The 144,179-nt window shown below is 29.7% G+C and overlaps 14 protein-coding genes and 1 long non-coding RNA gene across 19 annotated transcripts in view; 7 read left to right on the top strand and 8 right to left on the bottom strand.

Moving 5' to 3' along the window:
* LOC123267239 (cytochrome P450 4C1-like) overlaps positions 1-30,340 on the top strand; it is a 40,916-nt gene extending 10,576 nt beyond the window's left edge. The window contains exons 4-12 of the mRNA XM_044731793.1: positions 28,407-28,598; positions 28,671-28,758; positions 28,833-28,935; positions 28,997-29,116; positions 29,219-29,362; positions 29,424-29,492; positions 29,660-29,828; positions 29,915-30,094; positions 30,168-30,340. Of these exons, the coding sequence (XP_044587728.1) occupies positions 28,407-28,598; positions 28,671-28,758; positions 28,833-28,935; positions 28,997-29,116; positions 29,219-29,362; positions 29,424-29,492; positions 29,660-29,828; positions 29,915-30,094; positions 30,168-30,340 (1,238 nt within the window). The remainder of the gene's footprint in view (positions 1-28,406; positions 28,599-28,670; positions 28,759-28,832; positions 28,936-28,996; positions 29,117-29,218; positions 29,363-29,423; positions 29,493-29,659; positions 29,829-29,914; positions 30,095-30,167) is intronic.
* A 5,272-nt stretch (positions 30,341-35,612) lies between these two features.
* On the bottom strand, positions 35,613-37,503 carry LOC123267650 (putative ankyrin repeat protein RF_0381). 3 transcript variants are annotated; one of them, XM_044732387.1, is made up of 2 exons: positions 37,452-37,503; positions 35,613-37,273 (listed from the first exon to the last, which is right to left on the bottom strand). In XM_044732387.1, the coding sequence occupies exons 1-2, from the start codon at positions 37,486-37,488 to the stop codon at positions 35,688-35,690; spliced, it is 1,623 nt and encodes a 540-aa protein (XP_044588322.1). In that variant the 5' UTR covers positions 37,489-37,503; the 3' UTR covers positions 35,613-35,687. The 3 variants fall into 3 exon arrangements, with proteins under 3 accessions (XP_044588322.1, XP_044588324.1, XP_044588323.1); XM_044732389.1 differs by lacking the exon at positions 37,452-37,503 and adding an exon at positions 37,332-37,379 and having other exon boundaries at positions 35,613-37,270; XM_044732388.1 differs by lacking the exon at positions 37,452-37,503 and adding an exon at positions 37,335-37,442 and having other exon boundaries at positions 35,614-37,273.
* Positions 37,504-40,576: 3,073 nt separating this feature from the next.
* LOC123267238 lies at positions 40,577-43,136 on the top strand. The gene is made up of 3 exons (XM_044731792.1): positions 40,577-40,741; positions 41,133-42,320; positions 43,045-43,136. The coding sequence occupies exons 1-2, from the start codon at positions 40,577-40,579 to the stop codon at positions 42,315-42,317; spliced, it is 1,350 nt and encodes a 449-aa protein (XP_044587727.1). The 3' UTR covers positions 42,318-42,320; positions 43,045-43,136.
* A 3,656-nt stretch (positions 43,137-46,792) lies between these two features.
* On the top strand, positions 46,793-53,307 carry LOC123267652 (inositol-3-phosphate synthase 1-B). The gene is made up of 3 exons (XM_044732391.1): positions 46,793-47,088; positions 50,443-50,883; positions 52,205-53,307. Exons 1-3 carry the CDS (start codon positions 46,975-46,977, stop codon positions 53,192-53,194), a joined length of 1,545 nt encoding a protein of 514 aa, XP_044588326.1. The 5' UTR covers positions 46,793-46,974; the 3' UTR covers positions 53,195-53,307.
* A 9,710-nt stretch (positions 53,308-63,017) lies between these two features.
* LOC123267236 (putative gustatory receptor 28a) lies at positions 63,018-68,248 on the top strand. Its single transcript, XM_044731789.1, has 3 exons — positions 63,018-64,243; positions 65,239-65,328; positions 68,152-68,248. Exons 1-3 carry the CDS (start codon positions 63,134-63,136, stop codon positions 68,215-68,217), a joined length of 1,266 nt encoding a protein of 421 aa, XP_044587724.1. The 5' UTR covers positions 63,018-63,133; the 3' UTR covers positions 68,218-68,248.
* LOC123267664 (DNA repair protein XRCC2-like) lies at positions 65,420-68,351 on the bottom strand. Its single transcript, XM_044732414.1, has 2 exons — positions 68,242-68,351; positions 65,420-66,225 (listed from the first exon to the last, which is right to left on the bottom strand). Exon 2 carries the CDS (start codon positions 66,222-66,224, stop codon positions 65,448-65,450), a length of 777 nt encoding a protein of 258 aa, XP_044588349.1. The 5' UTR covers position 66,225; positions 68,242-68,351; the 3' UTR covers positions 65,420-65,447.
* Positions 68,352-68,477: 126 nt separating this feature from the next.
* On the top strand, positions 68,478-73,029 carry LOC123267663 (trimeric intracellular cation channel type 1B.1). Its single transcript, XM_044732413.1, has 6 exons — positions 68,478-68,739; positions 69,883-70,135; positions 71,725-71,813; positions 71,888-71,975; positions 72,065-72,185; positions 72,534-73,029. The coding sequence occupies exons 1-6, from the start codon at positions 68,619-68,621 to the stop codon at positions 72,687-72,689; spliced, it is 828 nt and encodes a 275-aa protein (XP_044588348.1). The 5' UTR covers positions 68,478-68,618; the 3' UTR covers positions 72,690-73,029.
* Positions 73,030-73,186: 157 nt separating this feature from the next.
* Positions 73,187-76,669, bottom strand: LOC123267666 (activator of basal transcription 1-like). Its single transcript, XM_044732415.1, has 3 exons — positions 76,199-76,669; positions 75,337-75,541; positions 73,187-73,493 (listed from the first exon to the last, which is right to left on the bottom strand). The coding sequence occupies exons 1-3, from the start codon at positions 76,422-76,424 to the stop codon at positions 73,202-73,204; spliced, it is 723 nt and encodes a 240-aa protein (XP_044588350.1). The 5' UTR covers positions 76,425-76,669; the 3' UTR covers positions 73,187-73,201.
* Positions 76,670-76,778: 109 nt separating this feature from the next.
* Positions 76,779-82,524, top strand: LOC123267649 (nicalin-1). Its single transcript, XM_044732386.1, has 5 exons — positions 76,779-77,172; positions 77,689-77,876; positions 79,071-79,409; positions 79,496-79,705; positions 81,453-82,524. The coding sequence occupies exons 1-5, from the start codon at positions 76,998-77,000 to the stop codon at positions 82,242-82,244; spliced, it is 1,704 nt and encodes a 567-aa protein (XP_044588321.1). The 5' UTR covers positions 76,779-76,997; the 3' UTR covers positions 82,245-82,524.
* A 279-nt stretch (positions 82,525-82,803) lies between these two features.
* LOC123267651 (caspase-8-like) lies at positions 82,804-92,307 on the bottom strand. The gene is made up of 6 exons (XM_044732390.1): positions 92,130-92,307; positions 91,496-92,072; positions 86,308-86,570; positions 86,057-86,249; positions 85,668-85,991; positions 82,804-83,435 (listed from the first exon to the last, which is right to left on the bottom strand). Exons 2-6 carry the CDS (start codon positions 92,067-92,069, stop codon positions 83,227-83,229), a joined length of 1,563 nt encoding a protein of 520 aa, XP_044588325.1. The 5' UTR covers positions 92,070-92,072; positions 92,130-92,307; the 3' UTR covers positions 82,804-83,226.
* A 718-nt stretch (positions 92,308-93,025) lies between these two features.
* LOC123267655 (E3 ubiquitin-protein ligase TRAIP-like) lies at positions 93,026-103,042 on the top strand. 2 transcript variants are annotated; one of them, XM_044732394.1, is made up of 6 exons: positions 93,026-93,257; positions 94,027-94,401; positions 96,358-96,456; positions 96,545-96,667; positions 96,787-97,156; positions 102,790-103,042. In XM_044732394.1, exons 1-6 carry the CDS (start codon positions 93,145-93,147, stop codon positions 102,985-102,987), a joined length of 1,278 nt encoding a protein of 425 aa, XP_044588329.1. In that variant the 5' UTR covers positions 93,026-93,144; the 3' UTR covers positions 102,988-103,042. The 2 variants fall into 2 exon arrangements, with proteins under 2 accessions (XP_044588329.1, XP_044588328.1); XM_044732393.1 differs by having other exon boundaries at positions 96,784-97,156.
* Positions 103,043-103,377: 335 nt separating this feature from the next.
* LOC123267669 (endothelin-converting enzyme 1-like) lies at positions 103,378-104,080 on the bottom strand. Its single transcript, XM_044732420.1, has 2 exons — positions 103,823-104,080; positions 103,378-103,726 (listed from the first exon to the last, which is right to left on the bottom strand). Exons 1-2 carry the CDS (start codon positions 103,865-103,867, stop codon positions 103,394-103,396), a joined length of 378 nt encoding a protein of 125 aa, XP_044588355.1. The 5' UTR covers positions 103,868-104,080; the 3' UTR covers positions 103,378-103,393.
* Positions 104,081-112,016: 7,936 nt separating this feature from the next.
* On the bottom strand, positions 112,017-143,090 carry LOC123267235 (neprilysin-2-like). The gene is made up of 5 exons (XM_044731788.1): positions 142,943-143,090; positions 142,559-142,767; positions 141,489-142,449; positions 140,930-141,174; positions 112,017-112,365 (listed from the first exon to the last, which is right to left on the bottom strand). Exons 1-5 carry the CDS (start codon positions 143,085-143,087, stop codon positions 112,033-112,035), a joined length of 1,893 nt encoding a protein of 630 aa, XP_044587723.1. The 5' UTR covers positions 143,088-143,090; the 3' UTR covers positions 112,017-112,032.
* Positions 112,492-114,161, bottom strand: LOC123267661 (neprilysin-2-like). The gene is made up of 2 exons (XM_044732410.1): positions 113,204-114,161; positions 112,492-112,706 (listed from the first exon to the last, which is right to left on the bottom strand). The coding sequence occupies exons 1-2, from the start codon at positions 114,086-114,088 to the stop codon at positions 112,647-112,649; spliced, it is 945 nt and encodes a 314-aa protein (XP_044588345.1). The 5' UTR covers positions 114,089-114,161; the 3' UTR covers positions 112,492-112,646.
* Positions 126,351-133,718, bottom strand: LOC123267670. Of its 2 annotated transcripts, none has more exons than XR_006510092.1 (3): positions 133,678-133,718; positions 126,509-126,624; positions 126,351-126,433 (listed from the first exon to the last, which is right to left on the bottom strand). It is a non-coding gene; the product is annotated as an uncharacterized LOC123267670 (long non-coding RNA). The 2 variants fall into 2 exon arrangements; XR_006510091.1 differs by lacking the exon at positions 133,678-133,718 and adding an exon at positions 130,786-130,800.
* Positions 143,091-144,179: the final 1,089 nt, after the last annotated feature.

The following is a 144,179-nucleotide window of genomic DNA, read 5'->3' as shown; positions in this document are numbered from 1 at the left end:
ATCGCTTTAAAAATGCCATCATCAAATGAAATGAGCCAAGATGTATGAAGAGATTATCAAATTTTGGGGTTTCTGTTGCCTGAATTTTGAGAGCTATTTTAGCAATGGCCAAATCATATGTTACTTGGACGTATTTTTGGTCACATTCCACACCAACTTGTTGAGCCTGTGTCATTGTCAACTTCACTACTGATGTCTCTGTTGGTGACAAATTGATTGGAGTAAGGTAAGATACTTTTTGTTTTGGAGTATTATCCTTTATAATTCTACAATTAAATCCCGTCCACATTGGAGTGTTTGGCACGTGGAAAAAGAGTGAAGTCATATGTAATAAATCAATAGTTTGTACTAAAGGCAAGGTACTCGGAATAGATTGCTCTATATGTTCTCAATAGGTGTTAATCGTTCTAAGATTTTGCAATCGGGCAGAAATTGGAACAAGTTCAGGAACAATGGCTTCAAAGGTTCGTCTTCTTTTGCTGGTGGTGGTAACATGTCCGGACTGATCACTTCTACAATCGATATCATTTTCATTAGAAGCATCATTATCAATATTTTGATATATTATACCAACGGTGTCATGCAAAGTTTCCCTTTCCATTAAGAGTATCAACATACCTATCAAAGATATCGAAGGCTACACCTGTGCATAACGATGATTTCGAATAATATCCAGGTGGACTAATTTCAGAGCGATGTACAGATGAATAAGTAGCTTCAGTTTCCAGCTCCTCCAGTGTGAAGTATAGTTGCAGCAATGTCCAAAACGATTAAGAATGTTAATGATTCTTCTACTACTTGTAAGACTTTTAACAGTCATACCAAGAAAGTTATTTGTTTTGATGGTTTAATAGTACCATTAGTCACACAAAAATAGTATCCAGAGGCGATTGAGTTGCTCAATCGATCACAGTTACACCATTTCTGCGACGAATATCTTTGCCTCCAATCAATACTTTTAAAAATCGATCTAATTTTTTCAGGAATGGTACATTCACCATTGATTAAATCATTTGGCTTGATTTTTGAAGGTAATTTAAATTTGTCCATTTTTAAAAATGGTGTTCCGCAAGACTAAAGCTACTTTATCAATAAGCTCATTTTCCTCGAGTCTCGTCAAATCATTATCTTCTAATAAACTACAATCTTTGTGCATGATAACTTTTTTTATTTTTGAAATAATTTTGATTGATTTTTAAATTGTTTAAATATTTTTCCTCAAGATAATGATTTGTCATTAAATTTTTTACATCTGACTGAGACTGAAGCTTTAATTCATTATTGTATGTATCACAAAGAGAAGATAACAACAAACAATTTTTATTGTTGATAACTTCTTCCCTCTATTAATGATACAATTTGGTTGAAAAATGCACTGGTGGATACTCCGATTGTCATGCCAGGGAGTTTGTGGATTATCAGCAATAACTTTATTATAATCATTTAAATATCCCAATTCACACGAATGATGATAAAAAATAATTTCACTTTTTGACTGTAAATTTTCTATTTTTGTCTAACAACTCTTGATTACTTAATTTTTGTCATCCACTCTGCTATTTTTTTTTATAAATATTTGCATCATTTGAGGAGTGTAAAGTTTGTTGTTTACCTTTTGATTGCTTGCGATCTTTTCCACAAAAAAAACAAACTCGTTTAACACCTGAATTTGTTTCTATATTTACCACACTTTCAGGCTCAATAATTGCATTAGAAGTGTCAATTTCTTGGATAACAACTTCTGTTTGTGAATTCTGAGACGTATTATCTGGCAGGATTTTGCTAACATCTACTGCCGTATTTGATAACGAAGTTGAACTAGATGTGCTGGGAAGATCTACTGTTGACGAGAAATTAATTTCAGATAAATTACGATATTTTGTCATTAGAGCTGTAAAACTGCTGTAACAATTACTGTGATATCCATCAGTGTCATTAACTTGCTCCGGTAACTGTACACTATTATATTTCAGTTTAAAATTTACACGTATTTGTAGAACTTCTTTACACTTTTTTAATTTATCTTCAACAAAAGTTATTATTTTTCCATTTCTGTCTTTACAAAAAACACATTTTAATTTTTCGCTAGCCATTGTAACACAATTTTGTTAAAAACATTAAAAATAACAGCAACGAATACACCAATGTGACTAAACTGACGCCATCTTGATTACAAACAGCTGCTGTCGTCTATCTCGCTTGCGCAACTAACACGTGATTGTCTGTACTCTTCCAACATGCCCAATCACTTTTCACTTTTAGATCGGTCTGGCTGAAGGTTTAACAATCGAATTATTGTTTGGCAAATTAATTTTAGGTTTTTAGATACTTAAATAACATCATATATAAAAATTTCAGCCATACTGAAATATTTTGAAAAAAATTTTTTTTTTAATTCAAAATTAGCGTCTGGCACAATTTAAACAACGATAAAAATATCTGGCAATAATAGATTCATGTTGCGAAAAATTCAATAAAAATAATAAAAAACTTCTTAAAATGATTTGAAAAATCGATATTTTACCTGTACAGGTAGGATGCGCACTGATGAACGCAACCACTACCGCCAGCCAGATAGCCCGTATGACGTCCGGGGGAGTGAGAGAGATAGCATATCTAAAAACTGGCCTACCTGAAATTCTCTCTCGAAAACGTTGCTAGCTCTTAGACTACTACTACAGCTGTTTTTTCGGCAATTCACTTTGAACGACATAAGTTTTTTTTTTTTTTATATTTCATAATTAAATGAGCATTATGAGTCGTGCACTTTTGGATTTTCCAAACTTTTTGTCTCTTTTTTACATCGGTAGGTAATTTATCGGTAAAAAAACAAAACACAGTAAAAATTTTTTACTACGTACATAACAAAAAAAAAAACAATATTTTATAGTTCGACAGGGGGGAGTCGAACCCGGGTAGAATGGTTACGAGGCAATCTCTCTACCAGACGAGCTATCCGAGATGCTTGACATAAATGCAACTTTAGTCACTTATGGCTGACATATTATTTCTATAATGTACTAGCTGACCCGGTGAACTTCGTATCACCTACAATATATTTTGTTACACCTTTTGATCAGCGATTATCAATCTTTAAACTCTAATCTACTCCGATAAAAAATAAATACTGGCTGTATGAAGTACAGTTAGAATTTTGTCACTTTATTAAATAAAACGCTTATTATTGCCTGAAAATCCAGATCCCAAAAAATCAACACTGAATTCATGAAATTTTTTTTGTCCATATATACAGAAGATAGACGATTAACAATTTTAGATCTGTTGATTTCCTAAGCTGAACTTACGGGTTTTCCAAAAATTTTATTCTTTTGAAAACATCCCTGAACTATAGCGAACATAACAAAAAGAAAATTTTTGAAATCGGTCCAGTCGTTTTGAGTGTGAGAATTCGCCCGATGAAGCACGGGGCACGGGCCGATACATACCCTATACCCGTGCCAATATTTCACGCGCACGGGTACGAGCACGGGTACATTGTATGTATGGACCCGTGCTCCGGGCCTCATCGGGCGAATTCTCACACTCAGTCGTTTTTGAGTTTTAGCGAGGCTAACGCACAGCTATTCATTTTTATATATATAGATAAATATAAACAATATGAAAATAAACACGAACAAAACAAAAGTAATGACAAATATTCTTCTTGAGTTTCTTCTTGAGATTTGTGGTTATGTCCTACAAACTGAATATAGGTAAGTAGTATAACTCTGCAGTATAATTGTACGTATTTTCCTACATATTGAACAATTTTGGTACACTCTTGCAACCTTATGGTTGAGGCTCAAACGTAACAATAGCGATTCCGATACAAAATTAACAATTTTTTATTTTTTTAGCTGAACTTTCGGGTTTTCCAAAAAAATTTTTTTTATATCATCCCTGAACTATAGGAAACAAAACAAAAAAAAATTTTTTTAATCGTTCCACCCGTTTTTGAGTTTTAGCGAGACTAACGCACAGCAATTTATTTTTATATTATTTTATTATTTGATGATTAATGATAATGATTTTTAGCTGAACTATCGAGTTTTCCAAAAAAAATTTTGCACTGAATCATCTCTGTAGCGAACAAAACAAAAACAATTTTGAAAATCGGTCCAGCCGTTTTGAGTTTTAGCGAGACTAACGCACAGCAATTTATTTTTACATATATAGATAAAATGTAAAATTGTATTCGCAGTTATGAATATAAAGTGAGTGAGTTAATTAAATTTAAAAGTTTTTTGTTTTTAGCTATGACATTAAAGTAAGCAGTCACTGGACTATTTTTTAATTTTTTTTAACAAATAAATTTGTTTCAAAAAATTATTTATAAAAAATTGCATTATTAATTTTTGTAAATTTCTACATGTCAATTTTTTTTTCTAATTATTTTTTACCATAATTTACTTGTTAAAAAAAATTCTTAAAATTATCAAATGTTAGCTAGATTAATTTTCATTTTTAGCTTTAAAAATGTAAATAAAATAAAAATTTCTTAAATATTAAAATACTCTGAAACCTTTTATGAAATTATTTACAAAGCATTAAAATTTTTATTTATCGTCCTATTATTTTTCATTAATTTTTTATAAGAAGTGATTGACAATTAACTTGCAAAAAACTTTTTTAAATCATGGTTTTCTAATCAACTTGAAGGTCCAAATAAATATAACTTGAAGTAACATTAATTTTTCTATAAATTTTACAGTTAAAGTTACAGTAATTTTTCATTAAAAAATCTTCCAACGTTAAGTTACTATACAATTTCAATACAAATTGTATATCCACAGATTCGATAGAATCTGGCGCCAAGTTCCGTTCAAATCCGTTGTAAACGGAGCGCCAGACTACCGACTGTGTTTACTGTAAGCAGAACGGTATTTTGAGGTTGCAAAATTTTATTTAATTCTACGGTACTTTTTGTTCCTAAATTTCATATTATAACAGTAATTCATGCTTTATTTTACTGATATTAATTAATTATATTCAATTATAATAATTAATCTACTCGAAATTATTAAATTTTATCAGCACAAACTATAGCAAGCTCAAAAATTTCGATCCTGACTTTTTTTCGATGTAAAAAGTGACATGCCACAGACTAAGTAATTCGAGAATGCATGGTAACCCTCCAATAGATGGGAAACTACAGTTAAAAAAATAAATTTCACAGCTTGCATCTACACTCGCCAGGGTGCGCTGCAATTATTTTTACATAAACTGTAGCTTCAAGGAGATAGTTTGCTATAAAAAATGCAGCCAACTTGAGATTTAAGTTAGTACCAATTGCAAATTTTTATTATAATTACAAAAAATACTGAAATCCGAACAAAAACAGTTTCACTGTAAAAAAATCGCGCCAAGTCCACGTTTATAAGACTATTAAGAAAAAAATTTTTTTTCTTTACAAAGATATAAAATAGAAAAATTAAAAAATCTAAGTAACCGATATGATTGTATATGATTTTCGGAAATTAAAAAAAATTTTGTTGTAAATTTAAAAATTAAGAAAAAAATTTTGGAATGTACTTGGTGTGCGTCGTTGTGTATTTCAATTTTTTTAAAGTCCTAGTAAATAGATTTTACGAATTTCATTAAAAGTAAAATATTTTGCAACCACGCACACTAAATACGTTCCAAAATTTTTTTTTTAATTTTTAAATTTACAACAAAATTTTTTTTAATTTCCGAAAATCATATACAATCATATCGGTTACTTAGATTTTTTAATTTTTCTATTTTATATCTTTTTGTAAAGAAAAAAAAAAATTTTTTTTTTCTTAATAGTCTTATGAACGTGGACTTGGCGCGATTTTTTTACAGTGAAACTGTTTTTGTTCGGATAAGTTTTACTGTACAAGTCTTGGAGTAAACTTAACGTTAACTTTGACTAAACTTCCTATACTACCAGTATTTTTATAGTAAGTGTGGCTATCAGGGAACTGGCTTGTTTTCTATAAGATTGATTGATTGATTGATAAATTTATTTATGCCAAGGCACAGGCCAAATGGCAATTTAAATACAAAATATTTTCATCTTAAAAGTTAATAATATTAAATGTAAATGTAAGTACATAATTCTTAACCTAAATTTTAGAATAATATTGCAAAAATAATATTTTAAATTTACTTTCTTTCAAAAACTTTTAAACATTTTAAACTTTTTTAAACTGATTCGACTATTGTCTCAATTTAAATCCTTTAATTAGTATAAAAAGTACTGTAATCAACAAATTTAATTTATCAATTGTTTAATTTATCAACTGTCTAAATTTAGCAAATAGTCAAAAACTTTATTTTTGAAGACTTCAATGCTACTCGAATTTACAATTTCCTCAGGTAGTTCTTCCCACAGGCGTATCACAGTTACCATAAATGAATGAATGCTCCATATAGGTAGTAGCAAAATGAGGTAATTTGAAAAAAGAATGTTTTTTAGCTGCTAACCTATTGGAGCGTCTGGTATCAATGTCTTCTGTGAACAGGTCTCGTAAGTAATTGGGTTTCCCAACTTGAAGTAGCTTGTAAAAGTAACAACTCATGTAATACATTCGTCGATACTTCACCGATAGCCATCCCAGCTCTCGTCGATAAAGTGTAATATGCTCATCTTTCTTGAGATCAAAGATAAATTTTATTGAGCAGTTCATTGCACGCTGAAGTTTTAAATTGCTGTCAGATGATGAATCTATCAATGCAACAGTACAATAATCAATGAGCGGAAGGATGGTTGCAGATACTAATAATTTTCTGATAGGAGTTGAGAAGATGTTTTTTCTAACTTTGAGACAATGCAGAGCTGAATTCACTTTACTGATTGTTTGAGTAATGTGATAGTTCCAAGATAAGTTTCTACTTATCTTGGATAAGTTAAATCAAACGTTAATCAAGTTTAGCAAGATCAGAAACACAATTTATTTTAAGAATTTCAGAGCCGTCATCTCTCTTCACAAAAATCTGTCCGCTTGTCACCCAAACATACTTGAACTTCTTTGATTTGGCCTCCTCTTTAGTTTGTAAAAGCAGTTTATGTATCTCTGGCAGTAAAAATTCATTGACGTATATAGCACCTTTGAAGTTTTGATCAACATAATCCGGAAACACAGTTTTAGCCAAAAGATTTTTTAACTTGCGTTTCGAACTTATAATGAAATCACGCACTCGAGAAGACTTCAAATCAACAAGATAAGAATGATAGTTAACCTTATCTTGTCTCAGTCTATTTTTATTTTGGAATTTGCGAACACTCAGAACGTCACTGACCAAATGCGGTAACTCTAGAGCATTCAAAACAGCAGACTGAATTTCAGAAGGCGATAAATTATCAGCCACCGAATTTGGAATACCTGCGATTACCAACTCAGTTGTACTTCCTGATAGAGATGAAGTAGATGAAGTTGCTCTGTTCTCAAGAGTAACGAGCTTGCTCAGATCTGCTAGATTATTGTGCATTGTATTCATATTAGTTTTACAATCTTCTTTTAATTTTTTAATTTCCGAGTTCAACATCGAAATTGACTCAGCATTTGTTTTTACACTAACCTTAACTTCCGAAAGGTCAACCACAGTAGCAGCTTGTGAATTTTTGAGAGTAATTTGCGTACTAAGATCTTCGAGTTTCTTATTCACTGACATGTTCGATGATAGGAACTGTTCCATCATAGCTGTCATCTTATCATCAAGTGATTTTTCAGACCAGTCGGGAGGTAGCTGAAACATTGCTGGTGATGGAATAGATGAATGAAACACTGAGTCTGAACCAGGTGATACCGGTGTATTTGGAGTGATGGGTGATTTTAAAGAGGTCGAAACACGAGCTGTGGATGAACGAGCAAGTGAAAGAGATCCACGAGCTTTAATTGTATGATCAAGAGGAGAAGAGCTGGCAGACTTGAAGCTAGAAACTGAAGAGGTGTTGGAGCTAGTAGATTTTAGCGAAGCAAGTCTCGTTTTTGCATCTAAATTTCCCAGGAGATAGCTAAATTGTTTTCTGCAGCAATCGGTGAGCGGCTTGTTTTTTACATAATCTCGTGCACAACCAGGATGAAAATGCTGTTTACAAGTGTTACAAATAATAGATGATTTGACAGGTCTCTTGCATTTAACACTTGCATTTAACACTTTAACTCTTGCATTTAACTCTTGCATGTGTCAGACACCAATGGCATAACCAGAAGATTGAGAGTAAAATTACTATAAGGAGACCAGACAATTTAATGTTAAGTTCCAATTTACCAGTCAGAAACAAGATAAATAACCAGTTATTTATAGTGTCACTTAAACCTTCTCAATATACACACTATTCGTATTTTGCAGATACTCAAGCCGTAACAATTTGATGTTCAGAGACAATTTGACCAGGTAATTAACCAGTCATAAATAGTGTCACTAAAACTTCCTTGTTGCACACATTGTAGGTCTTTTATAAGTTCTCGAACTGTATCAATTCGATGCCCAAAGTCAAATTGATAACAATTTACCGACGGAGTAGTTATCAAATAGATGATATCTTTCAAATCTGGTAAACTTCAAGTGAAAGTTGACATCAACTGACGCTAATTTGGCTAACAGCCCACTGCACACAAAAACCACTGTCGACTTAACCTCTTCAATGATGAGAAATCTATATTTAATTATTTTGTAATCCACAACGAACAAATAAGCAAAATTCATATGTCCATCTGTAGATTGCAATTTGTTGCTTGCAATATTTCTGAAACAAAAAATGCCCGGGGGCAATTTTAAGCAGAAAGATGTTCTAAAGACAGAGCGAAAAATTTAGTGTGTTTATGTACTTACAGAGAGAGAGAGAGAGAGAGAGACAGACAGAAAAACATGCGCACGCCGCACGGCTTACAATAGCTTACTATAGCAACAAGTGTCGTCACAACTTTTCGTCTTAATTTTTGCCGTCTAGCCCCCTTTCGCAACGCGCGATAAGGAACTTCGTTCCAAAAACTACTAAGATAGTGGTAAAAAAAAAAAAATTCGGCAGCCGAAATGGAAGTAGATTTCATTTTATTTGTAGACCGACATTTTTTAATTTTCTTAAAAAAAAATATGTTTTACTAGACTGTAAAACAAATTTTTTAAACCCTTTGTTAAATGGGGATTCAAATATCATCGATTTTTAAGCAACTTTTTCGAATTTTTTTAATCAAAAATTCGAGATTTTTAAAGATTTTATAATTATTCACCAAAATTTTCTTTTTATATGCACAAAAACATAAAAAATTCAACCAGATCAAAAAATATGATTTTTAAAATAAGGTGATTTGGCATGGAACTATCCATATATAACTCAAATTTATTTTAAACGTCATTAGATTATGAAAATTAAGTTATCCGACACCTAAAAATTTTTAGAATTTTTTTTTTATTAAAAAAATGATTACAAAAAAGTAAATAAAAAAATTTTCACTTATAAATAACTTCAAAAACTGTAATTGTAACTTAAAAAAATTTTTTTGTTATAATTTAAGTATTAAAAAAAAATCAAAAAATTAAAATCGTCGGCTAACTTGTCTAGTTCAGTAATTATACCAAGTTGAAGTAGTAAAAACATCAATTTTTACGATTTTCAAAATTTCAAAATCCTGTCATTTCCAAATTACTCGCCCGATTAAGCTCATCTTCGAACTTAACGATGTTCTTGATCGATAAATGAAGCATGTTGAGTTTGAAAAGAATTGGTTATGAATTGAAAACGTTATCGTGCTGACAAGCCGCGTTATATCGTATAAATATATATATATATATATATATATATATATATATATTAGGGTGCTTTTTTTTTTTGCGACTATTTTTTTTTTCGCTTCCATCCCGAAATTTTGTTGGAAATACACCCAAAAAAATTCCCTGAAAGTTTGAGCCCTTAATATTAATATTAAGTACTCCTACACAGCGTGTGAAGATTTCCCATTTGAATTATACGAGAACTTTCATTTTTTAAATTTCTATAGCTCAGTGGCATTTCATAGCATCGCTTTGACCATGGACGGGTTTTTTCAGAATTAAATGCTCTACAAAAGTGTCCATTGTCGCGAAGTCGTAACACATACTGGCGGGGTAGTACGGACCAAACTGAATTTTTATAGAATTCTTGTTTTTCACTCATTATCTCATAAACAACAAGACATACAGAAAAATGTAAATGATAATTTTGTAGGAAATTCAATTCTCTACAAAAAGGTCCTCAGCACCAAATCACTAAGATCGATATTTTCTGAGATATTAATCATTGAAGTTTACCTAGCATTGAATTTCCACAAAATGTTGAATCAAATCTTAAAAATATTGATTTTTTCTTTTTAGGAGGTACAGGAGTTCATCCTCAAAATCAGAATATGTTCGTTTCAACCCACTGGAATTTGATGATAGACTACAAAAACTTGCTGGCATCGAATGTTGCGATAATTTCATGCCTAAAACAATTTTTCAGAATTAAATAAATAAACCCAATCGATTCAAATATTTTTCAAATTTTATATTCAGCTTCTGTTATCCAGAAGCAAAGATATTCTTTTGAATTGAGTTTCCGTCAATTTTCCCCAATAAAAATAAGACAAAATGATATATATGTGTTTTAAATTTATTGGTTACAGAGACTTTAATTTTTAATAGCGTGGGAATTTTCGACTGCAAAAAATCGAAAACAAATTTTTTTTATTCAAGTCAAAATTTTGTCAAAATTGAATAAATTTTGATTTATCTCACTTATTCAGATTTACTTGATAGAAATTTTACCAAAATGATAGACTAATAATTAGAAAAAGTTATGAATCTAGAAACAAATTTTAAAATATTGAAAATTATATAGAATTCAATTTTCAGAAAATGAGGTTAAGAAAATTAGAATTTTAATGCGAATTAAATTTTACAAGTAAGTAGAAAAATATGAGTCTAAATTATAAGAAATTGTTTTCGATTATTAAAAATGATTGATTGTTGAGCTTGATAATTTATAGTTGTATGTGAGAAGAAACTAACCAATTTCGTCTGTATTATTCTCATTATCTTCATTTGTTATCTCCTGTTCAGTGTCAGATTTATTCTGAAAAGTTTCCACCGGCAAGAAATTAGTAACGGGCGAGTGAAGATTGGTTTTCCCTTTTTGACACTCATTCAGAAATTGTTGCTGCTCTTTTGGCAAATTCTTAACCATTGTGGAATTCGAAATATCGAACAATTTATCTAGTTTTTGGTTAAACTTTTCAACATTCTGTTTTGTGCTTTCGATTTTTTCCCTCTTGTGATGTGTCTTCACTTTTATATATTCGGCATAAAATTTTTCCAACTTCGTAAGACTGTGCTGAGGACGTATAGTTGGAATCTTGAAACTAGCCCGAATAGTATTAGTATCGTTAATAACACTAGTAGCACTATTTCGAATAGTTAATTTTAAAGACTGATGTTTATACATAAAAAAATTTAGTAAGTCACGATACGAAGGCAGCTTATTATTATTTATTTGGCTTCTTTCAAATCCAATTAAATAATTCCAAGTTTTATTACCAATTTTTTCACTCATTTTAATGATGGTTAAAGTCGACCTAACCTCAAATTTAACAAAGTATACATACAACGGCGTCACACTGATCAATGCCCACTAAGCTTTGTTCTTACTCTCGCGGGATTAGTACGCGAAAACAAAGAAAGCGCTGCAATTAAAGGGGAAATTTGTTGAACGCATTCAAGGTCAAGTGAAAGCTCAGTAGTACTACCAGAGCAAGAAAAAATAAACCGCAATTAATCAGTATCACAATACACAGCAACAAAGAAACATCCTATATTATTCGTAATGATCATACACAATATATTTTTATCTAGAATTTCATTGAAATTGAATTATTAAATGATAAATTCAAATATTATGGGGTGATTTAAATGAGAAATTTATTTAAAAATAAAAAACTTCAGAAAAATACAATTAAAAATTTTTTACGTTAAATTTGTAACTTAATCAATAAGTAATTACTAATTATAATTATGATACGAATAAAAAAATCATTATTTTTTAAGATTTGATTCAACATTTTGTGGAAATTCAATGCTACGTAAACTTCAATGATTAATATCTCAGAAAATATCGATCTTAGTGATTTGGTGCTGAGGACCTTTTTTGTAGAGAATTGAATTTCCTACAAAATTATCATTTACATTTTTTCTGTATGTCTTGTTGTTTATGAGATAATGAGTGAAAAAACAAGAATTCTATAAAAAATTCGGTTTGGTGGTCCGTACTACCCCGCCAGTATGAGTTACGACTTCGCGACAATGGACACTTTTGTAGAGCATTCAATTCTGAAAAAAACCCGTCCATGGTCAAAGTGATGCTATGAAATGCCACTGAGCTATAGAAATTTAAAAAAAAAAAATGAAAGTTCTCGTATATTTCAAATGGGAAATCTTCACACGCTGTGTAGGAGTACTTAATATTAATATTAAGGGCTCAAACTTTCAGGGAATTTTTGGGTGTATTTCCAACAAAAATTTCGGGATGGAAACGAAAAAAAAATAGTCGCAAAAAAGCACCCATATATATATATATATATATACATATATATATATATATATATATATATATATATATATGTTATATATGACAAACTGAATCAGAAAATGACTCATTCTTTAAAGTTGCGTCATGAGGACGGTATTAATAGTTAGATTTTTATGGAAATCTACTAAAATATGCCTGAATAAATAGTGTACAACTGAAGCAATCAATAGACACTACAATGTTGATCCGTGTATATTTCATTATGACTAAAATACTTATTTCCAAATTAGTATTAAAATAATTATCTATACTTCTGTATGTTTGTTTGTTTGTTTGCATTGAATAGGCTCCGAAACTACTGAACCGATTTGAAAAATTAAATACCCATGCTAAGCCGGGGCGAACTGCTAGTGATTATTATATACCAATCGAATCATTTTTGCATCCGCTAAAAGGTTTTTAGGCCAAAAAGTTGACAAGTTTATTATTATTTGAGAAATTTAGAATTTTCGTTGTTACATGGGCGCGTTCATAAAACGACATAAAATAACATAAAATAGGCTTCAAAACTTTCAATAAATTTCTTTCTCATGATTATTATATACCAATCGAATCGTTCTTGCATCCGCTAAAAGGCTTTTAGGCCAAAAAGTTGACAAGTTTATTATTATTTGAGAAATTTAGAATTTTCGTTGTTACATGGCCGCGTTTATAAAACGACATAAAATAACATAAAATATCTTAAAATAGGCTTCAAAACTTTCAATAAATTTCTTTCTCATCTATACTAATATTATAAAGAGGAAAGATTTGATTGTTTGTTTGTTTGTTTGTTTGTTTTTTTGTTTGCATTGAATAAGCTCCGAAACTACTGAACCGATTTGAAAAATTCTTTCACTGTTGGAAAGCTACACTATCCCCGGGTGACATTGACTATCTTATATTATGAATAATTCGAAAATTTTTGTTAAATACCCGTGCTAAGCCGGGGTGAACTGCTAGTCTACTATAAAACGAATGCAAAAGTAAAATTTCATTATATAGACAAAGAGAGTAGGTAAATTTTGTTTTAGACTGATGGTGAGGTATACAAATTAAAGTTTATTTAATTAGCTTCCAGATATAATTTATAAAAATTTTACAAGTTATCGCCTTCAATAGTTTTTTTGCAAAGGAACAGTAAAAGTTCCAATTTTTAAGGATTTCGAAAAATTCAAATTTTTGTTATTCCTAAGTTATTTAATTTAAAAAAATATATAAGTATGCAAATTTAAGCTTACTTAATAAGTTTTCAGGTGAAATTTACAGAAATTCGATAGGATATCACGTTCGATTGTTAATGTATGGAAATACTGTAAAAGTGAAAATTTTTGCGACTTTCAAAAATTTTTAAATTGCTGTCATTCCTAAACGATTTAAATTAGAAAAATGAATTAGTATGAAAAATAAAGCTGATTAAATAATCTTTCAGATGCAATTTCTAGAAATTAAATATGATATCACGTTTAATTTTTATTGCATGGAAATACGGTAAAAGTGAAAATTTTTGCGATTTTTGAATTGCTATCATTTCTAAACTAATCGACTGATTTGACACATCTTCAAACTTAACCTCGGAAATCGTCCTACAAATGAGTATGTTACGTTTTATTGAGATCCATATAGAATTGTGGGAGTTAGTGACAAGGCCGGTTATATATATATATATATATATATATATATATATATATATATATATATATATATATATATATATATATAGGTTGGCAACAGCCTAATCGGCTCGGTACCCGCATTTCGAAAGAGTGGGGACCAGGGTTCGATTCCGGCGCGCACCAATATTTTTCAATGATTATAAACAAAGAATATGTGCGTTTCATTGCCAGCCTCTGTACCGGACGGGTCTTCTGTGGTTTTCCCATATAGTTATGGCGGTAAAATGTCATTATAGAAGTACCTCCATACTACGTAATGCAAATGCAGGTACTGATTATAACGAATAAGTCGGCCACAGTCGCAGTTACATGTGTGTCGGGCATGAAAGAAAAAATCCCGACATGCAGGGGGGTGGGGACGAAAAAGTGGTTGAGAGTTATGATGACGGGGTTGAGAGATTATATTGCGGAGAAAAAAGTGGAGAGACAATAATTCCCCACCCTCCCTTGTAAAACACTCTACAGTGATACAAGTAAAACCATCCTCAATTATAACCTCAATTATATATATAGAGGTTGGCAATAGCCTAATCGGCTCGGTACCTGCCAGACTATCTTAAGGTCCCTCCTCCCCCCTTTATCCTTTATTTCCCCAGTTCCCAAATTTGTCTTTAATGACAAATTTAGCTATAAATTATGGCTCTTTACCGTAAGATGGACGGTGGTGTTTATTATTCGGTAGGTCTTATTAGGTGACGGAATGGTAGTTACGGACAATGTCTCGGATAGCTTAACTGGTAGAGCCTTTGTCGCGTAACCAAATGATCCGGGTTCGAGTCCCGGTCTGGGCTGTCTGAATTATTTTTTCGGTTACCGAAAAATTCCTACTGAGTAAGGTCCCTCCTCCCCCCTTTATCCTTTATTTCCCCAGTTCCCAAATTTGTCTTTAATGACAAATTTAGCTATAAATTATGGCTATATATATATATATAAACTTTTGAACTATATGCGTTTTCTGAATCCGCGTGACGAGCTGAGTCAAAATATAGAAAAATTTTTCAAAAGTTCCGTCACGAGGACCAATGCAATAGTTAGATTTCTATGAAATCAACTAAAAATTACAAGTTTGATTATTAATAAGTATGTACCTATTTTGGATACTAAGGAGAAAAATGGAAAAGCCGAAGAAAAATATTGACTTCGGCATTTCACCTGCATAACCTGAGAGAGTATATGGATTGCTTTGCTAATCATACAAATCATTTGATTAAGAATCTCAAAGCAGAATCGGGTTCAGATGGAGTTATTAAAGAACTATTGCCGCTACTGACAACCTTTACTCTTAACACAATAATTGGTACGTTAGTATGCATATGTTTATCAGATGATTATAATAAAATTCAAAATAATGTTGTTTTACTGCAAGCAGAATCAACCACGGGCGTTGTAATTGAAGAAACTGATATGGAACAGTACAAGCAATCACTTTACGAATTTGGAGAAACATTTATTCATAGGTAAAGATTTTATCGTATTAGAAAAACTTAATGATTATTCAATTAATTGTAATACTTATTACATTGATTTATAGGTGTTTCAGACCGTGGTTGATGCCGGAGTTCTTTTTTAAGTTAACATCTAAAGGTCAACAATATCAAAAAAATTTGAAAGATCTTCATAGTTTTACTAAAAAAGTATTTAATTTTTGAAATATAATTTTAGCAAATCAATAATTTGTTTTTCTTTTTGAATCAGATAATCGAAAAACGTAAGCAATATTACGAAGAAACTGGAGGAAAATCTTTAGATAGCTCTATATCACCAAATAAAAAAGATCTTCAACCTATTCCAGGTATTGAAAAAACTGTCATAAATGTGTGAATATTAGTACTGAAATTGGATTTAAAAAATCTGAAAAATGGTTGATCCTACAGACTATCACTGTAACTATTCGCTAATTTCAAGTTCAAGCTCGAAAAATTATTTTATTTTATAAAATTTAGAGCTCTTAAATCTCACAAATACAACTTTTATAACTTTTCGAGCTCAAAAATCTTCTCTGAATAAAAATATTGATTGAAAAAAATTAAAAAGCGGTCGCTCCATGCAAACTGTACATCTATACGGGGCATTGCACCCCAAATTGTATAGTTTAAAAATTTTTTTTTGATTTTCGAAATTTTGTGATATTTTTCAGTATCCATCAAAAAATTCCTTCCGATAAATTTAGAGATTTTTCTGATCACCGGTTAAAGACTTCGAATTTTGAAAAAAAAAAAACCTCTTTTTTTTTTATTTTTCGCTCACAACTCCTAAAAAAATGGTCCAATTTAAAACTTTTTTTTCTAATATTTGTCTTTTCATGTTTTTTCCAAAGAATATAAAAATAATTTTTTTTTTTTTAAGTTTTCTGAGTTTTTCCTTAGTTTCAAAATTTCAAAGTTGATTTCTAAAAATCATGCATATTTTTATCTTCCTGAAAATTTTTTATAATAAACTACTCTATTTTCCGCGACTTTTAAGCCCGGTCCGATCGTGGGATCTTTATGGCAACTAATATTTTTCGATTTTCGAAAAAAAACATTTTTTGTATTTATCATCAGTGATCAACACAATCTCATAATTTATCTGTAGGAATTTTTTTAAGGATGCCAAAAAATATCCAAAAATTTCGAAAATCAAAAAGAAATTTTTTAAACTACGATTTGGGGTGGAATGTCAAATATATGCAAACAAAAGAAATCGAATTATTGAAAAAAATCCAAATTTCATCATTTTTTATTCTTGTCAATCAATATTATCAAACAAGGTTGCAGGAGTTTTGATAAAACCCACTTTTAAAAATTTATAATTTCGATATTCTTTGAGTGAATTAAAAAATTTTATGCGATCGGTCCGACTGTTCAAAAATTATGAGAGGTTTACATAACATACATAAATGTGTGGGAAGATGAAAATGATTAATCATAAAATATGTTATATAGCTAATCAGAAAAGACTTTCTTTTCTGAATATTTTATTCTCAGCTGCTGAACGGGATGAAGGTGTCGATGATCGAGGAATCCAAGAAGAAGTTGATACGTTCATCTTTGAGGTGATTATCAAAAATTTCAATTTTTAAATGAGAATAGTCTAATCGTTGATTAATTCTTTAGGGCCATGATACTACTGGAATAGCATTACTATATATTATCTTATTACTGGCTGAACATCGAGACATACAAGTAAATAATCATAATCTTTTTTATTTTATTCTCCAATTGATTTATACACTTTGAATTTTAAAATTATCAATCGAATAAAAATAAATACTTATTATTGTAATTTCCAAAAATATCAAAGAGCTTTGTTTATAATGTACACATTGCAATAACAATTGCATTAATATTTTATAGAATCGGGTAAGAGCAGAAATTGAGAAAGTATTAGCGGATGATAATGGAGAAGTAAATTTTAATAATATCAAACACTTAACATACTTGGAATGTTGTATTAAAGAAGCATTAAGACTTTATCCCTCAGTCGTCATTATATCGAGGAAAATTAAACAAGATTTAGTGTTAAGTATGGATAGTTTTTAAAAAAAAATAATCTTTATTTCCTCACAATCAAATAAAAAATTATTAAAGTCGAATTTCGATTAATTATTGAATTTATTAATGATTTCAGAGCACTGTTACGTGCCAAGAGGAACGATTTTAAATCTTCGAATATTTGACACTCACCGTGATGCTAATTTCTGGCCACGTCCGAATGTTTTTGACCCAGATAGATTTTTGCCAGAAAACTCAGTAGACAGACACCCTTTTTCATTTATTCCATTCAGTGCTGGTTCACGCAATTGCATTGGTAAATCTTATTTATCCAATCTTCTGGAAAAGATATTGAATGCATAATTAATAAACGAGCTTAATTATTTCAGGCCAAAAATTTGCAATGCTTGAATTGAAGACATTCATGGCTGGTCTACTTTACAACTTTTATTTGGAACCTCAAGAATGTACCGCCAATCTACGTTTGATTCCTGAACTTGTGATAAGGCCGGCTCATCCAGTTTATGTCAAATTTGTGCCAATAAATAGATAGTACTTAATTTTATACATAGAAAGTATTGGCGAACCAAATCTCCATAATTTTGTGGGAATAATTGGTTCAATAATCCGATTTATTATACTCATAAAATATAAAAAATTATTTTTGTAGATTTTGTTGCAGAAAAACAAAGATTCAAAACATTCAATAAACCGCTATTCAAATTTATTAACATGTTTTACAAGAATACAGTTTATTTATTTAAATTTCTTTGGTGTATTTTAAAAATTTATCAATACTCGATCAATTGATTTCTTTCGAAACTTTTGTTTAAAACGGCTGTTCAACTATTATGTAACTTTGTGTCATTAATGAAAAATGTTTTTTTCATTAAAATTGAAAAAAATTAAAACGTCAAAGAAGGGGTTTTATTCACAATCTAAAAAGAAATTGTTTTTATCATGCAGAAAAAAAAAATATTAAAATTAAAATTATTTTTGTGATTATTATCATTAAATAGTTTGATGTTTGTCTTAACTGAGTAGTTTTTATTAAGAAATTGGTAATTTTAACTACTGTTGATGGTAAATGTAACCGTCTAGATTGTAAATCGTACGATCACTCAATTTCAGGAATTATCTTATTATTTAGAAATATTAAAAAAGAAAATGTGATTATTTACTTTCAACTGAATTAAAAAAAAAATTTTTCAATTCTCTTAGCGGGAAGTTGAAGAAAAGTAAAAATTAATAATTATGTATAAACCTGTACTACTCAAATCTCAAAATAATTAAAATCTCTAATTTATACTAATTATCGATATTATAAATATGTAAAAATTTATATTGTACTTTTCTATTATTTTTAAATTATATTATTATATCTTATACATTCATTACAAATAACATTGTAGTTAAAATATCTTGCCATTTGGGCTGTTCCTTGGCATATGTTACTAATAAATACTAAATACAAAATACTTATATTGTATTGACTATAATGCATTAACTGTTACTTATTTATTCAATTTTACTATTAGGTAGAAGCAGAGCAGACCAAAACATCTCATAGGGAATGTAATAAATTTTGTATTTCAGAATTATTCAAACGTAATGATAAACATCATTTTGCACTTTTTGTGATTACAAAAAAAAATTTTTTTTTCAAAGAAAAAACTTTGATCACATCTGACTATGCAAGTCTGATCAGATCTAATTATACAGGGTGTCCCAAAAGTCACAGACGCCATTGTAGCATCTGATGAAAAAAATAATTCTGAGACGAAAAGTCCTTAGCCATTTTTCAATTAACCGCATAGATAATTAATTATTAATTAAAAATAACGTCTCTTTATTTAGTAGAGAGAGAGCGCCAGTGTCCAGTAAAGTATGTGCCAAACAAAGACACAACTAACTGTATGACTAACTAGTTTCTATAGCTAAAGTAGTCACACATATTTACTTACACATTCACACATGCAAGCGTCTTCGTTGGAACGCACTTGACGTGACACTAGCGCTCTCTCTCTAACGCATAAAAGGACGTTATTTTAATCAATAATTAATTATCTATGCGTCTGATTAAAAAATGGCTAACGACTTTTCGTCTCAGAATTATTTTGTTTATCAGATGCTACAATGGCGTCCGTTACTTGGGACACTCTGTATATAGACTCATTCATATATAATCAGGTCTGATCATATATAGACTTATATATGATTATATATAAGCATATATAATCATATATACTTATATATAATTATATATGGGACTATACATATATAATCTTGTATGGCTGTATGTTGCTACATATATAGTCATATATAATTATATATGATTATATATCACTTCACATGCAATTCCATATATAATCATGTATGATTATATATAATTATATATGATTATATAGAAAAAATTTTTCTCGGGAGGTAATACATTTTATATCTTAACAATGAAAAATAATATTATGTAAAAAAATCTGACTCAACGCAAAAAAGTAGAACCTGGTTGACTCAAAAATCATTATTGATCTTGAACATTTCATTATTTAAAATGTGTGGTTTGTCGCACTTGAATAAATTTAAAATTTTAATTATTTTCATATGCATAAAAAAATTATCCGCCAGTGCATTTAAAGTCAAGTTGCCTAAATGATTGATAAGACCGGATCGTCCGATTAAAATGAAATATTTGAGATTTATATAAAATAAACTATAAAAAATGATTCTCACATTATCGTATATTGTTACATCAATATTATTTTCGGGTGTATTTTTGTTAACAATCTTACACTTTTACGTCCATCTAAGAACTCAAGGACGTCTTTGTGATTTGATCCCTGGACCTAAATCGTATCCGATCATCGGCAATTTATTGGACTTAGCAGGACATCCGGGTAAGATAAAAATATTTTTTATTTTTAAAATACTTATTTTATAGTATATTGATGAAATCCTTAGAAGATATTTGGAATTTTTTAAACCGCGCATCGGTAAAGTATTACCCTGTTTGGAAAATTTGGCTCGGAATATGGCCAGTTATCACAATCTGTCACCCAGATGATGTTCAGGTACATTTTTTCTTTTTAAATGTTTTTTAAATTAATTTAATAAATTAATGTATTCTATTTTCATTTAAAATTATTGAAGATTCTGCTAACTAGCACAAAACATCAGAATAAAAGTGTACTTTATGATCTATTACGTCCTTGGTTGCAAGATGGATTGCTCACTAGTACAGGTAAATACAATAGAACGTTGATAACTTAAACTTCGGTAAGTTCAAAACCTCTGTAACTTAAAAATTTTTAATTTCCCGCTAAGAAAATTGAAAATTTTCAAAAATCGTGTGTGTGTGTGTGTGTGTGTAAGTATGTAAACCTCCTATAACTTTTGAACGGTTCAACCGATTTCATCGTTATCGCTGCCATTCGAAAGGGCTCGGCTAAACTTAGAATTTGAATATGATTTGGACCGATTCGGACTAGTAGATTTTGATAAATCTCAAAAAAACCACAAAAAATTTTTTTTCAAATGTGGTTTTTATGGAATAACTTTTTAACGGCTCCACCGATCGATTCCAAAAACTAATCAGCTCTTAACCGTAAAAAAACAACGTCAATCGCCGTCAGTTCAGTCAAAATCGGTTGATTCGTTCGTGAGTTATCGTGCAAGAAAGAAAACCGAAAAAAATGTTTTTTCAAAATTACTCTGAAATTTCTTGTTCGATCAATTCAAACTTAAGGTAGTTAGGCCCAAAAAGCAAAAATTCAAGAAATCTCCCAAACTTCGTATAGAAATATTTAAATACATAATATACACGCTGTTAAAATTTAGAGACGATTTACCACGTCTAACCGAAGATAATTGCAATTGAAAATGACACTTTTATACAGGTGGTATGGGAAAAGAGAGAGAAAACCGCGAAGTTTTATTATTTTTGTACTGAAGAAATTTTAAGAATTTCACGAAAAAATAATATTACTTAGATTATTACATGTATAATTACCCTACAAAATTCTGGAATTACCTACCACATAGTTTTTGAGAAATCATTGATAAACTAGTAAACTAAACAAATAAAGTCATGCGTGGAAGTAAGTGAGCAATAGCCCGTAAGAGAGGCGACACTAGCGAATGAAAGAGACAGCAGTAGCATAAACTATAGGTTAGGAAAGAACTACCTTAATGATCCTTTTTGAGGCTTTAAAAACTGCGTCGAATGCGGTCAACCGCGTGAAAATCGGTTAATTCATTCAACAGCTATTGCGGTTTGAAAATTCAAAAAATAATGTTCTATGAAACTTCTATCAGACCTCGAAGAGCTCAAAAACACTATAAGTGCAATTTTAAGCGCTTAGGTATGGAATTAGCGGGAAGTTTCAGGGATGGCCTTCAGGGTCAACCGTTTTCCTAATTTTTTTACTTCAAAGTTTTTTTCTGACTCAAACTTATAACATTTTAAATAAAAAAATTAGGACGACAGTTGACCTTAAAGGCCATCCCTGCAACTTCCCGCTCATTTTGTACTTAAGCGCTTAAAATTACACATTACGCTTTTCAGCTCTTCGAGCTCAAAAATATGATTTTTGTGTCATTTTGCGCTCTCTGAGCTCAATAACTTTTAAATGAATGAACCGATTTTCACGCGGTTGGCAGCATTCGACGCAGTTTTTGGAGCCTCATGAAAAATCTTTGAGTATGAATTGATCGAACTAGGAATTTCGGAGTGATTCCGAAAAAACACTTTTTTCGGTTTTCTTTCGACAACGATAACTCACGAACAAATCAACCGATTTCGACCGGGCTGACGGCGATCGACGTGGTTTTTTGATGTTAAGAGCTGATTAGTTTTTGGAATCGATCGGTAAAGCCGTTTAAAAGTTATTGAAAAAAAACCAATTTCAAAAAATTTTTTTTTGTAGTTTTTTTTGAGATTTCTCAAAATCTACAGGTTCGAATCGTTCCAAAGTTTATTCAAAACCTAAGTTTGGTCAAGCCCTTTCGAATGGTGCCAACCGCGAAGAAATCGGTCAAGCCGTTTAAACGTTATAAGAGAATCACACACACACACACACACACACACACACACACACACACACACACACACACACACACACACACACACACACACACACACCTGCGGCAGAGGAGAAACGGCTACTAGGCGCGTCTCCCCGTAGCAGATGGGAGAACGCTCGCTGTCCTTGGATGACACTAGGTCTCGTAGTTGATGAGGTACAGAGAGTAGGAGCCAAATAAAATACGCTCCCGTGGACAAAACTCCCCCCCCCCCTTTAATAGGTTGGTCACACTAACTGACCTAGCAAGACGATCGTTCCCTGCTGTAACTCACTGGGAGTGTCCGGAACCCGTGTCGATTATTTCCGACAATGCGGGCTACGGCTGATGTGAGCTTGCTCTGCCGAGGTGTAACGTAGAAGTACGCAGTGAGTGTTAGAGATCGGAATCTTCACCGCCCCGAGCGAGTCTAGTCCGTCCGTGTATTCCGGGACTGGCTAAGTGTCGGCTTGGCCTCAGGGAACTGGGGTAGGAGTACTATCTCTGAGGGTACACCCGTTCCTAGTTATGACAACCCGCTCCACTTCGTAGGATGCGCTGGTAAATCAAAAAGTATGAGTAATTTACAGGAAACAAATAAGAGTGGAAACGAGCTTCATACCCAACAAGCAGCGATTGAAGCAAGCGCTGAAATGAAGAGAACGCAAGCGCTGGAGCGCCTTGAAAAGCTGACCATTGAGCTGCAAGAGTTTGTCCAAACTAAGGTCAATATCCACAAGGAGATAAAGACCAAGACAACCGGTGTAGTCAATGCTCTTGGAAGATTCAAGAAACTGGACGAGGAATGGCAGTCATCACGACGACGCATTCAAACTGAAGTTGAGACGGAAGAAGCAATGGACACTGGAGCCGACGGTAACGGCGAATCTGCTGCTGAGGACAAGAGTGAAACTGACACAAGGCCTGGAAAGAGAAAGGACTGAAATTCGCCAGAGCCAACCGACAAAGTCACAAAGAAGAAGGACTTGAAAAAAAGCCCTCCCCAACGACTGGCAGGGCAGGGCGACGAACCTAAGAAGGCGACTGATTGATAGTACAGTCTAAGAAGGAGAAGAGGAATCTAGCTAGAGAGCAACTCTCAAAGCAGCCGCCGAAGGAGCCCAGGCCAGAGCCTAAGCGGAAAAAACCACGCAAATGGATCAGACCCGACGCACTGATCATCCGCCCGGCTGAGAAAAAGTATGCCGAGATTCTGCGTCGCATAAAGCAGGACTTCCCAGATGAGCAGGTTCGTTTAACGGTAGATAAGATCAACAAGACCAGAAGTGGCGACTTGTTGATTACGATTTCGAGGAAGAGCACTGACAAAGGCCAAGCCCTCCAAAAGACGATCGCAGACATCCTTAAGGAGGAGGCCAAGGTGATCTGCAAAGGACCACAGGAGACCATCGAGATCCGAGATGTCGATGACGACACGACGAAAGAGCATATTCAGACCGCTCTAAAGAGGGAAGCTGGAGAAAGTTGTGAAATCCCACTAGAGGCAATCAAAATCCGTAAAGCATTTAGGGGTATGCAGACAGCCACAGTGTCACTACCAGCAGCTGCAGCACAAAAGTTACTGGAGGGAAACTGCAAAATAAGGATCGGCTGGGTCAATTGCCGAATGAGCGCAATGAAGAGACCCATACAATGCTTCAAATGCTGGCACTTTGGGCATTTCGCATTGTGCATTGAACAGCACGGCGTAGAAAAGGCGGCTCACCATGCAGGCACGAATAGATGCCCCGTCTTTCAAGAAGCGCTCCAGAAGATAACGAAGCCAAGAACATGAAGATATTGCAGCTCAACCTCAATCATTGTGAGGCTGCGCATGACCTGCTCATGCAAACTGTGCGCGAATTAGAGGCAGACGTAGCACTTATAAGTGAACCTTATAGACACCTGAGTAACCAACCCTGGGAATCCGACAGCACTAACAAAGCCGTCAACTGGTCCTGCGGTAAATGTCCTTTTCAGAGAACAGTCAACAATAAAGAAGCCGGCTTCGTAGCAGCATGGGTAGATGGCCTCCACTTCTACAGTTGCTATGCACCACCTAGTCTCTCTAATGAACAGTTTAAAGACGTCCTTGATCGGCTAACTGAGGACGCAAGAAAACACTTTCCCGTGGCAATAGCTGGTGACTTCAATTCCTGGGCAGCAGACTGGGGCAGCAAGTTCACTAATACACGTGAAAAAGCACTTCTCGAGGCAATGGACACACTGGACGTGATCCTTTGGCGCGTAACCAAATGATCCGGGTTCGAGTCCCGGTCTGGGCTGTCTGAATTATTTTTTCGGTTACCGAAAAATTCCTACTGAGTAAGGTCCCTCCTCCCCCCTTTATCCTTTATTTCCCCAGTTCCCAAATTTGTCTTTAATGACAAATTTAGCTATAAATTATGGCTAATTAACACCGGTGACACGCCAACGTATACTAAGGGAGAGGCAAACTCAATTATCGACCTTACATTTGTCAGCAGTTGCTTAGCTCGTAGAGGTTTTTCTTGGAAAGTATTGAACATCTACACAGCCAGTGACCATAGTGCGATACTATGGGAAATATCAACTGGCCAGAATCTAACAAGAGTCAACAGGAACGCCAGCGCGGTTGGGTGGAAAGTTAAATCTCTCGACCTCACTGCTTTAGTAGTAGCCCTAGAGTGCGATCCGATCATCGTAGAAACTGCTGAAGAGAAGACCAAGGACCTAATGAGAAGAGTCACCCAGGCTTGCGACGCCAGTATGTCTCGGAAACGTGGCATGAATTCAAGACCTTCGGTGCACTGGTGGAACGATCACATTAGCATTCTACGTTCAGAGTGTCTTAAAAAAAGAAGAAAGTCTCAGCGTGGCTACAGACGACCTAACTCCGCAGAGCTGTTGGCAGAGTATAAAAAGGCCCGTCGAGAACTAAACAGAGCCATTAAAGAAAGCAAAAGACGCTGCTGGAAGGAACTGGTCGCAGAAGTAGAGAAAGATCCATGGGGCAGACCGTATAAGGTGGTTATGACCCACCTGAAATGCCAGCCAATGCCATCACCTACGTGTCCACAGCTCCTAGAGAAGATTGTTACTGCGCTGTTTCCCCAACAGCCGGTATTCACCTACAAGTTGGAGCAGCTCAACCCTGAAGACATCCCAACTATCACGTTGGACGAGTTGATAGAGGCAGGCAATCGAGTAGGGAATAATAAGGCGCCGGGATTGGACGGAATCCCTAATATTGCCCTGAAATCAATCCTTAGGGCAGCACCGGCATTATTCCTGGACGTTTACGATACATGCCTGAAGGAAGGGACTTTTCCCCAGAAGTGGAAACAGCAACGGCTAGTGCTACTTCCGAAGGGGAAAAGCCGCCGGAAGAACTGGCATCCTACCGACCACTCTGCATGTTAGACACGGCCGGCAAGATATTCGAGCGCATAATTCATCAGAGAATAGAGGCTGTAGTCGATCCACTCCTGGCAGAGAACCAGTTTGGTTTCCGAAAAGGACGGTCAACTCTGGATGCGATCAAATTGGTTGTTGATACAGCCAAGGATGCAATCGCCGGAACGAGATGGAAGGGTGGAAAGAAGAAATACTGCTTGGTGGCTGCTTTGGACATCAAGAATGCCTTCAACTCCGCTAACTGGGACTGCGTTATGCGGGCTCTAGAAGAAAAAACGTACCAGGATACCTTCGCAGAATGGTAGCGAGCTACTTCACAAATAGGGTTCTGAAATATGACACGAAGAACGGTACGAAAGAGTACGAAATCACCGGAGGAGTGCCACAGGGATCAGTTTTAGGTCCTCTGCTATGGAACATCATGTATGATGGCCTCCTGAGAATAGCATTGCCTACGGGAGTCAAACTTGTAGCATATGCGGATGACGTAGCTGTCGTGATCGTCGCAAAGCACCTCGAAGAGATAGAAATGGCATTTGATATTACATTCAGACGAGTCAATTTGTGGATGGACATGGTGAACTTGCAACTAGCCAAGCATAAAACCGAGGCAGTGCTCATCACCAGTAGAAAAACAGTAGAAACTATCAAGTTGAGAGTCGGAGAACAAGAAATCACATCCCAACCATTTATCCGTTATCTAGGAGTGATGCTGGATGCCCGACTCAACTTCAATCAACACGTCAGCGCCAAAGCGTCAATAGTAAGGGCTAGTCTCGCACGGCTGATGCCTAATATCGGAGGCCCAATGCAGAGCAGGAGGCTACTATTGTCATCAGTAGTCACATCAGTGCTCACTTACGGAATATCCATTTAGGCTGATGCACTGGAAGCCCAAGAATCATGGAGAAAAGCTGGATCAGTATATCGACTGAGTGCCCTACGAGTAGCTAGTGCCTTCCGCACTATATCAAAAGAAGCAGTGTGCGTCATTGTCGGAACCCTACCTCTTAGAGTTCTAGCAGAGGAAAGACGAGCCCTTTACCAATGAAAAAGTTCAACTGCTTTGAGCCCTGAAGAACTTAGAATTGAAGAACGGCAGAACAGCATAGGCCGATGGCAACTACAATGGGATGCTGCAGAGAAGGGTAGGTGGACGCACTGCCTCATACCTCGGATCGACATTTGGCTTTACCGGAATCACGGCGAGGTCAATTACTAACTTACGCAGATGTTGTCGGGACACGGGTGTTTTCGAGAGTATCTACACCACTTTAAGCACGATGACTCTTCGGAGTGCCCGTCCTGCCCAGGAGTTACTGAAGATGCGGAGCACGTCTTCTTTGTGTCCTCGTTTCGATCCATAGCGTGAAGAGTTGGAGAGGATCCTGAACCAGAGAATGCAACCAGATTCACTAATGGAAGCAATGTTGTCATCAGAAGCTGCCTGGAACGCTACCAACACGTTTGCAACAGAAGTCCTCAAAGACTTGCGTTCCACCGAAAGAAGAAGAGCAAATATCAGAAGATAGAAGGAAGGTAGTTAACACCTTAGCCACCAGAAGGAAGAGCAGTAGCTAGTTCCTCCCCTCACGAAGTAATGCCTGACGGCGGTTCCCATGAGGGATTAGAGGAAAGAAGAAAAGGGGTTTAGGGTTTAGTGAGTAGGGGCGTTAGCGTAGAGTTTTAGTATGACGCTGCGTCGAATCTTCACATATCCAGGCGAAACAGCTATGCCTGGAATCCGCAAAAAGAATTCCCCCCTCAAAAAAAAAAAAAAAAAAAAAAAAACATACACACACACACACACGCACATGAATACGGACATCATCGTGAAAATAGTCAGGGAAACTTCTTAGGGCTTCAAAACGTCGAGATCTATTGAAACCTCGATTTTTACATAACGGGGTGAAAACAATAACTTCCCGATTTTTCGGAACTCCTCGATTTTCTTAGCGGGAAGTTAATAAATGAATAAATCAAAATTTATGTCACTTCTATTGAATTAACTGAATTACCTAAATGTATCTGCTTTCACTCAAGTTTCCAAAGTCGATAAACTTCGTTAAGTTGAAAATTTTATTTCAATTATCTCTCTAACTTAAACTCTCGATAAGTAAAGAACTTGATAATAACTCAAATTTTTTAACGATTACCTTAAATTTTAACTTATCGAGGTTCTAACTGCAAAGTAAAAATTACAAGTTTAATTATTAATAAGTATGTATCTATTTTTTATCTGTTTTGCGTACTAAGGAGAAAAATGGAGAAGCCGAAGAAAAATATTGACTCCTGCATTTCACCTTCATAATCTTAGAGAGTATATGGATTGCTTTACTAATCATACAAATCATTTGATTAAGAATCTCAAAGCAGAATCGGGTTCAGATGGAGTTATTAAAGAACTATTGCCGTTACTTACAACATTTACTCTTAATACAATAGTTGGTACGTTAGTATGCATATGTTTATCAGATGATTTTAATAAAATTCTAAGTAATGTTTTTTTACTGCATGTAGAATCAACCACGGGAGTTGTAATTGAAGAAACTGACATGGAACAGTACAAGCAAGCACTTTACGAATTTGGAGAAACATTTGTTTATAGGTAAAGATTTTATCGTATTAAAAAAATTCAATGATTATTCGATTAATTGCAATACTTATTACATTGATTTATAGAAATATCAGACCATGGTTGAGGGCGGAGTCCCTTTTTAAGTTAACATCTAAAGGTCGAGAATATCAGAAAAATTTGAAAGTTCTTCATAGTTTTACTAAAAAAGTATTTAATTTTTTAAATATAATTTTAGCAAATCAATAATTTGTTTTTCATTTTGAATCAGATAATTGAAAAACGAAAGCGATATCACGAAGAAACTGGTGGTAAATATTTAGATAGCGCTATGTCAACAAATAAAAAAGAACTTCAACCTATCCCAGGTATACAAAAAACTTTCATAAATGTGTGAATATTAGTACTCAAATTATATTTAAAATTGATGAGATCGGTCTGACCGTTTAAAAATTATGAGAGGTTTACATAACATACATAAATGTGTGGGAAGATGAAAATGATTAATCATAAAATATGTTATATAGCCAATCAGAAAAGACTTTCTTTTCTGAATATTTTACTCTCAGCTGCTGAACGGGATGAAGGTGTCGATGATCGAGGAATCCAAGAAGAAGTTGATACGTTCATCTTTGAGGTGATTATCAAAAATTTCAATTTTTAAATGAGAATAGTCTAATCGTTGATTAATTCTTTAGGGCCATGATACTACTGGAATAGCATTACTATATATTATCTTATTACTGGCTGAACATCGAGATATACAAGTAAATAATCACAATCTTTTCTATTTCATTATAAAATTGATTTACACACTTTAAATTTTAAAATAATCAATCGAATCAAAATGAATATTCTTGCAATTTCTAAAAACATCGAAAAGCTTTTTTTATAATATACACATTGCAATAACAATTGCATTAATATTTTATAGAATCGGGCAAGAGCAGAAATTGAGGAAGTATTAGCGGATGATAATGGAGAAGTAAATATTAATAATATCAAACACTTAACATACTTGGAATGTTGTATTAAAGAAGCATTAAGACTTTATCCCTCAGTCGCAATTATATCAAGGAAAATTAAACAAGATTTAGTGTTAAGTATGGATAGTTTTTAAGAAAAAAAAATCTTAACAAATTATTAAAGTCGAACTTCGATTTATCATTGAATTTATTAATTATTTCAGAGCACTGTTACGTGCCAAGAGGAACGATTCTAAATCTTCGAATATTTGACACTCACCGTGATGCTAATTTCTGGCCACGTCCGAATGTTTTTGACCCAGATAGATTTTTGCCAGAAAACTCAGTAGACAGACACCCTTTTTCATTTATTCCATTCAGTGCTGGTTCACGCAATTGCATTGGTAAATCTTATTTATCCAATCTTCTGGAAAAGATATTGAATGCATAATTAATAAACGAGCTTAATTATTTTAGGCCAAAAATTTGCAATGCTTGAATTGAAGACATTCATAGCTGGTCTACTTTACAACTTTTATTTGGAACCTCAAGAAACTACCGCGAATGTACATTTGATTTTTGAACTTGTAATAAGACCGTCTCATCCAGTTTATGTCAAATTTGTCCCAATAAATAGAGATAGTGGTTAATTTTATTTATAGAAAATATCGGCGAACCAGATCTCTGAAATATTGTGGGAATAATTCAATTATCAAATTTATTATACTTATAAAATATAAAAAATTATTTTTGTAAATTTTATTGTAGAAAAACAAAGATTTAAAACATTTCATTAACTGCTATTAAAATGTATTACCATTATTTTTTACTATTCAAATGTATTACCGGTATATTTTGAGAAATCTCAAAAAAACTACGAAAAAAAATTTTTTCAGAAGTGTTTTTTTTTAATAACTTTTGAACGGCTTGACCGATCAATTCAAAAAACTAATCAGCTCTTAACAAAATCATGTTGACCGCTACCAAGCCGGCCAAAATCGGTTGATTTGTTCGTGAGTTATCGTTGACGAAAGAAATCGAAAAAAAGTTTTTTTTTCGAATTACACCGAAATTTCCAGTTCAATCAATTTGTGTTTGAAAGTATATCATAGAATTTGAAAAACTGCGTCGAATGCCGCCAACCGCGTAAAAATCAGTTCATTAATTCAAAAGTTATTGCGGTTTGAAAATTAAAAAAATAGTGTTTTATTATTAATTAAACTTCTATCAGACTTTTGAGCTCGGAGAGCTCAAAACTACACGAAAATTATATTTTTGAGCTTGAAGAGCTCCAAAACGTAATAAGTACAATTTTGAGCGCTGAATTACGAAAATAGTGGAAAGTTTCAGGGATGGCCTTCAAGATCAACCATTTTTCTAATTTGTGTGTGTGTGTGTGTGTGTAAACATCTTATAACTTCTGAACGGCTTAACCGATTTGATCGCAGTTGGTGTCATTCGAAAGGTCTTCGCCAAAATTAGATTTCCTGTAAGTTGGACGTAAGTAAGGAACCGATTCGGACCAGTAGATTGCGAGAAATTGCAAAAAAAAGTGAAAAAAAAGTTGTTTTTTTTTTTTCATTTTTTTTAAATATCTCCGAATTGGCTGAACCGATCGGCCTTAAAAAATAATCAGCTCTTAACGTTGAAAAATCGCATCGATTCGCCACTTAGAGCGTCAGAATCGGTTGATGCGTTCGTGAGATATCGTTGACGAAAAAAATCGAAAAAAGTTTTTTTTTGTAATAACTCCGAAATTTTTTATCAGATCAATTTTTTTTGTTCTAAATTTTTTATAGAGCTCAAAAAACTATATCGATCGCCGCCAACCGCGTGAAAATCGGTTGATTCATTCAAAAGTTATAATAGTTTGAAAAATTAAAAAATCGTGTTTCATCGAACTTTGATACGACTTTTGAGCTCGAAGAGCTCAAAAGCATAGCAAAGCTATCTCTTTCAGCTCGGAGAGCTCAAAATAACTTATAAGTGGTATTTTTGAGCTCGAAGAGCTCAAAAACGTCATAAGTGCAATTTTAAGCGCCTAGGTATGGAATTAGCGGGAAGTTGCAGGGATGGCCTTCAGGGTCAACCGTTTTCCTAATTTTTTTTTAATCAATTACACAATTTATTTTTTTTCTTCAAAAATGGTTGAGCGTTATGAGTCGTGCACTTTTGGATTTTCCAAACTTTTTTTTTATTTTTCTTGAAAAAATAAACTAGTTCTATAATTTTTCTTCTAAATTGCACTTACAATTTTATCGAGCTTCTAAAGATGGAATTTTTTAAATAAATTTTTTTTCCTAGAATTCATTAAAAAAATTTATTATATGTCGCTTAATTTTATTATCATAACAGTGTATGACTAAGAATCATTTCTTTTTTTTTTTTTTGTTTTTATTTTTATCAAATCGCCGGATGTCATCAAAAACCCTAAAAATGTATATAGACATATTAACCGATAACGAAGTATTGAATAAGTGAAAATTAGTTTTATTGTAAGAAATTTTTCAATGTTCTTTAAAATCAAACAATCGTCAAAACAGTTAAAATTTTTCTTGTATTTATTTAACAAGTAGATGTTACTTCAGTGGATAATTGTGTTTTCTTTAATTGTTTAAATAGTTTTGTAGAAACGTGTTTTTCATCATGTCCCTCACACTGCCGCAAGTACAAAACTTACATGGAGCGTATTAAATACTTGTCAAGACTACCAAACTCAAGAAAATTGAAAGACCTTGCGCTCATCGGTACGCACCAATCACTATCTTACACTGTTAACCTAGATCGTTTATAAACGCAAGATTTTGACATTTTCCGGCAACTAAAACATGGAATTCGTGTTTTGCATGTTGAAGTTCATCAGACGTCTAATTCATTTGATATCACCTTGTTTGGTAACAAGATCTATGTTTTATTTTCGGATTTGTTGAGAACAATTGATCATTTTCTGACTGACAATCCTTGGGAGTTTGTAATTATGCTCCTGGAAATAAAATTTAAGTTAAAATCTGATGAACCTAAACGGAACTGCGATATCATTGATCATTACATCAACACTGCTGAGGGTGGAAGACGTTTAGTCAAGAATTAGGGTCTTAACGATACTATTGGGGAGCATCGAGGAAAAATTCTTCTAACAAGTGATCACAATTCATTAGCTAGATCTCATTTAATGATAAGTGTTCATATATACTGTCTGATGTTGTTCGAGCTCTGTCATGGCGCAGAAAATCTTTCGAATGTTATATTGATGATATTTCCTTTGATGACGGGATAAATAGTCGACGTAAAATCGCAAGAGATGGAGGATTCTATCGTGATTCTAAGTGTTTCCCGCCGGTTAATCAGTTAGTGATAGACATATCCAAAGGACCGCCTAAATCTTTGTATATCACAATTGCTGATTTTGTAACTCAAGAATTGATTGATAAAATAAATGATTTTGATTTTGATAATTCATCCTGGCGATCTGGATGGAATTAATTTTATCTTTTTTTAAAATTAAGCTATTATTTTTTTATATTTTCATAATTTGTAATTAAAAAGTAATTGATGTATCTAACAATAAAAAATAAAAAAAAAAACGCCATTCGGCCATACCCGACATGGATAGGTAGATTTCTTGTTTGAATATTGAAAAAAAAACACGTTATTAAAAGGCAAAAATGTCCTAAAATTTATTTTTTATTATATTTTTGCAAATAATGATATGAGACCGACTACAACCAATAGATATTCAAAGACATCTTCCTAAAAAATAGGATTTGTAACAGACGAAAGTCATTTGATGATAATAGCTAAAAATTAATTTATTTTTGATTTTTTTTTAATTTTCCAAACTCCGAAATAAATTGAAAAAAAGTATCAAAAGGCATCGAATAATAGCTCAAATCGAAGATAATTATGTGAATTTTGACATAAAGTTGATAAATTCAAGCTATCTTTTATGGCTTAAAATTATTTAAAGAAAAGGGCTGAAATACGTTCATTGAAAAATTTTTGAAAATTTTCAAATTCACGGAATTAATTAAAAATCATCAAAACTAGACAAATAATAGTTTAAATTGAAGGTTATTAAATGAAATTTAAGATAAATTTGATAGATTTTATCTATTTTTACATCTGGAAGATTATTTTCATAAAAATACAAAATTCAAAATTTTTTGAAAATGAAAAAATTTTCAAACACCCACAACTCGTAAACTAACCGGCCGATTTTGCTCATCTTTGAACTTGATCTTGGTATTGATCCACAGAATAAGCCCACAAAATTTCATAAAGATCGGTTGAGAACTGTGGGCGCAATCCTGCTGACATGGCGCGTTATATCAAATATATATATATATATATATATATATATATATATATATATATATATATATATATATATATACATACATAAATACATATATAAACTTTTGAGCCAATGCCATTTTTCGACATTACTCGATAAAATAAAACATATTATGATAAAATTTTCCTAAAATTACAACATGAGACCGGCTACAATAGTTATATTTCTATAGAAATCTACCTAATTAGGGAAACGGTTGACTTTAAAGGCCATCCCTGCAACTACCCGCCAATTCCATACCTGAACGCTTGAAATTGTACTTATGACGTTTTTGAGTTCTTAGAGCTCAAAAATCTGATAGGAGTTTGATAAAACACTATTTTTTAAATTTTCAAACCGCAATAACTTTTGAATGAATGAATCGATTTTTACGGGGTTGGCGGCATTTGACGCAGTTTTCTAAGCCTCATAAAGAATCTAAGTTTAATTTGATCAAACTAGGAATTTCGGAGTAATTCCGAAAAAAAACACTTTTTTCGGTTTTCTTTCATCAACGATAACTCACGAACGAATCAACCGATTTTGACCGGACCAGCGACGATTGACGTGGTGTTTTGATGTTAAGAGCTGATTAGTTTTTGAAATCGATCGGTAGAGTCGTTTGAAAATTCATTCCAAAAAAATCACATTTGAAAAAAATTTTTTTTGTAGTTTTTTCATCATCATCATCATTATCATCATTATCATGATCATCATCATGATCATCATCATCATGATCATCATTATCATCATGATCATCATTTGGACATTTTTATTTCGGATTTATTTGCAATTGGATATTATTGGATTGGACATTATTGCCTTGTATTTTCTAACCGGTTACCGACTGGTACATATTTATTTACAAATATGAATTAAAGCATTGGGATTAATTAACCTTTTCATATATTTGTCTTTGGAAATTTTTATGTTGGATTTATTTGCAATTGGATATTATTGGAATTCCACATTATTTTTGGAGATTATTGCCATGGACATTATTGCCTTGGATTTTCTGAACGGTTACCGTTTTTTTGAGATTTCTCAAAATCTAACGGTTTAAATCGATCCAAATTGTATTCAAAATCTAAGTTCAGTCAAGCCTTTTCAAATGGTACTAACTGCGATTAACCCTTTAGAGTCTGACCTTGAAACCCCACTCTTGGGTCTTACTACGGATTTGCGCTCTCCCCACTACTCTCACGTGTAGACGTTTCAAGATCCTCTGACTCTAAAGGGTTAAATCAGTCAGGCCGTTCAAAAGTTATGAGAGGTTTACATACATCCATACACACGAACACACACACGCACATACATACATACATACATACATACAGACACCATAGCGGAAATAGTCAAGGAAGCTTCCTAAGACCTCGAAACGTCGACATCCGATGAAAACTCGATTTTCGAAAACGGGGTAAAACCAATAACTTCCCGATTTTTGAAAATTTTCAATTTTCTTAGCGGGAAGTTAAAAAGATTGTCAACGATTATTATTTTTATTTTATAGTTAACTTATCTAAAAACTTGTTGTGGCAATTCGAATATCAATAATTGACCCTCAAAATTATTTCAACCATATATTTAATATCTTCAATGTACAATAACAATTATATAATTGTCTTTTCACACATAAATATATCAGAAGAAATCAAAAACATTTAATAGCAAGCCTCGATAAAAGTTTTCAAATCATTATCTCCCAAGAATTTAATTATTTCATCAACGCAATATTCCGGCACCAGAGGAAAGACATTATCAAGAAGACGATATTTATCTAACACCAAAACTTGCTTTCTCTTCGCTGCACAATCGAAGCATTTCTTCAAGATCCCTCGGTAGAGCGGAAACAAGTTTGCGTATTCAAACCTCTTGAAAGCATCTTCAATCCCAGGAATCATCGCATATCTAGCGACTTTATGCCTGCCTTTCTTCAAAATATCAAAGTAGCTGATTCCAGTGGTTCTAATTTTAACTCTTTTCATTTCTTCAATCTCTTTCAAGCACCTTTCTTTAAAACTATCCGTAACATCAATTTTATTTCCATAATACTCGTTGATAATCTTCAAATTATCTTCTCCGACCACCAAATCTACTATTTGCATCTTGAAGATATGATCCTTAAACAACTTAAACATCAGCGGAACACTTTCCCACCTCAGATGATAATCATTATCAAAACTGTCGGTCATATGCAGCGCAGTGCGTCCTTCATTATCGATAGCTTCAATGTCAGCGCCAAACTCCAGAAGTATTTCAATGTACTCATCAAATGCAGCATCTGCAGCAGAATGAAGCGGCTTAAGGCCATTGTTATCGCAACAATTGACATCAGCATTGCGCCTCAACAGTTCTTCAATCATATCCTCCATGTCTTCTTGCTGAACTGCATAATTTAGCGGAGTTTCACCGTTAATATCCCTCGCATTAACATCAGCGCCAGCTATAAGAAGACACTTGATGTTCCCAACGAACCCTTGCAATATTGCAGTGTGTAAAGGCGTCAAACCTTTCAAATCAGCCGCGCTTACATTCGCACCCTTCATTATCAAGCTCTCCATGATCTTCCAGGACGGATTTTGCGCTGCCAAATGCAACGGAGTCATAAGGAACTTATTCGTGACATTCACCTGAGCTCCATAGTGCAGAAACAAGTTCACACTTGCCAAACTCGTCGAACTCACTGCGTTGAACAACGGAGTGTTGTTTTCCAAATCAACGACCTTCAAATCCGAGCCGTTTCTTAGCAGCAATTCCAGCATCGTCAAATCCGTCAATTGCGTCGTATAAAAAATACAAGTTTTCATTTCACTGTCAACTACGTTGATATTCACACCATAATCCAGCAATAATTGGACTATTTCAAGCTCATTGTTGTCAAATGCCACGTGTAACAAAGTACTACCTTGATAATCACCTGATTTAATAACTTCATCAACATTTGCGCCTTGTTCAAGAAGAAGCTTTGCTATTTCATACTCATCGTTCTCGACTGCCAATTGAAAAGCTGAGTCTCCTTTGTTGTCGCTTGGACATATCTTCGCTTGGTTGTTCAACAACAAAATGGCCACCGATTTGTGCCCTTTTTTTATCGCATCGCTCAATAAAGAATAACTGCAGTCTTGCCATAAATTCTCGTCAGTTTCTTTTAGGATTGTTATTAGGCTAAGTACTTCGTCGTAGTCACCGCGATGTACTGCGTTGGATAATTTTCGGCTTAATATGTTGCTATTAACCGCAGCCATTACTAAAAAATATAAATTTGTTTTATAACAAATTATAAATATTATTAAATTATAAAAACTTACTTTCTGGTAGTTGTTTTTGTTTTTATTCTTTAAACGTGTAAAACTCTGACATGTTTTGTTAGCTTTATTTTTAAGCGGAGCTGTTTAGTTTATTTTTAATTCTCTAACTATATTTACCTTTTTTTAAATTTATTTTTATATTCTCGACGCGCATGTGCTTGTTTTACTTTAACGCATGCGCTCTGACGAAGCTTTATTTTAAAATTGTTTTGTAAGTTCATTTTAAGTTAAAGAGATTCGAGCAAATCTAATGTGAAAAATAATTTCCAACTTTGAGCTTTGAAATTAAGTATACGTATAAATAAATACGTCATTTATTTAATCCGAAAATTTTAAAAAGATTCACCGTTTAGTTACTTAGATATTAAATTTCAAAAATCACATTTTTCATCTCCTTATACACACGGGCTCATATGGCGGAAAACTTTAGTCGAGACTTTAATTATTTTTTTCAATATTAACCTCCCAACTTTAACGAATAAAAAACTATACACAAGAAACCTGGATTATTATAAAATATAAAAAAAAATTTAATAATAATACATTACCGATATAATTTTTGAAATATTTAAAGTTTAATTTTATGTTTTTGATTCGTTTATCGTCAGCTACTTATTTGAATAAAGATTTGGCAACGTCGCGTCAACAGCTGAGAAAAAAGAAAAAGATAAAAATATAGTTACAGAGAGAGAAATATTTAACTCACACACTCATGCACGTCTCTGTAATGGGTATAATCAAACGCGCTGTTGCCAAATCTGTTTATTTGATCCGGCAAGTAATAAATACGAAAGTAATTTTATTAAATAAGTAAAAATCATCAATTACTAAATTGTTCAAATTATTTTAAATTAAGATGAAGAATTTTGACGAATATTGGGAAGACTGACAGTAAAAAAAAAATTTTAACATTATTTTGACTCGTAAGTTACGCTCGGACCTCCTTTTAATGAGATCCAGTACCCTCCTAGTAAAAATAATGTCTATAAAAAAATAATACGTAGCATAATACTTTTGTTATGCATCTTAAAATTAATTTTTAAATTAATTAATAACATTTTTGAGGAAATTTCCGAAAAATTTACTCATTAAATAATTATTAACATTTTATTGATTAATAAAAAATACAGCACGCTGAATTACCGGTATACACTTGACAACACCGCAAGAGTTCCCTAACCTTAAAATTTATTTATGTTTACTGTCTAACTAAAATGACTAAGATGTTCTAGCATTTAAAAAACCGTGGTTACTTATGCGCTGGGTAACTGCGCAAGCGGTGTTGCCAAGTCAAATACAATACTTTAAAGAACGGAAGTTCCTAGTGATTTTTCATGTTATGCTTCCATCTAGTGGATGTTATTTTTATTTATTGAAAACTTTACTTATTGTAGTTCTTTCGCCCGGGAGTATTAAAATACTCGGTTTCAACGCGGGAAAGGAATCATTTTAAATAAAAGAATTCTGTTTAGACGTTATTTAATTTTGATCAAAATTATTTAGTTGGTTTCAATTTATTATTCAAGTTGACAAAATATTAAAAAGCTTCAAATTATAAAATTGAGGTTTACAATGACGTGATCTTAGCAATCTAAGCTCTCGGTGAGAAGTGTCGTTACATAGTTTTTCCGAAGAGCTTCAAACTCCGTTCTTCTCCCACCATAACTTCCATACATACATACACTCTAAAGAATATATAAGCACACACATTTTCTACTACATATAAATGATCCTTATATATCTATATATATTTATTTCAGCCTATCGGCCTGAAAGTTGGACTTCACTAATATACACTTTTAGCAGTACAGTCATTATGTTTATTTAACTATTTTTATTAATTTAACAGACCTTTTTAAAATCTATTTATAATAAAAATTAACTTATAATTAACTTGAAATTAAATTACAATAAAATTATAATAAACTATAACATGAAAATATATATATTATATTATTTATAATATGTTGGATTAATGTTTAAGTTTGACTAATTAATAACTTGAATTAAATATTATTTCTATCATTTTACAATCGAATTTTCTAATAAAATTATAAGTCAGTTTAATTATTATCATGTATAAAAGAATAGACATTATCGTTCAATTATAAATTAAATAATAATTAAATAATGATTCAATAATAAATTAATAGTAAATTAATTAAATAATAATTATTAATTATAAATTAAATACAAGATAATAATTATTAATTATTTTAACTTAATTTTGCTTAACTAAAATATTATATAAAGTTAAATTTTAACAGTAAATGTTATTTAATAATCTTATTTTTGTTTAGTTACTTATGGTTTTGTATTATTCTTTGTTACTTTAGAACGAGGGTCTATTGAATTTCACACGTGTCTTTTACGACTTTTCCTCATAGGGTTTTAAGTTCCATGTGGCGAGAAATAGTCCTTGAATTATTCAAGTACTTTTTGTGGGTTCTGAGAATTCGGTTACAATGTCCTTTTGTACCGAAATATGTTTTTTTATTTTATTTTATTTTATTTTGTAAATAAAACAGAGTTAACTAAAAGATGTTCATTACAACTGGTAAGAGTAAAAGCATTAAATAAATGATTTGAATATTTACTTCGAATATAAAATTTAACTAATTTTAATCATTTAATATTTACTAATTTGAATATTTCATTTGAATTCGCGCTCTCATAATAGATAGCGCTCTAATAACAGGGAGCATCACCTGCTGGATGCACTAGGTGTATCACATTCATAAAAAATATAAAATATCTCCGTAATACGTTCGGAAACCTACTTTTTTATTGTTTTAATCGAAAGCTTGTTCTTTTTTTAATTAAATTCAATGAAAATAACATTTTTGTTTAATCGTTAAGGGGGGAAATACGTGTAGAGGCTTGAAAAAATTCAAAATTTTTTTTTTTCATAAATCGCTTGTAAAACTATTGAAAAATATACAGTTAAAATTTCAGGTCAAAATTATTATTCGTTCAAAAGTTACAAGCGATTTAGTAAGTGCGCTCGGTACAGCGCCCGAGAACATAATTACCTGAACGGAGCGGTCGGTTAGGGTCGAGTAGGTAGTCATTCATATACTTCCAGGTATATATTTTTAAGAGAGAAAGGGAAAATGGGCAGATGTTCTTTTATTTTATTCGTATAGAAGCTACTAGAAGTATTAGTGTCCTTGTAACAAACCATAGTGTAATATTAGTTCACAACCGACCTTCGTAGCGTGTGTTTGCAGTATTAGTAAAAAATGTCTTCGTATCCAAAAACAGGACGTAGTGATAGTGCTCGTCGTAGTAGACCACGCAAAAGATCTTTTCACGGAAATCAGTTTTCAAATACTGAATCAAACGAGTGTGGTGATAATAACGAGAGTATAAGTGCCAAAAAGCTATCAAATACAATGAGTGAAAATGTAATTGTTAACCCATTACATTTTTATAGAATCATAGAATTTTTTACCGTCTTCACAGCTTTATCGGATATTCTTATATGTCGAAACTGTAAACAGAATGTTAAATTTGCTGAAAGTGGAATACGAGGCCTCGGATTCAAGCTCGTTGTTAATTGCATGTGCGGATCGAAACAAATTCCATCAGGTCCTTTTATAAATAATGGATTTGAAATAAATCGTAGGATAGTTTTTGTCATGCGACTCTTGGGTGTTGGCCGAGAGGGAATTAATTTATTTTGTAATTATATGGACATAGGTACTGGTATCTGTGAAAATACTTACAATTTGATATATGATCATATTCACAGTGCTGCTAAAAAAATATTTGAATTTTGTTGTAAGAAAGCTGTAGATGAAGAAAAAAAAAGAAAATGAGAAGCACGAAAGACCTCTTCTTAATTTTAAAGTATCTGGTGATGGAACTTGGAGGAAACGAGGATTCAAATCATTATTTGGCGTTACAACTCTAATAGGCTATTATACTGGAAAGGTTGTAGATTTAGTTGTTTGGAGTAGTTATTGTCATGCGTGTGCAATATGGAAGAACAAACCGAAAACTTCACCGGAATATATAGCTTGGGAAGAAAACCATGATGAAGAAAGCTGCACACAAACACATGAAGGATCTGCGGGAAGTATGGAAGTTGAAGCTATCAAAACGATGTTTACAAGGTCAGAAGAATTACACGGAGTAAAGTACGGTAATTATATAGGCGATGGAGATTCCAAAACATTCTCAGCAGTGATAAAATTGAACCCGTATGGTGATGAACTGACAGTAACTAAAAGCGAATGTATAGGTCATGTGCAAAAAAGAATGGGAACGCGACTCCGGAGCGTAAAAAAAGAAAAACATTTGGGCGGAAGAGGAAAGTTGACAGAAGTTTTAATAAAAAAATTAAGCACTTACTATGGACTAGCAATTAGGAGAAATGTAAATAGCGTTGAAGACATGAAAAATGAGATATTGGCAACTTATTTCCATATGATATCAACAGATGATAATCCACAACATGACAAATGTCCAAAGGGTGTAGATAGCTGGTGTAAGTGGAACGAAGCTAAAGCTCTGGGGACAGAAACTCCAAAACATCCGACACCTTTGCATCCTGACGTTCAAAAAGCGATTTTTCCAATTAATCAGGATTTATCCCGGGTAGATTTATTGGAGAGATGTTTAGGAGGCCATACTCAAAATGCTAATGAAAGTTTTAATTCAACTATTTGGCGTATGGCCCCTAAACATTTGCATAGTGGTTTAAAAACTATTGAAATTGCTGCATACTTGGCTGCTTGCTTATTCAATGAAGGCAGTTCAAGTATTTTATTAGTCATGAACGAGTTAGGTCTCATCGTTGGGAACAATAGCTTCAATCACGCACAACAATCCGACAGTCAGCGCGTAACCCGTCAGAATCGACGCAGCTCCTTGGACAGTAAAGAAGCCCGAAAAGCACGAAAAGAAAAGCTACAAGCTCAAAATGAAGCATATGAAGCTGAAGAAGGCTTACAATATGGTGCTGGAATAGCTGATTAATTGGTAAGTTGTTTCAATTCGTTTAATACAACTTTATATTAACCTTTTGGCACCGTGGCTTTATTTACCAGTAACAATTTATCGAAACAAAAATTTTTCATAAAAATTTATCATACAAAAATTTCTCACATGCAAAAATTCTCACTCAAAATTTCTTGTTTAAAAAATTCTCACAGAGCAAAAAATTATCATTTAAAAGTTTCTCAAATATTTTATTTTCACTTTATCATTAAAAAATTCAAAATTAAATAAATATTAATTTTAATAATAATTAATAATACCAAATAAATTTTGACAATGAGAAATATTGCCTTTGTGAAAATATCGAACAAGAAATTATTGCTGATAATTTATGTCATGAAAGTATTGCATGAAAAAGAGACGGTCACCTTAACTTTTTCATCACTTATTTTTCAAACGCGTTTTCTCGAAACTAGTTTTCGAACTAGTGTACACTCTAGCTTAAAAGTTTTTAACCAATCATCTTCAAATTTAGTATATTATTTCTTTACATAATTGTGCTGAATATGAACCTCAATCAGAAGCAATTTTTTCATTTTAACTAATTTTTTTATACTAAACAATAAACAAAAAAAAGGTAAAAAAACATGACTTACTTTCACAGCCGTCAAAAAAATGAAAATTTTTTTTTTTTTTTCTTTAAAATGAGGTTCATATAGAAGATACATGTCTAAAAAAAGTTATAATTTTGATGCATTGATTTCAGATAAAAATTATGGCCTCCATGATGTACACCAGTTGCGAAGTCGGACGACAACCTACGAGATGTATCAGCTGATATCTTTACTACTTTTTAAGGGGGGAAATACGTATAGATGGCCGTTTTCGAGCAGATTTTAATCAATTATTTAAAGGTATAAAAAATTAATATTATTTATTCAAACTTTTGGGTTATTTTATACATATATTGAAGAGTAAAAATTTACATTTACAAGAATAAAACTTAAAAAGTAGTAAAGATATCAGCTGATACATCTCGTAGGTTGTCGTCCGACTTCGCAACTGGTGTACATCATGGAGGCCATAATTTTTATCTGAAATCAATGCATCAAAATTATAACTTTTTAGACATGTATCTTCTATATGAACCTCATTTTAAAGAAAAAAAAAAATTTTCATTTTTTGACGGCTGTGAAAGTAAGTCATGTTTTTTACCTTTTTTGTTTATTGTTTAGTATAAAAAATTAGTTAAAATGAAAAAATTGCTTCTGATTGAGGTTCATATTCAGCACAATTATGTAAAGAAATAATATACTAAATTTGAAGATGATTGGTTAAAAACTTTTAAGCTAGAGTGTACACTAGTTCGAAAAAACTAGTTTCGAGAAAAACGCGTTTAAAAATAAGTGATGAAAAAAAGTTAAGGTGACCGTCTCTTTTTCTCATGCAATAATTTCTCGCGACATAAATTATCAGCAATAATTTCTTGTTCGATATTTTCACAAAGGCAATATTTCTCATTGTCAAAATTTATTTGGTATTATTAATTATTATTAAAATTAATATTTATTTAATTTTGAATTTTTAATGATAAAGTGAAAATAAAATATTTGAGAAACTTTTAAATGATAATTTTTGCTCTGTGAGAATTTTTTTTAAACAAGAAATTTTTGAGTGAGAATTTTTGCATGTGAGAAATTTTTGTATGATAAATTTTTATGAAAAATTTTTGTTTCGATAAATTGTTACTGGTAAATAAAGCCACGGTGCCAAAAGGTTAATATAAAAGTTGTATTAAACGAATTGAAAACAACTTACCAATTAATCAGCTATTCCAGCACCATATTGTAAGCCTTCTTCAGCTTCATATGCTTCATTTTGAGCTTGTAGCTTTTCTTTTCGTGCTTTCGGGCTTCTTTACTGTCCAAGGAGCTGCGTCGATTCTGACGGGTTACGCGCTGACTGTCGGATTGTTGTGCGTGATTGAAGCTATTGTTCCCCAACGATGAGACCTAACTCGTTCATGACTAATAAAATACTTGAACTGCCTTCATTGAATAAGCAAGCAGCCAAGTATGCAGCAATTTCAATAGTTTTTAAACCACTATGCAAATGTTTAGGGGCCATACGCCAAATAGTTGAATTAAAACTTTCATTAGCATTTTGAGTATGGCCTCCTAAACATCTCTCCAATAAATCTACCCGATAAATCCTGATTAATTGGAAAAATCGCTTTTGAACGTCAGGATGCAAAGGTGTCGGATGTTTTGGAGTTTCTGTCCCCAGAGCTTTTAGCTTCGTTCCACTTTACACCAGCTATCTACACCCTTTGGACATTTGTCATGTTGTGGATTATCATCTGTTGATATCATATGGAAATAAGTTGCCAATATCTCATTTTTCATGTCTTCAACGCTATTTACATTTCTCCTAATTGCTAGTCCATAGTAAGTGCTTAATTTTTTATTAAAACTTCTGTCAACTTTCCTCTTCCGCCCAAATGTTTTTCTTTTTTTACGCTCCGGAGTCGCGTTCCCATTCTTTTTTGCACATGACCTATACATTCGCTTTTAGTTACTGTCAGTTCATCACCATACGGGTTCAATTTTATCACTGCTGAGAATGTTTTGGAATCTCCATCGCCTATATAATTACCGTACTTTACTCCGTGTAATTCTTCTGACCTTGTAAACATCGTTTTGATAGCTTCAACTTCCATACTTCCCGCAGATCCTTCATGTGTTTGTGTGCAGCTTTCTTCATCATGGTTTTCTTCCCAAGCTATATATTCCGGTGAAGTTTCGGTTTGTTCTTCCATATTGCACACGCATGACAATAACTACTCCAAACAACTAAATCTACAACCTTTCCAGTATAATAGCCTATTAGAGTTGTAACGCCAAATAATGATTTGAATCCTCGTTTCCTCCAAGTTCCATCACCAGATACTTTAAAATTAAGAAGAGGTCTTTCGTGCTTCTTATTTTCTTTTTTCTTCATCTACAGCTTTCTTACAACAAAATTCAAATATTTTTTTAGCAGCACTGTGAATATGATCATATATCGAATTGTAAGTATTTTCACAGATACCAGTACCTATGTCCATATAATTACAAAATAAATTAATTTCCTCTCGGCCAACACCCAAGAGTCGCATGACAAAAACTATCCTACGATTTATTTCAAATCCATTATTTATAAAAGGACCTGATGGAATTTGTTTCGATCCGCACATGCAATTAACAACGAGCTTGAATCCGAGGCCTCGTATTCCACTTTCAGCAAATTTAACATTCTGTTTACAGTTTCGACATATAAGAATATCCGATAAAGCTGTGAAGACGGTAAAAAATTCTATGATTCTATAAAAATGTAATGGGTTAACAATTACATTTTCACTCATTGTATTTGATAGCTTTTTGGCACTTATACTCTCGTTATTATCACCACACTCGTTTGATTCAGTATTTGAAAACTGATTTCCGTGAAAAGATCTTTTGCGTGGTCTACTACGACGAGCACTATCACTACGTCCTGTTTTTGGATACGAAGACATTTTTTACTAATACTGCAAACACACGCTACGAAGGTCGGTTGTGAACTAATATTACACTATGGTTTGTTACAAGGACACTAATACTTCTAGTAGCTTCTATACGAATAAAATAAAAGAACATCTGCCCATTTTCCCTTTCTCTCTTAAAAATATATACCTGGAAGTATATGAATGACTACCTACTCGACCCTAACCGACCGCTCCGTTCAGGTAATTATGTTCTCGGGCGCTGTACCGAGCGCACTTACTAAATCGCTTGTAACTTTTGAACGAATAATAATTTTGACCTGAAATTTTAACTGTATATTTTTCAATAGTTTTACAAGCGATTTATGAAAAAAAAAAATTTTGAATTTTTTCAAGCCTCTACACGTATTTCCCCCCTTAAGTTTTATTCTTGTAAATGTAAATTTTTACTCTTCAATATATGTATAAAATAACCCAAAAGTTTGAATAAATAATATTAATTTTTTATACCTTTAAATAATTGATTAAAATCTGCTCGAAAACGGTCATCTACACGTATTTCCCCCCTTAATTGCATTAAATTTTTAACCAAATACACGGCTGGTGGAATCTCCATTTACCTACATGTAAAAATTACAATTTTTAAACCTAATTATTTGATTAAATATCCCGGATATCTATACTGTTTTTTAATTTTTTTATTAATTATTAGGCTACGTAGATTGAATTTAGGAATTTTCAGAAAGTTTTAAAAATTTTACTACTTCGCGTGGATCTTCTTAAGATTAACATATCATGATCGGCCACTTCTTAAATTTGTCGGCAAGGTTTTCGATATTCGATATGAAAAGTTTTAGTTAATTCGAGATATCGATAATGAAAATTCGATGTTGGTAACTTATCGAGAGCTCTCCGCAGAAATTGCTAGAATAAAATTATCTATATTAAGAAAATAACGTGATGGAAAAAATAGACACGTTGTCGGCGGGTGGTGGGAGATATAGTGATAAGTGATAAGTGATAAGTGATAAGTGCAAAAGAGTTTAATGTTCAGCCACGTGGTGTCATTCACTCCTCATTAGTTGGATAGTAAACGTCTATTGTATTGAATAAATATTATTTTACATAATAATTTATAATTGTAAGTGAAATTTATTATTTATTAAAATAAAAATGGCTAATATTCGTGTCAATTCGCCGAATGTCAAGTATACTGAAGAATTCATTGAAGCTAAATATGAATACCAGACAACTAAAATTGAATCTGCTGATGAGTCGGGTATTGTTGTAAGTATTTTTTTATTGATTTTATTATTTTTAATTAAATATTTTAAATTTTGTAATTTTTTTCAGCGCGTTTATGTTAATTTACTTTTTAGAATAATTTTTTTCTGCGTTGAGATTTTAAGTATTGATTTTTTTGAAGTAAATATTAATTGAATTAAATATCACAAGTTTTAAAAATAAATTTTATTTATTATAAAAATTATAATTATTATTTATGAAAATTAATTTAGCCGACATCTAAAAATTTTTAGAATTTTTTTATTAAAGAAATTATTACAAAAAAATTTTTTTTTAATTTTATTTATAAAAAACTTGAAAAACTATAAGTGCAATTTTTTTTTTAAATATTATTTAGTTCAAATTTAGTAATTAAAAAAGAACTCAAAATATTAACAATGTCGGCTAACTTTAGGATTATTTTTTATTTTTATAATAAATAAAATTATAATTTTTATAAAAGTTTAATTTAAAAAATAAAAATGAAAAAATTGCTATTTATAAATTTTTTTTATAAAGAAAAAAAAATATTTGAAATATTTAGTAAAAAAATTCATATTGATTAAAAAAAAAGACAAAAAGTTAATTTTGGAAGTAACGTTCATTTATGATGTAATTATAAAAAACTGTTTGTTTTATCTTTTAATTATTGAGTGATAATTTTAAAACAATTATTAGTTGTTTATTCAAGCTATTAAATGTCCTTATCTAACTTTTTTTTATCTAAATTATGGATGACAAATTAATGCTTAATTTCAGAACTTAAATTTATGGATAAGGATTATAAAATTTTTTTGACTAATTTAAGTAAATTACTTATGAGATTAAAAATGAGAATTACTTTCTTTAAAAATTTCACTTGATATTTTATCAAAAAATTTTACAACTCTTCACAAAAAAAAAGTAAAGCTTGAGAGGGAACACCACTGTGACGGTCGAAAAAAAAAAGTGATTTTCGGGAATTTTTTTGACAGGGAAAATAAAGGAATTTGGGGATTGGAATTTTTTGAATTTTATTAAGGATACATTAAAGATTATTACCCTAAATTTTTATTAATAAATATTAAATTATTACAAAGTTATTAACAATCTCGTAGAGCGCTAGAAAAAATTTCCCTCTCCATGGTCGGTTCGATAACTCAAAAACGGATCATCTGAAAATAAAAACCCAAATTGATTTTTAATCAGTAAGGATATAGTTATCGTTGCACGTATGGAATTTTGAAAATTTTAATTTTCAAAAAAATGGTGACTTATTGAAAATTTTCTCATTATTTTTACTGTTTTTTTTTTTTTTTAACCCGTCTAAAAAAATCTTTAAAATCAAAATTTATTTAATTCCGTACGTGCAACGATAACTACATTCTTACTGATTAAAATTTGGGTTTTTATTTTCAGATGATCCGTTTTTGAGTTATGGATGCGACCATAAAGGGGAAAATTTTTTCTAGTGCTCTACGAGATTGCCCGTGTAAAAATCATCTGATAATATGATGAGGTTCATTATGAATATCATAATGAATCTCATATTTTGACACAAATATGAGATTCATATAAAAGCCATATTAATATACATTTGATACCCGTAATAAGTAAAATATTTATGGCAACAAATTTTTTTTTTTAACTAGATTATAAAATATTTATTTTTCTTGTTAGAGAAAAAAAATTTCAAGTAATTTAATAATGAAATCATTATGATAGTATAAATTCATAATAAAGTGATGGTGATATCTGCATAAAATCATACACAGAAAGAAAAATTTCTTGACTGGAGAACAAAATTCTTGGCTCAAGAAAATTTTCGAGTGCCTGAAGGAAGACCGAAGTTGTGTTGGCCGAGTAAAAATTTTTCTTGAAATTCTATTCTTGGTGGAAGTCATTTTTTTTTATTCAAATTATCATAAATACTTGATACAATAAATTTTTATATATAATCAAGATTTTTAGATACTTCAGGGAAGCAGCGCCATCTACTTCAGCTGAGAAAAAAATTTTCTCACCTTGAGAAAATTTTTCTCTTGAATATTTGATACTCATTTTATATTATTCTATCGTTCAATTATACATATTGAATGAAAAAAAAATGATTCAATATTATTTGATATTCCTATTTGACATGTTAGTCAATAAAAATATTAATGAAAATTTACTTCTATCGAGATATTTAATTTTTTGGAGCAAGAGAGAAATTTTCTCAAGACAAGAAAATTAACTTCTATGAAGAACTAAATTTTTTGGAGCAAGAGGCTGAATTTTCTCAAAACAACAAGATTTTCTTGACAAATAAATTTTCTTGGATCAAGATACGTATTTCTTAAAGCAAGAAAATTAATTTTGTTGGAATAAGTAAAATTTCTTGCGTCAAAAAAAATTTTTTTTTTCGCTCAAGAAAATAATTAGGAAGAAAAATATTTTCTTGGCTCAAGTGAATCTTTTTTTCTGTGTAATTATATCATAGTGATATTGTTAGCCTTTTTAAATCGTGATATAAAATTATTGAGTCATAAATATATACAGGAAATAATGCAAATTAATTAAATTAAAGAAATTTTTAGGAGTATTTAAATTGTTTTCAAAATAAAAAATAATTATCTTGAAACGAAAAAATTTTGTCAGTCAAAAATTTTTTTTAAAACAAGATAGTGCTTTTCTAAATATTCTTCTAAGTTAAGAAAATTAAGGAAGAAAGTAAAGTAGTTCAACAGTATAGTGAATGATAAAAATACTGCTTTTCTCAATTATTATACTTTTCCTCTGATTAGCAAAAAAAATGAAAATTTTACTAATCTACTTAAAAAAAAATTCGTTCACATGAGTATTTCACTTATTACGGGTTTCAGATGAATATTGAGAAAGCTTTTTTTGTGTCAAAATATGAGATTCATTATGATATTCATAATGAACCTCATCATGATATCAGATGATTTTTACATGGGCTTGTTAATAATTTTGTAATAATTTAATATTTATCAATAAAAATTTAGGGTAATAATCTTTAATGTACCCTTAATAGAACAAAAAAAAATTCGATCCCCAACTTCTTTTATTTTTCCTATCAAAAAAATTCCTGAAAATCACCTTTTTTTTCGACCGTGACAGTGGTGTTCCCCCTTAAAAATAATCTTATTATGATCCCCCTTAATAATCTTATCATGAAAAAAAATCAATAAATTTATATCTTTTGTTTTTTATAAAATGACTTGACTGAATTGTCTAAAAATAATCAATTAATCTCTTGTTTACAATCAATAGTAGCTTCATATTGAAGAAAACAAAAACATCTTTTATCAAATCTTTAAAATGTTTTTTCCCTCTTTTAAAATTAAAACACTAAAATAAATTATAATTTATCAGGTATCACCCGAGTCGCATAAGCTACTGATACGCACCCAAGCTAAATTGCCAAAAACAGGAGTAATGCTGGTAGGATGGGGTGGTAACAACGGGACCACTTTTACCGCAGCTGTTCTAGCTAACAAGTTGAAACTGCAGTGGGAAACAATCCGTGGAGTCCAGACTGCCAACTGGTATGGCTCAATCACCCAAGCGTCGACTGTGCTACTCGGCGTGGTGGGTAACGAGGAAGTATACGCACCCATGAACGCCTTGTTGCCGATGATCAACCCAGATGACATCGAAATCGATGGCTGGGACATATCAGGCATGAACATTGGAGATGCAATGCACCGGGCTCAGGTTATAGACATCAACTTGCAGAAGCAGTTGAAACCTCATCTGGATAAATTCGTACCGAGGAAAAGTGTCTACTACCCTGACTTCATTGCTGCCAATCAGGTTTGTTGGATTTGCTTTTATTTATTGATAAGTTATATGAAAAACACACTGTTAAAAAGAAAAATCATCTTTAAAATCATTTTTAAAATTTTTATGGAGGGACAAACACGATAACTTTTGAAAAAATAAATTTTCCAACTCAATTTATTTTTTAATCCCTTCATTTGCCTTACGGGAAGTTAAGGTAGTTCGGTTATAAATGCAAAATTTTAAGAAGTTTTCGAAATTTGAAATATGGATAATAGAATACGCATTACATGTGCTGTTGGAACTATCAATCAATTGACCATACCGGAAATGAGATAATTGTAATTAAAAATGACATTTTAGCACAGACAGTATGGGTGGAGAGTGAAAAAATCACAAATATTAATATTGCATTAAAAGGATTTTAAAATCGTTACAAAAAAACTGATACCTGTTATAATAATATACTGAAAATAATCGTAAGAAATTTTGAAAATTTTGACCATGTAGTTTTTTATAAATTGTTAACAAACTGGCTAGTTAAACAAAAATAACCATTAGTAAAAGGGAATAAGAGATAATTCGTGAGAAAGGCAGCACTAGCGAGTAAAAAGGAAATAAATAGCACAAACTATATGTCCCGAATGAACTACCTTAAGCAGCCATATAGAAAACTTCATTTGTAAATAGAGCTTCAAGACAGCTGATATTATACTCAATTGCGTCCGATGGTTGGCCAGTAATAGTCTTTAATTGGTACTTTTTTATGATTCACATCGGAATGTAAGAGAGCGTTCCATTAATATAAAAACAAATACTACCTTCGGGAAAATTTAAACAAACTTTAAAATGGAATTGCAAATAAAATTTCTTATAATTTATTTGTAATTAACTTATTAAAATTATTTTTTAACTTATTCTTATAGTTGACAGTAGATAATTACTATTTTTACATAAAAAAGGTTTTTAATGACCTATGGAGTGGATTTTTGAAATTTTTATGGAGGGACAAACGCGATAAATTTTGAAAAATTAAATTTTCCAACTCAATTTATTTTTTAATCTTTTCATCTGCCTTACAGGAAGTTGAGGATTGAAAATCGAAGCTTAATATTGTTTTGTTTAATTGTAATTAATTATTGTTCGGCTAGCAGTCAGAGAAATTTTCTGTCCTTTAAGCAGCCATATAGAAAAGTTTTTCGTAAATAGAGCTTTAAGACAGCTGATACTATCCGCGGGAAAATTTAAAAGAAGCTCATAATTAACTTATTAAAATTATTTTTGGAAATTTATTCTTGTAATCCAGTAGATAATTATATTTTTCAAAATTTCTAATTATTGATTGTTATTACAGAAAGAACGTGCCGACAACCTAATGACTGGTTCAAAATCCGAGCAATTGGATAAAATCCGTGCGGATATAAGAGATTTCAAGTCCTCAAAGAACTTGGACAAAGTGATAGTCCTCTGGACAGCAAATACCGAAAGATTCTCAGAGATCCTACCCGGCGTTAATGACACCGCGGACAATCTTCTGAAGTCAATTACCGAAAATCATTCCGAAGTAAGTCCCAGTACTTTGTTCGCCGTAGCTGCTGCCTTCGAAGGATGTACTTATATAAACGGATCCCCACAAAATACCTTCGTGCCCGGTATGATCGAACTAGCAGAGCGTAAGAATGTTTTCATCGCTGGTGATGATTTTAAATCCGGCCAGACTAAATTAAAATCAGTATTGGTAGACTTCTTGGTGACTGCTGGAATAAAACCAGTGTCTGTTGTCAGTTACAACCACCTTGGCAACAACGACGGCTACAATTTGTCAGCACCTCAGCAGTTCAGGTCCAAGGAAATATCAAAAAGCAATGTAGTTGATGACATGGTATCATCTAACAGAATTTTGTACAAACCTGGAGAGAAGCCTGATCACTGCGTGGTGATTAAATACGTACCGTATGTTGGCGACAGCAAGCGAGCGATGGATGAATACACTTCTGAGTTGATGCTGGGTGGTCATAACACCATCGCTGTTCACAACACGTGCGAAGATTCGCTTCTAGCGACACCGATTATTTTAGATTTGATCATTTTGGCCGAGTTATGCGCTAGAATTTCAATTAAAAGTGTTAGTGATTACACTGACGCTAGCAATGATGGTTTCATCAATTTCCGCAGCGTACTGTCGCTACTGTCGTACTTGTGTAAAGCGCCTTTAGTTCCTGCTGGCGCTCCACTGGTTAATGCGCTGTTCAGGCAACGCGCGGCTATCGAAAATGTTTTAAGGGCTTGTTTGAGTCTACCTCCCAACAATAACATGATGCTTGAACATCGTTTTCAGTTTTAAATTCACATTTTTTGAGAATCAATAGAGAACTTGCATTAATTTCATATCACTAAAATTTATTATTAAATTATAGAAAAATTTATTCAGAGAATCTTTTATAATAATAAAGTTACCCGACATTTTTGATTTTTTTATTTTGCTTAATTTATTAAATAACTAAAAAATATTTTTAAAAAATTGCACTTATAGTTTTTGAAGTTTTTAACAAATTCAATAATTTTTTTTTAATAAAAAAAATCATAAAAATTTTTATGGCGAACAAATTATGGCAAAAAAAATTGACATTTAAAATTTTTGAAAAATATAAAATGCAATTTTTTAAAATAATTTTTTTGAACTAATTTGTTTGTTAAAAAAAAAATTAAAAAATTGTCTAGTGACTGTTAATTTTAATGTAATACACTTGTATTTTCTGTACCCACATCGCCATTTTAAATAACAACTAAATGAAGACCTAACCTAAAAAATTACTAATATTTAGGACATACAAGTAATTATTATTTATTATATAATTATTTTAAAATTAATAGGCATTAAAATTTAAATATATGTGATAAAGGATTAATTATAACCTATATTTAGTAAAATGGTTATATATTTTTTTTAAACTGACAGCGCCAAAATAAGTATTTTTAAATTTCGCCGTGGGATGACGTTACTCATCTAAATGACGTCACTAGCATTTGAATTTAGATTCTAAAATTTTTAACAAGAAATTTTTAATTTAAAAATAATCCAAAAAATCAATTGTTAAAAAAATTTTCTATTAATTCTCTGAATAACTTTCATTAAACTTAAAAAAAATATTAAATCACCGAACATGCAAGATATTGGCTGCGTTCCTAACTAAGTTCTGAGCAGGGCTAACTTTATCTACCAAAAAATTAATTTCAGACACACTTAAATAAATATACCTTGCATTGTTTTATTATAGATTTTTTAAAAAAATAGTATAGTTATTTTAAGTTGTTGCTACAAGATATGCTAAGATCTGCCAAGAACTTAGTAAACTTAAACGCAGCCACTTATTAGGTCAAGTTTACGTTGAAATTATTGTTTCAATTGAGGTTATGTTACTGTATAGTTTGGTTAACTTCGGAACCTTTCGTTCACCATCGGCTGTTGTGGGTTAATATTGTTTAAAAACAAGATTTCTAACCTAAGAATGTTATTTTGAAGATAGTTATCGATTTTTCTAACTAAAATAAAACGAAGAAACAATTAAAACCGTCATAATTGAAAATAATAATATAAACATACAATATATTTATAAACTTAAAAAAAAATTTAATCACAGAACATGCAAGTTTTCTATTTAATTCTGTGAAGACATGTTTATGTTTCTGTTTGTTGGACCATTAATTGCTCGAGTACCTTAATAGTTACATTCAGTATATCCATAGGCTGTTTTGAATAAAGGTTTGAGTATGAATAATTGAATGATTGTTTTTGTTTGTGTAAAAGGAATTTATAATGTTATAAATAATAGTTTAATATAATAGTTTATAATTTTTATCAAGAGAATGATGGATAGAAAATTTTAAGGGATCTCCCAAACTTTTATTATGAAACAGTTTTAAATTTTTCATGTAATATTCTACCTCACTGGTACCAAAGTATTTTATTTACAAAGAATTTGTGCAGAAATATTCTGTAATAATTGTATGTGTAAAATGAAGAAATAAATATTGTCTTATTCAAATTTAAATAAGTGTATTATTTCTATCATTTTTTCTACTAAGCACACTTTTTAATTTTGCGTTTAACAAATAACAAACACAGCTGCTAGTTTTAACCTCTGACGTCAATTAATCTTTCCTATTAATCTAATCAATCGTACGCTAACATAGTTTGGGGAGAATGTTTTATCGTTTCACCTGATAATCAATTGAGTCAATATGATACGTGTTTACTAAAGTTTCTAATACTTGGAATTATTTAAAGCCCGAGTAAAAACAGAATTCCGCCGCACCACCGCCGCAACACCGCTGCACGGCTTTTTAAGCGCCGCACCACCGCTGCACTACAGCCGTGACAATTTTGGTTATTTTATAAGTACCGTATCACCGCCGCACCACCGCCGTGACAAGTAAAGAATTTATCTATTCGCCGCACTACCGCCGCACCAGCGCCGTGACAAGTAAATAAATTTCTATTCGCCGCACCACCGCTGCACCACCGCCGCACCACAGCTGTGACGCGCCCGGGTAAAAATAAAATTATTAATTTTGACGAAAAAATAATAAATTTCGTTCGACCGCCGCACCACCGCTGCACCACCGCCGCACCATACCACTGTTTGATGGTATATACATTGAAATAATATATTCGTTGATCATTCAAATAGCTTAACTAAATTTTTTAAGTTAAGTATGGCTTGCAGTGCAGTTGGCAATGTTCGAGACTTCCATGCAGACGATCCAGGTTCGAATCCCATCACAGTTCAATTTTTAAAAAATTTTTTCAGAGTATTTCAATAGGCGTACCGCTTCTGTACAACCCGAGGACGAAATTAAAAATCTACATCAACAATACGACTAAAAAAATCAATAATTTCGCGGTGCTTTGGCCTGATTTAAAAAAATTTTTTTTTTTTTTAATATTAGACATTCGATTAAAAGGAGGTTGATAAATAGGTCTTACATAAAGATTTCTAGTCGCATTATTTATTAATTAATTATTGCGTGATAAATCAATTATGATACCATTTTTTGTGAAATTGTAGGTATGATTTAGCATTGGTGCGGCGGTGGTGCAGCGGTCGAACGAAATTTATTATTTTTCCTTAAAAAATAATAATTTCATTTTTACTCGGGAGACGAATTGATTCGTGGAAAACTAATTAACATAAAAAATACAATGAAGCTAACTTTTCGCTTCCGATATATAGTTGAGTGAGTTTTGTGATTATTTTAGTTGAATCTGTTAAAAATTGAGACTTTTACTACATTTTTAATTATTATCAATAAGTAATTAACCCTTCAGTACCCACGTTATAAGAATTTTACTCACGCTCGGTTTCAATCTCAATTATTTTTTTAAATTCAAATGGAAAGACCACTTGAAATTTTTTTTACCTACCGAAAATTTTATATTCTTTTCAACTGTTTATTAAAAAATTACTTATTTTCATTATAAATAAAAAAAAAATTTTTTTTGGTAGACTATGAGATTTTTTCTCATGGCGAGAGCATTAGAGGTTGTTAAAAATCGAGCTGTTCGGCTCCCTACGGCGTAGATCGGCTCTTTTCGGTAAGCGCTCTGCCGCCATATTTGTTTAGATCATATGTTAATTACCCTGATAGCCACCTTACCTATAACTTACTGTTAATGCTGTTAATCTACGTCCGTAATTTGAAGTAAACTTGACGGAAAGAGTTCGCAAAGCGAGCGATTACCGCCAACTTGATGTATAAATTAACCGTAACTGCTGGAAGTCAACACTTACTGAGAAAGCGCTGGTTATCAGGGTAAATGTGAGATTTTTTCTCATGGCGAGAGTAAAGAAAGTGAGCCGAATAACGTGGGTTCTGAAGGGTTAATTGATTTGTCATTTACTTATTTTAAATAATTTTACGGTATAAGTTAATACATTTTTTTACCACTATGAAGATTTTAAAATTAATATTAATTATTGCTACAATTAATTCTATTTTTATTGAAGGTAAATATTTTATTTTTTAAATTATTAACGAAATATTTTGTAAAAAATAAATTTTGGATAAAAAAAAATGAAAATTAACGTAGCACATACTTAATAATTTAAAAAATTTTATAACAAATAAATTATGGCAAAAAAATCAATAAGAAAAAAAATTGACATCTAGAAATTTGAGAAAATAAAAAATGCAATTTTTTAAAAATGATTTTTTGGAACAAATCTAAATAAAAAATTTTCAAGTGAGTGCTAACTTGAATGTCATATAAAAAATTTGAACCGAGAAAAAAGTTTACTTTTTAACCTTTTTCTTCAATAAAAAATTTTATTGGTTCAAATTTTAGTTTTATTATCAAAAAAAATTCTGAAAATATTAAAAATTTTTCCGTTTCAGCAAACATAATTCGAGCTCCTGCAAACTGTCCCGACGGACTTCTCATGGACATTATACGAGTGTGTAGAGAAATTTGGTAATGGTTAAAAATACTTTATCAGACCTTTCATAATTAGATCATAAATCACTTTAGTGTGTGTACAAGAGAGTCTTTAAGCTAGCTCGTTGTCTAAACGTTATATTTATAATATTTTTGTATATTAATTTATAATTAAGATTATAAGATTTAGATGTTTAATAGCCCTGTTTAAAAAAATTAATTAAAAAAAATTTACTATCATGAGATTTGAATTTTTTTCAATAATCTGAATTGATTTCAATTTCTCAGTATGTATCTATAGATATATAATATGCATTAAGCGAATTTTTTTAATTTTTTTCAATGAATATTTTTAAATAGTAAGATCATAAATTTAATTAAACAGTGTCATTATTTATTTAATATTTAATTGAGTGATTAAATCTTGAGAATTCTTAACAGTAACAAACCGTAAAATAATTTCAAATGTATTAAATTTATTTATTTATTTGTGTACGAAATAATTATTTATTAATAAACATAAATAATCAAAACACTCAGCATTCAAAACAAGTTTTATTTAGAGCAAGATCACGTCAACTGGACCCCCTATTTTCCACTTGATCATGAAAATTAAGTTCATTTATTTGTTTTATAAGTATATACCAAGATAAAATGATCCCCCAAACGATTTTTAAAAATTTCGATTTTAACAATAATTTTTTTTACAATGAAAATTTTAGGTACTTTTAATTAAAAAATGGATTGTAAATCAATCGTTAAAGTTAAATTAATGGGACTTGAAGGATTTGTTTTTAAAATGTTTATATTTTAATAAAATATTAATAACTAAAAACTATTTGTTTATTATAACATTGATAATTAACTTTTAAGTTAACATATGAAAATTTCACTGACTTCTCGGTGAAAAAATGAAGCTTTTTTTATCGTTGCATGCGTTATTTATTAAAGTTTAAGATTTCGGAAAAAAATTTCACTGCTCGCGATTTGTTTAAACAATATAAATTTATTTATCACAACTCACCCATGAAGTTTTACGCGATATAACCAGAAAAATTAATCTACAAATACCACGGAGTATACTATACGAGGATGTACAGTGAGTTATTGTTCTTTCCGTGTAAGTACATTCTAAAATTTTTTTTTTAATTTTTAAATTTACAATAAGATTTTTTTTAATTTCCGAAAATCATAAACAATCATATCGGTTACTTGGATTTTTTAATTTTTTTATTTTGTATCTTTTTGTAAAGAAAAAAAAATTTTTTTTTTTCCTAATAGTTTTATGAACGTGGACTTGGCGCGATTTTTTTTACAGTGAAACTGTTTTCGGATTTTAGTATTTTTCGTAATTATAATGAAAATTTACAATTGGTACCAACTTAAATCTCGCGTTGGCAGCATTTTTTTACTGCAAACTATCCCCTTGAAGCTACAGTTTATGTAGATATAATTCCAGTGCACCCTGGCGGCCGTAAATGTAAGCTGTGAATTACTTTTTTTAACTGTAGTTGCGTATCTATAGGAGGATTAGTACACATTTTTATTTTATCTAGTCTGTGGCGCTGACCTTTCTCCATCAACAAAAAGTCAGGATCAAAATTTGTGAGCGAGCTATAGTATGTGCTGATAAAATTTAATAATTTCAAATAAATTGTTATAAGTGAATATAATTAATTAATACAGTGAAATAAATTATGAATTACTGTTATGATAAACAAATTGGATAAAAAAAGTACCGTAGAATTAAATAAAATTTCGCAACCTCAAAAAACCGTTCTGCTTACAGTAAACACAGTCGGTAATCTGGCGCTCCGTTTATAACGGATTTGAACGGAACTTGAATTGTGAATCTAAACCATTTTCACAAACACACGCACAGAGGAAATATATATATATATATATATATATATCACTAAAAAGCTGCATGTGAACGTTTCATTAATTAATAATTAATTTGTACTTAGTTTTACTATAATACGTAAAAATGTAAATCAATGTATTATTATTGCTGATGGTCCTGAGGGAGCTTAGGCTCTAGGAACAATAAAATTTATTATCTATCTATATATATATATATATATATATATATATATATATATATATATATATATATATATATATATATATATATATATGTATATTAATTAATAATATAATAAGGTTTCGGAAGATAAAAAAGTTTTTATTAACCAAGTTTAAAAAAAAAAATAAAATAAAGTTAACAAATGTCTATAAAATTTAATATTTATTACTAGTTCGTTTTTTCTATTTTTCTTTAATAATAGAGAATTTACTTATTTTATTAGTCATAATATTGATCATAATAATAATAATAATAAAATTTGTCTGATAATTATATTTTTAATTGTTATTTTTAATTATAATTAATCAAAGCTGTAACATAGTCTGACGTTCGACGGCGCGGTATTCTGACAGAGAATTTCACCGAGAAGTCACTGAAATTTTCATTTGTTAACTTAAAAGTTAATTAACATTATGATAATAAACAAATAATTTTTAGTTATTAATATTTTATTAAAATATAAACATTTTAAAAACAATTCCTTCAGGTCCCATTAATTAAAAATTTTAATGACATTAGATATCAAATACGGAATAATAGAATCATTAAATGTCGCTAACCTTGAAGTTTGTCAATCAATATACTACTAATGAACTGCGATAAAAATTAATAACATAATTACTAAATTCCTTTTTTAAAATTGAAATTTTTGAAAAAAATTGTTATAAAATCCAGAAGATGAATTTTGAAGTTTTAGATAAAAAGTTCATCGGAATCTAAAAACAATAAAAATTTTAGTCAGTAAATTTATTATTCTATAATTTATTTATTAAAAATATACTTACGATAGTTAGAACAATAACGAAAAATATCCTCAACTAAACATGATTTTCTACAGCATTCATCGTCAAGACCGAACCCATTGTTTCCAAAATCAGACGGCTTAACATTGTGAATACCAGCATCACTGCAAACGTCAAACACAAAGTCAGCTAAATCCCTACCGCACTTCATTACCATATCAGACAATTTGTGCGTATTTTCTTGAATTTCCATCGCTGAGATGATATTCAGCGTTATGATAACAAAAGAACAACAATAACGGAAACTGAACATCTTTTTAAATATAAAAACTTGTTTGTTTGAAGAATATGTGTTGAAAATTTGTGCGTTGGTCAATTTCTGATCAATTTTAATCGCTTATATACTGCGTAACACACACTATACGCTTCAGATTAACTCCCAAGGAAGATCATAAAGACCAATGGAAGCAGAAAACCTGTATTCTTCCTTGATTTGATAGGTCTGAAATAAATAGAGTGGGAGCGGAATGAAACCTCTAGAAGTGTAATTTTTTTGTGCGTCGATGGTAGATTACAATGTTAAGTACTTAAAAATATACGGAAAAAAAGTGGCTTTAAAATCTCATCAGGTGATACGAAAATTGTATCACCTGTGAAGTCAACAGAGGTGATGCTAAATTTACGCCACCCACTGATCCAATTTTTGTATCTAATGTATTTTAAATGGGACTAACTTGACTAACTACGGTAATATTCGTACCCTCAAACCTTGAAATAAATTTTTCAAGACAATATTCTTTTAGCATTGAACATACAAAATCATCGGCTATGTTATTTTCACGTTTTTTTTTATAACAAATTTTTAATTAATAAAAAAATACATACGACACAAAACACATCAACAACAAATATAACCTATACAATATTCAGGCGCATGCGTGTAGCGCACTCATAATTTACTTCACTGTGATGTGGAATCTACATCACGGTGATACAATATTTGTATCACCTCAAACCAAAACTAACGCCACTAGTACAATCGGATTTTTACATCATTAGTGATGCAATTTTTGAATCATGTTTTTTTTCCGTGTATAGCACTACAGAAGTTATTAAAAAGTCATTATTAGTTTGAAAAATAAGATAAGAATTAAAAACAAAAAAAATACTTTTAATTGTTTTGTTTTTTGTTTTTTTGTGAATTTTATATCAATCAAGTGATAGAGCTTCTATGTTTATGGTGAATGGCACTATCGAAAAATATATTAATATATATACACTACTCACAAAAATTAAGGGAATAAAAAAAAAATTTTTTTTAGATTTTTGACGGGCTGTATTTCAGCGGAAAATAATCGTAACGCAAAAATAAAAGATGAATTTTATAGCTTCAAGACTCTAGTTTTCAGATCTTGAGGTCAAAAATTTTTAAGAATTATAGTTTTAACATGATCCGAAGAAGTAGAAAACGAAAAAAAAAATTTTCCAAATTTTTGATTTTTTTTTTCGCTCTACGGACTCGGAAAAATTTTTTCAGACAAAACGACCTTATGGAACAGATAGCCTGTTTATTCAGCTTCAATTTCATTTTTTGTTTAGCTTGATACCACCATTTGTTGCAGAGATATCCGAGATTACATGAAAAAGGACGTTTATGTCTTTAACCATCAATATTTCTGCAACCAATAATCGCACAGCAAAAAAAGGACAGTTTTGGGAACAGGAAGAAATTCCCAATAAAATCCCATGAAAAAATTCCAGAAAAAAAATCTTATCGATTTACGATATCGCTTTAAAGAAAGTTGAAAAAAGTGACTTTTTCTCTTATTTTGGTTAATCAACTGTATCGTTTTTTGTAAAAAAAATTTTTTTTTTTTATCTTAATTTTCGAATACTTTTTTTGGTCATTCTTTTCATTCAAATTTACTGATGAGCCGAGGAAAATTGAGAGCAAAACGAAAAAAAAATCAATTTTTTATTTTTCTGAAAATTGCGGCACGATAATGGATAAAATCTTATTCCTTCAATTTTTTCAAAATTTTTAATATTCGGGGCGGAAAAACTACTCAATGGATCGATCTGAAAACTTACAGGGTTTTCAAGGGTGCATTGAGGTGTAAAAACTTCTGCAATATATAGCTTCCCCGTCGATATTTATTAAGATACAGCCGATTAACCAAAATATGGGAAAAAGTCACTTTTTTCAACTTTTTTTTAAAGCGGTATCGTACATCGATAAGATTTTTTTTTTTATGATATTTTCTTCCAGTTTCCAAAACTGTCCTTTTTTTTACTGTGCGATTATTGGTTGCAGAGATATTGATGGTTAAAGACATAAACGTCCTTTTTCATGTAATCTCAGATATCTCCGCAACAAATGGTGGTATCAAGCTAAACAAAAAATGAAATTGAAGCTGAATAAACAGGCTATCTGTTCCATAAGGTCGTTTTGTCTGAAAAAATTTTTCTGAGCCCGTAAAGCGAAAAAAAAAAATCAAAAATTTGGAAAATTTTTTTTTCGTTTTCTATTTCTTCGGATCATGTTAAAACCATAATTCTTAAAAAATTTTGACTTCAAGATCTGAAAACTAGAGTCTTGAAGCTATAAAATGCATCTTTTATTTTTGCGTTACGATCATTTTCCGCTGAAATACAGCCCGTCAAAAATCTAAAAAAAATTTTTTTTTTTCCCTTAATTTTTGTGAGTAGTGTATATTATTATACTAAATATATATACATATATATATATATATATATATATATATATATATATATAAACTTTTAAACGAACGACATTTTCTGATTTAGTTTGTCAAGCTGAGTCAGAATATGGTTGAATTTTTTAAAAGTTGTACAATGAGAACAACTGCAATAATTAGATTTGTATGAAATCTATTAAAAAACAGCAATCGATAAGAAAGTAATGAAATGTCCAGGTATCATTAATCACCAACAGCAATTATTCTTCATACAACGCAAAAACGTTCCACTTATCGACCGCAATTTTAATCAGCAAACATGGAGCAAACGTTCTCCAGCAGAAATTATAATTCCAATTTTTCATGGCAAAATCGCGCGTTAATTATCATTCAGTACATATTTTTCAAAACAATTGGTCTATCACCCTGGGCGCTGAATCTAGCCCAAATAGTGAAAAAGTGTAGAGGCAGAAATTTTTCCAATCAAACAATTACAATCACCACATCTGTCTATGGATCGTTGTACAATATTATATTGAGTTTATTGATAATAATTTATAATATTCTTTGTTTTCTTTACGAATTTGTTTATAACGAAAATGATCTCCACATAGCAATCGCTGTAAGAGTCAGCCTAAGAATCAGTGGCGGTATGGCGATCATCGTTGTTTGGATTTCATACATCTTGCGGCAAAAATTAATCATCCAAACAGTGAGAAAGTTTGTAAATGTTGACAGAATTCTAGCCAAGTGTTGTTACAAGACCAATCAACCGATTAATGACAACTACGTTAATCTAGTTATTCTAAGCCATTTTATCTTGTCGTTTGTTGGGTTAATAGTAGTGTTAAAAGTTTATCCGATAATTATAATACCAGTCCGGTATGTACCAGCTGTAATTAATAGTTGGGTGATGACACAGTATTCATTAATTCTTAACATGATGATTAATCGGTTGAAGATTATCAACACAAGGATTTTAAAACTTGGGAATGTTGAAACTTCCATCAAATCTCGAGTTATACTTGCCGAGAGACCTCCCTTGACTGATCCAAAATTAGTCGCATTTGATCTCAGACACATCAGCAGTGCTCATTCCCAATTATCCGAATTATCCAGTGAAGTATCTAATTTCTTTGGGATTCCCATTTTACTCGTTATCATTTACAGCGGGGTATCCGGAACAGTTTACTTGTACTTTGTAATTTTTTCCTTTTTTGAAAAATATAAACAAGAAAATATTATTAATTATTTTAGTGTTGGTTTATGGTTTTCTTACATGATCTTGAGTTTCATTTTTATGACTACAAATGTTACTAGAATAAAAGTTCAGGTACTGCAGAAATTCCACCTGTTTTCAAAACTTTATAGATTGGCTTTTTTCAGAGTAAACAAACCGCTGAAGCTATTCATCTGGTTTTGGATCGGTGTTTGATGGATCAGAAAATTGAAGATCAGGTAAATATGATTAGATCTTCTTTATATTTAGCTAGTTGTACTGAAGAAGTTAATATTATAATTACACTGTTAAAAATATTTGTAAAATTACAATCATTTTATAAAACAAAGGTTGGGTAAAAGTACAAATCGATGTTTTCCACTACGAAATTATGAAACAATTCTAGTAATTTTTCAAAAGATGTCATAAAACTTAGTAAGATATGTTGTAATTTTACGATCTTCATGTAAAAATTCTACTTGTATTGTAATTTTACGGAACTGTTCGTCGAATTTCATTGGAAAACTTGGAGATTTACAAAAATTGTTTGTAATTTGGATTACTAGAAATTTTTGTAAAATCACCAGACAAAGTTGTAATAGAAATTACAATGGAAGCATTGAAAATTTAGTAATTTTCTTTGTGATATTTAAATTTCGATTGTGAAATTATATCGTAAAGTAAATCAAAAATAAATAATATTTATTAAATATCAAGTCAAATTTTTCTTTTTTTATTATTTCAACTAACAACTAGCTATATATATGAATATATATATATATAAATATTTTTTCTCGGGGTAGTAAATTTACAAAATATTTTTAATAGAATTTGTTTTGTAAAATTACAATATCTGTACTTATTGTAATATTATTAAACAAATTGCCGATAGATGTTTAGTAAACTATAGAAACTGTTTCGTAATTGAGTTGGAATAAATAGTGGAGTAAATTTATAAAACTGAGTATCATAATTACTATATCGCGGTGCGTAATATACTTCCAACACATTTTTAGTAAAAATACTATAGAAATTTTTAAGTGTAAGTAAAGCTACTACACGAACCGTCTTGTCTGTTATACCTACACCTCCTTAATCCAACAGGTTATGGGCCCAGTACAGTTCCAGTGCGCAACTCTGTTTTATTAATATATTTTATTTATACACTAATATATTAATATATTTTTACTTACTGTCATTTTTAGTTCTTGGAATTTTCAAGAAATCTTTTGCACCAAAAAATGGAGTTCAATGCATGTGGAATTATTTCATTAGACAATTCTCTTCTATTTGCCGTAAGTATGATTAATTTTCACTCAAATAATTTATTTCAAAATTTACAGATTACTTGTAAACATAAAAAATTTTTTTACATATTACGTATAGTTTAAATTTCTTCCTCAGTAATTGAATTTTAATTTAATACGATCGGATAGTCAATTCGAAAATTATTCCCACGCGATTCAATCGAGCAAGTATATTTATTTGTTTTATTGCAGTAATCAACATTAACTCTATGATGTACTTTTTCTTCTGCCTTATCAATACAAGCATTCAAATGATTACTTTTAGTATGAAAATTATTTATCTGACTGTAGATAAAAACATTGTTCCAATGATGAGTATGTTTCTGTACAGACATCAAAATATTTTTAACATAAGAACTCATTGTCCATCGGCCGCCATTTTTTCTATCTTCCCAATAGTACGCATTTATGCTATCAATCACTACAAGGTCTATCTTCTCGCTGCTTATAATTATACCTAATGATTTTAAGGTTAGAAGATACTGAAAACTTGAATAACAATTGATAATAATTAGATTATTCAAAGAGCGCTTTGTAATACTATCAATTTTTCTTGAATCTAAATTTTCATTCTTGGATAAAATACTTTCTATAGTCTTTTCAAGTCTTGAAACCAGAAAACTATGATTTGTGTTGAGAAGTAATACACGAACATTTATCCCATCAATTTTCTGTCCCTCGTGTTCAGTCGGCAAAATGCACTTGGCAATCAGCTGAGTTAGCAGCAAAGAATTCCAGTTTGATGAATTTCCTCTGATTTCAATAGTGTCATTATTTGAAACACCATCAGGAAATAGATCAGCATCCAAGTTTTGAAGAGTTGGCCGGGGTTGAATTCTTCCAAAAAATTCCAGTCCGGTTTCTATTTTCAATCTTTGTGCCATTCTAAAAAATGAAATATATTTTTAAGATTATTTTTAATTTAAGGAGATCCACGCGAAGTAGTCAAATTTTTAAAACTTCTTTAAAATTTGTAAATTTAATCTACGCAGTTTAATAGTTTATAAAAAAATTAAAAAACAGTAGGTTTCCGGGATATTTCGATTAAAACAATAAAAAAGTAGGTTTCTGAACGTATTACGGAGATATTTTATTTTTTTTATGAAAAATCACAAAGAACTTCCGTTCTTTAAAGTCTTGTATTTGACTTGGCAACACCGCTTGCGCAGTTACCCAAAGCATAAGTAACCGCGGTTTTTTAAATGCTACAGTCAACGCTCTTTGTATTTGACTCACCCGTACAGGACCATTCTCTGTATTTGACTCGTCCTTGTCCATAAGAGCTGTGTAAAATCGTCAAATACAGAGGAAGAATATGGTCAAATACAGAGAGCGTCGACTGTAGAAGATCTTAGTCATTTTAGTTAAACAGTAAACATAAATAAATTTTAAGGTTAGGGAACTCTTGCAGTGTTGTCAAGTGTATACCGGTAATTCAGAGTGCTATATTTTTTTATTAGTTAATTAAATGTTAATAAATATTTAAGGAGTAAATTTTTCTGATATTTCCTCAAAAATGTTATTAAGGTAGTTAGGCCCAAAAAGCAATAATTCAAGAAATCTCCCAAACTCCATATAGAAGTAGTTAAATACATAATACACACGCTGTTAAAATTTAGAGACGGTTTACTACGTTTAACCGAAGATAATTGCAATCGAAAATGATATTTTTACACAGGCGGTATGGGAAAAGAGAGAGAAAACCGCGAAGTTTTATTATTTTTGTATTGAAGAAATTTTAAGAATTTCACGAAAAACTAATATTACTTAGATCAATACATGTATAATTACTCTACAAAATTCTGGAATTCCCTACCACATAGTTTTTGAGAAATCATTGATAAACTAGTAAAGTAAACAAATAAAGTCATGCGTGGAAGTAAGTGAGCAATAGCCCGTAAGAGAAGCAACACTAGCGCGTGACGAAGACAGCCATAGCATAAACTATAGGTTGGGAAATAACTACCTTAATTAATTTAAAAGTTAATTTTAAGATGCATAACAAAAGTATTTTTACGTTTTATTTTTCTATAGATATTCTTTACACTAGAAGGGTACTTGGATCTTCTTAATCTTCTTCAAGCATTAAGGAGACTTACGCGAAGTAGTCAAATTTTTAAAACTTTCTGGAAATTTATAAATTCAATTTACGTAGCCTAATGATTAATAAAAAAATTAAAAAACAGTAGATTTCCGGGATATTTAATAAAATAATTAGGTTTTAAAATTGTAATTTTTCCATGTAGGTAAATGGAGATTCCACCAGCCGTGTATTTGGTTAAGAATTTAATGCAATTAACGATTTAAAAAAATTTTTATTTTCATTGAATTTGATTGAAAAAAGAATAAGCTTTCGATTAAAACAATAAAAAAGTAGGTTTCTGAACGTACTACAAAGATATTTTATATTTTTTATGAAAAATCATAAGGAACTTTCGTTCTTTAAAGTCTTGTATTTGACTTGGCAACACCGCTTGCGCAGTTACCCAAAGCATAAGTAACCGCGGTTTTTTGAAATGCTAGAAGATCTTAGTCATTTTAATTGGACAGTAAACATAAATAAATTTTAAGGTTAGGGAACTCTTGCGGTGTTGTCAAGTGTATACCGGTAATTCAAAGTGCTATATTTTTTATTAGTCAATTAAATGTTAATAATTATTTAATGAATAAATTTTTCGGAAATTTCCTCAAAAATGTTATTAATTAATTTAAAAATTAATTTTAAGATGCATAACAAAAGTATTTCTACGTATTATTTTCCTTACACTAGGAGGGTACTTGGATCTCCTTGATTATTTTTTTTCATTTCAGGTTTCTGGTACGATAGTGACGTATCTCATCATCCTCATCCAGTTTCGCATAAACAATCAAGTTTAATTAAATATAAAGAGCATCACTTACCTGCAAGTATAACTTTTACGGAGCTGAATGAAAATGGCCGTTGCGTCTTGCGTCCACCATTGATAAAAAGTAACAACTAGCGCCACCTTGATAAGTCAATCTACAAGCTACCAACGGCGGATAAAAAAATATTCCAAGTGCAGCAATATAACGCGAGAAGCATATACACAATGATAAAAATATACACATTTGTTTGTGTGTGTGTGAAGCCTCTCAGTGAGACAGTATACGGTATACGACTGCAGTCGGATCATTAGTAGTCCGGCGAATTTATAATATTAAGTAAACCTTGTCTAGTTTATTATTTACTTGATCTTGGTGGTTTAAATAAACAAAAAATTATTTTTTGTTAAACAGTAAATTGTTATTTTGTAATAATGGATCCCGAGGCATTTTTAGACCTGGCCAATCAGGTCATTAAATTAAAAATGTTTCCGTATTTCGATATCGCACATAGTGTATTGTGTGCGCTGCACGTCAGAGAGGATTTAGGACCCGGTAAGTTCATGCCTACCCGAATAGCTAATTCTATATTTAAAACTTCCCAGATTATATCTTTTATTTTATTGCTTACACTATACTCTATACTTATCTATTATTTTATTTTTATAAATTTTATATTTTTTTTTAATTTTACTTTTTAACTTTTTTCTTACTTAGAAGCTTTTGCGTCATTAATTTGATTAATAATAAACAAATTTGTAATCAGACAGTCAATTGTTTATTGATTTTTAATTACATTCATTGGATTGAAAAAAAAAATAAGATATAGTTTTTTTTTTTTACTATTACAATAATTGTAATTGTTAATTGAATAATTGACTGAAAAAAATAAAATTTTGGATTTATGTTTAGGTAAAATTTTAATATTTATGTAACTATTAAATATTTGGCGAGCGCTCTTTTCTATTTTTGTAATTTTATCCTTGATATTTTATATTTTATATTTTAAATTGTGAAAATTTTTATTTTACGGATATTATGTAAATTATTTTTTATTTATGTAAATTATAATCTTTAAGACTTTGATAGTTTTTAAGTTTCAAGATAAAGAAAAAATTTTTTTTTTGTATGTTAAAGAAAATTTTTTAACTCATTTATTTTCATTTATTTTAGGTCCAAATTTTAGTTCCTTAAAATAGAATTCAAGTTTGAATTTTTTCAACAAGAATAAAATTTTTGAGAAAGTTTACACTCTAGCTTTTTACAGATTGAAGAGTTCCAAGCGCTCTTTATGTTGAATTATTATTAGAGTCAATTATACAAAAATATAGCTCAAGTTATCAAATATCAAAACAATATTTTAAAACTCTAAAATACTAATTCTCATATGTTTTATAAAAAAAAAAAAATTAATAATGGGTCTAAAAATAAATATAATTTTTGAAATAAATAATTATTTATTATGACATTAAAATGAGCAGTCACTTCACAATTTTTAAATTTTATTTAACAAAAAAAATTATTTAAAAAAAATTGCTTTTTTAATTTTTTATAATTTTTACAAGCCAATGTTTTTTTAATAATTTTTTTCGCACTAATTTATTTCTTAAAAAAATTCTAAAAATTATTCTATATCTGCTACTTTAATTTTCATTTATTTATTTATAAAATAATTATTTCTGTTTGATTAAAAAACAGGTGCTCAAGCATTCTCACGGAAACACCCGATATCATGTTGGCTGTCAACAATGCTGGTGGTATTTGCCGGTGGTATGTTGTGCAATGGATTGATAGGTGAACCAATACTTGCACCCTTAAAAAATACACCTCAAGTAATTGTCGCAACAGTGGTATGGTATGTGATATTTTATACGCCTTTTGACATTGGGTATAAAGTTGCTAAATTTTTACCAGTCAAAATTTTATTTTCTGCGATGAAAGAAATTTACAGGTAAGATTTTGTATTTTAAAAATTATCATTATTATTATTATTTTCTAAAAATATTAAATTAATATCAATAATAAAGTTATTTAAATTATTATTACTACACAGAAAGAAAGGTTCACTTGAACCAAGAAAATATTTTTCTTCCGAATTATTTTCTTGGGCGAAAAAAAATTTTTTTTTTTGACACAAGAAATTTCACTTATTCCAACAAAATTAATTCCTTGCTTCAAGAAATACGTATCTTGATCCAAGAAAATTTATTTAAGTCCAGAAAATTTTCTTGTTTTGAGAAAATTTCTCCCTTGCTCCAAAAAATTAAGTTCTTCACAGAAATAAATTTTCTTGTCTTGAGAAAATTTCTCTCTTGCTCCAAAAATTAAATATCTTGATGTAAATTTTCATTAATATTTTTATTAACTAACATGTCAAATGGGAAGATCAAGTAATATTGAATTATTTTTTTTTTCATTCAATATGTATAATTGCGCTCTAAAATAATCTAAAATGGGTATCAAATATTCAAGAGAAAAATTTTCTTAGGGTAAGAAAATTTTTTTCTCAGCTGAAGTAGGTGGCGCTGCTTCCCCAAAGTATCTAAAAATCTTAATCAAATATAAAAATTTATTGTATCAAGTATTAATGATAATTTGAAATAAGAAAAAATTACTTCCACCAAGAATAGAATTTCAAGAAAAATTTTTACTTCGGTGGATTTTAACTTCGGTCTTCCTTCGGGCACCCGAAAATTTACTTGAGCCAAGAATTTTGTTCTCGAGTCAAAAATCTTTCTTTCTGTGAAGCAACCTTGCAGTCACTATGTGACTACCGTGACTTGTAAACTATAAATAAACAAAATTTTGCTTTATTAAATAATGACTTTTGTTAAATTGCACTGTACTTTCTTAAATATTGACATTTTTAAAGATATAAGCTCATCCCGATGTTACACTCATCAAGAGCTTTCATTTGAGTACCCACATGCATTTTGATATATTTTTCATATATACATATGTATATAATATATATAAATTAATAAAAAATTGATGTGGGTACTTAAATGAAAGGTCTCGATGAGTGTAATGTTGGGATGAGCTTATATCTTTAAAAATGTCAATAGTTCACAAGACATCTGTTAAATTGCACTGTACTTTCTTAACTATTGACATTTTTAAAGATATAAGCTCATCCCGATGTTACACTCATCGAGAGCTTTCATTTGAGTACCCACATGCATTTTCATATATTTTTCATATATACATATATAAATATATGAAAAATTATATACATATGTATATAATATATATAAATTAATAAAAAATTGATGTGGGTACTCAAATGAAAGGTCTCGATGAGTGTAATATTGGGGTGAGCTTATATCTTTAAAAATGTCAATAGTTCACAAGATACAAAGTCATTTCTTAATTATCTATCTAGAGCAATGACATGGCAATGACACTAAATTTCACTAAAAAAACCGATTTTATCATTTGACTATCTTGGAGACAAAATTTTTCTTATTCTCCTAATAACACAGATTATTATTAATATTATTATTTTTTTTTACTATAATTAATTAAAAAAATATTTTTCAGATGTAAAAAAGTTTACGATGGTGTCACTCACGCAGGAAAATTATATCCTAATGCATATCTTATTATGATTCTCATCGGTACACTTAAAGGTAACTTAAAAACTTTCTAATAAATAATTAATTTATTAATATACTTATATTAATTAATTAATTAAATATTTTAGGTAACGGAGCTGGATTTACAAAATTATTCGAACGATTAATCCGCGGTGTTTGGACACCAACTGCTATGGAATTTATGCAACCTAGCTTGTATGTATTTATATTATATCAACATTATTTAATATTTCTTCTTTGTAATTTATTTAATTTATTGATTGTATTATTTTTGTTTGTCTTAGCCCAACTAAAGCATGCTTGGTAGCATCGATAATATTTGTCTTGGACAAAAAGACTGACTTGATTTCTGCGCCACATGCTCTTGTTTACTTCGGAATTGTTATATTCTTCATTTATTTCAAGGTAATTCATCAATTATAAGTTGCAATAATTAAAGTAGAAGATATTTGAGATTAAAATGTCTATCGTAATTTTTTTTTTTTTAGAAAAAACATTAATCTCTATTAACATAATTATCTAAATTTAATTACTTATAGATAAGATAAGAATTATTCTTTAATGTTTAATTTAATTAGATAATTGAAAATTACTACAAATGATAAGAAGATTTAAAATTTTTTTCGCAAAATTTATCAAAGGCAAAATTGATAAAAAATTTTCGATTTAAAAATATTCAATATTTTTATAAAAAATTAATTATTATTGAAAAAATTTTTTACAAAAAATTAATTTTTTTTTTTTTTTTTTTAGCTTTCATCAATCTTGCTGGGAATTCATGATCCGTTTGTACCCTTCGAAAATCTCATCTGTCAAATATTCTTCGGTGGACTGATGGACCGTTTTACAAAACTATTTGGACGTGGACAAGTAAAAGATGAAAAAGCTGATGCAAAAAAAAATAACTAATTTATTTATTATTAATAATAATTAATCATAATCTTCGCCTTCCTTTTTTTCTAGATCAACGCTCATTAATTCGATAATTTATATCAGAAATTAATAATTTGCATTGAGAAATTTTTTTTTTTTACCAAAGTTTTCTTCATACTCAAATAAGTCTAGTCATAAATATCTAGTCACTCTGAAAATAATTATAATTACGTCGACTTACAATATTAAAAAATTGCAATTGCTCATTAAAAAGTAAAGTTACCAAATTTTTTCCAAGGATATTTTTATACCTACAATAAAATCATGGTATATATTGATAGAAAATAAAGTTTGAAAAAGTCTTGATTGTTTTAAAAAAAAATAAATTAAAAAAAAAACAAATTTTGCTAATTATTTTTACAAAATGTAAGAATTAAAAAATTTGATGGTCGTTAATTATTTAAGTGAAAAATTTATTAATATTTATACAATAAAAATTAGAAAATTTATTTATAAAATTAAGATTTATACAATAAAAATTAAATAAACTAGAAAATTGATTTAAGAAATGTTTTACGATCATTTTCGACATTATTTTGCTTTTTATTCTTCTTCTTTTTCTCTACTATCTCCATTTCTGTTTCACGTTGTTTTATTTCAGGCACCACAAAGTTACTAATTTCACCTTTCTGCTCTTTGAGCTTCAATTTCTTGCTGCGATCCAGATTGTATGAGAAGAAAGTGCTTTCACGTTTAGCTTGAGATATTTCAGTACGCAAACGTTGTTTATGAACAGCCTTTTCATACGCTAAACGTTCGCTCAAGTGTATCCATTTAAATCTAAAATTTATAGTAATTTAATAAATTTACGTGACAATTTTTTTTATTCTTCTTGAAAAATAAGCTAAGCCGAAAAAATTATTCTTAAAAAATTCCATTTATAATTTTTTCGAGCTTTTAAAGATGAAATTTTTTAAACCAATTTTTCTTGCTATAATTTATCTATTAAGGGGTTAGGGGTAGTCAGAATTTTCAAAAAATCAATTATTTTTTTTTGCATTTTCGTTATGTGTAATATCTTAAAAATATTCTCTGAAAATTTCAAGTCGATCCGATAATTAGTTTTTGAGTTATTCGACAAATAACAAAGAGAGCTCGGGTACTTCAAAGCGCTCGGGAGCAGATAGCTAGCGGCAGCTTCAAGAAACCCCCTTTTAGGGTTCTATTGTCATCCATGAACTAAGACTTTGGTGTATGTAGTAGTACCTAAATTTATAAATACCTAAATATATATAATTACAATTTCTAAAACTAAATTACAAAACTAAACAAAAAGGTCTTGGTGGTAGAGGTAGGCTTACAGGAAAAGTAATAGACAAATTAACTGAGTACTATGGTTTATCAATACGTCGTCATTGCGATTCTATTGAAGATATGAAATCTGCTATTATGGCAACTTTTTACCACTACGGTTCGACTGATGAAAATCCGAATCATGATATGTGTCCCAAAGGCGAAGATTCTTGGTGCTCTTACCAGCGCGCTGAAGCAAGTGGAGAGCTTGATACTTATACTCAAGATTATTCTCCCTTACCTCCTGATGTTTTAAAAGCTATTAAACCAATTTACGACGATCTCAGTAATGATAATTTACTTTCAAGATGTGTAGGTGGATTCAATCAGAATAATAATGAGAGCTTCAACCAACTAGTGTGGAAAATATGCCCAAAAACCGTGAATACTAGTTCTATATCGTACAAATTGCTGCGTACATAGCTACTTGTATATTTAATGAAGGTACAAATTCATTATTAATGATTATGGATACCCTAGGACTTAATTGTGGGTCTAATTCCCATCGGTATGCTGAAAAATTGGATGCTGCACGTGTGAAAGTGGCAGATCAGCGCGCCAACGACAACACTCGGGAAGGCAGAATGCTTCGTAGGCAACAGCAAATTGATGTTTTGGAAACTTCCACAATGGCTGAAGAACTATTATATGGTCCAGGAATAGATGACTCGATGTAAGTAATTTAATAATTCGTATTTCTGTACGTGAATCTAGTGTGAAACTTTAAACGCGTTTTTCTCAAAACTATGTTTTTTGAACTGGTGACAACTGTAACTCGAAAACCGCTCAGTAGATTTTAATAAAATTTATACAGCTTTTAGAATACATAATAAACTCGGACCTGATCGAAGGATTTTTTTTTTTCAAAAATTTCGATTTTTTAAGACCAATTAACTGTTGATTTTTTCCCAAAAATCTAGACAAAAATTTCCTAAGGCCGCCATTTTGTTAATTTTTGAAAAAAAAAAAAAAATCCTTCGATCAGGCCCAGGATTATCTATTTATAAAACTAATTTTTTTCATCCGATTGATTTTAGATGAATCTCCAAGGACTTATGATTGTCACCACAAGGACCTTTTTTTGGAACTGGGTCAACACAGACAGCTATAACTTTGGAAATAAAATTTTTTTTTTTTTTGAAATTTTCGTGACTTCAAGTCAAAACATTGTATAATAATGCCATATTACTACTTTTGTAAAATAACATGATTTAATAGCAAAAAAAAAATACTGAAAATTCTCATTTTTTCGTGCCTCTGACTACCCCTAACCCCTTAAAAAAATGTAACAAACATTATTTACTTCAAAAAAATAAAAAATTTTAATTACCTGGGTAAATATTTAATATTCCAAAGAACGTCATAAAATCGCCTACCCTTCCTTGTACCAATCGCCTGCCCATTAAGATTATTAGCCACAAATTTAGCAGCTTTTTTGCTTTCAAACTCTACCCAGCCTTCGGTGAATATTCGCGGTGCTCTTATATTTTTTTTCTCTTTTGAATCTTTTTTGACAGTCTTCGATTTTGCTTGCTCTGAAAATTATATTAAGTAATAAAATAAATATATAAACTAGTTCAACAATTAATTAATAAAAAAAATGATTAATACAAATAAAAATTTTAGAAAAATAAATAGGTACTTCAATTTTTTTTCATACTTTAAAAAAACAAAAAAATTTTCATTTTCATATTTTGCAGTCGACCATTTTTTAATTTCATTCAACAAATAAATTTGTTCCAAAAAATTATTTAAAAAAAATTGCATTTTCAATTTTTTAATATTTCTGTATCAATTTTTTTGCCAAATTTATTTGTTACAAAAATTATAAAAATTATTGTGACATTAAAGTTATATTAACAGTTACTTGATAAATTTTTAATATTATTTAACAAATAAATTTTGTTTAATAAAATTATTTTTAAAAAATTGCATTTATAAATTCTTAAAATTTCTACATATCAATTTTTTTTTCTCATTTTCTTTGCCGTAACTTATCAGTTAAAAAATTTTTTAAATTATTAAATATCTACTAAATTAATTTTTATGAAATTTTATATATCTGCTAAATTAATTTTGATTATTTTATTTAAAAAAAAAAAATCAAGTGTTAATTTAACAGTTACAAGAATAAAAAACCTAATTGTTAGACGTAATTCATAACAGTAAAAAAAAAATAAATAAATATTTACCATCTTTAGGTGCTAATTGTAAATAAACCCGACCAATTTCTCCATGTACTGACAAAAGATTTTTCAAAATCGCACAATTCATATATTTAGGTATTTGTGATAAATAAACAATACCAGACTTCTTTTTCTTCTTTTTAACATTTTTGTTCTCTTCATTATCATCCACTTCTTTATTTAAAAATTCACTTTGACTGTCATCTGAATTTTTATCTTCTATATCTTCCATTATTTAATAAAATAATTATTTTAACTCCAAAAAAAAAAAAAAACAATTGAGTAACCTCAATTTAACTACACGTGGAAACACGCGTGGAAATTAAATGTCTCAACTTTCCTCACTTAAGTTATTTTATTTTCTGCGCATGCGTATCAGCTGTCACTTTAATGACACCTGAAAAAATTAAAAAAAAAATTTATAATAAATAATTGACACTTGAAAATTGAAACAATTATTCACTGTCAAATTTTCCAAAAAAAATTTACAGCATAAAAAACTAAACTAAAGAAAAAAAAATTCTAGGATCTAGGGAGTAAAAATTTTTTAATTTTCTCACCGCCAAAAAGTCACTAGAAGAATAAAACTATAACCGAGGACGTGGAGAGCCGTGACTTGACTCCTGACTGAGATTAAAACATTAATTGTAATTATTAAATAATGTTAATAAAATAACAAAGTTTTAAATAGTGAAAAAGTGTGAATTTGAATGCAGAAAGTTATTGAAAGTGTTAAAAATAAATTAGCAGATAAATTTATGTTATAAATTTAAGTTTTTTTGGAATAACAACAAACCGAGTAATAATGTGGTTAGAACAGTGCGATAGTTTTGCCGAACTCTGTCGCAGCTACTTGCCTTATTATTTATTAATTGTATTACCTATTTTTATTGTTGTATCTCCGGTAAATCCGGTGGCTGCTTCACATGAATTACCTGTTTATCGCATGCATCAGTATGATTTACACGGAATTCCTCATGGTATTTTATAAATTATTATTTTATTAAATAATTATTTTTAATATTATATTTTCTTTTATTTTTATATAATTTATTGATTATTGATTTTAATTAACTCAGGAATTTAAAAAAATTGACAGCCGTCAAATAATTTTATTTTTATAAAAAATTAGCTTAAAAATTTACATATTAATATTTTTAAAAAATGACATTATAGTTAGCAGTCATTGAACAATTTTTTAGTTTTATTTTACAAAAAAATTTGTTCCAAAAAATTATTTATAAAAAATTGCATTTTTTATTTTTTAAAATTTCTCTGTCTATTTTTTTCTAATTTTTTTTTGCCATTTATTTGTTATAAAATTTTTTTAATTATTAAATAGATGCTAAATTAATTTTCATTAAAAAAATTTGTTTATTATTAATTACTGTTAGTTTTTTAAAGTAATAATTGCAATTTTTTTTTACTATAATAAATTTCAATTTTATTAAAAAATTTGTTTATTTAATTAAAATTATTTTTAAAATAAATTTCAGGTTGCAGAAGTGCATCAGTACTGTTGGAAGCACGTGGATTAAGTAATTGGCGCACATCCCGGCACTGCGTTATTGCACGTCTTAATGATTTAACACCTGATTTATTTTATACAATTAAAAATAAAGCTGGAGCATTAGTTATTATGCTTCCTAAAGACATGACTAATTTAACCATTGATCAACAGCAGGTATAATTAAATTATTTATTTTTAATATATTTATTGTTAGTTATTATTATCAGAAGTATTATCAAAAAATTTTTTAAAAGCTTGAGAATTTATTATTTTTTTTCAATTAAAAAAAAGTTTCTCATCATAATTTTGAGTTAAAATATATGATAGGTACTGAAATTAAAAGACATCTGATAATTTTTAGAAATTTTTTAATTAATAAATTATGGCAAGAAAAATTTATTTAAAAAATTCGATCTTAAGAAAATTTTAAAAATTCCAAGTGTAATTTTTTTAAAATAACTTTAATTTTTATCAAAAAAAAAACAATTTTTAATAATTAGGAAATTTAAATAGAGAAACTCAAAAAAAAATTTGATAATTATTTTTCCACCCTGATAAGATGTTTTATTTCACACGTTTTTTATTTAACGCCGTTAAATATCAAGATAAGAATTTGATAAGAAACTCTAAAAATTTTATTTAGTATTTTTAAAAATCAAAGAGAATTTTTTTTCTAATTTTTGAGTCATCACAACATTTATTTAAGAAAAAAAAAAATTTTTTTTACATCCTGAATTTAATAAAAATTTATGTTTTTATAAATCTTCATTAATTAATCTTTAATTCAATGTAATTAACTCGCTATTGTCTATGCACAAAAGAATAATCAAAAAACAGGTTGGAACATAACACACCACTAAATATTAAACAAACTTTTATCTTAAATAGTTTATTTTACTACTATGATGAATGTAAAAAATTGTACAATGATTATGATGGGAGATCTAGACACAAAACTATGTTAAATCAATAGAATTAGATATTGTAAAAGTCCATACTACGTTGCTATAAAATATTTTAATCTTTTGCCAACTGAATATAAAGTATTGGCGGAAATTAATAAGACGAACAAGGTTAAAATGAAAAAATAGTTAACAAATATACAGAATCAACTAAGTCTCTAAAATAACACAATCTTAGTTATTAAATAAAAAATAAAATAAGGCTTAAAATACTAAAGTTATTAATTAATATTATTGTTTATCACTAGGCATTAGGCCTATATCTTTTTCCCTACCCTATGTAGGTACAGACAACCATTTGTCTCTATAGGAATATTATGCAGTTATATGTACAGCTATATATGTATTTTTGGGAAATAAATAAATTAAATTAACAGAATGATTTATATAATTTTATTTATTCCAGGCAATACAATTACTAGAAACAACTATGCTAACAAGTGGAGAAGTAGCAATCCCAGTATATTTCTCACCATGGAACGACAATCTAAAATCAATAATAACTGATTTAGAGGTCGGATTTTCTACTAATAACAACGGAGTAAAAACTAGTTCCGAGATTCAGTCGTTGATTGATATTGTCTCAGCTAGTGGTTATCAGGTTATTGTTAGTGCGGGTCAACCAATTCCTCGTAATGACGTCAAGATAGCGACAATTCATGGTAGATTATCTGGTACTGGTGCTGAGGACAAACTGCCGACAATTGCATTGGTTGCTTATTACGATAGTTCAAGTGTCGTTACGGTAAAATTATTGTTTGTATATATGTAATAAAAATTGAAGAGTGGTAAGACTGGAATTTATAATAATTTATATTTTTATTGTAACAGGAACTGTCTACGGGTGCAGAGAGTAATGCGTCAGGTGTGTCAATGTTGTTAGAACTAGCGAGGGTGTTTTCAGCTTTGTATTCAATTGGTAAATCACGACCGAAATTTAATGTTGTGTTTGTACTGAGTGGCGGAGGTAAATTGAATTATTATGGAAGTAAAAAATGGCTCGAAGATCAATTTGATGGTTTGGAAGGCTCTGTTATTCAGGTAAATTTTATTTAGATTTAAAAATATTTATTTTAAAGTAATGTTTAAAAATTTTTCAATTTTACGGTCAGGTAATTTTTTTTTTACTGTAAAAAATTCTAAAATGAATATTTTGAATCTTTGTCAGAATTAAAAAAAAAATTTTTTTTTCTTAAATTAAAAATTTTTTTTTTTAACTTATAAAAAAATTGTGTGACAATCATTTTTTACTCGAAAATTGAAAAATTGTAATTAATTAAAAATTTTTATCATCTTTGAAGAAAATGTTTTTAAATTCTATTTTTTTTTTAAACAAAAATAAGTTTTAATTTCAGAAAAATTCATTATAAATCTTAAAAAATTAGTTAAATATTATTTTTTCAATCTAGGATTTAAAAATTGTTATTAATTAAAATTTTTATAATTTTTTAAGAAAATTTTTTCTAAATTCTATTTTTAAAAAACAGAAAAAATTTCTTAAAAATTAGCTAAAAGTCATTTTTCACTCCAAAATTTAAAAGTTGTAATTAATTTCAATTTTTGTAATTTTTTAAAATTCTAGTTTTTAAAAAACTAAAAAATAAAATTTTAATTAGAGAAAAATTTATTAAAAATCTAAAAAAATTAGCTAAAAATCATTTTTTACTCCAGATTTAAAAATCTGTATCATTAAGAGAATAAGCAAAATATTGTGGCTAGTGTATTTATATGATAAAATGGGTTTAAAATAGTCAATTTATGATGATAAGTATTTAGGCTGCATTGGAAAATGCTCTATCTCTAGATACACAATTAAGCAATGACTTTGTATCTCGTGAACTATAGACATTTTCAAAGATATGAGCTCATCCCGATGTTACACTCATCAAGAGCTTTCATTTGAGTACCCACATCAATTTTTCATATATTTATATATATTATATATATGTATATATGAAAAATATATCAAAAATGCATGTAGGTACTCAAATGAAAGCTCTTGATGAATGTAACATCGGGATGAGTTTATATCTTAAAAAATGTCCATAATTAAGAAATGACATTGTATCTTGTCAACTATCGACATTTTTAGAGATATAAACTCACTCCAATATTACACTTATTCAGACCTTTCATTTGAATACCCACATCAATTTTTCATATATTTATATATTTCACAAATACCATATATATAAAATATATGAAAAATGCATATGGGTACTTAAACGAAAGCTCTTGATGAGTGTAACATCGGGATAAGCTTATATCTTTAAAAATGTCAATAATTAAAAAATTACCTTGTATCTTGTCAACTACTGACATTTTTAAAGATATAAGCTCATCTCGATGTTACTCTTATCGAGACCTTTCATTTGAGTACCCACATCAATTTTTCATATATTTATATATATTATATATATATGTATATATGAAAAATATATCAAAATGCATGTTGGTACTCAAATGAAAGGTCTCGATGAGTGTAATATCGGGATGAGCTTATTATATCTTTAAAAACGTCAATATTTAAGAAAGTATAGTGCAATTAACAAAAGTCATTATTTAATAACGCAAAATTTTATTTATTTATAGTTCACTAGTCACGGCAGTCACAAAGTGACTTCAAGGATGCTAGTTATAATTAATTTCAACTTTTGTATTGTTAAAAAAAAATTTTTTTTTTCATTTTCAATTTAATTAATTAGTTAAAATATTCCGAGCCGTACAATAAAAAATTATCGAATATATATTTTAGTAACTAAAAAATGAATATTAATGTAAATTTCAGGACGCATCATACGTTCTCTGTTTGGACGCCTTGTCTCTATCAGACAACATCTACCTGCACGTGTCAAAGCCTCCAAAAGAAAACTCCTTCGGTTACTTATTCTACAACGAACTGAAGACCGTAATCGAGAGCTACAACTCCAAGACTGAAGACAACGTGAGTCTAGAAGGTATTCATAAAAAAATTAACCTGGCCGACGAGTCTTTGGCTTGGGAGCACGAGCGCTACAGTATAAGACGCTTGCCAGCGGTGACAATATCTTCTCTCAGAAATCACGATAATCCTTTGAGAGCGTCGATACTCGACATAAACAACAATAAAAAACTAGATAGGCTGCACAGAAATACTAAATTAGTCGGCGAAGCACTAGCGCGTCGGATCTACAACTTAAATTCCACGGAAATATTGTCGACGCCTGTCGCAGTGTCCAAACATTCATTAAATGTTTTGTTTGATTACTTGACGTCTCAGTCGCGGTCGGTGCCAATTTTATCAGACAGCAAAAACTCAAACAATCCGCTGGTTAATTCGTTGCATGAATACATGCAGAGGTACTTGAGTGACGTTAAAATTCATTACTACTCTGCGGACAAAAGAGATCCTGAGTTTGTGTTTTATGACAACACTAAAACAGTAATGAATGTTTACAGTGTTAAGCCAGCGATATTCGATTTATTTTTGACAATTGCTATTGCGGTTTATTTAGCGATTATTTATTTAGCTGTATATAAATTTTCTAACTTTTATAGCTTCGTTGAGCGTTTTGCTAGCTATAAAAATAAAGTCCATTAAATTATTTTTATATTGTTGATTATTTGCTTACACAGAACTTTAGCTCATTTTATTCAAATTTTTGTTATCTGTGTAAATTTTGATAATTAGCAATTATTTAAGTAATAGAATCTGTTGTGAATCAAGGAAGAAATATTGAAATAGAATTAAGTTTTTTTTTTTGTGGGTAATAATGAACAAATTGTTAGTTTAAATGGCGAGTGATTTTTTGAGTGAGTTCAAGAGCGATTATATGTAATTAAAGTAATAGAGCAATAAATATAAATATATGTACAATAAATTTTCGAGTTTTCTTTTCAACCTTAGAAAATTTTTTAAAAATTTTTAAGTATTTATTGCCATAAAAAATTATAAATTACATTTTATATATTTTTTTTTTAATTTAACATTTCATGCTTAAAAAATTTTATTTAAAAGACTTAAAATTATTTTTAGTATTTTGAATATTTTTTTAACATAATTATATTATGATTTTTAATGCATAAAATAAAAATTTGAATTTTTCATCAATTTTCTTATCACTGAGTAGATTTATATTTTTATTATAAAATATTAAAATTAAAAACTTAACTCATCACAAACCGTTATTTAATAATAATAAAAAATTTGAATGATATATTAAGTAGAAATTAACCTTTCAATCATTAAAATATCGCGTTACTAATGCCAAAAGGGCGCATCTCAACATCTTTTGGCCTTTTTGGCTCTGCAGAGCCAAAAGGGCGTATAAAAAAATTTTTTTTATACGCCCTTTTGGCATTAGTAACGCAATATACTCATCATAAAACTTTTTCTTTAAAATAAATTAGTTGAAAATTTTCATACTATTTTAAATAGCTGAAAACTTTCAATAAAATCTTTTAACTTAAAAACTACTTGAAAATGGTGAAACTCGTACAGTACGGTTTTTTTTTTTTTTTTTTTTTTTTTTTGTCCCTAGTAAATCAATATTTTGTTTTAAACAAACACATAGATCACTGGATTAAAATGAATTGAATTGATTAAAGAAAAAGTATTCTTTAGTACGCCGATCGCGTTCAGTCTCAGCAAGCTGACCAGCAGCTTTGTGTCCTTCGACGTCTCCATGCCTCAAGCTAATTTTTTTCTTGACCTGTCGACTCCATTCGTCGATTGATAACTGTGTTTTAAACTCATTTAAAACACTGCAAACATCATTGATAAACCATGATCCAAAAAAAAAAAAAAAAAAAAAAAAAAAGAAAGCCATTATTTTTACGCTTAATAAAATGGTACTGCAGCTAGGTAACAATTATTAATTTTTTTAATTTTTACAAAAAATTAATGACAATAAAAAAAATTTTTTTTTTTAATTCCTCCAATAATTTTTTTAAATTTTCACATGTGGAATTTTTTTAATAAATTTTTTTCATAATAAGGTAAAGTACCCAGTACTTGAACACTTATAAAATGGGACCAGTACTTGAACAGACTTTTCGAAATGTTGTAATACAAAATCCGTACATTTATTATGAATAATATGCGCATGTTATAATTATTCAATGATACTGTTATTAATTTCTGTAAGTTTTTTCAATTATAAATCAAAACAATTATATTTTTGTTTACTTGAATGTTGACATGTCCAGAATAGCCGATAGATGCTATTTTTTTTCATGAAAAAGGTACTAAACCGTAAACCGAACAATCAGTAAAAAAAAACGGTATATCATAATTTTCAGTAAAAAAAATTGTATCACCCAATAAAATAGTCTTTTCTAAATAATACATATTTTTTGCAAAGACAAACTATAATTTTTATATTAAATTTTACACTGATAGAAGGATTTACTTTTTTGTTAGTAATAAAAAATATTTGTTAATATTTAACAAATCATTTATTAGAGACCACTTTTTAGTATTAAACAAATATTTCTTAGTATTTAAAATGATTTGTTTGTATTTAATAAATCTGATATTCATTTATTAAATATTAATAAATCTTTTTAAATACTAAGAAATATTTAAGGACTAAAAAATGGTCTTTAATAAATGATTTGTTAAATATTAACGAGAATTTTTAACTATAAACAAATGCTTCTATCAGTGTAGCGTCTAACTATACCTCCAAATTTTCAAAGCGGTACCCAGAACTTGAACAAGCTGGGACCGTATAATTTTAACAGCACTTTAAACTCTAATAGGTTTATAGATTAGTGATCAGCATTGTGATTTGTATTAATTACTGCGAATTAAATAAGTTTTATAGCTAAAAAGTGATGTAGTTAAAAATTATTGAACGTTTTGAATTGAGTTTTTTTGATTTATAATTGATAATTTGCTTTGTCATTCATAAAAAATGTAATTAAAAAATTAAATACAAATATTTCTCATTTTTAAATGAACATATTAAGTATTCATCGTATTAATTTTAATATTATTCAATAATATGTTATAATTCTTTTGATATTTCAATGAAACGTTAAAAATTTTTGGTGTGCCTATTGCCATATATTTTAATAGTTCAACTACTGCTCACGGAGTGTTTAACTACTGCGACTTGTCAGAATTGATTGTTTAACTACTACTTCTTTCATAGTCTATCTCAAAAACGTTGTCAAAATATAAATATTCAATTATCTTTGTTATTTTGCGCATTAATCAACTCAAAATTATTTATATTTTCATGAAAATCACTAATTTGAACTAATAATTACAGGTTTATATATTAAAAGTAGGGTCAAATATGTTTACTTTGAAACCTGTTCAACTACTAGGTATTTTACCTTAATCTCTAATAGGTTTATAGATTAGTGATCAGCATTGTGATTTGTAATAATTACTGCAAATTAAATAAGTTTTATAGCTAAAAATTAATATAGTTAAAAATTATTGAACGTTTTGAATTGAGTTTTCTGATTTATAATTGAAAATTCACTTTGTCATTCATAAAAAATGTAATTAAAAAATTAAATACAAATATTTCTCATTTTTAAATGAACATATTAAATATTTATAGTATTATTTTTAATATTATTCAACAATATGTTATAATTCTTTTGATATTTCAATCAAACGTTGAAAATTTTTGGTGTGCCTATCGCCATATATTTTATTAGTTCAACTACGCTCTCGGAGTGTTCAACTACTGCGGCTTGTCAGAATTGATTGTTCAACTACTACTCCTTTGATAGTCTATCTTAAAAACGTTGTCAGAATATAAATATTCAATTATCTTTGTTATTTTGTGCTTCAATCAATTCAAAATTGTTTATATTCTCATGAAAATCACTAATTTGAACTAATAATTACATCTTTGTATATTAAAAGTAGGGTCAAATACGTTTGCTTTGAAACTGTTTAACTACTGGGTACTTTACCTTAATTTCATTTTTATGTATTTCTAAAAAAATTTCTATCAGATAACTTCAGTGCTATTTAATAAAAATATAAAGTATTTTTTACCTTGTTCTTTGTGTCTGATCGCGACATAGCCTTTCATAGTCGATTTAAACAAAAGGAATTCTTTTCTATAATCAATACTTTTAGCAAGTTTTGCTTTTGAAGGGTAACCATCGGTAAATAAGCTTGTAGATGGCTTAGTCCTCGCACTATTAACTACAACTCCATCTACAGCGAGTTTGTTCCTCGGAGAGTTCAGTCCCATTGTTTGACCTTGACAGGCTTGAACAATCACCAATTTCAATGTATTTTTGACTTCTTTTTGACAAATACATTTTTCAATATCTTCAAATGATATTTCTTCGCCGTCGATTGACAAAATACCATCTTAAACAACCCAAAAAAGGTAAATAATCATCATTGTTCGAGTGGTCATTTTTAGGTTAGGTTACCTGGGTATCCGTGGCTCAGCAAACAAACGGCGAAACAATCATATTGTTTGTTTTCTGCGCTAGCATGTTCATAAATTACCTTGGCAATTTTAATGGCGCGAAGATTTTCATAGTCTTTCACAATAAAACCTAAAGCTTGGAAGGTTTTCTTCAAATTATCCACATCCGCTTGGCTGCCGTGACGGACTTCATACTGAAATTAAGTTATTGTTAAAACATCAATTAAATTCATTGTTTGAGAAGCTACTTACAAAGTCGTTTTCAAAATTTTTTTCATTTATAATCAAACATAAACCTTTTTTTATCAGAATTTTATCAGAATCTATTTCTTCAGGCTTTTTTGTTAAATTCAACAAAGACTTGAATTTTTTTATGACATTGCTATTTGTATTATAGGTGTGGGATTTATTACCAGCATGTTTTAGATTATACCATTCGATGTCACTGTAAAATGGTGTGTCAAAGTATCCAAGTGGTTTTAGATATTTAAGAAGATTACCCAGGTTGCCATCAGCTGGAAAATATTAACTTTTTAATTAATCTCTATTATTAAGAAAATGAAGAAAATTTTGTCTCCGAGGTATTTATATGATAAAATAAGTTTTTTAATTAAATTTAGGATCTTTAGAAAGGTCTTAAACTGAATTTGTGCCTTTTCAATGTTTCAATTGTTATTTATTATGAAAAAAAAGTAGCCAATAATTTATAATTTTATAAAAATAAATTCTTGTTTTTTTTACTTGAAAAAAATATTTTTAAAAATTCATTTATAATTTTTAACAAATAAATTGTAGCAAGAAAAATTTATTTAAAAAATTTTATATTTAGAAGTTTAAAAAAATTATAAATACAATTTTTTTTTATACAGTTTCCTAGACCTTGTTTATTTTTCAAGAAAAATAAATAAATTTTCAAGTGTGTTAATTTCAGTGTCATTATGAAAATTTTTTATTTAATTTTTTCATAATCTATATAATTTAGAGAATAAAGAAAATTTGGCCTCCGGGGTATTTATATGATAAAATGAGTTTTTTAAATTAAATTAAATATCATTAGAAAGGTCGAGACCTGAATTTGTACTTTTTCAATTTTTTATGTTTTTCTAAAATAGTTCATTTATTATGATAAGTTTTCGAAGTAGTTCCCGTATAAAAAAAAATCGTCTTAAAATTGTCGTTCGTTCGTAAGATCTTAAACGTGACACAAACCAAGATAATTTTAAGACTCTTTTAAGACGCCAAAAAAAAATTCCGAGAGCAGATTTTTGAAATTTTGGTTCTCGAAATTTTTGTGAAAATTAATTTTTAGACGATTTTACGACTTTATAACCGCAATATTTTTGAGTAAGATGTTTTTAAATTGAATTTAAAATTATTAAAAAATTATCAACCGACAATTTTGAGACTTTTTTAAGACATTCCGTTTTAATGTTCCGGGGCTCTGTCGCTGTCAGCTCATCATAAAATAGTCTCTAAATTTTTTTCTAAGACTAATTTAAGATCATTTTAAGACAATTTAAAGACGCTTCTTAATAATTTTGCGTCTTTAAATAGTCTTAAAAAAATCTTGAAATCGTCTTGAAAAAATCTTAAAATAGTCTTAAAAAAATTATTAAAAAATTTCCAGGCTTTTTTAAGATGATATCACAATGAGCTCCGGAAAATTATTATGAAGCGTCTTTAAATTGTCTTAAAATGATCTTAAATTAGTATTAAAAAAATCTTAAAAATAAATTTAGAGACTATTTTAAGATGAGCTAACAGCGACAGAGCCCCGGAACATTAAAACGGAAGGTCTTAAAAAAGTCTTAAAATTGCCGGATGATAATTTTTTAACAATTTTAAATTCAATTTAAAAACACCTTACTCAAAAATATTGCGGTTAGAAAGTCGTAAAATCGTCTAAAAAATATATAAAAATTAATTTTCACAACAAATTCGAGAACCAAAATTTTAAAAATCTGCTCTCGGATTTTATTTTTTCTGGCGTCTTAAAATAGTCTTGGTTTGTGTCACGTTTAAGATCTTAAACGAACGACAATTTTAAGACAATTTTAAGACGATTTTTTTTACACGGGTTGTTAATAGATTTGAATTTCGCGATAAACAAAATTTGCTTATTTATTTATTTTGTTTTGTTCATGTTAATGTGGTTACATGTCAAAAATTAATTTATTATAATTAAGAGATTAAGAAAAATTTTTTAACGGGTATATCTTTATCGTAATTGGGTTTGATATTTTTTCAGCGGTAGTCATTTATGATTTTAATAATTGAGAAAGTAAAGAAAATTTTGTGACGAGCATATTATTATTTTTAAAGGAATTTTTATAGTTTAATTTGGCATCATCAGAAAAGTCTTGATAAGAATTAGTGCCTTTTGGTTTTATATATTTTTTAGTAGTCAATTTTTTATGTCAAGTTTTTGGAGGAGTTTTCAATAGTTTGTTGGTTCTATAAATTTGTTCCGTCACATTTGTCCATTAAATTATTTGTAATTGATCCTTTGATAGCACTATTATTTTTAAAAATTTATTTAAAAAGTCCCCAAACTATGTATAGTGTCGTAAATATCAAAAAATCATTAAGCCAAAATTTTCTTATTCATAATCCGTGAATCTCAGCAGTCACATAGTGACTGCAGATTGCTAGTTAATGGTTAGTCAGAATTTAATAAAGCAACAAAATTTTAATAAGAGCAACTAATTAGCAACAAATTTAATACCACAAATAAATTTTGTTACTTGAATAGTCACCGAGATACTGATGGTCAATGCTGGACGAGTCAATGTCAGCTTTACAGACATATTTTACTGAGATTTTTGAAGTGAAACTTCTTTACGGAGGGTAAAATTGAACGATTTGAGGCGGAAAAGGGGAAGTAGCGCTAGAGGAGAAGCATTGAGTGAAAGTTTAGAGTAGGCGAGTGGGGGAATCGCTTCTATAGCAAGCCGAGAAAGCCTTATATATTTTAAAGAGTGGGGAGAGTTAAGGAGAGTCAAGTAGAGTGGACGAGTGCAGTGCGCAAGTGTCTTATCTCACCACGTTACTTATATATATATATATATATATATATATATATATATATATATATATATATATATATATAATGTGTGTGTATATATTATATGTATATGCGTATATCAGCTATATATATGCGTATATCAGATATCAGCTGTCGCAAACTGCTCTTATTTAAAACGTTTTAGTACAGGTATATGATTAAATTAATACGTAAATACTTATAAATACATGAAAATACCTTATTTGATATATTTTTATTAAAATTTATTCCTGGAAAATTATTTTTCATTATATTTTTTAATTATTTTGTGTAAATAGTTTTGGGGTATAGTGGGGTGTATATATATTTACACGTGTTGACTCCAAATATAAATTTCTCAATTCCTGCTTATACATTCGTGTTAATAATTTCATCATTATATTTTCTTAATCCTGGTAGGTAAATGATAATTATTGTAGGTTGCTTTATCGAGAGAGTTACTACGATTGAAAAATTATATATCGTGTTACAAAAATAATACGGGCTACTTTTATCAGTGGGCGAACAGTGGCCTCAGTTGCACTTCTGTCCGTTAAAACTTGAGCTTCAAAGACTGTCATTAAACCCATTAGTGACATTAGAATCACAACTACTTGAATTTATCACTAAAAAGCCTGGTTTGTCAATTTATAGTTTGAATATTCAAAGTTTACAAGCCCATAACAATGACATTATCGACAAAGTAGCTGCTAATTCCAATATTCTACTTTTTGTCTGAAACGTGGACTCATAATGATGAAGACATTTCCATTCCTTAATTTTAATTGTGTAGTTAAATATAAACACCCTAATATAAGATCTGGAGGTGGAGCTATTTATCAAAATGATAACGATACAACACACATTGTAACACCATCAATGGACATTTCAGTACATTAATATACAGGCACTTGGAATACAACTCAGTGCTGTAGCAGAAATCTGTGCCGCTGAATGTACAACGGAAAATGGCCAGTCAATTTTACTAGTATCACTTATATATCACCGAATCAAGTATATCACAGACATAATAAAATTTATTCATCGTGCACTACTACCATTTTCGGCTGCTGTTGCGGAAGAACTTAATCAAGACTTAGAAAAAAAACCTATAATCCTTAGTGGAGATTTTAACGTAAATTTTTCATCGGAGTCATCGGCCGTTTTGGTTGATTTTTTAAAGACCAAATTTGATTTAGCGATAAATAATAATCCAAATGAACCAACGACAAAACATGGGACAACAATAGATGCGGTTTTTTCGAGATACTTAAATAGAATACAGACAAAAATATTTATTTCACATTTTAGCTATCACAAGCCGCTGATAACATTTGTTGATAATTCAAGTAATAATAAAGAATAAATAAGATGATAATTCTAAAAAATAAAAAGGAAAAATAAAACTTACATTTGTTGTAAACATAATATTCTTAGAAATAAATTCATTTAAATTTTAATTAAAAAATGTGTAATTGTTTTAATTCTTAAAAACCGAATAATTAATCCAATAAATTTATTTTGTTTGAGAATAAATGAAATGCTATAATATATATTTATATATATTGATCTGTTTATTTATTTAAAGTGGCTTAAAAAAGTTTCACTTCTATTGTGACCTTATGTCTGTGAGGCTCACTCATTTTTTTTTTTAATTTATTCAATAACTATCTTGATAATTAAAGTAATTAATTTCGTTATTCAGACAACATTGCTTGCTTCAGGCAATAAAAATTTTAAGAGCCAAAATCTACTTTGTGTAATTAATAATAAAAATTTTTTGAATTGTTAATTTTGATATAATTGATTTAATAAGTCAATGTAGTCTATCATTGATTTCGATTATTTTATTGTTACTAGTAAAAATTTCTTCTATAAGTGAAAAAAATAAATTTATTTAAAAAGCACCCAAACTATGTATAGTGTCATAAATATCAAAAAATCATTAAGCCAAAATTTTCCGATTCATAATTGGACATTTTTGGAGGACCAGCAGATAAAATAAAAAGTGAAACAAAAAGGATGATTCTAAAATAATAACATTCCAGGTGTACAAATAGTGATTATAAAATATCAGACATATTATGTTTTTCTAATCTTTGAAATTTTTTATAATTTTTTCTTTCAAATTTAATTAAAAAAAAAATTTTTTGTTATTATTTTTTTTTTTCTTTAAATTTCTTAAATTTATCTTCTCTTTGCAGATGCTATGTATTGTATAGAATCATTAATTCTAAACATTCTATACATAAAAATGTAACATATTGTTGTAAATTGCCGAGGGCGTTTCTTTACAAATAAATAAATAAATAAATAATCCGTAAATTTTGGCAGTCTTATAGTGACTGCATATTGCTAGTTATTATTTATCCTAGTTAAGTAAAAACAAATACTCACCTGGTGTAATTTTAATAAATCCAATTGACAGCCAATATAAAGCATGTATTTCCAATAAATTAATATCACTCAATCTTTTATCCAGACAAATATCTGAATAAATCTTCTTCAAAACTTTCTCTGATTCTTTTTCACTCAGAGACTCGAAAAATTTGAACAAAATTTTATTACCGACATTTATCTTCTCTACAATTCTCGCCTGCAGCGGACAATATTCTCTGGACAAATCATCAACAATTAAACCTAGCTGAGTTAGAACCCTCTTATTGTTTATAATACAAAGCGCTTCAATGAATTTATCCTTCCAGTTTCCAACATTTTCAATTAAATCACAAATAATAAAAATTGGCTCTTTTTTGTCAAAAATAACTTTTTCATTGTAGCTCATTAATTTTTGCATAAATTTTCTCCAAAAATCCGTGTCAATTTTTTCAGCGGCACACAAAAATATTATTGAAATTTTTTCGTTGATTGTCAAGTCATTTTCAATTGCATTAACTATATCTTTATCTAATATTTCAGTATAATTACATTGAATTGCAGACGGCAAGGCGTCGGTTTTCAACTCATTCATTTTCTAAAAAAAAAAAAAGAATTAATATTTTGAATTTTGAATACTTTAGAGGTTACTTACGTGAAATTTGAAATGTATTTATAAAATTAACAAAAAAGTGTCATAAAAGAATTTTAAAAATGAACAAAAGCTATAAATTAAACAACAATCGCAGCATGATCACATAGCGAATGAATTTATTGCTTACAATGCATATAACAATTGAAATACGACACGTACTGCTACCGCCATTGTTTTGGTTATCAGAAAATGAAAAACAGTAATTTAATTCCGCGAAAACTTTTTTAGTTCGCTAAATCGCCATAAAAATTTTTCAGCCAATGCGCATGCGTAAAAAACCCGCGCAGTTTTTTAAATTTATTTAAAACGTCAAAAATTATTTTATTATATTTATTGGAACAAAATGATGTGAAATTAAAGTTAGCGGTCACTTGCAAAATTTTCAATTTAATTTAACAAAAAAATTTGTTTAGAAAAATTATTTTTTTAATATTGCATTTTTTTTTTTCTTAATTTCTACACGTCAATTTTTTTATAATAATAAAATTAGCCAACATTTTTGACTTTTTTATTTTCCTCAATTTATTAAATTATAACTAAAAAATATGTTTAAAAAATTGCACTTATAGTTTTTCAAGTTTTTAACAAATGAAAAAAATTTTTTTTTATTTTTTTGTAATAATTTTTTAATAAAAAAAAATTATAAAAATTTTTAGATGTCGGCTAACTTTATTTTTATAATTTTTTTGTCATAATTTATTTGTTAAAAAAATTATTAAAATGATCAAATATCTGCTAAATTAATTTTTATCAAAATGATTGAAAATAAAAATTTTTACAATTTAAGCAAATTTAAAAAAATACAAAATTACAACTTACGATTTAAATAATAAAATTTTAAATTTCGCGCTTTAATCAGCCATTTTAGTTTTAGAAGTGCGCATGCGCAACTTTAGCTTAGTGACTGAATTGGCGCGATAACACTGGTAACAAAAACATAAATTGCGTGTTAGTTAATAAATAAATAAAAATTAATTTTTACATGCTTAATTAATAAAAAGCTAACTAATAAAAAATGCACGTGTCATGCCCTATTTGTGTTTCGCGCATAGAATCCGGTGATGATATTGTTTCGACAAACTGCGGTCATGTTTTTCATTATCCTTGTTTGACACAATGGCTGGAGAGGTTAGAATTTTTTTGTTATCTAATGTTTATTTATAAATAAATTTGTCATTACTGTTGTTATTTTTGTAATTAATAAATTTTTTTTTTGTTGTTTCATTGCAAGTGACAGTTGGAACAAGTTTTTTTTTGAGTATTATTTTAAGTTACAGACATCTAAATCTTTTAAAGATTTTTTCTGACAGAAAAATTATTATTAAAAATTTTTAATAGTTGAAAATTTTTTTAAATTGCTAATGTTATGTTCAAGGGCGTTTTTTTATTTAATTATTTTCTTAGTAATATTTAATTTTTTTTTTGTTAATTTAGTAATTTAAATTAATTTAATTTTTAGAATTAAAAACAAAACTCTAAAATGACATTTAAAGTTAGCAGTCACTAAAGAATTTTTAAATTTTTTTTAACAAAAAAATTTGTTCTAAAAAATTATTTTTAAAAAATTGCATTTTTTAATTTTTTAAAATTTCTACATGTTAATTTTTTTATATTTTTTTTTGGCATAATTTATTTGTTAAAAAAATCTAAAAATGATTAAATATCTGCTAAATTTATCATCATAACTTTAAAAAACTTATAAATGCTATTTTTTTAAACTTTTTTCATTACGAATTTATTTAAAAAAAAAATTTAATTATAAAAAACGTAAATATTAAAAAAATTATAAAAATAATTTTTTTAGTGTTGTTTTTTTTTAAACCAAAAAAAAAATGGTAAAATGTCTGCTAATTTTTTTTTATATAAAATATTTGTAATAAAATAAAAATTTTTCCAGATCAAAATCCTGTCCGCAGTGTCGTGAAAAAACAAGCAGCTCAAGAATACACCGCCTGTACTTTAATGTCCCTAACAGCGAATCAATCCGCGATGATCCTGTGCTCCTTCAAGAACGCGTTGACAACATGCAGTTCCAGGTAATGCTTAAAGACAAGGAAATATCTAATCTGAAGGATGAGTCCCATAAATACAAAATACAAGCAGCTGGTCTGAGGAAAGAAGTCTTAAAGCTAGAAAGTGATGTTGAGCAGAAAAAAAATACCATTGGAGCCTTGAAGGAGCAGGCGAAGCACTTCAAAGCTGCCAGTGATGAAGCGAGAAAGTTTAAAGAGCAAGCTGAGTTGTATAAGACTAAACTGAACGATATCAAAGAGTAAGATAATCGATTATTATTTAACTAGTATCCTTGCAGTAACTATGTGACTGCCGTGACTTGTGAACTATAAATAATTAAATTCTGATTTATTAAATAATAACTTTGGTTACATTGAACTGTAATTTCTTAACTATTGATCTTTTAAAAGATATAAGCTCATCCCGATGTTGAACTCATCCAGAGCTTTCATTTGAGTACCCACATGCATTTTCATATATTTTTCATATATATATATATATATATATATATATATATATATATTATATATATATATATATATATATATATATATATATATATATATAATATCTATACTAATAAATGGAGAGCCGATTTTTTTGTCCGGTTATACTGCGAAAACTACTGAACCGATCGGAATAATACTTATACCATAAAATGCAGCGTGTTTCGGAGAAGGTTTTAGTATGTGATATGCTGGTGATTACTTATCCGGAACCTATATTTTTTTGACTTAGAAATAATAAATTTTTATTGTAACTAAATTTATTCTATTTGATTGTCATTTGTTTAAAATAAATTTTTTAATTCTGTTGGTTATGTTTATATACTAGGCAGATTTCTTCACTTAAGAGACCTGCAATTTCTTTAACTGAAACTTTCAATGCTTATTACAAATTTCTTTTTTCATATCAATATCCATTTTTGTAAGAAATACACGGGAATGTTATAATGATTGCACATTGAAAGTTACACTAAATATTATCTAGAATAATTACATGGATAAAAGGTACATGACAATTCGATAGAATTTGTAATCTGTGCAAGTCGAAATAATACTCTAATTAAATTTAAAGTCTAGAGCTAAAAATTCAATTCTATAAAGCGCCCAGCGGAGCGGGCGAGTAATAGCTAGTATATAAATATATGAAAAATTGATGTGGGTACTCAAATGAAAGGTCTCGATGAGTGTAACATCGAGATGAACTTATATCTTTAAAAATGTCAGTAATTGACAAGATACAAGGTAATTTCTTAATTATTGACATTTTTAAAGATATAAGCTCATCCTGTTATTATACTCATCAAGACCTTTCATTTGAGTACCCACATCAATTTTTCATATATTTTATATATTTATATATATTATATATGTATATATGAAAAATATATCAAAAATGGATGTGGGTACTCAAATGAAAGCTCTTGATGAGTGTAACATCGGAATGAGCTTATATCGTTAAAAACATCATTAGTATTAGTTAACAAAATACATTATCATTCGTTAATTATTAACATTTTCGTAAATATAAATCCATTATGATTTTATACTCATCGAGACCTTTCATTTGAGTACCCACGAATTTTTTCATGTATCTTATATATATGATATTCATAAAATATATGAAAAGTGCATGTGGGTACTCAAGGTCAACAACAATTTATAAATAAAAAATCTATTAAATAAACATTTTCCCCTGGACTGAATTGTGAATCTAAAGCATTCTGGAACCCACCGGAAGACATAAAAAATTTCATTAAAGTCGGTCTAGCCGTTTAGGAGGAGTTCAATGACAAACACACGCACAGAAGAAATATATATATATATAAAGATATAAATATATGAAAAATTGATGTGGGTACTCAAATGAAAAGACTCGATGAGTGTAAAATCGGGATGAGCTTATATCTTTAAAAATGTCAATATTTCTGAAGATAAAAGGTCATTTCTTGATTATGTATCTAGAGATAGATCATTTTCAAATGCAGCCTTAATACTTATTATAATAAATTGACTATCGGTGAGAATAATATGAGACCTTGAAAAGACACAAATTCAAATCAAGACCTTTGCAATGACACTAAATTTCACTAAAAAAACCGAATTTATCATATGACTATCTTGGACACAGAATTTTTCTTATTCTCTTAATAATATAGATTCTAGTTATTTTTTTTTTTTTATTCATAAATTTAATAATTTATTTGTTTCAGTGTACAAATGGTCTTATTGTCGACGGATCAGGAAGTCAATGATATTGTTACTTCCACAGATGAACGTAAACTTTCTATTTACGTCACTGCTTTAAAAAAGTATGTGTTAGTTATATATTTATTTTTTTTATTGTAATTTTATTATATATAAAAGTGATTTTTTAATTTATTTTTTTATTTTTGGTAGAGAGTTGACCAAGTGTACGGAAAATCGTCGCTACCACAGGGAACAAATCAGAAAATTACGGGATGATTTAATGAAAGCTAATGGTGAAATAGATTGTTTACGTGAGCAGTCAAAAAAAACCCAGTAAGTTTATTTATTTTTATTAATTTAACGTGAAAATTAAATTTGATAATTGAAATTGATAATATGATTTTTTATCATCACTTGAGTTATTAATTTATTACTTAAAATTATTCTAGAAGTATTGAAGAAGTAATAATAACTCTTGAAGCAGAGAATCAAGCATTGAAAAATCGCTTGGAAGAAGTATTAAATTCTCAAAATTTAGAAACTAGTGGCGCTGAAACGAAGCGAGATGATAAAACTTATACAAAATCAAATTTGCAAGAGAATGTTCTTACGGCCAAAGATACTAATGCTACTAATAGGCATAGCGACAAAAAACGAAGTGGAGTCAGAGATGAAAAAGATTTGACTGGGATAAACCCACGGTATAAAGTCCAGAATATTGTTCCGGATATGAAAAGAAAGTTGTCGTCAATGAACACAGCTTCTAATTTACCGGGAAGCTCCATTCTTGCTAAAAAACCACGGCCTGCATATGATCCAATGGTAATTAGGAATCAATTATTGAATTTTTTTATTACTTCAAATATTTTTTTGTAAAAATTTCTGTAGTGTCCTCCTGGGAACTTTTTGCAATATTGTTATTATTATTATTATTAGAGTCAAGTACCCAGTAGTTAAACAGGTTTAAAAGTAAACGTGTTTGACCCTACTTTTAATACATAAAGATGTAATTATTAGTTCAAATTAGTGATTTTCATGAAAATATAAACAAATTTAAATTGATTGGAGCGCAAAATAACAAAGATAATTTAATATTTATATTTGGACAACGTTTTTAAGATAGACTATGAAAGGAGTGGTTGAACAATCAATTCTGACTAGCCGCAGTAGTTGAACACTCCAAAAGCAGTAGTTGAACTAATAAAATATATGGCAATAAGCACACCAAAAATTTTCAACGTTTTATTGAAATGTCAAAAGAATTATAACATATTATTGAATAATATTGAAAATAATACTATGAATATTTAACATGTTCATTTAAAAATGATGAATATTTGTATCTAATTTTTTAATTACATTTTTTATGAATGACAAAGCACATAGGGTAGAGGTACCGTTTTTGGCCACCTTAGCACCGTTTTTGGCCAGTTAACATTTGAATTAATTTATAAAAAATTATAATCTTATAATCATATTTTTGTTGAATTTTAAAAAATTTATGTTAAAACAAATTGAGTTTGTAATGGTTTATTAAAATAAATTCATTTCTATCGTTTATTTGAACAATAAATGGCCATAAACGGTACAGTGGCCACAAATGGTACTTCTACCCTATTCAATTATAAATCAAAAAAACTCAATTCAAAACGTTCAATAAGTTTAGCTATAAAACTTATTTAATTTGCAGTAATTATTACAAATCACAATGCCATAATTCATAGCTAAATTTGTCATTCAAGACAAATTTGGGAACTGGGGAAATAAAGGATAAAGGGGGAGGGGGGACCTTACTCAGTAGAAATTTTCGGTAACCGAAAAAATAATTCGGACAGCCCAGACCGGGACTCGAACCCGGTTCATTTGGTAACGCGCCAAAGGCTCTACCAGTTAAGCTATCCGAGACATTGTCCGTAACTACCATTCAGTCACCTAATAATCACTAATCTATACGCTTATTAGAGATTAAGGTAAAGTACTCAGTAATTGAACAGGTTTTGAAGTAAACGTATTTAACCCTACTTTTAATACATAAAGATGTAATTATTAGTTCAAATTAGTGATTTTCACGAATATATAAATAATTTTGAATTGATTGAAGCGCAAAATAACAAAGATAATTGAATATTTATATTTTGACAACGTTTTTAAGATAGACTATCAAAGGAGTAGTTGAACAATCAATTCTGACTTATAGCAGTAGTTGAACTAATAAAATATATGGCAATGGGCACACCAAAATTTTTCAACGTTTTATTGAAATATCAAAAGAATTATAACATATTATTGATTAATATTAAAAATAATACTATGAATATTTAATATGTTCATTTAAAAATGATGAATATTTGTATTCAATTTTTTAGTTTTATTATTGAGCAAGATCACGTCAACTGGACCCCCTATTTTCCACTTGATTATGAAAGTTAAGTTCATGTATCTTTTTTATAAGTACATACCAAGATAAAATGATCCCCGAAACGATTTTTAAAAATTTCGATTTTAACAATAATTTTTTTTGCAATGAAAATTTTAGGTACTTTTAATTAAAAAATGGATTGTATAGCAACCGTTAAAGTTAAATTAATGGGACTTGAAGGATTTGTTTTTAAAATTTTTATATTTTAATAAAATATTAATAACTAAAAATTATTTGTTTATTATCATATTGTTAATTAACTTTTAAGTTAACAAATGAAAATTTCACTAACTTCTTGGTGAAAAAATGAAGTATTTTTTTATCGGTTACATGCGTTATTTATTAAAGTTTAAGATTTCAGAAAAAAATTTCACTGCTCGCGATTTGTTTAAACAATATAAATTAATTTATCACAGCGCACCGAGCGCCAGGCGCTGTCAGAATACCGTACCGTCGAACGTCAGACTATGTTACAGCTTCGATTAATTATAATTAAAAATATAACTATCAAACAAATTTTATTATTATTATGATCAATATTATGACTAATAAAATTAGTAAAAGAGGCGCGCAGTAGCCCTATCGGATCCGGCCCTTGCTTACCAAAGCATTGGACCGGGTTCGAATCCGGCGTACACCAATGAATATTTTCAATATTTAAGTGTATTATTCTGCTCAGCCCAAAAAATAAAACGAGTTCCAATCTCAAAAGTTTACCCCCTACCGTAGTCGCTCATGACCTTAGTAGTTTATGCGACTTTAAAACAAATAAAAAAAAAAAAAAAGTTAGTAAATTCTCCATTATTAAAGAAAAATAAAAAAAAACGAACTATAGTAATAAATATTAAATTATGTAGACATTTGTTAACTTTATTTTATTTTTTTTTTTTTAAACTTTGTTAATAAAAACTTTTTTATCTTCCGCAACATTATTATATTATTATTAATAATATAATAATATATTACTATATTATTATTAGCGGACCAGACAGACGTTTTCCTGTACACACGTCTTAAATTAAAAAATTTCAAGCTTATTTGAATGAGCTGTTACAGTTTGGACCGTTTTGATGAAAATTATTACTAAAACGTTATTATAATAAAATATTTCAATTAGCACCTGATTGATTTTAACACAATTACACAAAATTTTTTTGAATTTCGATAATAATTTTTTTTCTCAAATGAATATTCGATACTGTCTGTCAGATCCAATGTAAAACATTCCAAGATCAAGAACAATTTATAAATAAAAATTTAATTAAATAAACATTTTTCCGTGGACTGAATTGTGAATCTAAACCATTTTCGAATCCACCTAAAGACACACAAAAAGTTTCATTAAAATTGGTCCAGCCGTTTAGAAAAAGTTCAGTGACAAACACACGCACAGAGAAAATATATATATAAATATATATAAAGATTAATAATATAATAATGTGTCGGAAGATAAAAAAGTTTTTATTAACATGGTTTAAAAAAAAAAATAAAATAAAGTTATCAAATGTCTACAAAATTTAATATTTATTACTAGTTCGTTTTTTCTATTTCTCTTTAATAATAGAGAATTTACTTATTTTATTAGTCATAATACTGATCATAGTAATAATAAAATTTGTTTGATAATTATATTTTTAATTGTTATTTTTAATTATATTTAATCGAAGCTGTAACATAGTCTGACGTTCGACGGCGCGGTATTCTGACAGCGCCTGGCGCTCGACGCGCTGTGATAAATTAATTTATATTGTTTAAACAAATCGCGAGCAGTGAAATTTTTTTCTGAAATCTTAAACTTTAATAAATAACGCATGTAACCGATAAAAAAATACTTCATTTTTTCACCAAGAAGTTAGTGAAATTTTCATTTGTTAACTTAAAAGTTAATTAACAATGTGATAATAAACAAATAATTTTTAGTTATTAATATTTTATTAAAATATAAACATTTTAAAAACAAATCCTTCAAGTCCCATTAATTTAACTTTAACGGTTGATTTACAATCCATTTTTTAATTAAAAGTACCTAAAATTTTCATTGCAAAAAAAATTATTGTTGAAATCGAAATTTTTAAAAATCGTTTCGGGGATCATTTTATTTTGGTATGTACTCATAAAAAAGATACATGAACTTAACTTTCATAATCAAGTGGAAAATAGGGGGTCCAGTTGACGTGATCTTGCTCATTACAAATTACAATGATGATCACTAATCTATAAACTTGTTAGAGATTAAGGTAAAGTACCCAGTAGTTAACAGGTTTCAAAGTAAACGTATTTGACACTACTTTTAATACATAAAGATGTAATTATTAGTTCAAATTATTGATTTTCATGAAAATATTAACAATTTTGAGTTGATTAAAGCGCAAAATAACTAAGATAATTGAATATTTATATTTTGACAACGTTTTTAAGATAGACTATCAAAGGAGTAGTAGTTGAACAATCAATTCTGACAAGCCGCAGTAGTTGAATATTCCGGGAGCAGTAGTTGAACTAAAAAAATATATGGGAATGAAACACCAAAAATTTTGAACGTTTTATTGAAATATTAAAAGAATTATAACATATTATTGAATAATAATAAAAATAATACTATGAATACTTAATATGTTCATTTAAAAATGAGAAATATTTGTATTTAATTTTTTAATTACATTTTTGATGAATGACAAAGCAAATTATCAATTATAAATAAAAAAAAACTCAATTCAAACATTAAATAATTTTTAACTACACTAATTTTTAGCTATAAAATTTATTTAATTTGCAGTAATTAATACAAATCACAATGCTGATCACTAGTCTAAAAACCTATTAGAGATTAGAGTGCTGTTAAAATTATACGGCCCCAGCTTGTTCAAGTTCTGGGTACCGCTTTGAAAATTTGGAGATATAGTAAGACGCTGAAATTTAATATATAAATTATAGTTTATGTCTTTCATGGCGGCGACTTAACACTAATTTCAAAATTCCTTGACTTTTCCATGACTTTTCCCTGGCCAAAAATGAAATTCCAGAATCTACAAAAAAATAATTGTTATTCAAATAGTTGTTATAATTGCAAATTATTTTAAAAATAATTTTTGTATGCTAGAATTCATATCTAATATCCAGAATTGAGTAAAAATTTGGAACTATAAATTATGTTATACTTTTTTGCAGATTTTCAACTATTCAAAAAAGATCAGTTTCTTTCGATTAAATGTTTATAACTTTCGAAAATACAATAATTGATATTATTATTATCATTAATCATTGAGAAGTTATACTTCTTTTTTATTATTAATTATCCATACATTTAGTTTTTTTACTATTATTGATCGCAAAAAAGAAGAAATATAAATGAAGAAATTAAATAACATCAATTAATATTATACATTATCTACAGTATGATTTTTAGAATGCTATAGAAATAATTTATTATTTCTACAGCATTTTAGTTTATTTTTTAAAAAAAAAATAGAAATTTCCCTGACCCAAGTTAAAACTCCCTGGTTTTCACAGACTATTCCAGAAATTTCAAATTCCCTGACATTTCCAGGTTTTCCAGGCCAATCACCACCCTGTCTTTGCAAAAAATATGTATTATTTAGAAAAGACTATTTCATTGAGTGGTACGATTTTTTTTATTTAAAATGATAAAATACCGTTTTTTTTTACCGATTGTTCGGTTGACGGTTTAGTACCTTTTTCATGAAAAAAATAGCATCTATTGGCTATTCTCGACGTCAACTTTTAAGTTAACACAAATATAATTGTTTTGATTTATAATTGAAAAAACTTACAGAAATCAATTACTGTATCATTGAATAATTATAACATGCGCATATTACTCATAATAAATGTACGGATTTTGTATTACAACATTTCGAAAAGTCTATTCTAGTACTGGTCCCATTTTTATAAATGTTCAAGTACTGGATATTTTACCTTGATATTATTATTATTATTTTAAATTTTTATTATTCGAGTGGAAAGTTTTAAAAATCCAAATTTAATACCTAATATAACAATAAACATTTATTTGTAGGCTCTAACCAGACCACGGGATGATACGTACATCTCTGACGGACTCGGTGGCTATAAAAAGTATGAAGAGTTTCCTACTAGCAATAGAACTGGAATGAAGAAAAAATCTGTACGGTCAAACTCTGCTTCGGGGCGCAATTCGACATCACAGAAAGATTTGCTTAATTTTAAAATCGACAATTTTGTTGATTTAACGTAGACAGTATTTATTTAAATGAATCAAAATTTTATAAATATATTTAGTTACTTGTAAAGAAAAAAGAAAAAAAAACTGACTGATTACTAATTTACAACTAAACACAATTAAGTTTTTTATTTTAGTCATTTGAGTTTTATTTTTTGAAAGTTTTTAAATCGCTAAAGTGAATTTTTGATAATTACAAATGATTTGAGCGTGAAATATTTTTTAGTAAATTTCATAAAAACAAATATGAAATTTATAAAGCAAATCAATTATTCTAAGTTTTTAAATCAACGACGCTCTAATAATTGTTATATTTATTTTTTGAATTTAATAGTAAGGTTGTAAATAATTTTATAATAAATTAATAGCAAGATTAATATAGATTATCTACAAGTATCTTTATTAACCACAACAGATATTTTCAGAAAAAAGCACACTTGTTTAAAGGATTCATGTTCGATCCAACGGGACAGTTGAAATCTTTTGAAAACTCTATGCTGTTTGAAAGCCGTCCAATCACTCGTTTATCATTAGGAGCATGAGAGTCCCTGTCGTCTAAATTCGATAATATCGATTTTGATTGACAGAATTTATTAGCGAATGATATCCAGAATAATTGATTGGGTGTATACGACAGTCCGGGTAAATTTGGCTCATGACCGTTTTGAGCGACCCAATCTTGGTAGGCCAAGTAAGCTATTTTTATTCCAATATTATCGGCAATATTTTCAGCTAAGTAATTTGTAGCGTTGAGCTGCAAAATAAATGAATTATAACATGAGCATCACTATAAAAATGCATCGAATTTTTGTAAAGTTAAAGTATCTTGTTGACTGATTGTATATCATACCTTAATTTTATTTACGGTAAAATAGTTTTGATATTGATTGATCATACAAGTCTCCTGCTTTTGATATTCATTATTCGTTAAATTACTCCATTTATATTTGAACCCAGTCTTTTCCAAAGATCTACTTCCGCTATCTACGGCATGACTTAATTCATGACCGATGATTTCACCGATTACTCCATAATTCAAGTAATTGAAAAAATCAACATCAAAAAAGTTATTCCTAAGTAATTCAACTGAAACATCTAAAAATAATATTTATTTTTCATTTAACAAAAGTGAATGCTTTCTCTAATATCTTAAATTTGTTTATTAAATTTCTTCAGAGGAAAAAAAAATTAAAACAATTAACAAATATTTAAGAAATTTTCTAATTTATAACAATAAAATTATTATGAAAAAAATTTTGATAAAAAAATATTTTTTTACCATAATTGATTTTTTATAGAAATTTCAAAAATTGTCAGATATTTTTCTAGACTACTTAAAAAATGATAAATTTTCTGAAGTTTTATTGTACAATAATGCATCAGATTATAACATTATTTTAAATACATACCTATGAAATTATGGAGTCGATCATATCTAGCGTTGTTGAAGTCATCATACATGAATGTAAATAAATCAATACCAGGTTTAACAGAACTTACTTGTTTGAATGATCGAACGCTTATTATTTTTTTATCAAACAAATTCGCATTGAGAAAATTTTTTAAAAAATTATCCCGAGTAATCTCAAGACCTTCAAAGTAATTTTTTAATTCATCATTATTCAATAATTCATCTGGATAACCAATAACTGTTTTAATAGAGGCTATTTTATCGATAGTTTCAATTTTAGAATTGTTATCGAGCCATTGTGAAGAATTTATAATTTCAATCAATTTATTCTTTACATTCGAATAAATCGCATAAACCTCACTTTTAGTACGCTCATCAACTGGACACTCTCGAATATAATAAGCCTGCAGAAGAGTATTCAAATTACGTTTAACAAGTTTCATGCAATCAAATTGGCGAATTTTAATTGGATAAAAATATATAATTCTTTCATAAGTTTGACTATAGTCCCAAAGCGTTTTAGAATTTATGTACGGAATCGCAAACTGGATCAAATTCCAAATCAAGAAATTGGCTTGAACCCTTTTAGGCGTTTTATTTAATAATTTCTCAAAGTGAGTGATAAAATTTGGAAATTCTATATGAACATTTGTTTCATTTGTAAAATAATAGTACGGCTTTGTGTCAGAACTTAAAGATTTTATCCAGTCTATACTGGGCCATTTCTCTATCATTTCTTTCACTGACATCTCCACCGGTTTATTATTATCTATAAAATTGCTTTTGTTGTGATAATATTTATAAATATCATGCCCGAATTCTAATGATAATTTAAGCTCTTTGGTTTGGTTTTTATCAGCCCCCAGGAATATTGCGACATCAGACATGAATTTAAAGTAAGCATTTGATAATTTGTCGTCAGATAGATCAATTTTTGAAGAATCTGTTACATGTGGATATACCTGTTAGCAAACAAAAATGAATAGTACAATAAATAAATTGAATAATTCTTGAAGAAACTCGCCAATTGTTTATAGTTATTTTATTACAAAATAGATGAATATTACTTACTGTGAATTTTACAACTCCATCGATCCAATCTATACGTAACTTATAAAAATCATTATTGGTGAGACCAATACTTGTCGCTTTTTCGATATACTTTTCCCAATAAAAATCAGTTTCATTCCACTTATTTCCTTCAAGGACTGGCCATCCGCCTAATCTTGATATTATTTCAATTAAGAACTCTGTATCATCTTCATAAATGTATTCTTCAACCAAGAAAGCAATTTCATCATATTATTACTAAAAAAACATTTTAAAATGTTAATTATTAATTAAATACTTACGATGATAATTGTTAATATTTTCGCAAGAGTAATAAAAATCACTTATAAATTTAAAAGGTTCAAATTTAAACGATTGACGAGGATCAGTTATAAAACTTTCCATCCTCGAAAACATTTCATTTACTTTATCACAATATCTATTACGTTTAGCCGAAGAATTCAGATCTTTAAAATTACCACAAGCGAATTCGTAAAAATTGTCACAAGGATCGACGCTCAGGTTCATATTTTGCAGCATGTACAATCCTAGGCAGAATATTTGATTTAATACTACCCATATGTTTAAAAAATTTAATAGTAAATATTCAAAGAAACACTTACCATATCCCATATTTTTTATTAAAGAATTATGGTTTCTGGTTGGATCATTTGTTTTATTATTTGAACTCTCAGCAGTCGCTACTGTGAAAAAAATCACGGCAAGCAAAGTGAACCCCCTATATAAATAATTTTATTTATTAGAATTTGTAAAAAATTTATTTGGTTTCAAATATAATTATTTTATAAAATACTAGCCGTGACGTCCGCTTCGCTGGATTATTTTTAATAGAACAGTTATTTGATAATATTTCATTTTTTTAAGATGTTTTAAAAATTTCTAGAACAATCCGACATATTTTCGATCGATAAGAAATTGACATACATTTTGTAGCTTTCTAATTTATTCGGAATTATTCTAGAACATTCTAGAATTTTTTTAAATCACTCTCATTCAATCAGAATCTAAACGTAGATTTCAGAATTTTCCAGACCATTCTAGATATTTATAAGACATTCTCATTAGATTAAAATCTGAACGTAAGTTTTAGGACTTCTTAAATCATTCTATAAATTTCTGAATCATTCTAGAATTTTCTAGAACATACTCATTCGATCAGAATCTAAACGTAGATTTTAGAACTTCCCGATCATTCTAGAATTTTCTAGAACATTCTCATTCGATCAGAATTTAAACGTAGATTTTAGATCCTACCAGATCTTTCTAGAAATTTCTGTTTCATTCGGGAATTTTCTATAACAATCTCATTCGATCACACGGAAAAAAATTTATTGTTGCTGCAACAGGAGGCAGTCATGTTGCAGCAACAGGATTTTCCTGCAGCTGCAACAGGAGGCAGCCATGGTGCAACAACAGGAAAAAATCCTGTTGTAGCAACAGGATTACTACTGTTGTTGCGACTTGATAGTAAAATATAGTTGGGCCAATTCATGTCAAATCGACCAATAGTTGGAATCGACCTCTATCGATTTGGATAAATTTTGGTCAGAAGTTTTCTTTTATCACACAACGAACTTCTGTCGAAGGATAAAAATAAAAAAATTTTTTTCAAAAGATATGCAAATTCAAAATTGCGCGATTTTTCCAGTTTTTCAATTTTGTTTTTGTTATATCTCGAACGCTATTATAGATACAGGAATTTCCTTTCGTTTGTTTGAAAGGGGACACTTGGGGCTATTGAAAAAAAATGTTTTGAAAAATGCCAAATTTTTTAAATTTTGAACTTTTGAAAATCGTCAAAAATGACGATCTATATTAAAATTGTGGCTCAATTTTTTTTTTGTATAATACCTTGTACTGACCTTAAAAGATCCTGAAATTTTTAGAACTGTGTTTTTTTTTTAAATATGAATTTTTCAATTTCAAAAAAAAAATTTTCTTCTGTTTTTCGCAACTTCTAAATGATGTAAAGTTATGCAGATACATAGTATTGTAATTTTGAGCATTAAAAAGTTAAATGCACGACGTGGAAATATTAAATAATAAATTAATTTCAACTTTTTTTTTTCCATTTTTTGAACGTAATCTTAAAGTCAGGCTTAACACATGATATAATTTCTTATTTTTTTAACGCATGACATATTTTGTCCGTTTTTTCACTTCAATAACAGTTTTTAACGTCAAATAACTCGAACAGATGTTAATTTACAATAACAATCAGAAATAATGTGGTGAGAATATCAATTTTTTTTTCGTTCTTTTGAGTAGTTGTTTACTTACAAATTTCTGCATATTAATGTTTCTCAATCTCAAATTTCAAATCATTTCCATGTTAATAAGATGAACAGTGGCGTCGACAACTTGAAGTAAAGTAAAACAAAAATCACAGTTCTAAAAATTTGACGATCTTTTAAGATCAGTACAAGGTATTATACAAAAAAAAAATTGGGCCAAAATTTTAATATAGATTGGCATTTTTGACGATTTTCAAAAATTCAAAATTTAACAAATTTGGCATTTTCAAAACATTTTTTTTTCAATAGCCTCAAGTGTCCCCTTTCAAACAAACGAAAGGCCATTCCTTTGAATAAAATATTGAATAAAATGATGATAAAGCGCTAACAGCCTTATGGTTATTAACTCAAGGCTAGTTAGATTCTTATAAACCTTACAAAAGGTAAAATAACACGCTGGATTTTTTTTTTGGCTTTGAACAAAATGGACTGACATTTTAGTGGTTTACGAATTTATAGCAAAAAAACCAAAATTTATTTCATTTTAGTTTTCAATGCTCCAAATAGAAATGTTTTTTTACTATCGTAATAAATTTTGTTTAGTAACAAAATAACAATTTTTCTTATAAAAAAATGTCTGGGACAGCAAAAAACATCCTTACAGAGAATCACCCATACATATTAAAGCTTTCTAGATCATTCCAGAAATTTTTAGAACAATCTAGACCATTTTAGACTAATGATGAAAGTCTCACATTTTTAAAGTTAACATCTTTCAACCCCCGTATCTTTTAAGTATACCCTTATAATTATTAACTTGCAACCATCATAGTGCACGATGGGAACCTTGTACCTATTGCCACATACAAACACTTTTCGTTTGCGATGCGTAGTTTTTGCTGCAAAGTGAAATATCGGGGCACACACCTCCAATTTTATATATATACTAGCTGTTACTTGCCTGCTCCGCTGAGCGCTTTATAGAATTGCATTTTTAGATCTAGACTTGAAATTTAATTTGAGTATTGTTTTGACTTGCACAAATTCCAAATTCTGTCGAATTGAAATGCACCTTTTATCCATGTATTTATTCTAGCTAATATTCATTGTAACTTTCAATGTGCAATCATTATAACATTCCCGTGTCTTTCTTACAAAAATGAATAATAATCGATATGAAAAAAAAAAATTTGTTATGAGCATTGAAAGTTTCAGTTAAAGAAATTGCAGGTCTCATAAGTGAAGTAATCTTCCTAGTATATAAACATAATCAATAGAATTAAAAAATTTATTTTGAACAAATGACAATCGAATAGAATAAATTTAGTTACCATAAAAATTCATTATTTTTAAGTCAAAAAAATCTATGTTCCAGATAAGTAATCACTAATATATTATATACTGAAACCTTCTCCGAAACACGCAGCATCTTATGGTATTAGTATTATTCCGATCGGTTCAGTAGTTTTCGCAGTTTAACCGGACAAAAAAACCGGCGCTCCATTTATTAGTATAGATAAAGATATACTTACATTTATTAAGTTAAAAAGTGAGCATGGAATTGAAATTCAATAACTTCTGCTTATTGAAGTATTGCAGTACACTACTAGGTGATTTGAGCAATCGTTATTGAAATTATATTTTTAGATCATAAATTTTTAATATTTTTTAGACACGAAAAGAATATTTTTGTGCAATCCGTAATCATAAGAAGTGAATCATAGTAGATTAAAATTAATGCATTTCAAAATCACATTTATGACAAGGTAGATTTACTTAGGTGTAACTTAGGTGTAACTTAGGTGTAACTTAGGTGTAAATTAGGAGTAAATTTGCTACTTGCTACTTGTTACTTGCTACTTAATATTAAAAATACATTAGAAATAAACTCTCTTTGTTGCTGTAAGATGGACAGCGGGGTTGTAGGTCCACCTCAGTATACCCCTCCCGTGCGGTGTGTTTTCATGCAGGGATAGGTATACGGTCAGTAGCAAAAAAGTAGTAATTAGGTGTAACTTAGGTGTAACTTAGGTGTAAATTAGGAGTAAATTTGCTACTTGCTACTTAATATTAAAAATACATTAGAAATAAACTTTTTTTTTTTTCTAAGAATACATTTATTTAAATTTATTAATTGGAAAAGTAATTTTTTTAGGAATGTCTTGTATTTATTTTCTTATTCTTTTAAAAAATTAGAAATTCTTTCAACGATTGACACTTCATTTCTATTCATATTCTGTATTTTTTTTTGTTTTTAATTATAAGATTTCTTTAAAATTCTAAAAATTTTTCAGAGTGGCATTATGAAAAGTACGCTAAAATAAAAAAAAATGTTTATGTTCAAGCTATCAGTCAGTTATAGAGTATTAGATAACTCAGGGGGAATTTATTAACTTCGTTTATAACTTCCATGCTCACAAAAAGTTGTAAAATTTTTCACCAAGCTTAACTAAAAAAAAATGATTCATTTTTTTATTACTATCGATAAATATTAATCGAAAAATAAAGAGACTTTTCTCTTTTTTTTTTTTTTCGTAACAGGCCAAATTTTTTTTAAGTAATATATTAGATGGTATATTCTTGATAAGCTTTTTATAATAAAAAGAAATTAATTATGCATTAAAAATCTCTTTTTCTCCAATCATTTTAAAAATCTTGTGCCATGTTTGGAAAATCCATTGTAAAATTATGTAACAGAATTATTTGATGGTTTATCTCACAAGATGATAGAAATAAAATCTGATTTTATGAAAAGCGTTTGTTATAAAAATATTTTTTTTTTAATCTACTTCAATAATTGATCAATTGATTAAATATTATTGCGCACTTTTTTGATTGTAAAAACGTCATTTCCCGAAATATCATTTTACACCGATAGAAGGATTTATTAACTATTAATAATTTAATTTATTTGAAGACAATTATTTAATTTATTAAATTTTAATAAATATTTTTTAACATTCAATAAATATTTATTTAGGAAGAAAGTACATTTCTTAATAGTTAATAAGTATTTATTAATAGTTAACAAATATTTATTAACAGTTGATAAATATTTTGTTGAATGAATTTGTTTCATTTGCAATGTCATATGATATGAAGATTGCTTATAAACACAAATCATCTTCATAAATTATTTGCATTAATTATATTACATTATAATAACGTTTATTGTAAAATACCAAATTTTATCACAGCTCATAATTATCTTTTATATTTTTAAATATTAAAAAGGTTAATTTATTTAGTGAATTGAATTATTATCATGTATCCCAGCTATAAGATCATAAAAAGTGTCAAAAGAAAATTGCTATTTTTGCTTTTTATTTTATACAAATATTTATTAACAGATAATAAATCGCGTTACTAGAACCATAAGGGCGTATCTCAAAATATATTGTACTTAATAAATTACTTATTAACTGTTAGTAAATATTTGTTAACCCTTAACAAATATTTATTAACATTTAATGAATTGTATTTAATGAATAATTTATTAACTGTTAATAAATATTTATTAAATCCTATGATATTAAAAAATCATTTATTAATTCATCAATGTTTAACTGTTGCCAAAGTAGTTACTTTAGCAACGAAAAGCGACAACAATGAAAACGTAACATCAACTTTTTAATAGAGGATTATTATGATTATTATTTTTGTTTTTATTATTCGAGTGCAAAGTTTTAAAAATCCAAATTTAATATCAAATATAACAATAAATATTTATTTGTAGGCTCTAACCAGACCACGGGATGATACGTACATCTCTGACGGACTCGGTGGCTATAAAAAGTATGGAGAGTTTCCTACTAGCAATAGAACTGGAATGAAGAAAAAATCTGTACGGACAAACTCTGCTTCGGGGCGCAATTCGACATTACAGAAAGATTTGCTTAATTTTAAAATCGACAATTTTGTTGATTTAACGTAGACAGTATTTATTTAAATGAATCAAAATTTTATAAATATATTTAGTTACTTGTAAAGAAAAAAGAAAAAAAAACTGACTGATTACTAATTTACAACTAAACACAATTAAGCTTTTTATTTTAGTCATTTGAGTTTTATTTTTTGAAAGTTTTTAAATCACTAAAGTGAATTTTTGATAATTTCAAATGATTTGAGAAAAAAAATTTTTTTTTGTAGATTTCATGAAAACAAATATGAAATTTATAAAGCAAATCAATTTTTGTCTAAGTTTTTAAATCAACGACGCTCTAATAATTGTTATATTTATTTTTTGAGTTTTAATAGTAAGGTTGTAAATAATTGTATAATAAATTAATAGCAAGATTAATATAGATTATCTACAAGTATCTTTATTAACCACAACAGATATTTTCAGAAAAAAGCACACTTGTTTAAAGGATTCATGTTCGATCCAACGGGACAGTTGAAATCTTTTGAAAACTCTATGCTGTTTGAAAGCGGTCCAATCACTCGTTTATCATTAGGAGCATGAAAGTCCTTGTCGTCTAAATTCGATAATATTGATTTTGATTGACACCATTGATTAGCGAATGATATCCAGAATAATTGATTGGGTGTGTACGACAGTCCGGGTAAATTTGGCTCATGACCGTTTTGAGCGACCCAATTTTGGTAGGCCAAGTAAGCCATTTTTATTCCAATATTATCGGCAATATTTTCAGCTAAGTGTTTTGTAGCGTTGAGCTGCAAAATAAATGAATTATAAGATGAGCATCACTATAAAAATGCATCGAATTTTCGTAAAGTTAAAGTATCTTGTTGACTGATTGTATATCATACCTTAATTTTATTTACGGTAAAATAGTTTTGATATTGATTGATCGTACAAGTCTCCTGCTTTTGATATTCATCATTCGATGAATTACTCCATTTATATTTTAACCCAATCTTTTCCAAAGATCTACTTCCGCTATCTACGGCATGACTTAATTCATGACCGATGATTTCACCGATTACTCCATAATTCAAGTAATTGAAAAAGTCAACATCAAAAAAGTTATTCCTGAGTAATTCAACTGAAACATCTAAAAATAATATTTATTTTTCATTTATCAAAAGTGAATGCTTTCTCTAATATCTTAAATTTTCCTGATAAAAAAAAAGTATTGAGACAAAGAAAAAAGTATTAAATAGTATTGGTTTTCTAGTCAATCCAATACTTTTTCCTTTGTCTCAATACTTTTTTTTATTCAGGGTTGTTTATTAAATTTCTTTAGAGAAAAAAAAAAAAATAGGAATTGTTTACACTCCGTATTAAAAAAAAAAATACCGTGATTCTAACAATTAACAAATATTTGAGAAATTTTCTAATTTATAACAATAAAATTATTATGAAAAAAATTTTGATAAAAATTGCACACGCAGAAATAAAAAAATTTTTTTTTTACAATAATTGATTTTTTATAGAAATTTCAAAAATTGTCAGATATTTTTTTCGACTACTTAAGAAATGATAAATTTTCTGAAATTTTATTGTACAATAATGCGTCAGATTATAACATTATTTCAAATACATACCTACGAAATTATTGAATCGATCATATTCAGCGTTGTTGGAGTCATCATACATGAATGTAAATAAATCAATACCAGGTTTAACAGAACTTACTTGTTTGAATGATCGAACGCTTATTATTTTTTTATTGAACAAATTCGCATTGAGAAAATTTTTTAAAAAATTATCCCGAGTAATCTCAAGACCCTCAAAGTAATTTTTTAATTCATCATTATTCAATAATTCATCTGGATAACCAATAACTGTTTTAATAGAGGCTATTTTATCGATAGTTTCAATTTTAGATTTGTTATCGAGCCATTGTGAAGAATTTATAATTTCAATCAATTTATTCTTTACATTCGAATAAATCGCATAAACCTCACTTTTAGTACGCTCATCAACTGGATACTCTCGAATATAATAAGCCTGCAGAAGAGGATTTAATAGAAGTTTAACAAGTTTCTTGCAATGAAATGGGTGAATATTAGTTGGGATAGAATATCTAATTTTGTTATAAGTTTGACTATGGTCCCAAAGCGTTTTAGAATTTATGTACGAAATCGCAATCTGGATCAAATTCCAAATCAAGAAATTGGCTTGAACCCTTTTAGGCGTTTTATTTAATAATTTCTCAAAGTGAGTGATAAAATTTGGAAATTCTATATGAACATTTGTTTCATTTGTAAAATAATAGTACGGCTTTGTGTCAGAACTTAAAGATTTTATCCAGTCTATACTGGGCCATTTCTCTATCATTTCTTTCACTGACATCTCCACCGGCTTATTATTATCTATAAAATGGCTTTTGTTGTGATAATATTTATAAATATCATGCCCGAATTCTAATGATAATTTAAGCTCTTTGGTTTGGTTTTTATCAGCCCCCAGGAATATTGCGACATCAGACATGAATTTAAAGTAAGCATTTGATAATTTGTCGTCAGATAGATCAATTTTTGAAGAATTTGTTACATGTGGATATACCTGTTAGCAAACAAAAATGAATAGTACAATAATTTTATTGAATAATTCTGAAGATACCTGTCAATTGCTTATACACAGAAAAAAAGGTTCACTTGAGCCAAGAAAATATTTTTCTTCCTAATTAATTTCTTGAGCGAAAAAAAAATTTTTTTTTTTACACAAGAAATTTCATTTATTCCAGCAAAATTAATTCTCTTGGATCAAGAAATACGTATCTTGGTCCAAGAAAATTTATTCAAGTCAAGAAAATTTTGTTGATTTGAGAAAATTCAGCCTCTTGCTCCAAAAAATTTAGTTCTTAATAGAAGTAAATTTTCTTGTTTTGAGAAAATTTTTCTCTTGCTCCAAAAAATTAAATAACTTGATAAAAAATTTTCATTAATATTTTTATTAGTTAACATGTCAAATAGGAATATCAAATACCATTGTATCATTTTTAACTTCCCGCTAAGAAAATCGAAGATTTTCAAAAATCGGAAAGTTATTGTTTTCACCCCGTTTTGCAAAAATCGAGTTTTCATCAGATCTTGACGTTTAAAGGTCACAGGAAGCTTCCCTGACTACCCCCGTGAGGTTGTCACGGTGTCTGTATGTATGTGTGTGTGTGTGTGTGTGTGTGTTTTTTTTTTTTTTTTTTTTAGGGGGGGGAATCCTTTTTACGGATTCTAGGCATAGCTGTTTGGCCTGGATATGTGGCGACTCGACGCAGCGTCATACTAAAACTTGACACTAACGCCCCTACCCACTAAACCCTAAACCCCTTTTCCTTCTTTCCTCTAATCCCTCATGGAAACCGCCGTCAGGCATTACTTCGTGAAGGGAGGATCTAGCTACTGCTCTTCCTTCTGGTGGCTAAGGTGTTAACTACCTTCCTTCTATCTTCTGCTATTTGCTCTTTTTCTTTCGGTGGAACGCAAGTCTTTAAGGACTTCTGTTGCAAACGTGTTGGTAGCGTTCCAGACAGCTTCTGATGACAGCATTGCTGCTACTATTGTCTCTGGTTGGATTTTCCTCTTCAGGATATTCTCCAGCTCATCTCGCTGTGGGTAAAAACGTGGGCACTCAAAGAAAACGTGCTCTGCATCTTCATTGACTCCTGAGCAGGACGGGCACTCCGGGGAATCATCATGCTTGAAGCGGTGGAGATACGCCCGGAAACAGCCGTGTCCTGATAATATCTGTGTAAGATAATAGTTGACCTCACCGTGACTCCGGTTCAGCCAAACGTTGATCCTTGGTATGAGACGATGCGTCCACCTACCCTTCACTGTGGCATCCCACTGTAGTTGCCATCTACTTATGCTCCTCTGCCGCTCTTCTGTTCCAAGCTCCTCAGCGCTTAGTGTGGTCGACTTCTTTCGTTGGTAAAGGATCCGTCTTTCCTCAGCTAAGACTCTGAGAGGCAAAGTTCCGGAGATGACACACACTGCTTCCATAGATATTGTGCGGAAGGCACTTGCTACTCTTAAGGCACTCAGACGGTAGACTGGTCCAGCCTTTCTCCATGACTCTTGCTTTTCTAGTGCGTCCGCCCATATAGATATTCCGTAAGTGAGCACTGATGTGACTACAGATGATAATAGTAGTCTTCTGCTCTGCTTTGGGCCTCCGACGTTTGGCATCAGTCGTGCTAAGCTAGCTACTACTGCTGATGCTTTTGCACTCACGTGTTCGACTTGCTGCTTAAAGTTGAGTCGGGCATCAAGCATCACTCCCAGATATCGGATATATGGTTGTGATGTGATTTCTTGTTCTCCGACTTTCAGTTTTATGGTCTCTATCACTTTTCTGCTGGTAATAAGCACAGCCTCAGTCTTCTGTTTAGCCAGTTGTAGATTCATTGAATCCATCCACCGGTTAACTTTCTCAAAGGTGATACCGAACATGTTGTTTATCTCATCTAGGTGTTTCGCAACGATTACGACAGCTACATCGTCTGCATATGCAACAAGCTTGACACTTCTTGGAAGAGTCAGTCTCAGCAGACCATCATACATGACATTCCACAGAAGTGGACCCAGAACAGAACCCTGGGGTACACCTCCGGTAATATCATACTCTTTTGGACCATTGTTCGTGTCGTATCTCAGGATTCTGTCTGTGAAGTAGCTAGCCACTATCCTACGTAGGTATCCTGGTACGTTTTTCTCTTCCAAGGCTTACATAATGCAGTCCCAGTTGGCGGAGTTGAAGGCATTTCTGATGTCCAGAGTGGCCACCAGGCAGTACTTTTTCGCTCCACCCTTCCATCTGATCCCTTCGATTGCCTCCTTGGCCGTTGCAACAACCAAGTTGATTGCGTCCAGGGTTGATCGTCCTTTCCGAAAACCATACTGGTTATCTGCCAGGAGTGGATCGACAACTGCTTCTATTCTTTGGTGGATTATACGCTCAAGTATCTTACCTGTCGTGTCTAACATACAAAGTGGTCGATAAGATGACGGTTCTTCTGGTTGTGTGTGTGTGTGTGTGTGTGTGTGTGTGTGTGTGTGTGTGTGTGTGTGTGAGTGAGTGTGTGTGTGTGTGTGTGTGTGTGTGTGTGTGTTTTTTTTTTCCCTTAGGGGGGGGAATCCTTTTTACGGATTCTAGGCGTAGCTGTTTGGCCTGGATATGTGGCGACTCGACGCAGCGTCATACTAAAACTCGACGCTAACGCCCCTACCCACTAAACCCTAAACCCCTTTCCTCTTTCCTCTAATCCCTCATGGAAACCGCCGTTAGGCATTACTTCGTGGGGGGAGGATATAGCGACTGCTCTTCCTTCTGGTAACTAGGTATTATTTTACCTTTCTTCTAGTTGTTGTCATTTGCTCTTTTTCTTTCGATGGAACGCAAGTCTATAAGGACTTCTGTTGCAAACGTGTTTGCGGCGTTCCAGGCAGCCTCTGATGACAGCATTGCTTCTACTATTGTCTCTGGTTGGATTTTCTTCTTCAGGATCATCTCCAGCTCATCGCGCTGTAGGTAAAATCGTGGGCACTCAAAGAAAACGTGCTCCGCGTCTTCATTGATTCCTGGGCAGGACGGGCACTCCGGTGAATCATCATGCTTGAAGCGGTGAAGATACGTCCGAAAACATCCATGTCCTGACAACATCTGCGTCAGATAGTAATTGACCTCGCCATGACTCCGGTTTATCCAAACGTCGATTTTCGGTATGAGACGGTGTGTCCATCTTCCTGTTGTCGCGGCGTCCCACTGCTATTGCCATCGTGCGATGCTGTTCTGCCGTTCTTCAGCTCTGAGTTCCTCGGCACTTAGTGTGGTTGACCTCTTTCGTTGGTAAAGGTTCCGTCTTTCCTCAGCTAGAACTCTAAGCGGCAGAGTTCCGGAAATGACACACACTGCTTCCTCTGATATTGTTCGAAAGGCGCTTGCAACTCGTAGGGCACTCATACGATATATTGGTCCAGCTTTTCTCCATGAATCTTGCACCTCTAGTGCGTCAGCCCAAATTGATATTCCGTAGGTGAGCACCGATGTGACTACTGATGACAATAGTAGCCTCCTGCTCTGCTTTGGGCCTCCGACGTTCGGCATCAATCGTGCGAGACTAGCTCTCACTACTGACGCTTTCGTACAGACGTGTTCCACTTGCTGCTTGAAGTTGAGTCGGGCATCAAGCATCACTCCCAGATATCGCATATGAGGTTGTGATGTGATTTCTCGGTCACCGACATTAATCTTAATTGTTTCAACTTCTTTTCGGCTGGTAATAAGCACTGCTTCGGTCTTCTGCTTAGCCAGTTGTAGGTTCACTGTATCCATCCACTGGTTGATCTTCTCAAAAGTGATGTCAAACAGATGTTGAATCTCGTCGAGGTGTTTGGCGACGATCACTGCGGCAACATCATCCGCATACGCTACCAGTTTGACACATCTTGGAAGCTTCAGTCTCAGGAGCCCGTCATACATGATATTCCACAGAAGTGGACCAAGAACAGAGCCCTGTGGCACACCACCGGTTATATCATACTCTTTTGGACCATTCTTTGTATCGTATTTCAGCACTCTATCTGTAAAATAGCTAATCACTAGTCTGCGAAGATATGTTGGCACGTTCTTCTCGTCGAGAGCTTGCATGATGCAGTCCCAATTAGCGGAATTAAAAGCATTTTTGATGTCCAAGGCAGCCACCAGACAGTACTTCTTCGTTCCACCCTTCCATCTAGTTCCTGCGATTGCCTCTTTGGCCGTATTAACAACCAGGTTGATCGCGTCCAGGGTTGATCGTCCTTTCCGGAATCCATACTGGTTGTCTGCCAAGAGTGGGTCGACTACTGCATCTATTCGCTGATGGATGATACGCTCAAATATCTTACCCGCCGTATCTAGCATGCAGTGGTCGGTAATATGACGGTTCTTCTGGCGGTTTCTTTCCTTTAGGTAAAAGTACTAACCGTTGCTGTTTCCACTTACGAGGAAAAGTCCCCTCGTTGAGGCATGCGTTGTAAGCGTCTAGAAATAATGTTGGTGCTGCCTTTATGATGGTTTTCAAGGCTATATTAGGGATTCCGTCCAATCCCGGCGCTTTATTATTTCCTACCCGATTACAGGCCTCCAACAATTCTTCTTCAGTGACAGGTGGAATGTCGTCCAGTTCATCTTGCGTTGACTGATAATTGAGACTGTGTTGCTGTGGAAACAGCGCAGTGACGATTTTCTGAAGGAGTTGGGGACACGTAGGTGACGGCATTTGTTGTTTCTTCAGGTGCGTCATGACCACCTTATACGGCCGACCCCACACGTCTTTGTCGACCTCGTATATGAGCTCTTTCCAGCATCTTCTTTTGCTCTCTTTTATGGCCTTATTAAGTTCACGACGAGCTTTTTTGTACTCTGCGATCAGCACTGCAGAGTAAGGTCGTTGATAGCCACGCTGTGATATTCTTCTCTTTCGATGACACTCTTTACGGAGGTTGCTGATATGATCATTCCACCAGTGTACCGCAGGTCTTGAATTCATAACACGTTTACGAGGCATACTGGCATCACAAGCTTGTGTTACTCGCATCATCAGAGCCTTAGTATGTTCTTCTGCACATCCAGTCTCTATCGGATCACTATCGAGGGCTGTTAGCAATACTTCTGGGTCAAGAGATTTCACCTTCCAACCGACGGTGTTAAATTGTTTGACAGGCCCCCGGAGGTTCTGGTCGTTTGACGTTTCCCAGAGTATCGCATGATGGTCACTGGCAGTGTAGATGTCCAGTACCTTCCAGTTAGTGTTACCTTTAGCAAGGCTGGTACTGACAAAAGTGACGTCTACAATCGAGCTTGCGTCACCTTTGGTGTAGGTCGGTGTGTCACCACTGTTGAGCAAGACTACATCTAGTGTAGAAAGAGCTTCAAGCAGCTCTCTTCCTCGTGCATTAGTCTGCTTACTGCCCCAGTCCACTGCCCAGGCGTTAAAGTCCCCGGCTATCGCCACTGGATGATGTTGCTTCGCGTCCTCGGTCAGTCGATCCAAGAAGTCAGTAAACTCAGCAATTGAGAGGCTAGGTGGTGCGTAGCAGCTGTAAAAACGGATGCCATCTACTGATGCTGCTACAAAGCCAGCGCTGCCATTGGTAGCTACACTTTGGAAAGGGAGCTTACCACAAGCCCAGATCACAGCTTTCGTGGTGATATCCGTCTCCCAAGGTTGTCCAGCTAAATGTTTATATGGCTCCGATAAAAGCACAACGTCGAGCTTTAATTCCCGTACTGTCTGCATAAGCAGGTCATGCGCAGCTTCGCAGTGATTGATGTTAAGCTGCAGTATCCTCATGTTCGTTTATTTGTCAGCTTCTGGAGTGCTTCTTGGAAGACTGGACATCGGCCAGAACCAGACCGGTGAGCAGTGTCCTGAGAGCCAGGTTTTTCCGCACATAACGCACATTTCACTTTATTTTGGCATTGAGCAGCTTGATGACCTGTTTGCCCACATTTGATGCAAAGCCCAGATCGGTCGACTTCGCTTTTACATTGGGCAGTAGTGTGCCCAAAGTGCCAGCACTTATAGCATCGTAGTGGTGTCTTAATTGCTCTGACACGGCAATTTACCCAGCCAATCCTTATTTTGCCTGTCTTTCCAAGTATCTTCTGCACTATTGCTGCTGGCAATCGTACCGAAGCAGTTTGAGTACCTCTGTAGGCCGGACGAATTTTAATGACATCTTCAGGTATTTCGTAGTCATTTCCAGCTGCCTCTTGTAAGGCCTTCCGGACATCGTCTTTAGTTGTTTCGTCGTCAATGTCCCGGATTTCAAGCTGTTCCTCTGGGCCTTTACAGATGACTTGTGCTTCTTCTTTAAGGATGCTCTTGATGGTCTTCAGCAAAGCTTGTCCTTTGTCTGCGGTCTTTCTGGAAAGCGTAATGAGCATATTCCCATCATTCGTCTTTTGAACCTTGTCAACGACGTCACGGGTCTGATCTGGTGGGACATCTATGTGTGTGTGTGTGTGTGTGTGTGTGTGTGTGTGTGTGTGTGTGTGTGTGTGTGTGTGTGTGTGAATGTATGTGAACCGCTTATAACTTTTGAACGGCTTGACCGATTTCATCGTGGTTGGTGCCATTCAAAAGGGCTTGACCAAAATTAGATTTTGAGAACTATTCAGATCAATAGATTTTGAGAAATCTTCAAAAAACTGAAAAAAAAATTTTTTTCAAATGTGGTTTTTTTGGAATAACTTTTAAACGGCTTTATGGTTCAATTCCAAAAACTAATCAACTCTTAACCTCAAAATCGGTTGATTCGTTCGAGAGATATCGTGAACGAAAGAAAACCGAAAAAAGTGTTTTTTCGGAATAACTCCGAAATTCCTAGCGCAATCAATTCAAAATTTAAGATTCTTTGTGAGGCTTGAAAAACTGCGTCGAATGCTGCCAACCGCGTGAAAATCGGTTTATTCATTCAAAATTTATTGCGGTTTAAAAATTCAAAAAATAGTGTCTTATCAAATCTCTATCAGACTTTTGAGCTCGAAGAGCTCAAAAGCATAGGAAAGAAATCTATTTGAGCTCGGAGAGCTCAAAATAACCCATAAATTATATTTTTAAGCTCGAAGAGCTCAAAAACATCATTGGTGCAATTTTAAGCGCCTAAGTATGGAATTAGCGGGAAGTTGCAGGGATGGCCTTTAGGGTCAACCGTTTTCCTAATTTTTTTGATGTGAAACATCTATAGCCGCACGTAAAACCGATTTCTGGCGTGGCAACGCATGCCGTGGCGACGCGTCGCCACGCTATATGATGGTATATATACAGTCTATATGCAGTAGTGTGTACGGCGTGGCAACGCGAGTCTTTCACTCGATCCGGCGTTAAGCCATCTCTCTCGCTACACTGAGCTCAGATACCTATAGTGTATACTCCGTAGTGTATACAGTGTTGTTTACTACAGTACACATAATCTGTGTTTTACTTGAAAACAAATTATTTTTCTGATAATAAAATGTCTGACCGTGATAATTTAGAGAGTGAAAGTGATCAGCCTCCTGCAAAGGAAGCAAAATCACACTATGACACACTATCAAACCATCAGTAAGTTAATTATATTTTTATAATTAAAGTATGCATTTATCTGTGCATTAAGCACGCGTATATTTGGTGTTTTGAGCGCCAGTAAATGTAAAATCTACTCTCTTGGTAGATTAAAATTCACATAAATTTCATTGCATATAATGTTTTTAAATTAATTATTAATTTTAATTTCATTCTTATTGAAATTAATGCATTAAAACAATCGCTTGGAGAATAAATTACGTATATTTGAGAATAGATTTACGTATAGCTACGCTTAAAAACTTGGGAGCAATAGCCAAAAGAAGAGAAAATATCATGAGTAATGATCGTTTTTGCGAACTCATGAGAAGCGCTAATGAAAAACAGAAAGATTTGCTGCTACACGTCATTCATCACAATTTATCTGCAGAGAGATCACCTTTACAGTTATTTTTTACTGGGCCAGCTGGATGTGGAAAAACCTTTGTAATAAAATTGATAATGGAAGTATATAACAGATTTTCTGATAATGATGGGTTCTGCAATTCATACATTACGTGTGCTTCGACCAGTAAAGCTGCAGTAGCTATTAACGGAACTACTGTTCATACTGCATTGAAAATATCATTGTCAAAAATAATTCCGTTGTCAATAGAAACAGCACAACAATATCGATGCTTACCCAGTGAACACATGACTTCAATATGACGTCATTTATAAGTCATAGGAATGTCACAATATTTTACGTAAATATGACGTAAAATTGACCTGTCTTGTGATCCAATTATGATGTAAAAATATATGATATATTTTTGACATCATACAGATGTAAGTTTATTACTTCTCCATGATGTAACGGAAATGACTTAGATATTACGTACAACTGACATAATATATAAACTACAATATTACGTAACATTAATGCCATCATTGTATGTCATAACGACGTAAGTTTAACATCATGCGTTTACATCAGTGACAAGTCACGGTCTTACGTAATACCGATACCATCTGTGAGTCATTATTTAACATCAATAATTTGTCACAATTGTACATAATACTGACGTAATTTGAAAGTCATTTTCTAAATCAGTGACAAACGATTATTTTCCATAATATTGATAAAATTTGGGGGATGTATTTTTTTAATATTATCGATTGATCAAAATTTATCAAATATAAAACTTCTTCAACAAGATGTCTAATTTACAATTAATCGCTAAATATTAATGAAAATTGGTTTAAAATTTAGTAAGAATCAGGAAGAGGTAAACAGCTGATTTAAGCTGGTACCTTGCAAATTTAAGTCCGCTCTTAATAACAAAAATTTATAATTTATAATATTAATGAATATATCTAACATATTAGCAAATAACATACAAAATATTTTTCATTTACGTTTTTAAGAAAAAAACATACAAATTAAATACATGTGGGATATAAACTTTTTATATCTTTGCTTGTATGTTTCCATACACTGCAGAAAAAAAATCTTGACTCAAAGGTAAATTTCTTTGGACTAAGAATATATTAGAGATGACTGAACATTTCGTGAATGAAGTCAAAATTTCTTGACACTAAAACACTTCTTGCTCCAATATAACTTCGGCCTCCGTCAAAATTTTCTTGATGCAAGAAATACTTTTTTTTCGTTGCATATATGTTTCTCACTTATATTTTTTCCATGAATTTAGGTACTTTTATCCATTGTAAAAATATTTTCGACTTCATTCAGTATAAATGATTTGGTGTGAAACTGATAACAAAATACCGAGTTCAATTTATGTGGCATGAACTCTAAATTTTTAAACCGTCAAGCGAGTAAACATATAATTTCTTATGATTTCGCGTCAAGAAATTAAATGTCAGTCATTTAAATATTGCACTATTACTTGAAAAATAATTTTCTGACATTAGTGCTGCTACTTATGAAACATTGTATTTGAAATAATTCAAACAGTTCCATGATTGTTATTGACGAGACTAATAGTATTTTACACAGTAAAAAATTTTGCGTCATTGTGTCAAAAACTTTAGTGTTAAAAAATTTTGTGTTAAATATTTAACTTTTTAAGTGTAAATTTAACATTTAATGTGTTAGGTCAACATAAAAAAATGGTAAATATTTAACATAAAAACTTTTAACACAAAATTTTGACACAATGACGCAAAATTTTTTACTGTGTACATCAAGTTTCATAATGTTGTTAGTATGTTAAATTAAAGAAATTCAAATTTCGAAAAAATTGAAATTAAAAATAAAAAGAAATATAGAAAAAAATTGTATACTTAAAAGAGTTGAAATTAAAAAAAAAAAATCTAAATTTTGTAAATTGAAATTTTGAAGAAGAAAAATCCAAATGAAAAATACTCAATTTTCGGAAAAAATTAAATAAAAAAAAAATTCGAGTCTTGAAAAATCAATAAATATTAAAAATATTCAAATGACACGGATACATCGTTTACTCTGAAAAAATTTCACTCTGTGAAAGTTCTCTGTGTCCGCAGAGAGTCTAAAGTTCTCTGTGTCCGCTTTTAGACGAAAATTTTTGAAAGTGTAAGATTCAATCAATTCTTATGAAAATTTATAAATTGCCTATTCATTACCACAAGTTTCACTAGAGAGCCTTTTATAAGAGTTTTTACAAAGTTTTATAGAACTTTATAAAATTTCATGAGTTTAATGAAATTTTATAAAATTGTATAAATTATTAGACTTGAATTTTATACAATTCCAGCTCTTAAAATCCATTTAATCTCAGAAAAAATTATGAAATAAGCATTTTTCGTCATGTAAGGCTTATCACATAAGTTATTTACTTCGTGACATGAACCGTTACTTGGACAAGTGAGCAGCGTTCCAGACTTCGATACGTGAGGACCCAAGTTCGAGCCCAGCATATTTCAGGATTTTTTCATCAAGTATCAACATATAACTAGTGTTTCAAACTTTGTAATAAGTCTACAACACTATAATTAATTTCATAATTGCCATCTTTTTATTTTTGAGAAATTTTTTTTAAAATATTTTTTCTGAGGTACAATTCTTACATCACTTACATCACTTTTACGTCATAATGACATCATTATCATAATATAGACATCACAGGTATGTCATATTGACGTCATAAATGTCATTGAGACATAATACTGACGTCATGACTACGTCATATTTTTACGTCAGAATCTTACGTCAAGAAGTGTGAAATAATGAGTCATATATGACTCATTCGTGACTTGTATCTTACGTAAATCCTGACATAGCCCAATGTCATTTTGACGTCACATTGACGTAAACGTGTTTACTGGGATATTTAAATATGTCAAAGTTTTAATAATTGACGAAATCAGTATGATTGTTGCCGAGCTCTTGAATCAAATAGACGCAAGACTAAAGCAAATAACCGGAAATTTTGATGAAAATTTTGGTGGTCTAGACATTATTTTTATTGGAGATTTGCGACAATTACCTCCAGTCCGTGCAACTCCAATCTATAAGCAGTCTAAACAACGGATGATTGGACTCAAATAATGCGTCAAGATAACGAAATGTTTGCTTCTATTCTCACAAAAATTGGCAGTGATATTATTTTAAATGATGATGAATTAGCCGTTATCGAGTCTAGATTTTTTACGAAGGAAAAAACATGAGACAAAAATTACACAAGTTGTCAGTGATTGATACTGGAGGTTTGCCATACGAAATCATTTTTGTTATTGGAAAACCTTATATTATTACAACTAACATCGACGTGGTAGACGGTTTAGCTAATGGCGCCACAATTATAATCTGTTCTTTTCTGCATATTACTTTTACAAAATAATGTCGATGTTTCACATCTGCCAGGCGTCCCATGACGACTCACATTTTTTTTTTTTCATTCAATATGTATAATTGCACGCTAGAATAATATAAAATGGGTATCAAATATTCAAGATAAAAATTTTCTCAAAATGAGAAAATTTTTGTCTCAGCTGAAGTAGGTCGCGCTGCTTCCCTAAAGTATCTAAAAATCTTGATCAAATATAAAAATTTATTGTGTCAAGTATTTATGATAATTTGAATTAAGGAAAAATTACTTCCATCAAGAATAGAATTTCAATAAAAATTTTCACTTCGGCCAATACAACTTCGGTCTTCCTTCAGGCATCTGAAAATTTTCTTGAGCCAAGAATTTTGTTCTCCAGCCAAGATATTTTTTTTTCTGTGTAGTTATTTTATGACAAAATAGATAAATATTACTTACTGTGAATTTTGCAACTCCATCTATCCACTCTATATCTAAGTAAAAAAAGTCATTATTGGTGAGACCAATACTTGTCGCTTTTTCGATATACTTTTCCCAATAAAAATTAGTTTCATTCCACTTATTTCCTTCAAGGACTGGCCATCCGCCTAATTTTGATATTATTTCATTTAAGAACTCTGTATCATCTTCATAAATGTATTCTTCAACCAAGAAAGCAATTTCATCATATTATTACTAAAAAAACATTTTAAAATGTCAATTAATAATCATTAATTTAACACTTACGATGGTAATTGTTAATATTTTCGCAAGAGTAATAAAAATCACTTATAAATTTAAAAGGTTTAAATTTAAACGATCGACGGGAATCAGTTATCAAACTTTCCATCCTCGAAGCAATGACATCATTCCCTTTATCATAATATCTATTACGTTTAGCCGAAGAATTCAGATCATCAAAATTACCACAAGCGAATTCGTAAAAATTGTCACAAGGATCGACGCTCGTGTTCATATTTTGCAGCATGTACAATCCTAGGCAGAATATTCGATTTAATACTACCCATATGTTTAAAAAATTTAATGGTAAATATTCAAAGAAACACTTACCATATCCCATATTTTTTATTAAAGAATTATGGTTTCTGGTTGGATCATTTGTTTTATTATTTGAACTCTCAGCAGTCGCTACTGTGAAAAAAATCACGGCAAGCAAAGTGAACCCCCTATATAAATAATTTTATTTATTAGAATTTGTAAAAAATTTATTTGGTTTCAAATATAATTATTTTATAAAATACTAGCCGTGACGACCGCTTCGCTGGATTATTTTTAATAGAACAGTTATTTGATAATATTTCAATTTTTTTAAGATGTTTTAAAAATTTCTAGAACAATCCGACATATTTTCGATCGATAAGAATATTGACATACATTTTGGAGCTTTCTAATTTATTCGGAATTATTCTGGAACATTCTAGAATTTTTTAAATCACTCTCATTGAATCAGAATCTAAACGTAGATTTCAGAATTTTCCAGACCTTTCTAGATATTTATAAGACATTCTCATTAGATTAAAATCTGAACGTGAATTTTAGAACTTCTTAGATCATTCTATAAATTTCTGAATCATTCTAGAATTTTCTAGAACATACTCATTCGATCAGAATCTAAACGTAGATTTTAGAACTTTCCGATCATTCTAGAATTTTCTAGAACATTCTCATTCGATCAGAATTTAAACGTAGATTTTAGATCCTACCAGATCTTTCTAGAAATTTCTGTTTCATTCGAGAATTTTCTATAACAATCTCATTCGATCACACGGAAAAAAATTTATTGTTGCTGCAACAGGATTATTACTGTTGTTGCGACTTGATAGTAAAATATAGTTGGGCCAATCCATGTCAAATCGACCAATAGTTGGAATCGACCCCTATCGATTTGGATAAATTTTGGTCAGAAGTTTTCTTTTATCATACAACGAACTTCTTTCAAAGGAAAAAAATAAAAAAATTTTTTTCAAAAGATATGCAAATTCAAAATTGCGCGATTTTTCCAGTTTTTCAATTTTGTTTTTGGTATATCTCGAATGATAATATAGATACAGGAATGGCCTTTCGTTTGTTTGAAAGGGGACACTTGGGGCTATTGAAATAAAAAAATGTTTTGAAAAATGCCAAATTTGTTAAATTTTGAATTTTTGAAAATCGTCAAAAATGACGATCTATATTAAAATTTTGGCTCAATTTTTTTTTGTATAATACCTTGTACTGATCCTAAAAGATCCTGCAATTTTTAGAACTGTGTTTTTTTTTAAATATGAATTTTTCAATTTCAAAAAAAAAATTTTCTTTTGTTTTTCGCAACTTCTAAATGATGTAAAGTTATGCAGATGCATAGTATTGTAATTTTTAGCATTAAAAAGTTAAATGCACGACGTGGAAATATTAAATAATAAATTAATTTCAACTTTTTTTTTTCCATTTTTTGAACGTAATCTTAAAGTCAGGCTTAACACATGATATAATTTCTTATTTTTTTAACGCATGACATATTTTGTCCGTTTTTTCACTTCAATAACAGTTTTTAACGTCAAATAACTCGAACAGATGTTAATTTACAATAACAATCAGAAATAATGTGGTGAGAATATCAATTTTTTTTTCGTTCTTTTGAGTACTTGTTTACTTACAAATTTCTGCATATTAATGTTTCTCAATCTCAAATTTCAAATCATTTCCATGTTAATAAGATGATAAGTGGCGTCGACAACTTTAAGTAAAGTAAAACAAAAATCACAGTTCTAAAAATTTTACGATCTTTTAAGATCAGTACAAGGTATTATACAAAAAAAAATTGAGTCAAAATTTTAATATAGATCGTCATTTTTGACGATTTTCAAAAATTCAAAATTTAACAAATTTGGCATTTTTCAAAACATTTTTTTTTTTCAATAGCCCCAAGTGTCCCCTTTCAAACAAACGAAAGGCCATTCCTGTATCTATATTATCATTCGAGATATACCAAAAACAAAATTGAAAAACTGGAAAAATCGCGCAATTTTGAATTTGCATATCTTTTGAAAAAAATTTTTTCATTTTTTCCCTTTGACAGAAGTTTTTTGTATGATAAAAGAAAACTTCTGACCAAAATTTATCCAAATCGATAGAGGTCGATTCCAACTATTGGTCGATTTGACATGAATTGGCCCAACTATATTTTACTATCAAGTCGCAACAACAGTAGTTATCCTGTTGCTACAACAGGATTTTTTCCTGTTGTTGCAACATGGCTGCCTCCTGTTGCAGCTGCAGAAAATCCTGTTGCAGCAACAATAAATTTTTTTCCGTGCAGAATCCAAACGTAGATTTTATAACTTCCCAGATCATCTAGAAATTTCTAGATCATTTTAGAATTTTCTAGAACATTCTCATTCAATCAGAATCTAAACGTAGATTTTAGATCTTACTGGATCTTTCTAGAAATTTCTAGATCATTCTAGACATTTCTGAATCATTCGAAAATTTTCTAGAACATTCTCATTCGATCAGAATCTAAACGTAGATTTTAGATTTTACTAGATCTTTCTAAAAATTTCTAGATAGTTTTAGAATTTTCTCGAACATTTTCGACGGATTCGAACATTGGTGTACGGGTGATTCTCTGTAAGGACGTCCTAAATCTGAACAAAATTGTCCGACCAAATTATTTTTGATTTTATTAGAAAAAAAATTAACAAGGGCTACAAAACTATCAGCTTAAGTATAATAAATAAACAGCCGAATTAATTTTTACTTTTTCGATATTAGTGTATCTTTTGCCATATATAACATGACAGGGGACTGATTGCCAGGGGACTGATTTTTTTTATCAAATTGAGAAAAATCAAGCAAACTATTTCAATGCATTCAACTTTTCAAGTTCTCAATGAATGTTTACATTAATTAGAATAATATTAAGAGTTATGGATTTAATTTTATAAATAAATTATAAATAAAAATAGCTGCCAGGGGACTGAGTTTTGAAGTGGCCCAGACACATATTTCCAGCACAAACGGTGCTTTGACACTAAATAAAATGATAATAAAGCGAATGCAGCCTTATGGTTATTAACTCCAGGCTAGTTAGATTCTTACAAACCTTACAAAAGGTAAAATAACGCGCTGGATCTTTTTTTTGGCTTTGAACTTCTGGCAGGGGACTGATCTTAAAATGCCTGGGACAAACTTTGGTTTAATGAATTTAATGAAACAAATTAATTTTCGGTACTTTTTATTGAAGAAGATTGTTAGTTAACTAATTAAGAATATAAACATTATGGACCAAATTATATATTATTGACAAATAACTTGAAATTAAATCTTAAAGTTTTAATTTTGGGAATGGGACAGCCCAGGGGACTGACATTTCGGTGGTTTACGAATGGTTTTTTAACTATCGTAATAAATTTTGTTTAGTAACAAAATAACAATTTTTCTTATAAAAAAATGCCTGGGACAGCAAAAAACATCCTTACAGAGAATCACCCATACATATTAAAGCTTTCTAGATCATTCCAGAAATTTTTAGAACAATCTAGACCAATTTAGACCAATGCTAGTCTCACATTTTTAAAGTTAACATCTTTCAACCCCCGTATCTTTTAAGTATACCCTTATAATTATCAACTTGCAACCATCATAGTGCACGATGGGAACCTTGTACCTATTGCCACATACAAACACTTTTCGTTTGCGATGCGTAGTTTTTGCTGCAAAGTGAAATATCGGGGCACACACCTCCAATTTTATACATATACTAGCTGTTACTTGCCCGCTCCGCTGAGCGCTTTATAGAATTGCATTTTTAGATCTAGACTTGAAATTTAATTAGAGTATTGTTTTGACTTGCACAAATTCCAAATTCTGTCGAATTGAAATGCACCTTTTATCCATGTATTTATTTTAGCTAATATTCATTGTAACTTTTAATGTGCAATCATTATAACATTCCCGTGTCTTTCTTACAAAAATGAATAATAATTGATATGAAAAAAAAAAATTTGTAATGAGCATTGAAAGTTTTAATTAAAGAAATTGCAGGTCTCATAAGTGAAGTAATCTTCCTAGTATATAAACATAATCAATAGAATTAAAAAATTTATTTTAAACAAATGACAATCGAATAGAATAAATTTAGTTACCATAAATATTCATTATTTCTAAGTCAAAAAAATTTATGTTCCAGATAAGTAATCACTAATATATCATATACTGAAATTTTCTCCGAAACACGCTGCATCTTATGGTATTAGTATTATTCCGATCGGTTCAGTAGTTTTCGCAGTTTAACCGAACAAAAAAACCGGCGCTCCATTTATTAGTATAGATAAAGATATACTTACATTTTTTAAGTTAAAAAGTGAGCATGGAATTGAAATTGAATAACTTCTGCTTATTGAAGTATTGCAGTACACTACTAGGTGATTTGAGCAATCGTTATTGAAATTATATTTTTAGATCATAAATTTTTAATATTTTTTAGACACGAAAAGAATATTTTTGTGCAATCCGTAATCATAAGAAGTGAATCATAGTAGATTAAAATTAATGCATTTCAAAATCACATTTATGACAATGTAGATTAATTTTTATTGAATACATTTATTTAAATTAATTAATTGGAAAAGTAATTTTTTTAGTAATGTCTTGTATTTATTTTCTTATTCTTTTAAAAAATTAGGAATTCCTTCAACGATTGACACTTCATTTTTATTCATATTCTGTATTTTTTTTGTTTTTAATTATAAGATTTCTTTAAAATTCTAAAAATTTTTCAGAGTGGCATTATGAAAAGTACGCTAAAATAAAAAAAAATTTTTATGTTCAAGCTATCAGTCAGTTATAGAGTATTAGATAACTCAGGGGGAATTTATTAACTTTGTTTATAACTTCCATGCTCACGAAAAGTTGTAAAATTTTTCACCAAGCTTAACTAAAAAAAAATGATTCATTTTTTTATTACTATCGATAAATATTAATCGAAAAATAAAGAGACTTTTCTCTTTTTTTTTTTTTCGTAACAGGCCAAATTTTTTTTAAGTAATATATTAGATGGTATATTCTTGATAAGCTTTTTATAATAAAAAGAAATTAATTATGCATTAAAAATCTCTTTTTCTCCAATCATTTTAAAAATCTTGTGCCATGGTTGGAAAATCCATTGTAAAATTATGTAACAGAATTATTTGATGGTTTATCTCACAAGATGATAAAAATAAAATCTGATTTTATGAAAAGCCTTTGTTATAAAAATATTTTTTTTTAATTCTACTTTAATAATTGATCAATTGATTAAATATTATTGCGCGCTCTTTTGATTGTAAAAACGTCATTTTCCGAAATATCATTTTACACCGATAGAAGGATTTATTAACTATTAATAATTTAATTTATTTGAAGACAATTATTTAATTTATTAAATTTTAATAAATATTTTTTAACATTCAATAAATATTTATTTAGGAAGAAAGTACATTTCTAATAGTTAATAAGTATTTATTAATAGTTAACAAATATTTATTAACAGTTGATAAATATTTTGTTGAATGAATTTGTTTCATTTGCAATGTCATATGATATGAAGATTGCTTATAAACACAAATCATCTTCATAAATTATTTGCATTAATTATATTACATTATAATAACGTTTATTGTAAAATACCAAATTTTATCACAGCTCATAATTATCTTTTATATTTTTAAATATTAAAAAGGTTAATTTATTTAGTGAATTGAATTATTATCATGTATCCCAGCTATAAGATCATAAAAAGTGTTAAAAGAAAATTGCTATTTTTGCTTTTTATTTTATATAAATAGTTGTTAACAGATAACAAATCGCGTTACTAGAACCATAAGGGCGTATAAAAAAATTTTTTTTGCTCCAATCAATGTAAAAATGTTGAAAATATTAACATCTATGGAAAAAAAAACGAAAAAAACATTTTTCTAAAACCATAAGGGCGTATCCTGTTTTTTCGGTTTATTATCAATTATGGGTCAGAGTAAGAAAAAAAAAATGAGTGAGCCTCACAGACATAAGGTCACAATAGAAGTGAAACTTCTTTAAGCCGCTTTAAATAAATAAACAGATCAATATTTATAAATATATATTATAGCATTTCATTTATTTTCAAACAAAATAAATTTATTGGATTAATTATTCGGTTTTTAAGAATTAAAACAATTACACATTTTTTAATTAAAATTTAAATAAATTTATTTACAAGAATATTATGTTTACAACAAATGTAAGTTTTATTTTTCCTTTTTATTTTTTAGAATTATCATCTTATTTATTTTTTATTATTACTTGAATTATCAACAAATGTTATCAGCGGCTTGTGATAGCTAAAATGTGAAATAAATATTTTTGTCTGTATTCTATTTAAGTATCTCGAAAAACCGCATCTATTGTTGTCCCATGTTTTGTCGTTAGTTCATTTGGATTATTATTTATCGATAAATCAAATTTGGTCTTTAAAAAATCAACCAAACGGCCGATCACTCCGATGAAAAATTTACGTTAAAATCTCCACTAAGGATTATAGGTTTTTTTTCTAAGTTTTGATTAAGCTCTTCCGCAACAGCAGCCGAAAATGGTAGTAGTGCACGATGAATAAATTTTATTATATCTGTGATATGCTTATTCGGTGATATATAAATTGATACTAGTAAAATTGACTGGCCATTTTCCGTTGTACATTCAGCGGCACAGATTTCTCTTACAGCACTGAGTTGTACTCCAAGTGCCTGTATTTTATGTACTGAAATGTCCATTGATGGTGTTACAATGTGTGTTGTATCGTTATCATTTTGATAAATAGCTACACCTCCAGATCTTATATTAGGGCGTTTATATTTAACTAAACAATTAAAATTAGGAATAGAAATGTCTTCATCATTATAAGTTCACGTTTCAGACAAAAGTAGAATATTTGAATTAGCAGCTACTTTGTCGATAATGTCATTGTTATGGGCTTGTAAACTTTGAATATTCAAACTATAAATTTACAAACCAGGCTTTTTAGTGATAAATTTAAATATTTGTGATTCTAATGTCACTAATGGGTTTAATGACAGTCTTTGAAGCTCAAGTTTTAACGGACGAAGTGCAGCTGGCTCTGTTCGCCCATGATAAAAAGTAGCCGTATTATTTTTTGTAACCATATATACTTTTTCAATCGTAGTAACTCTCGACAAAGCAACGTACAATAATTATCATTTACTTACCAGGATTAAGAAAATATAATGATGAAATTATTAACATGAATCTATAAACAGGAATTGAGAAATTTATATTTGAGTCAACACGTGTAAATATATATACACCCCACTACTCCAAAACTATTTACACAAAATAATTAAAAAATATAATGAAAAATAATTTTAGAGAAATAAATTTTAATATATATATATATATATCAAATAAGTGTATTTTTCATGTATTTATAAGTATTTACGTATTAATTTATGCATATATTTATACTAAAACGTTTTAAATAATAACAGCGACAGCTGATATACGCATATACATATAATATATACTATATATAAGTAACGTGGTGGAATTACGACGCACGCGCACTGCACTCGTCCACTCTACTTGACTCTCCTTAACTCTCCCCACTCTTTAAAATATATAAGGCTTTCTCGGCTTGCTATACAAGCGATTCCCCCACTCGCCTACTCTAAACTTTCACTCAATGCTTCTCCTCAAGCGCTACTTCCCCTTTTCCGCCTCAAATCGTTCAATTTTACTCTCCGTAAAGAAGTTTCACTTCAAAAAGTTTTTTCTAAAGATATGCAAATTCAAAATTGCGTGATTTTTCCAGTTTTTCAATTTTGTTTTTGTTATATCTCGAACGCTATTATAGATACAAGAATGGCCTTTCGTTTGTTTGAAAGGGGATACTTGGGGCTATTGAAAAAAAAATGTTTTGAAAAATGCCAAATTTGTTAAATTTTGAATTTTTGAAAATCGTCAATAATGACGATCTATATTAAAATTGTGGCTCAATTTTTTTTTTTGTATAATACCTTGTTCTGATCTTAAAAGATCCTGAAATTTTGAGAACTGTGTTTTTTTTTTTAAATATGAATTTTTCAATTTCAAAAAAAAAATGTTCTTTTGTTTTTCGCAACTTCTAAATGATGTAAAGTTATGCAGATACATAGTATTGTAATTTTGAGCATTAAAAAGTTAAATGCACGACGTGGAAATATAAAATAATAAATTAATTTCAACTTTTTTTTTCCATTTTTTGAACGTAATCTTAAAGTTAGGCTTAACACATGATATAATTTCTTATTTTTTTAACGCATGACATATTTTGTCCGTTTTTTCACTTCAATAACAGTTTTAACGTCAAATAACTCAAACCGATGTTAATTTACAATAACAATCAGAAATAATGTGGTGAGAATATCAATTTTTTTTTCGTTTTTTTGAGTACTTGTTTACTTACAAATTTCTGCATATTAATGTTTCTCAATCTCAAATTTCAAATCATTTCCATGTTAATAAGACGAACAGTGGCGTCGACAACTTGAAGTAAAGTAAAACAAAAATCACAGTTCTAAAAATTTCACGATCTTTTAAGATCAGTACAAGGTATTATACAAAAAAAAATTGAGCCAAAATTTTAATATAGATCGTCATTTTTGACGATTTTCAAAAATTCAAAATTTAACAAATTTGGCATTTTTCAAAACATTTTTTTTTAATAGTCCCAAGTGTCCCCTATTAAACAAACGAAAGGCCATTATTGTATCTATATTAGCATTCGAGATATAACAAAAACGAAATTGAAAAACTGGAAAAATCATGACTGCCTCCTGTTGCAGCAACAATAAATTTTTTTCCGTGCAGAATCCAAACGTAGATTTTATAACTTCCCAGATCATCTAGAAATTTCTAGATCATTTTAGAATTTTCTAGAACATTCTCATTCAATCAGAATCGAAACGTAGATTTTACATCTTACCGGATCTTTCTAGAAATTTCTAGATCATTCTAGACATTTCTGAATCATTCGAAAATTTTCTAGAACATTCTCATTCGATCAGAATCTAAACGTAGATTTTAGATTTTACTAGATCTTTCAAAAAATTTCTAGATAATTTTAGAATTTTCTCGAACATTTTCGACGGATTCGAACATTGGTATACGGGTGATTCTCTGTAAGGACGTCCTAAATCTGTACAAAATTGTCCGACCAAATTATTTTTGATTTTATTAGAAAAAAAATTAACAAGGGCTACAAAACTATCAGCTTAATTATAATAAATAAACAGCCGAATTAATTTTTACTTTTTCGATATTTGTGTATCTTTTGCCATATATAACATGACAGGGGACTGATTTTTATTATCGAATTGAGAAAAATCAAGCAAACTATTTCAATGCATTTAACTTTTCAAGTTCTCAATTAATGTTTACATTAATAAGAATAATATTCAGAGTAATGGATTTAATTTTATAAATGAATAATAAATAAAAATAGCTGCCAGGGGACTGAGTTTTGAAGTGGCCCAGACACATATTTCCAGCACAAACGGTGCTTTGACACTAAACAAAATGATGATAAAGCGCTAACAGCCTTATGGTTATTAACTCAAGGCTAGTTAGATTCTTATAAACCTTACAAAAGGTAAAATAACACGCTGGATTTTTTTTTTTGGCTTTGAATTTCTGGCAGGGGACTGATCTTAAAATGCCTGGGACAAACTTTGGTTTAATGAATTTAATGAAACAAATTAATTTTCGGTACTTGTTATTGAAGAAGATTGTTAGTTAACTAATTAAGATTATAAACATTATGGACCACATTATATATTATTGTCGAATAACGAAATTAAATCTTAAAGTTTTAATTTTGGGAATGGGACAGCCCAGGGGACTGACATTTCGGTGGTTTACGAATTTATAGCAAAAAAACCAAAATTTATTTCATTTTAGTTTTCAATGCTCCAAATAGAAATGTTTTTTTACTTTCGTAATAAATTTTGTTTAGTAACAAAATAACAATTTTTCTTATAAAAAAATGCCTGGGACAGCAAAAAACATCCTTACAGAGAATCACCCATACATATTAAAGCTTTCTAGATCATTCCAGAAATTTTTAGAACAATCTAGACCATTTTAGACGAATGCTAGTCTCACATTTTTAAAGTTAAAATCTTTCAACCCCCGTATCTTTTAAGTATACCCTTATAATTATCAACTTGCAACCATTATCGTGCACGATGGGAACCTTGTACCTATTGCCACATACAAACACTTTTCGTTTGCGATGCGTAGTTTTTGCTGCAAAGTGAAATATCGGGGCACACACCTCCAATTTTATATATATACTAGCTGTTACTTGCCCGCTCCGCTGAGCGCTTTATAGAATTGCATTTTTAGATCTAGACTTGAAATTTAATTAGAGTATTGTTTTGACTTGCACAGATTCCAAATTCTGTCGAATTGAAATGCACCTTTTATCCATGTATTTATTCTAGCTAATATTCATTGTAACTTTCAATGTGCAATCATTATAACATTTCCGTGTCTTTCTTACAAAAATGAATAATAATTGATATGAAAAAAAAAAAATTTGTAATGAGCATTGAAAGTTTCAGTTAAAGAAATTGCAGGTCTCACAAGTGAAGTAATCTTCCTAGTATATAAACATAATCAATAGAATTAAAAAATTTATTTAAAACAAACGACAATCGAATAGAATAAATTTAGTTACCATAAAAATTCATTATTTCTAAGTCAAAAAAATTTATGTTCCAGATAAGTAATCACTAATATATCATATACTGAAATTTTCTCCAAAATACGCTGCATCTTATGGTATTAGTATTATTCCGATCGGTTCGGTAGTTTTCGCAGTATAACCGGACAAAAGAACCGGCGCTCCATTTATTAGTATAGATAAAGATAAACTTACATTTTTAAGTTGAAAAGTGTGCATGGAATTGAAATTCAATAACTTCTGCTTATTGAAGTGTTGCAGTACACTACTAGGTGATTTGAGCAATCGTTATTGAAATTATATTTTTAGATCATGAATTTTTAAAATTTTTCAGACACGAAAAGAATATTTATCTGCAATCCGCAATCATAAGAAGTGAATCATATTAGATTAAAATTAATGCATTTCAAAATCACATTCATGACAATATAGATAAATTTTTATAGAATACATTTATTTAAATTTATTAATTGGAAAAGTAATTTTTTTAGTAATGTCTTGTATTTATTTTCTTATTCTTTTAAAAAATTAGGAATTCCTTCAACGATTGACACTTCATTTTTATTCATATTCTGTATTTTTTTTGTTTTTAATTGTAAGATTTCTTTAAAATGCTAAAAATTTTTCAGAGTGGCATTATGAAAAATACGCTCAAATAAAAAAAATTTTTATGTCCAAGCTATCAGTCAGTTATAAAGTATAAGATAACTCAGGGGGAATTTATTAACTTTGTTTATAACTTCCATGCTCACGAAAAGTTGTAAAATTTTTTACCAAGCTTAACTAAAAAAAAATTATTGTAATCTGTAGACTCGAGGTTTATATTTTGTATACCACTCATATTTATTTATACATCTACAAGTAATAACACGACAATGACTATGGAATGAGACAGCTAATGAAAGCCAATATAATTAAGGGATGACAATGACTGGGTGACGTTGTACTAGGACCGATCTCGTGAGGTCCTCATGAAGGGTGGCGTCGTAATGCCCCTAACAATCTCTCTCGTAGTCCTCTCAACCCTCGTTGAGTGGGGGCGAGTCTTGTCACTGGCTGGGGGTAAGACCTTACGTCACAGATCTCGGGCCTCACGATACTCGACAGCCTTCAGCCTTAGCAATAAGAATAGCGTTGCTTACAAGATTCATTTTTTTATTACTATCGATAAATATTAATCGAGAAATAAAGAGACTTTTCTCTTTTTTTTTTTCGTAACAGGCCAAATTTTTTTTAAGTAATATATTAGATGGTATATTCTTGATAAGCTTTTTATAATAAAAAGAAATTAATTATGCATTAAAAATCTCTTTTTCTCCAATCATTTTAAAAATCTTGTGTCGTGTTTGGAAAATCCATTGTAAAATTATGTAACAGAATTATTTGATGTTTTATCTCACAAGATGATGGAAATAAAATCTGATTTTATGAAAAGCGTTTGTTATCAAAATATTTTTTTTTTTTTAAATCTACTTCAATAATTGATCAATCGATTAAATATTATTGCGCGCTCTTTTGATTGTAAAAACGTCATTTCCCGAAATATCATTTTACACCGATAGAAGGATGTATTAACTATTAATAATTTAATTTATTTGAAGACAATTATTTAATTTATTAAAATTTAATAAATATTTTTTAACATTCAATAAATATTTATTTAGGAAGAAAGTACATTTCTTAATAGTTAATAAGTATTTATTAATAGTTAACAAATATTTATTAACAATTGATAAATATTTTGTTGAATGAATTTGTTCCATTTGCAATGTCATATGATATGAAGATTGCTTATAAACACAAATCATCTTCATAAATTATTTGCATTAATTATATTACATTATAATAACGTTTATTGTAAAATACCAAATTCTATTACAGCTCATAATTATCTTTTATATTTTTAAATATTAAAAAGGTTAATTTATGTAGTGAATTAAATTATTATCATGTATTCCAGCTATTGAATCATAAAAAGTGTCAAAATAAAATTGCTATTTTTGCTTTTTATTTTATACAAATATTTGTCAACAGATAATAAATCGCGTGACTAGAACCATAAGGGCGTATTTCAAAATATATTGTACTTATTAACTGTTAGTTAATATTTTTTAACCCTTAACAAATATATATTAACATTTAATGAATCGTATTTAATGAATAATTTATTAACTGTTAATGAATATTTATTAAATCCTATGATATTAAAAAATCATTTATTAATATTTAATAACGCTTATTAAATATAAAAAAATCTTTCTATCATTGTATAGTCACAAAAAATCGCTGTGTATACCCGACTTTCGTTATGCATGTAGGAGCAATTGTTTAAAAAAAGGAATGTTCATTGTTAACGTCCCCGCAACACCCCTTATGGGTAGAATTTCGTAAAATCCGTTCTTATCTGATCTTTACTCGGCAAAAGGAATATTCCTACCAAATTTCAAGTCTGAGCGCTCTTCTGTCAAAATGTTTATATTATGGACAATTATTCAATTAATCAATATTTTTACAAATTTAATTCATTAATATTTAACCGTTGCCAAAGTAGTTACTTTAGCAACGAAAAGCGACAACAATGAAAACGTCACATCAACTTTTTAATAGAGGATTATTATGATTATTATTTTTGTTTTTATTATTCGAGTGCAAAGTTTTAAAAATCCAAATTTAATATCAAATATAATAATAAATATTTGTTTATGGACTCTAACCAGATCACGGGATGATACGTACATCTCTGACGGACTCGGTGGCTATAAAAAGTATGAAGAGTTTCCTACTAGCAATAGAACTGGAATGAAGAAAAAATCTGTACGGACAAACTCTGCTTCGAGGTGCAATTCGACATCACAGAAAGATTTAATTTCAAAATCGACAATTTTGTTGATTTAACGTAGACAGTATTTATTTAAATGAATCAAAATTTTATAAATATATTTAGTTACTTGTAAAGAAAAGAGAAAAAAAAAACTTACTGATTACTAATTTACAACTAAACACAATTTAGCTTTTTATTTTAGTCATTTGAGATTTATTTTTTTAAAGTTTTAAATCACTAAAGTGAATTTTTAATAATTTCAAATGATTCGAGAAAAAAATTTTTTAGTTGTAGATTTCATGAAAAAAAATATGAAATTCATAAAGCAAATCAATTGTTCTAAGTTTTTAAATCAACGACGCTCTAATAATTATTATATTTATTTTTTGAGTTTTAATAGTAAGGTTGAAAATAATTTTATAATAAATTAATAGCAAGATTAATGTAGATTATCTACAAGTATCTTTATTAACCACAACAGATGTTTTCAGAAAAAAGCACACTTGTTTAAAGGATTCATGTTCGATCCAACGGGACAGTTGAAATCTTTTGAAAACTCTATGTTGTTTGAAAGCGGCCCAATCACTCGCTTATCATTAGGAGCATGAAAGTCCTTGTCGTCTAAATTCGATAATATCGATTTTGATTGACACCATTGATTAGCGAATGATATCCAGTACAATTGATTGGGTGTGTACGACAGTCCGGGTAAATTTGGCTCATGACCGTTTTGAGCGACCCAATCTTGGTAGGCCAAGTAAGCTATTTTTATTCCAATATTATCGGCAATATTTTCAACTAAGTGTTTTGTAGCGTTGAGCTGCAAAATAAATGAATTATAAGATGAGCATCACTATAAAAATGCATCGAATTTTCGTAAAGTTAAAGTATCTTGTTGACTGATTGTATATCATACCTTAATTTTATTTACGGTAAAATAGTTTTGATATTGATTGATCATACAAGTCTCCTGATTTTGATATCTATCATTCGATGAATTACTCCATTTATATTTTAACCCAGTCTTTTCCAAAAATCTAGTTCCGCTATCTACGGCATGACTTAATTCATGACCGATGATTTCACCGATTACTCCATAATTCAAGTAATTGAAAAAGTCAACATCAAAAAAGTTATTCCTGAGTAATTCAACTGAAACAACTAAAAATAATATTTATTTTTCATTTAACAAAAGTGAATGCTTTCTCTAATATCTAAAATTTTTTTATTAAATTTCTTCAGAGGAAAAAAAAAATTAAAACAATTAACAAATATTTAAGAAATTTTCTAATTTATAACAATAAAATTATTATGAAAAAAATTTTGATAAAAAAATATTTTTTTACTATAATTGATTTTTTATAGAAATTTCAAAAATTGTCAGATATTTTCTAGACTACTTAAGAAATGATAAATTTTCTGAAGTTTTATTGTACAATAATGCATCAGATTATAACATTATTTTAAATACATACCTATGAAATTATTGAGTTTATTATATCTAGCGTTGTTGAAGTCATTATACATGAATGTAAATAAATCAATACCAAGTTTAGCAGAACTTACTGGTATGAATGATCGAACTTTTATTAACTTACTATTAAACAAATTCACATTGAGATAATTTTTAAAAAAATTATCCCGAGTAATCTCAAGACCCTCAAAGTAATTTTTTAATTCATCATTATTCAGTAATTCATCTGGATAACCAATAACCGTTTTAATAGAGGCTACTCTATTAATAGTTTCAATTTTAGAGTTGTTATCGAGCCATTGTGAAGAATTTATAATTTCAATCAATTTATTCTTTACATTAGAATAAATCGCATAAACCTCACTTTTAGTACGCTTATCAACTGGATACTCTCGAATATAATAAGCCCGCAGAAGAGGTTTCAATTGAAGTTTAACAAGTTTCATGCAATCAAATTGGAGAATTTTAATTGGAAAAAAAAAAAATCTTCTATTAGGTTGACTATAGTGCAAAAGCGTATTAGAATTTATGTACGGAATCGCAAACTGGATCAAATTCCAAATCAAGTAATTGGCTTGAACCCTTTTAGGCGTTTTATTTAACAATTTCTCAACGTGAGTGATAAAATTTGGAAATTCTATATGAACATTTGTTTCATTTGTAAAATTATAGTACGGCTTTGTGTCAGAACTTAAAGATTTTATCCAGTCTATACTGGGCCATTTCTCTATCATTTCTTTCACTGACATCTCCAGAAGCTTATTATTATCTATAAAATGGCTTTTGTTGTGATAATATTTATAAATATCATGCCCGAACTCTAATGATAATTTAAGCTCTTTGGTTTGGTTTTTATCAGCCCCCAGGAATATTGCGACATCAGACATGAATTTAAAGTTAGCATTTGATAATATGTCGATAGATGGATCAATTGTTGAAGAATCTGTTACCTGTGGATATACCTGTTATCAAACAAAAATGAATAGTACAATAAATAAATTGAGTAATTCTTGAAAAAACTTGCCAATTGTTTATAGTTATTTTATACCAAAATAGATAAATATTACTTACTGTGAATTTTACAACTCCATCGATCCGATCTATACCTAACTTATAAAAATCATTATTGGTGAGACCAATACTTGTCGCTTTTTCGATATGCTTTTCCCAATAAAAATTAGTTTCATTCCACTTATTTCCTTCAAGGACTGGCCATCCGCCTAATTTTGATATTATTTCATTTAAGAACTTTGTATCATCTTCATAAAAGTATTCTGTAACTAAGAAAGCAATTTCATTATATTATTACTGAAAAAACATTTTAAAATGTCAATTAATAATCATTAATTTAATACTTACGATGGTAATTGTTAATATTTTCGCAAGAGTAATAAAAATCACTTATAAATTTAAAAGGTTTAAATTTAAACGATCGACGGGAATCAGTTATCAAACTTTCCATCCTCGAAGCAATGACATCATTCCCTTTATCATAATATCTATTACGTTTAGCCGAAGAATTCAGATCATCAAAATTACCACAAGCGAATTCGTAAAAATTGTCACAAGGATCGACGCTCAGGTTCATATTTTGCAGCATGTACAATCCTAGGCAGAATATTCGATTTAATACTATCCATATGTTTAAAAAATTTAATGGTAAATATTCAAAGAAACACTTACCATATCCCTTATTTTTTATTAAAGAATTATGGTTTCTGGTTGGATCATTTGTTTTATTATTTGAACTCTCAGCAGTCGCTACTGTGAAAAAAATCACGGCAAGCAAAGTGAACCCCCTATATAAATAATTTTATTTATTAGAATTTGTAAAGAATTTATTTGGTTTCAAATATAATTATTTTATAAAACACGAGCCGTAACGACCGCTTCGCTGGATTATTTTTAATAGAACAGTTATTTGATAATATTTCAATTTTTCAAGATGTTTTAAAAATTTTTAGAACAATCCGACATATTTTCGATCGATAAGAATATTGACATAAATTTTGGAGCTTTCTAATTTATTAGGAATTATTCTAGATCATTCTAGAATTTTTTAAATCACTCTCATTCAATCAGAATCTAAACGTAGATTTCAGAATTTTCCAGACCATTCTAGATATTTATAGGACATTCTCATTAGATTAAAATCTGAACGTAAGTTTTAGAACTTCTTAGATCATTCTATAAATTTCTGAATCATTCTAGAATTTTCTAGAACATACTCATTCGATCAGAATTTAAACGTAGATTTTAGAACTTCCCGATCATTCTAGAATTTTCTAGAACATTCTCATTCGATCAGAATTTAAACGTAGATTTTAGATCCTACCAGATCTTTCTAGAAATTTCTGGTTCATTCGAGAATTTCCTATAACAATCTCATTCGATCACACGGAAAAAAATTTATTGTTGCTGCAACAGGAGGCAGTCATGTTGCAGCAACAGGATTATTACTGTTGTTGCGACTTGATAGTAAAATATAGTTGGGTCAATTCATGTCAAATCGACCAATAGTTGGAATCAAACCCTATCGATTTGGATAAATTTTGATCAGAAGTTTTCTTTTATCATACAACGAACTTCTGTCAAAGGAAAAAAACAAAAAATTTTTTTTCAAAATATATGCAAATTCAAAATTGCGCGATTTTTCCAGTTTTTCAATTTTGTTTTTGTTATATCTCGAATG

Source organism: Cotesia glomerata, linkage group LG6 (assembly GCF_020080835.1).
Source record: "Cotesia glomerata isolate CgM1 linkage group LG6, MPM_Cglom_v2.3, whole genome shotgun sequence".
Classification (NCBI taxonomy): Eukaryota; Metazoa; Arthropoda; class Insecta; order Hymenoptera; family Braconidae; genus Cotesia; species Cotesia glomerata.
The sequence above is the reverse complement of the archived record's forward strand: the minus strand, read 5'-3'. Positions and strand labels throughout refer to the sequence as shown.

Coding starts and splice junctions, on each gene's coding strand:
- LOC123267650 (XM_044732387.1), bottom strand. CDS start 37,488: ATGCGCGTCGAGAATATAAAAATAAATTTAAAAAAAG. Junction 37,274..37,451: donor AAAAATAAATTTAAAAAAAG/GTAAATATAGTT, acceptor TATATTTTTTAG/TAATGGCTGCGGTTAATAGC.
- LOC123267238 (XM_044731792.1), top strand. CDS start 40,577: ATGTCTTCGTATCCAAAAACAGGACGTAGTGATAGTGCTCGTCGTAGT. Junction 40,742..41,132: donor CAAATACAATGAGTGAAAAT/GTAATTGTTAAC, acceptor AGAAAGCTGTAG/ATGAAGAAAAAAAAAGAAAA.
- LOC123267652 (XM_044732391.1), top strand. CDS start 46,975: ATGGCTAATATTCGTGTCAATTCGCCGAATGTCAAGTATACTGAAGAA. Junction 47,089..50,442: donor CTGATGAGTCGGGTATTGTT/GTAAGTATTTTT, acceptor ATAATTTATCAG/GTATCACCCGAGTCGCATAA. Junction 50,884..52,204: donor ACTTCATTGCTGCCAATCAG/GTTTGTTGGATT, acceptor TTGTTATTACAG/AAAGAACGTGCCGACAACCT.
- LOC123267236 (XM_044731789.1), top strand. CDS start 63,134: ATGGAGCAAACGTTCTCCAGCAGAAATTATAATTCCAATTTTTCATGG. Junction 64,244..65,238: donor TCATCTGGTTTTGGATCGGT/GTTTGATGGATC, acceptor TGTCATTTTTAG/TTCTTGGAATTTTCAAGAAA. Junction 65,329..68,151: donor ACAATTCTCTTCTATTTGCC/GTAAGTATGATT, acceptor TTTTCATTTCAG/GTTTCTGGTACGATAGTGAC.
- LOC123267664 (XM_044732414.1), bottom strand. CDS start 66,224: ATGGCACAAAGATTGAAAATAGAAACCGGACTGGAATTTTTTGGAAGA.
- LOC123267663 (XM_044732413.1), top strand. CDS start 68,619: ATGGATCCCGAGGCATTTTTAGACCTGGCCAATCAGGTCATTAAATTA. Junction 68,740..69,882: donor CAGAGAGGATTTAGGACCCG/GTAAGTTCATGC, acceptor ATTAAAAAACAG/GTGCTCAAGCATTCTCACGG. Junction 70,136..71,724: donor GCGATGAAAGAAATTTACAG/GTAAGATTTTGT, acceptor AATATTTTTCAG/ATGTAAAAAAGTTTACGATG.
- LOC123267666 (XM_044732415.1), bottom strand. CDS start 76,424: ATGGAAGATATAGAAGATAAAAATTCAGATGACAGTCAAAGTGAATTT. Junction 75,542..76,198: donor ACAATTAGCACCTAAAGATG/GTAAATATTTAT, acceptor TATAATTTTCAG/AGCAAGCAAAATCGAAGACT. Junction 73,494..75,336: donor AATATTAAATATTTACCCAG/GTAATTAAAATT, acceptor TATAAATTTTAG/ATTTAAATGGATACACTTGA.
- LOC123267649 (XM_044732386.1), top strand. CDS start 76,998: ATGTGGTTAGAACAGTGCGATAGTTTTGCCGAACTCTGTCGCAGCTAC. Junction 77,173..77,688: donor TTTACACGGAATTCCTCATG/GTATTTTATAAA, acceptor AATAAATTTCAG/GTTGCAGAAGTGCATCAGTA. Junction 79,706..81,452: donor TGGAAGGCTCTGTTATTCAG/GTAAATTTTATT, acceptor TGTAAATTTCAG/GACGCATCATACGTTCTCTG.
- LOC123267651 (XM_044732390.1), bottom strand. CDS start 92,069: ATGAATGAGTTGAAAACCGACGCCTTGCCGTCTGCAATTCAATGTAAT. Junction 86,571..91,495: donor ATTTATTAAAATTACACCAG/GTGAGTATTTGT, acceptor AATATTTTCCAG/CTGATGGCAACCTGGGTAAT. Junction 86,250..86,307: donor AAAATTTTGAAAACGACTTT/GTAAGTAGCTTC, acceptor ACTTAATTTCAG/TATGAAGTCCGTCACGGCAG.
- LOC123267655 (XM_044732393.1), top strand. CDS start 93,145: ATGCACGTGTCATGCCCTATTTGTGTTTCGCGCATAGAATCCGGTGAT. Junction 96,668..96,783: donor GAGCAGTCAAAAAAAACCCA/GTAAGTTTATTT, acceptor AAATTATTCTAG/AAGTATTGAAGAAGTAATAA. Junction 97,157..102,789: donor GGCCTGCATATGATCCAATG/GTAATTAGGAAT, acceptor ATTTATTTGTAG/GCTCTAACCAGACCACGGGA.
- LOC123267669 (XM_044732420.1), bottom strand. CDS start 103,867: ATGATCAATCAATATCAAAACTATTTTACCGTAAATAAAATTAAG. Junction 103,727..103,822: donor TTACCGTAAATAAAATTAAG/GTATGATATACA, acceptor TTTATTTTGCAG/CTCAACGCTACAAATTACTT.
- LOC123267661 (XM_044732410.1), bottom strand. CDS start 114,088: ATGTCTGATGTCGCAATATTCCTGGGGGCTGATAAAAACCAAACCAAA. Junction 112,707..113,203: donor ATGATCGATTCAATAATTTC/GTAGGTATGTAT, acceptor TATTATTTTTAG/ATGTTTCAGTTGAATTACTC.
- LOC123267235 (XM_044731788.1), bottom strand. CDS start 143,087: ATGCTGCAAAATATGAACCTGAGCGTCGATCCTTGTGACAATTTTTAC. Junction 142,768..142,942: donor CATTGCTTCGAGGATGGAAA/GTTTGATAACTG, acceptor TTGCTTTCTTAG/TTACAGAATACTTTTATGAA. Junction 142,450..142,558: donor ATGGAGTTGTAAAATTCACA/GTAAGTAATATT, acceptor GTTTGATAACAG/GTATATCCACAGGTAACAGA.